A 144,179-nucleotide genomic window follows, 5' to 3' on the forward strand; every position below is an offset into this window, starting at 1 on the left:
GGGACAAAGTTGTGGAGAAGTACAGATCAGGGTTGGGTTATAAAAAAATATAAGAAACTTTGAACATCCCACGGAGCACCATTAAATCCATTATTAAAAAATTGAAAGAATATGGCACCACAATAAACCTGCCAAGAGAGGGCCGCCCACCTAAACTCACGGCCCAGGCAAGGAGGGCATTAATCAGAGTGGCAACAAAGAGACCAAAGATAACCCTGAAGGAGCTGCAAAGCTCCACAGTGGAGATTGGAGTATCTGTCCATAGGACCACTTTAAGCCGTACACTCCACAGAGCTGGGCTTTACGGAAGAGTGGCCAGAAAAAAGCCATTGCTTAAAGAAAAAAATTATCAAACACGTTTGGTGTTCGCCAAAAGGCATGTGGGAGACTCCCCAAACATATGGAAGAAGGTACTCTGGTCAGATGAAACTAAAATTGAGCTTTTTGGCCATCAAGGAAAATGCTATGTCTGGCGCAAACCCAACACCTCTCATCACCCCGAGAACACCATCCCCACAGTGAAGCATGGTGGTGGCAGCATCATGCTGTGGGGATGTTTTTCACCGGGACTGGGAAACTGGTCAGAATTGAAGGAATGATGGATGGCGCTAAATACAGGGAAATTCTTGAGGGAAACCTGTTTCAGTCTTCCAGAGATTTGAGACTGGGACGGAGGTTCACCTTCGTGAATAGTTATGCACGCTCAAGTGTTCTGTTTTTTTGTCTTATTTCTTGTTTGTTTCAGAATAAAAATATTTTGCATCTTCAAAGTGGTAGGCATGTTGTGTAAATCAAATGATACAAACCCCCAAAAAATCAATTTTAATTCCAGGTTGTAAGGCAACAAAATAGGAAAAATGCCAAGGGGGTGAATACTTTCGCAAGCCACTGTAACTCCATCAATCACGATGGCCTGAGTTCTATTGCTAAGATAATCATGAAACCATGAACAGGCGTCAGAGCTCAGGCCTATCGAGGACAACTTATTTAATAAAATAGCATGATCAACAAACAGTCCACAAACAAAGCCACAAACAAGCAGCACATTTCATTTTAGTGTCTAAAGCATTGACAAGATCATTAACAACTAAAGTGGTTGCTGTAATAGTGCTATGCCCAGGCCTAAAACCTGATTGGTTTACATTCAAAATACATTTCTCAGATTTAAAAGAGCAAAGTTGTACATTTACCAAGGTTTCAAGAATCTTAGCTAGCCATGGAACGCGGTGATAATTGTTAAGATCACTACTATTCCCGCCCTTATGGAGTGGCAGCACAAGAGCTGATTTCCATACTTTTGGAATATTTCCTGATAACAATGTTAAATAAAAAATATGGGTTATTGAGCCAACAATGATAGGCGCTGCACACTTAAGCAGACCGGGATCCAATTGGTCAGCCTCTGTGGATCTCTTGTCTATTTGTAGCAAAGCATCCAGACTTATTTTTCTGTAAATAGACTAAAAGAAAAGCTTTAACTATAATTTCTGTGATCATTCAGTAAGTTTACCCAATCAGCATCCAGCCCAATAACATTGTGAATAGGCTTAGAAGTTCTTTCAAAGAGATAGCCCGCTGAAATAAAATGGTGATTAAATGAATCAATGATGGCATTTTTTCCCGTACATATTATAACCCTCAATATTAATATCAGACTCCAGAATGTCCAGAATTCATCTGCATAGCACAGATGTTGATGTAATCCAGTTTAGGAAGTAAGCTCCTAATGTTCAGATGCATCAACCCAAGTCCTTTATGATGTTTTAATGTCACATGGAGTCTCCAACTCAAACAAGCTACGTTCAATAGGCGGCTGCAGGCCCTGTCTGCTGGTTGATATTGATATGGTTGGTGTGGCTGTAAGATTGCATAGAACTGCACCATTTTGGTCTATCCCTATTAGTAATAGAAGAAAGAGTAGAAATTGGAATTACTTTTCTAAGGTTGGCACCATTGGGCCTGAGGATGGGAAGGGCGGGTGAGATGGGAGGGGCGGTAACTTCACTAGGGAGGGGTCTCTGCAGGGCAGCCCTGGCCAGTCAGTCAGAGAGTGGTGACACAGTGGCGAGGCAGTGGCACAACGACCAGGCTGTGGAGTAGAAAAGGAAAATGTTCTTAGAGTGGGACCTATCCAGGATACGCTGCAATTTGCTTACTCTGGACGTCCAGCTCAGACATGTATTCCTCAATGAGCTAAGAGTTTCCACATTGGATATTTGGCCGGTCAATATTATTCCGGAACTGTGCAAAATAGGTACAGCTCCTACATGGGATGAAACGTTCACCGTAGTCTCTGAAGGTGGTAGCCGCCAATCTGGAAAAAGTATGTTTCCTCTATGGCGGAAAGTGGTAGATGCCATTTTGAAAAAATTATGTTAAAATCCACACAAATAAAATAGGTTGGCGAGGAATCAGCTAAAAGTCAATCAATCCACACAGTGTGATAGTTAGTTAGATTGAATCACACCATTTGTAGGATCACCACAGTTACAGGCAGCAAGCCAGAACCCAACCACAGACTCGAAACCAGCCAGCACTAGGACCCACAATAAACACAACCAAGGCACAAAACCTGCCAGCATAACAACAGCAAGGAAAGAGCGGTGACTTACTCAATGTGATTAAATACTGGGGCCCATCAAAACAGCATCGCAACAGAGGCCGTGTTACCAGTATGATAGCCAGGAGAGAAGAACCTTGGAGGGGATGTAGTTTCCAGTACAGGCTGGTGGAAGCCGGGAGAGAGGCAAGCGCTACACCGGGCCGCGGGAGAGTCCAAAATATGAAATCCATGTAGGCTAAACTAAGTGGAGTTCAAGTTTGCCAGTAGTACAAAAACATCCAAGGCACAATGTCAAGTGGAAGGATGAAAGCAGCATTAGGCAGGTGTCTGCTCAGATAATGACTCAGTGCAGAGTAGGATGCCCAGGTATATCCAAGTACGCCTCAAAAGTTTCAGCAGACCTGTTTTGTATGTCTCCTTAAAAACTCTGTATGCAATATTGCACTATTGTCCAATGTGTTCACAGCCAGATTAAACAAAGCTAAATGTGGCATGATCGGGGATCCTGCCTGTGGCATGATCGAGGATCCTGCCTGTGGTATGATAGGGGGTCCTGCCTGTGGCATGATCAGTGATTCTACCTGTGGTATGATCAGGGATCCTGCATTGCAGGAGCATCACTCTTGCATCCATATTGTATATGGTCAGAATTGCATTTCAAGTAAAGCTAGCTTGGCACAAATTGTTTTATTGTTATGAGTGAAATTATTGAAGTTCTAATGGAAAAAAGACAGCCATTAGGTATCCACAGTCTTACCAATTCAGCTAATCTTAAGAGTAAACACTCTTGATCTTTGCTGCCATCTAACCTTGGTCCAGGTGATTATCAGATCCTGATCTAATTGAACGTCCATGGCAGAAACCTTGTCTAGGCATAGGGCAAAGGAATCTTGATATACTCCTCAAGAGGCATCATTGACGCAAGGTGTCAGTCACTGAGCTAGAATTGGTTTACAGTTTACCAGTTTATCTTCACCTTTTTCAGCTTTACAGCTCATGACAGCTGGACAGTATGTTGACTTCTAAGGTCCAAGCTGCAGCAGAACCACAGATATCCATATTTGTTGATAGCCGTTGGATCATTGTTGGGTTAGCAAACCAAGAGTGAAGAGTCCAGGCTGTGGTTTGGGAGTTCTAGCATCACCTGTCTTCCTTTTATCCTTACTCCTTGTCTTTTTGCCTTTAAATAGAAAAGACAAGGGCCTCCAGCCAATCTCTACCTTATTATGGTAATAATTAGGGCCCTGATTTTTATCATGGTCCCTACAATCACAGTCTGAGGCAATGGCTAAATAAACAGCCAAAGTCCCTTTGTCCCCATGGGCTTTTCTGTGTAATTAAAATCAATAGCTTCCTCTCAGGGCCTCTTTAACCCACTGAGCTAAGTCTCCTCTATTGTTAAATAGCTTCTCTGCTGCTCTCCTGGTGGCTTCCATCCAGGTACTGTAAAAATATATGGAATAAAAATGCCTGGTGATTCTGCTCATTTGTTGTTCATCTATTCTAACACAAGTGACATGTTAGAAGTGATGGTCTCCATGGTTATCTGTAGACCTGATCATCATGTCAACAAGGTCAGTGTGACCTTGGCGGTGGCTGTCCTCTTTGTTGTCACAATAGTCCATTCTACTGTACTCTGAGAGCTGCTATTGGCAAAGAGGAAAACCGATGGATATTTTCGGTCCAAATGTATGTTTTGGCTATATCTCGTTTTATTCCATCCATCAGCAATGGATCTTAATCCGTCTACATCTCCAACGTATAGCGGCAAATGGGCACATTTGTCAAATGAAGTCTGGGTTTTATGGCGGCACCAACCTTAGCAGCAGCAGAAGAAGCTTGTTTCTGGCCTGGCAGGTGTATCACTTTGCAGATGCTCCCGTTGCACAGATGACAGCATTGCACCCACACGCACACAGACATTCTAATAGGTCTGTGCTTGACATAGTCTGTCGTAATGAATCACAGCTCTTTTCCCAGCTTTTCAGAGTTAATTTTCTGAAGATTGCTTGCCCATTCGAGAGGAGAGAGACCTGATTCTCGCTCCTCTCCTGGAGCCGCTGGCCGTGATGAGATGTCAGTATTGTTCAGCAGATGCCCTGGCACGGGGGCTTAACTACTAGTGGCTGCTTTTAAGACATTGCTTCGAATTACTTGACTGGCGAAACTAAGCAGCAATTAGACAGCTCGCCCACCAAACGGAAATTAGAAATTTGCTGTTTGGTCTTAAGATAAGGCTGGGTTCTGTTCTCTCTCCATTGGAAGACTTTCAGGCCTCCCTACCTCTATCAATACTCAGTCTTCCACTGCCTGCTGTCTCTAACATAATCTCTCTGGGCATTTTTCAACAATGAGGCTTTATTGTTTCTGTCCCAGCCAATCCCCTTGTAGCTCAGTGACTGTTATTTTAGTGGATTCCTGTTCATGCAGCCATAGCCGCAGAAGTAGTTTGCCAGCGCTGAAGACGTCTATATTGGTCCACTAATACAGGGCTAGTAAAGGCCCAGTGCACTACTTTTGTGATAAAAAAAAAACTAAATGTATTTGAGTGTTTACCAGCATTTGTAACTTGAGTCTGAAAATTATCTGTACAAAACAGTTAATCTGATCATAACTGTGGAATATAAAAACACTTGCTTGATATGTTTTCCAATTTCTTGAAATACTTTGCAAATGCAACTTATTTCTATTTGAAAACTGAAATGGTCTATTTGTTCCTTTTCAGTAGATGTGCTTATTTATTACATTTTAGTCATTTAGCAGACGCTCTTATCCAGAACAATTTACAGTACTGAGTGCATACATTTTCATACTGGTTCCCCGTGGGAATCAAACCCACAACTCTAGCATTGCAAGCGCCATGCTCTACCAACTGAGCTACAGCATCACATCATCACAAACCAATTGTATATAGTTTTTCTTCATGGTGATGGAAAGTCTACAGGTACAAACCTAGATGACCAGCCTATGTGCAATACAGTAATGTACATTTACATTAAGCGGTTTGTAAGGATGGGAAATTAATACTGCACAAAAAGTGGTTGTTTTCCATGTTATTTGATCAAGAAAATATTTAATTTGATGTGGATGTTTTGTGTCTTTGCCCATAACTTTGCACCTTTTGATGTAAATGTTTGAGGACGGGTTTTGTTCTTTCTGGATTCTATTAGAATGACAATTGCAGAGAAAGAGACAGGGCAACAACTCTTACAATTCCAACGATTGAATCCTGCAAGATACTGTTCTTAATTATACAACACCCTTTGTTTTGCCAAAGCAGAGATGCTGAAAAAAAGTTTTTGCCCGTGCTACAGGCATTTTATATCAGTCTGCTAATACTAGTAAAGGCCCAGTGCAGTACCTTTGTGCCCCATTTTATTTTATTTTTTCATTTTTGTATTAATGTTTTTTTGTTGTTGTTTGTTTTTAGGGGGTGCTGCAGCACCTTCAGCACCCCTACTTCCCGCAGCGATGCATGCAGGCTGAGGAACCCTGGGTATTCTGAGAAGCCTTGCACTTCCAGAGCCCTTCAGCAATGATGTTTACTGACAGACGTCTTTCTGATTTTGGTTGGATAAACAAATAACCATGGAAACAGAGAGAACTCTTCTCGTTCTCATCATTGCATCTGTTGGCTGGCAGAATTGAGTTCTGTCCAAGCGTCTCTCAACTAATCACTGATTGGCTAAATGAGAGAAGGGTGAAAAGCAAAAATGATCTTTTGTCACATCACATCTTTGTCTGTGTCACTCAGAAATCATAATGACGTTAGGGAGCTCTGCTGAGGACCTCATTGCACCTTTTCATCAGTATTAATTTAATGAATCATCACTTTCTTACTCTGGAAATATTCAGCAAGAAGCGAATCCCAGATTTGATCAGACCAGCCACATCTCTGTGAGGGTCTTATAAGTAGTTAGTGAATGAGGGACAGGTTCAACCTGTCAGAACCAATGAATTATCTTTCTGATTCGCCTTCAGATGCATGTTAGTCTCAATCTCACTCTAAATGACCACATTCGCAAAATGTTATGTATCTCTTTTCAATAAACTAGTTAATAAATATTATTGTTTGATTAAGCCAATTTATTTAGTCTCGCTGATTATCTCCTTCCTCTCCTCTGGTCTCCTTATCTCCTTCCTCTCTTCTGGTCTCCTTATCTCCTTCCTCTCCTCTGGTCTCCCTATCTCCTTCCTCTCCTCTGGTCTCCTTATCTCCTTCCTCTCCTCTGGTCTCCTTATCTCCTTCCTCTCCTCTGGTCTCCTTATCTCCTTCCTCTCCTCTGGTCTCCTTATCTCCTTCCTCTCCTCTGGTCTCCTTATCTCCTTCCTCTGGTCTCCTTATCTCCTTCCTCTCCTCTGGTCTCCTTATCTCCTTCCTCTGGTCTCCTTATCTCCTTCCTCTCCTCTGGTCTCCTTATCTCCTTCCTCTCCTCTGGTGTCCTTATCTCCTTCCTCTCCTCTGGTCTCCTTATCTCCTTCCTCTCCTCTGGTCTCCTTATCGCCTTCCTCTCCTCTGGTCTCCTTATCTCCTTCCTCTCCTCTGGTCTCCTTATCTCCTTCCTCTCTTCTGGTCTCCTTATCTTCATCCTCTCCTCTGGTCTCCTTATCTCCTTCCTCTCCTCTGGTTTCCTTATCTCCTTCCTCTCCTCTGGTCTCCTTGTCTCCTTCCTCTCCTCTGGTCTCCTTATCTCCTTCCTCTCCTCTGGTCTCCTTTTCTCCTTCCTCTCCTCTGGTCTCCTTATCTCCTTCCTCTCCTCTGGTCTCCTTATCTCCTGCCTCTCCTCTGGTATCCTTATCTCCTTCCTCTCCTCTGGCCTCCTTATCTCCTTCCTCTGGTTCCTTGTATTTGATACCATTCCATTCACTCCATTCCAGCCGTTATTATGAGCCGTCCTCCCCTCACCAGCCTCCTGTGGTGTCTCCATACTGACTCATACACACACACACACACACACACACACACACACACACACACACACACACACACACACACACACACTGTGCAGTTCAGGAAAGCATTGTTATATTGTGTGACACTAACAACAGGACTGTGGATGGGTTGCTGCCTGGAGGCAGAGCTCCATCCCTGTACAGTGTTGGCAGAGACATTGTCTATCTGACTGTCCCTGTCTCCCCATGACAAGGTACTGCCATTATGTAACTGTGACAGAATTCTTCCAAGGGCAATTTCAGAAAATATTTAAACAATGTAGCAAGTGAAATGTCACTATTCACTAATTATGTTTATGCTAATTGTTAATTAGGCTCTTAATGGGGACGATCTTAATTAACAATGGCTATGAAACTGTACGCAGGGCAATATGACCATAAATGAGGCCAGTAATTGCCAACCTCCAGTGATTAACATGGATTTATTGGGCTTTTACTGCATTTGCTTAATTCTATGATGGATAGAATACATTCTCTATAAATATATTCAAAAATAGAAGAGCCCCATGGCATAAGATCATTTATCCTGCAATTAAACCGTTTTTTTTTGTCTGTCTCCAACTGTGCGACAGCACTTTCAGTTTCAAATAACACCTTAACGCATAATCAGGATTCCTTATACTGTGTGTGCAATTACAGTGCTTCTCCAATCCTGACTCTACCACTGTCCATTATTTTCTTTATATTGGCCAATATTGGTATCATCCGTATGTTTTTGATTGCTTCTGTCTTTGGAGAATATGTTTGGCCATAAATAAGTGAGTCCAGGAGAGTGGATGCATTGTGTTTGGGAGATTAAAGATGCCATTGGAAGAAATCAATCATCAATAATCAATCATTAATAATCAATACCATATCTGTCTGCTAAATTGTTGATAACACTATTTGCTGTGTTTTTCCTCTGCTCCACATGTTGGTCGCTGAATGTGCTTGGAGCCATGATGTATTATATGGCTTCTGCACATTAAAAGGACTTTGCATGGAAGGTTGCATGGAAACCACTGACTATCACAGTGAACGTATCGATTGTTTTTTTGCTGAGGTGTATTTAGTTGGTCACACACTATACCAACTCTTAATACTGAACGTGCAGATGGATAATATAACCCTTTGAAAATGTCACATACAGAATACATCCGTGGCAGGCTAACTACTGTTGCCTTGATTGATAATGATATGCAGAACCCAATGTTGTATAATTGTTTCAGAGTGGAACATCTTGTATTAATTATCTGTGCTTAAGGACTTGTAATGCTGCTCTTGCCTGATTAGATTTGGCATGAACAAGAGGACTGATCATTGCATGGGAGATGACAACCCCTCAGCGTCGATGCTACTGCTCGCATCTGACTCTAAAACTAATCATCCACCCTAACCTCCCTGGCTGCATGTCTCAGTAGTCACAGACGGTATTGGGTTGTTTTGTGGACCGAATATGATATGTCATCAGAGGTACACTATTTAGGTTTGTGTGCTCAAAAGGGGGAACAAAGGCTACCTGCTTTTGCTAGATTTATGATCCTTAGACTGTGTCCTCAAGTAGTCACGTTGTTTTCCGTAAGGAATGTATCCCTCATTGTCTTTTCCATAAACTTTGGGAACCTTTAAGTAGGGCAGGGACGATACCACTATCACCATAGTATCGTTGCAAGGAAACAAAACACAAAGTAGATTTAACTTCTTTAGGAAAACAAACATCATTATGCTGTCATCCAGAGTCACATTTATTTTCCAAGCTATAGCACACAATATTTTACATACAGCAGGTTTTTAAAGGACCAAAGAGTTCGGTCTACTTCATGTTTTCATTTCTGCCATGGAAAAATATTGCAATACTGGTATCATCACAGCTGTTTAGCGTTATAGTCTCACTGTGTAGCGTTATAGTCTCACTGTGTAGGGTTACAGTCTCACTGTGTAGCGTTATAGTCTCACTGTGTAGCGTTATAGTCTCACTGTGTAGGGTTAGAGTCTCACTGTGTAGGGTTATAGTCTCACTGTGTAGGGTTATAGTCTCACTGTGTAGCGTTATAGTCTCACTGTGTAGGGTTATAGTCTCACTGTGTAGCGTTATAGTCTCACTGTGTAGCGTTATAGTCTCACTGTGTAGGGTTACAGTCTCACTGTGTAGGGTTACAGTCTCACTGTGTAGGGTTACAGTCTCACTGTGTAGCGTTATAGTCTCACTGTGTAGGGTTATAGTCTCACTGTGTAGGGTTATAGTCTCACTGTGTAGCGTTATAGTCTCACTATGTAGCGTTATAGTCTCACTGTGTAGGGTTATTGTCTCACTGTGTAGGGTTATAGTCTCACTGTGTAGGGTTATAGTCTCCCTGTGTAGGGTTATAGTCTCACTGTGTAGGGTTATAGTCTCACTGTGTAGCGTTATAGTCTCACTATGTAGCGTTATAGTCTCACTGTGTAGGGTTATAGTCTCACTGTGTAGGGTTATAGTCTCACTGTGTAGGGTTATAGTCTCACTGTGTAGGGTTATAGTCTCACTGTGTAGGGTTATAGTCTCACTGTGTAGCGTTATAGTCTCACTGTGTAGGGTTATAGTCTCACTGTGTAGTGTTATAGTCTCACTGTGTAGGGTTATAGTCTCACTGTGTAGGGTTATAGTCTCACTGTGTAGCGTTATAGTCTCACTGTGTAGGGTTATAGTCTCACTGTGTAGGGTTATAGTCTCACTGTGTAGGGTTATAGTCTCACTGTGTAGGGTTATAGTCTCACTGTGTAGGGTTATAGTCTCACTGTGTAGCGTTATAGTCTCACTGTGTAGGGTTATAGTCTCACTGTGTAATGTTATAGTCTCACTGTGTAGGGTTATAGTCTCACTGTGTAGCGTTATAGTCTCACTGTGTAGCGTTATAGTCTCACTGTGTAGGGTTAAAGTCTCACTGTGTAGCGTTATAGTCTCACTGTGTAGCGTTATAGTCTCACTGTGTAGGGTTATAGTCTCACTGTGTAGGGTTATAGTCTCCCTGTGTAGGGTTATAGTCTCACTGTTTAGGGTCATAGTCTCACTGTTAGCGTCATAGTCTCACTGTGTAGGGTTATAGTCTCACTGTGTAGGGTTATAGTCTCACTGTGTAGGGTTATAGTCTCACTGTGTAGGGTTATAGTCTCACTGTGTAGGGTTATAGTCTCACTGTTTAGGGTTATAGTCTCACTGTGTAGGGTTATAGTCTCACTGTTTAGGGTTATAGTCTCACTGTGTAGGGTTATAGTCCCCCCCCCTTACATTTAGTGTGAACTCTCATCAAGTTGAAGTTACATGGACTCATGCCTCATTGCTGGCCTTGTCTCAGTTGTACTGGTGCATCTGCTACCCCCAGACTACAGCTGAATAAGCTCTGAATAGTTCATGATTATTGGATATCACTGAAACAACAATCACTGAAAACCATTTCTCCACATGAATATTCCAGGACTGCCATACTTGGTCCTTTGTATGTGACGCTATACCAAATAAAAATGTATTGATTGATTAGTCGATCTTCATCCGGCGTGAATTTCACCCCCGAGCACCACACCTTCCGCTTCTTCGCCATTAAAGTGTGTAAGCGGATTTATACCCAGCACTCTATCTGTTAATTAAGCTCATAGGGCCCTGGGTTCCAATGCATTTAAACTACTCTGCCTCTGGCACATTACCACAATTTAAAGCCTGATCCACAAGTGCAGCGGAAGATACCATATCCCTGTGAGTAAATCCAGCCAATCTACACCCAGACGGGTGGAGGTGGAGGGATGGGGGCCCTGGCCACCCCGCACAACAGACAAAATAAACTCTCCCTGTCAGGAGCCAGAGAGAGGTGGGGGGGTCCACTTTAACCCCACTGTCTGATGGGTAATGTTGATCTGTTGTCCAAACAGATGTATTGCATATTGATTGGGCTGCTGTTACTGCAGGGCAACATAAAAATGAACCTCTCTGACCAGATGAGCCAGGAGGAGGATCTGGAGAGTCCCATTTGAGACGTACTAGAGGAACATTGTTCATGTTCATGTAGGCTCTCAACCTGTCTCCTTTCCCTTATGTGTGTCTAGGGGTGATTCACTGCTTTCTGGAAGTGCATATTTAGATTATTTAAGCATTTAGTAAATGCTCTGTATTTTCTAAACTTTGTATTTTCGTGGCTCTTGTTTTTCCATTTGAACCAAGAAAATGATTCAAAGTTATTTTCAGTAGTAGCTATTCAGCAGTTAGTTCTACTGTTGTACACTTCATCAGTCGTAGCTATTCAGCAGTTAGTTCTACTGTTGTACACTTCATCAGTCGTAGCTATTCAGCAGTTAGTTCTACTGTTGTACACTTCATCAGTCGTAGCTATTCAGCAGTTAGTTCTACTGTTATACACTTCATCAGTCGTAGCTATTCAGCAGTTAGTTCTACTGTTGTACACTTCATCAGTCGTAGCTATTCAGCAGTTAGTTCTACTGTTGTACACTTCATCAGTCGTAGCTATTCAGCAGTTAGTTCTACTGTTGTACACTTCATCAGTCGTAGCTATTCAGCAGTTAGTTCTACTGTTGTACACTTCATCAGTCGTAGCTATTCAGCAGTTAGTTCTACTGTTGTACACTTCATCAGTCGTAGCTATTCAGCAGTTAGTTCTACTGTTCAAACTGAAAAAGTTAAGCAGTAGACAGTATTACTTGTAAGTGTTTGTAGTGGCTACAGTCCTTAAGGAGGGCTAAACTGTTGCTGAAATAGAGCAAACAGTCTGACTGCTGGTGTGTAACCTCTGCAAATCAGACATGATTTGGCTCCTGGAGAAGTGTCTCACCTCGCGGCAACCATGGGACGGCCGTAGTGACCACCAATCAGCCTGCAGGGAACCGTGGAGTAACCCTCTCCTTCACCCAGAACATCACAATACTGACCTGCACATTGCAATCCATCACAGCCAATATGTGGAGAGCTCTCCCAGTTACAGGGGTGGTGCACCATACGCTAGTAATGTCTGTCTAGCTGTGGAGCAAGGATTTAAGAAGATGATTTCAACGTTTAACTTTTCACTGTCTGTCTGTGAGAAAAGCAGTGTTTCTACAGCATATACCATTATGTACTGTCTGTTATCCATGATTGGTTTAGTAGTACATTCAATATAAAGCAGTGTTTTCTGATGCTCTCTTTGTTCCTCCTGAAATCTGAAAGAGGTTTTGGTTCAGTTCATGGCAACATGTTGTGTATTAGGTGTGTGTATTAGGAATGTATGTGTATTATATGTGTGTATTATGTGTGTGTATTCTGTGTGTGTGTTTATTATGTGTGTGTATTATGTATGTGTATTAGGTGTATATATGTATTAGGTGTGTGTACTAGGTGTGGGTGTGTATCAGGTATGTATGTGTATTAGGTGTGTATGTATATTAGGTGTATGTGTATTATGTGTGTATATTATGTGTGTGTATTAGGTGTTTGTGTATTATGTGTGTGTATTGGGTGTGTGTATTATGTGTGTATGTGTATTATGTGTGTGTGTTTATTATGTGTGTGTATTATGTATGTGTATTAGGTGTGTATCTGTATTATGTGTGTACTAGGTGTGGGTGTGTATCAGGTATGTATGTGTATTAGGTGTTTGTGTATTATGTGTACGTTTTATGTATGTGTATTAGGTGTGTGTATATGATGGATGTGTGTATTGTGTGTGTGTGTATTATGTGTGTGTATTAGGTGTGTATATTAGGTGTGTGTGTATTATGTGTGTGTGTTCTTTCCCTCATTTTACTCATCTTACTGGTAACTTCCCTCTATTGTTTACTCTTTCTGCCCATACCTCTCTCTTCCCCTCCTTTTCCCCTTCCCTCCTCTCCCTCTCTCCTCTCTAACTGAAGGAGGGAGGTGGTATATTTGTTCCTTCACAGCTCCCCGTCCTTAGATTAGATTTCTCCTTTCTCATTACCAGCCTTAATAGACCCCTCCGACCTCGTCCCAGCCTCAGATATTATCTGACCCGTATAATTAATTAATTATAGCCGAAATATTATAGATTATTAAAAATAGCATAACTAATTGTGTAATATCTCAAGCTGTCAACTTTAATAGTCAACATTGTCTTGGTCGGTCTTATCATTGTGAGACACCCGGTCAGAATATTGATTTCTGGTCATTTTAACTGTCATATGCCATCGCGATGGGGTATTGTCAGGTTTTTACCACTCAGAGCTCATTTGAAATCGTTAAACTGCTGCCTTGCTGTTCACAGCCCCCTCCCTGGAACTACGTATCTCTAGAGAAAACTGACCAGAAATCAGACAGTGTTTTGAGTTGCTTTTTTATGTAGTGTTTTTTCACAATAAGGGACCCAGAGTCCTATTCAATCAAACCCTGAAACCAGGTCTCCAGGATAAAAACAATGTTCATCATGCACTGTTTGCACTTGTGGGCGGAACCTTTCTACTGTAACGTACTGTTCTTGAACAAATCAAAATGGTCACTGTGTGTCAAACGTTTTTTGTCTAGCTGCTAGACGCACCAACCCTGGTGACATATTGTGACTGTTGTGAGGTGGGCACTAGTACTTTTCCAACATTTCTACTTTTGTATTTTATTTGAACAGAATCCATCAGGGCAGCTGGGATTTGAGGTAGTTTGAATACAAAAAATGGATTGGGTGGTAACACTGTAAAAATGTAATCATTTATCAAACATCTGTGGTTGGTTCACGGTTCACCCCTTAAAAGATGGCTAATTAAGAAGGTTAAATATCCCCTAGATGCAATGACTCGTTAGCTAGGTAGGTACAAGTACCTGACTGGCTGGTACCGTGTCAGCTCTGACCAGACTGTCATCCACTCAGTTACAGCTTTCTCACAAGCCAGTGTTAGAACTTTCATTGCTGAACGAAAACCCCCGTTGGACACTGTGACACCAACTGCAGACGAAATCTTGTAATTGCATTATATTCCCAGAAACCCTCTGTTACCAGATTTGATTGAATGTCGACCCCAGTCTTTGATATTATAGTGAAGATAAGAAGTGTTGTTGTTGCTGCTACAGTATTATTACTATAACAGAGTAAGTGGGATAAGGATGCAGTGTAGGCTGAAGTCCAATTGAAAATGTTTACTGCAAGAGTTGATGATACATATATATACCCACTATAATTGTTCTGGGTCCTATGTAGCAAAATATGGTTTCATCTGTAAAAAATGTTTAAGCTTATAATTATACTAATTATGATTCATTCATATGATCAGATTAATTTAATAATCTAGAGGCAGAGCAGAGCTCATTAACCTTCATTAAGCTCATTACTGAGTGAGATTCTCTCCCCCTCCACGGTGAGTTAAAACTTTGTCGCAGCGCTCTCTCTATCATGCCAGTCTCTCTCTCTCTATCATGCCAGTCTCTCTCTATCATGCCAGTCTCTCTCTCTCTATCATGCCAGTATCTCTCTATCATGCCAGTCTCTCTCTATCATGCCAGTCTCTCTCTATCATAACAGTCTCTCTATCATGCCAGTCTCTCTCTCTATCATGCCAGTCTCGCTCTCTATCATGCCAGTCTCTCTCTCTATCATGCCAGTCTCTCTCTCTATCATGCCAGTATCTCTCTATCATGCCAGTCTCTCTATCACGCCAGTCTCTCTCTCTATCATGCCAGTCTCTCTCTATCATGCCAGTCTCTCTATCATGCCAGTCTCTCTCTCTATCATGCCAGTCTCTCTCTCTATCATGCCAGTATATCTCTATATCATGCCAGTCTCTCTCTCTATCATGCCAGTATATCTCTATATCATGCCAGTCTCTCTCTCTATCATGCCAGTCTCGCTCTCTATCATGCCAGTCTCTCTCTCTATCATGCCAGTCTCTCTCTCTATCATGCCAGTCTCTCTCTATCATGCCAGTCTCTCTCTATCATGCCAGTCCCTCTCTATCATGCCAGTCTCTCTCTCTATCATGCCAGTCTCTCTCTATCATGCCAATCTCTCTCTCTATCATGCCAGTATATCTCTCTATCATGCCAGTCTCTCTCTATCATGCCAGTCTCTCTCTATCATGCCAGTCTCTCTCTATCAAGCCAGTCTCTCTATCATGCCAGTCTCTCTCTCTATCATGCCAGTATATCTCTATATCATGCCAGTCTCTCTCTTTATCATGCGAGTCTCTCTCTCTCTATCATTCCAGTCTCTCTTTCTATCATGCCAGTCTCTCTCTATCATGCCAATCTCTCTCTCTATCATGCCAGTCTCTCTCTATCATGCCAGTCTCTCTCTCTATCATGCCAGTATATCTCTATATCATGCCAGTCTCTCTCTTTATCATTCCAGTCTCTCTTTCTATCATGCCATTCTCTCTCTATCATGCCAGTCTCTCTCTCTATCATGCCAGTCTCGCTCTCTATCATGCCAGTCTCTCTCTCTATCATGCCAGTCTCTCTCTCTATCATGCCAGTCTCTCTCTATCATGCCAGTCTCTCTCTATCATGCCAGTCTCTCTCTATCATGCCAGTCTCTCTCTCTATCATGCCAGTCTCTCTCTATCATGCCAATCTCTCTCTCTATCATGCCAGTATATCTCTATATCATGCCAGTCTCTCTTTCTATCATGCCAGTCTCTCTCTATCATGCCAGTCTCTCTCTATCATGCCAGTCTCTCTATCATGCCAGTCTCTCTCTCTATCATGCCAGTATATCTCTATATCATGCCAGTCTCTCTCTTTATCATGCCAGTCTCTCTCTCTCTATCATTCCAGTCTCTCTTTCTATCATGCCAGTCTCTCTCTATCATGCCAATCTCTCTCTCTATCATGCCAGTCTCTCTCTATCATGCCAGTCTCTCTATCATGCCAGTCTCTCTCTCTATCATCCCAGTCTCTCTCTCTATCATGCCAGTCTCTCTCTCTATCATGCCAGTCTCTCTCTATCATGCCAGTCTCTCTCTATCATGCCAGTCTCTCTCTATCATGCCAGTCTCTCTCTCTATCATGCCAGTCTCTCTCTCTATCATGGCAGTATATCTCTATATCATGCCAGTCGCTCTCTCTATCATGCCAGTCTCTCTATCATGCCAGTCTCTCTCTCTATCATCCCAGTCTCTCTCTCTATCATGCCAGTCTCTCTCTCTATCATGCCAGTCTCTCTCTATCATGCCAGTCTCTCTCTATCATGCCAGTCTCTCTCTATCATGCCAGTCTCTCTCTCTATCATGCCAGTCTCTCTCTCTATCATGGCAGTATATCTCTATATCATGCCAGTCGCTCTCTCTATCATGCCAGTCTCTCTATCATGCCAGTCTCTCTCTCTATCATGCCAGTCTCGTTCTCTATCATGCCAGTCTCTCTCTCTATCATGCCAGTCTCTCTCTATCATGCCAGTCTCTCTATCACGCCAGTCTCTCTCTCTATCATGCCAGTCTCTCTCTATCATGCCAGTCTCTCTCTCTATCATGCCAGTCTCTCTCTCTATCATGCCAGTATATCTCTATATCATGCCAGTCTCTCTCTCTATCATGCCAGTGTCTCTCTCTATCATGCCAGTATATCTCTATATCATGCCAGTCTCTCTCTCTATCTTGCCAGTCTCTCTCTCTATCATGCCAGTCTCTCTCTATCATGCCAGTCTCTCTCTATCATGCCAGTCTCTCTCTATCATGCCAGTCTCTCTATCATGCCAGTCTCTCTCTCTATCATGCCAGTCTCTCTCTATCATGCCAGTCACTCTATCATGCCAGTCTCTCTCTCTATCATGCCAGTCTCTCTCTCTATCATGCCAGTCTCTCTCTCTATCATGCCAGTCTCTCTCTATCATGCCAGTCTCTCTCTCTATCATGCCAGTATATCTCTATATCATGCCAGTCTCTCTCTCTATCATGCCAGTCTCTCTATCATGCCAGTCTCTCTCTCTATCATGCCAGTCTCTCTATCTCCATCATACCAGTCTCTCTCTCTATCATGCCAGTCTCTCTCTATCATGCCAGTCTCTCTCTCTATCATGCCAGTCTCTCTCTCTCTATCATGCCAGTCTCTCTCTATCATACCAGTCTCTCTCTATATATCATGCCAGTCTCTCTCTCTTTAATTCCAGTCTCTCTTTCTATCATGCCAGTCTCTCTCTATCATGCCAGTCTCTCTTTCTTTAATGCCAGTCTCTCTCTTTAATTCCAGTCTCTCTCTCTTTAATGCCAGTCTCTCTCTATCATGCCAGTCTCTCTTTCTTTAATGTCAGTCTCTCTCTTCCACTCAAGTCTCTATCTCTTCCATGCCAGTCTCTCTCTTCCATGCCAACTCCCACAGGGAGCCATGCCAGTCTCTCTCTCTTCCATGCCAACTCTCACAGGGAGCCATGCCAGTCTCTCTCTCTTCCATGCCAACTCCCACAGGGAGCCATGCCAGTCTCTCTCTCTTCCATGCCAACTCTCACAGCGAGCCATGCCAGTCTCTCTGTCTTCCATGCCAACTCCCTCACTGGTAGCCTGGGCTCCTCTCAGGATTTGCCCCCTCATGTTTGGTATTGGATGTTGATTGGATGTTGACCATTGTTCTTTCAGTGTCAGATTTGGTATTTTTATTCATTCAGATGGTAAGACAAATGGGTTCAGCCATCTTACCAAATGTAAGTCTATGTATTTCGAAATACTGCTCATATAACAGTCTTAGCATATGGATTCTGTGTATTCTATCATTATGTGGAGTCTCTAACCGCTTGAATGCTGCTTATTGTAACAGTGGGTGAGTCAAATAGCATACGGGAGACTGGGGATGGTTATACCACTTTTTGCATTTTTGTCGATTTCTCCGAGATCTTTGAGCTACTACATTCAATATGTGATAGGAACAACTTCCATCTGTCTGCTACATATTGGTATAGGTATCATCTCTCTAAATCAAACAGACAAGGTGTGACTGTCTCAGATACAAGGAGTGAAATGTTACAATTTTCCCCACCTCCATGGTCAGTGGTAACAGGACTTGGGGTAAAATGTAACATTTTGAAAAAATGCATAAATCAGGACATGCAATGAAATATTGAAAGCCTTTATTGAGAACATGAGAACAACATTGCAATTTTTCATATTTTGTGTGGCAGAAATAATAAAATTATAATACAAATCATAAAATGTGTATTATTTTGACGCTCCATTAAATGGTCCCTTCTCAACTAAACAACAACATCTGCCAACTAAACAACAACATCTGAACTAAACGTGTGTATGTGAGTGCGTGTGTGCGTGTGTGTGTGTGAGTGAGTGAGTGAGTGAGTGAGTGAGTGAGTGAGTGAGTGAGTGAGTGAATGTTGGACATGTTCACTCAGAGTCACAGTTGTGACAGTGGTATGGTAGTGCTGGGGTACAGGTATGGTGGGCCCATCATTTGCATTCCCAGCACTGCACCCAGACCTCCTTAGGCTTGTTACAACTAACCCTGACCCTTGCAGCCATTAGCTAGCTTCAATTTTAGCTACATGTTAAACTTTAGCATTGCTAACTTACATAAAATATATCTACACACACTGGTTATAAACCTGATATAAGTTTGGTGAATCTAACTACAAAGCAGGTGATGCCATCACAAAAACACATTTGGTTCAAATAAATACTTTCTTACCTCCAAATCAGATCAAATCTGCAGGGTCTTGCTTCTTCATGAAGGTTGAGGACAGGTTGTACTCCTGAGTGGCGCAGTGGTCTAAGGCACTGCATCGCAGTGCTAACTGTGCCACTAGAGATCCTGGTTCGAATCCAGGCTCTGTCGCAGCCGGCCGCGACCGGGAGACTCATGGGCGGCACACAATTGGCCCAGCGTCGTCCAGGGTAGGGGAGGGAATGGCCGGCAGGGATGTAGCTCAGTTGATAGAGCATGGCATTTGCAACGCCAGAGTTGTGGGTTCGATTCCCACGGGGGGCCAGTATAAAAAAAAAAGATGTATTCACTAACTGTAAGTCGCTCTGGATAAGAGCGTCTGCTAAATGACTAAAATGTAAATGTAAACTGAGCATGTGCAGAGTGAGTCACATGATTCTAGGTTGTTACTGATTGGTGATATTGAGAGTGTTACAACCATCCCCAGTCTCCCCTATTTTTATAATCAAATGTAAATTGATGTTCCTTACACAAAAAAACAGATCCTGACCTGGACCTGAACACTTCCATAGACGGAAGAGCCCAGGCAGAGCCTGGTGCATGACCCTATTATTAATTCAGCTGTTGTTGTACCATTGCAGCGGTTGGGGGTGTCTGTGGAAGGACCATACTGGTTTTTCACGTTGACAGATGACTCATTTTGCTGTTGAAGAGAGAGTCTGTTTTCGTGAGATTGAATTTGGGTGATTAACGCGCGGATAATTGACAGGTAACTGTCGGTAATTCACGCGAAGTAATGGGCCCTTCCTTCTTCGAAAGTTCAGTGGCTGAACGGAGGCGCGAGCCTGCAGTAGGCTATATGAGCTCGCGGGGTGTTGCAAAAGGGAGCTCTTGAAAGACACTATTTACATGCAAATTATCGAGCGTTATACATCTACATTTGGAGAATGGACACTGAGGCACATGGAAATTGTAATTATGGCACCACCTCCCCTCAATCTGTTCGACGGGACAACAGGACCCGCGGATGCTGCAATATAATTAATTGTGTAGGTTCAAGAGGTTGGAACACAGGGAAATATTAATGCGTATCACAGGCCTACATGGCACTATGAAAATAGCCTAGGTTTTCTGTTATAGGATAAAATCAACGACAAAACATTCAAGTAAAAACAAATATTTTATAAATTGTTAGATATCAGTGGTGTCTGGTGTGCCACTGGCGAAAATAATCTGGGCTAACTCGAGGTGACAGCATTGTGGCGGCAGCAGTTTAGATGAAACAGGGAATAAGAGCTGTCAAATAGGTCTATATGATGATGAGGATGATTCTGCTTAATCATTATTAAGCTATCGTTGTTTATTATTTTGTTATCATCAACCTCATTATTAGAAAATCTGTTCAAAGAGATATCAGGGAGAAACGTTTTTTTGTATGCTGCGTGTTTAGGCTAAACAGGCCTATCGTCAGACTTTTTGTATTTATTTTTTATACAATAACTGTAGGCTATCACTTCTCCTATATTTATCCAATATAGTCCTATATACGGCAATTGTGAGCATATTTTGCCATATAAACTTCGAAAACATAATGAAACGTCAAAGAAAGTCTATTCAAACCACTATTAGGACACAGCATAGATCAGATGAAAGAACATCTAATAGCTGTTCAATTACAGCTTGGCCGTCATACCCTGCTCTGGAGTCTGCAGCAGCAGCAGTCAGTCTCCATAGCAGCGGAGTGGAGGGCAGGGCTGGGTCCCAGCCAGCTCCCCTGGGCTTGCCCTTTTGATAGGATAATCATGTTCATCCCTACCAAAATTACAGCTGATTGTTTTACCCATTATTTTCCACAACTTTTAATTTCTACTTTCCAAAGGATCATTGCCCGCGGTAATTGCAAAGAAACTGACCTTGTATGTGTCATCAGCCCCCAGACGAGGGAAATCCAATTTTGTTAGCCTTGGCACACTTCTTTTGTTTTTTTCTCTTTAAAATAAAGTCTGTCATAATATAGGCTACTGTTTTAAGGAGTGCATTAAATGAAAGTAAATGGAATATTAAGTTCAAGATAAGAATAAACACATAGTGTTTTAAATCAAAATCCAATTATTTGGTCTAGGCCTATTATTGTTCTGGCATAATAATGGCATCTCAGATTAGAAATCAATATTTCACTGAAAGGGCTATTACTGAGTTTATTCAATGCATAATTGAGTTTTGGAAAGTGCACTTTAATTTGCATTAAAGATAACGAATCTTTCTCATCTGAACTTTCTCATCTAACAATAATCCCCTAATAACAATAAGCCTAATAATAATAATAATAATAATAATAGCCTTCCCTAGACTTTGATATTTTTTTTACCGATTTTACATTGAAAACCTTAACTTGCATTTGATCACTGAATACTGAGGAAAAGTTAGATCATGGCCTTATGATCTTGGAAATAAAACAATCAATGTCACAACCTCAAAGTGGCCAATATAGGCGAGGAGAAAGTAAAAATATTCATATTTAGAGCCTTTCCATGCAGTTTAGGAGTTCAGTTGAAATAGAGTACATCAGGAACCGTATCATCCCTCACTCTATGTGCTCCACTATTACCCCTCACGCGCGAAGACGGAGATAATAGGCTATTAGAGGCATGGGATTCATTTGTAGCCAATTACAACCCACAGTTGAATATGAATGCATAAATAAGGCGTAGCTTGTGTCTAAATTTTGGCGACGACTAAACGAGGGTGGGAGGGAGAGCGAGGTGTGCGTGGATGACATAAACGTTGGAGGGTCCTGAGGGGATGGTTCAAACCCTAAAAAGGAGTTGAGCAAGGGAGACCAACATCCAACAGTGAACCATCACCTCCTGGTTGTCAGCCGTGTGTAACAAAGACCAGAGCAGTGCAGCCGTAGAGGGGGTCTGGCAACGCAAGCTGTGCAGGAATAGTGCTCCAGACATTATAGCCTACTTTTCTCAAATTGCATGGGCTATTATGTCTTCTTCGGTTGTAAGAGAATCTTAAGTTGACTGTCTTGGTGCTAAAGCTCTGATAGGGAAATCATGAACAGGGAAAAGGTTCAGGTGGGAGACGTCTCAGTCGCTGCTCCGCCGGCGTCCGGTGTGACTGCCCAAACAGCTGTGATCGTCGTGGCGGCTCCGGAAAGCATGGACAATCACGGCGAGAAGCGGCTCGCTGCCAACGCACTGTCGGTGTTTTCCTGCCCCGGGGGTAGAGACATACTGCAAGCGGACAGTCGAAACAACTCTCCACTTCAAGAACCGGCTCCAGTAGCAATGCCAATGCTTCACCGGACCACTTCATTTTCGGTTTTGGACATTTTGGACCCAAATAAGTTTACGAGCAAAAAGCCTAATCCTAACCGAACAGGCAGCGAATTCGCCTTCGGGACAGAGAACCGTGGAGGTGATGACTCGAATCATGATGTAGAGCAGAAGTCTTATGCAGACGACTATGACACATGTAAAAAATCTACAGGACTAAGTAAGTTTTTTTTTTTATCTTTCGTTTTTTGTATATTTTGTTTTCTAACAGTGTTGTTGTTATGCTGTAGGCCTATGCATATCTCTGAAAAATCAGATTTGAAATAGACATCTAAGGTAGACTACATTTGGTTCTTGTTGGCTACATAGATGTCTTAGGAAGTTGCTCAATTAGCCTACTGACATATGTGACATTCTTGTAAAAACCATGTCAAGCCTATTTGTGTCGATCATAACGAGACAGAGAACTTGATGAGTGTTTGCCTTATAGACTAGCACTAGCCTATGTCTTAGAAGCTAGAGGGACCGGCAAATTGTTTTAGATCCAGGAGTCCCAAAGTTTGTATTTTTCACATCTAACTTTGTATTCTATATTCTGGAACGTTTTTTTCCGCTCAAATAAGTTTTGACTCAGAAATAAATATGATAATATCTGAGGTTAGGTTACAGGATATGTAATATTCCATCCATGCACCCAGTCCCTTAGGCTACCCCAGAGAAAAAAATGCTTGTAATATCTAAAGAAAAAACAATTAAAACCCTTCGATTACGTTTAATTAAAGGTGCTTTGCGAGGTTAAAGATGCAGCAGGATAATGGCGAAAATCGCCCCAGAGTGGCATGCAGAACGCGGCTAGGTCGATATCCTATTATCGAATTGAGTATATCTCTTTCAGGCAGCTTGCCTGACTCCTTCAACAACTAAATTATAGGGTCAAAATTCGGATAATTACACGATTAAAACCTATTATACTTATTAGGGTAGATATTGATCCCAGAAAAAAGACACTCGATTAAGATTGTCTCTGCTGCTATAAGATAAACACATCACCCCCACTGTCATTTTTTCAACGAAATAAAGGGAACAATTATTTCATTAATTAGATACGCCTACACTGATCTCCGTAACCACTTTAATGGCTATGCATTTAAATATAACCTAACCTAGTCAAAGGAGAGTGATTAGTTATGGACTACCTGGTTAAAAAATAGACAAACTTAACAAACCAACAGACAAAAAAAAACATTGTTCTTAATATTATATAAAAATAGTTGAACATGAAGACATGATGTGGATTAGTGAGATATTGTTTATGCTGCCAATATAAACATTAAAACCCTTTTCAAAAGCCAACCGTAGACGATCACATGAACAGGCTTTAGTAAATTGACAAAATTGTGTCAACAAAGAATGCTGAAGATGCGCAGGCCTTGACGGGAAAATGAATCCCATGATATGTATGAGTATTGATTAAATAATTCAAAAGTAAGTAGGCTAATGCAAATATTAGTTTTATTTTATGTTCATATTGCACTGTTTTGTTGTCATAAGATGGTGCTTGTGCGTAAAAGTGGCCTGCACTTGAATGTTGTGGGGTACTCCTGAAAATAATTGAGACTTTATTTATTTAACTTGCATCTCTTAAAATCGAACCAAACAAACCTTAAAGGTTTGACAAACCTTATTGAATAATTTAGGCCTAATGTAAATGACTTGATAGATTAAATACCATGCATCCTCGAGGTCTAAACGATCATTTCTTATTCAGCCATACTTGTAGACTATATGGCTGCGCTGTCATTGGAATGCACGCTCATGTAGGCTATATTTTCCTGAATTCGATCAAAATCGTTATATCCAGATGTCTATTTTTCAGACCCCAAAGCATCTATTTTTGCAGGCTTTATTGCGCTGTAGGAAGTAACGAATTGAGCCACCATATCTCACATTTCCTACATGTCATCATGATACTTAAAAGCTCTTTGTCGAGTTTATTCTGCTGATCTGTGCATTTGTATATTTGTATTTGTATAGGCCTATATATTGTAACAATTGTTTGTTGAGTAATGTTTTGAATACCACTATGCAAACCCCGCCCTCACACAGGCGTGGGCATTTGTAGGCTAAAAATCCCATAGGCACCTGCATAAAAACAATTGCTTTGGCACATCTCTTGATGCTCTGATGAAGGCATAACTGCCGAAACGCATTAGCCTACAAAAATGTTATTCTGCCTTTTCCCAATGTTCTTGAATTTGGGATTTCATTTGAAGTCAATGTCACATATTTTTACCCAATAAATTACTGGGAGTTTATATATATAGAGAGAGAGTGCGACTCTATTTGTATAGCTTACATATGGCAGAGCACCCAGCTAATAAAGCGAGGTAGCGCACCTGTTACCCACTCCACAATAACGTAAATGGATTTTGAAAATGTATTCAATGTTAGAATATTTAGCGTATATGGGCTACAAAATTATATTAAATATTTTCCAAAATGATTAGCCCTCCTCAAGTATTTTTCTTAAAGGTGTCTGAAAGTAGACCATATCAAAAGCTGTTTTCACTATTTCATTGTTAGCTTAACATACAATTGATAACATGAATTACGATGTTTGTGTCCTTTCCAAATTTTACGCAGCGTATTATTTAGGCCAACAGTAATACATCCTTACGCTATTGATACAGGATTAGGCTCGGTTACATAAATACACAGCGTGGAGATAAAACAACCTTTATCCTCACCTTCCTAAAAAGTGATTTATGGAGGTTAAAGGTTATCCATTAGCTGGCATTATTTTTCATCACTTCATATTTTCTTGAGCAAATCTTATGTTAATTAGGCTAGTCAATATAGTCTTTGTAAAGTTATTGAATATTGTCAGTCTAAATGACTTGGACTTAATGTGATTTTTTTTTTTATGACTCAATGGCATGTATTTTTTTCTTTGCAGAGGAGGGGTTCATGTGTGCCTACAGATCCGACGAATGCGAGAATGATTTCAAAAGAGGCTCCCACTCTGACAGCGAGATGCAGGATGACGTGTGTAGTGAGGAGAGCAGCAGCGCCCTAACTGGAAACGCAGAGGGGGAACTTGGACACCATGATGACGACGACCAGGCGAGCAAGAGCCCAAGAAGTCCTGGCGAACAGCAAACTCAACAGTCAGGGTCGAATGGACAAAGTAATCAAGGAAAGCCGAAGAGAAAGCGCTCTGGCTCCGATTCAAAGTCGGGTAAGCCCCGAAGGGCAAGGACAGCATTCACTTACGAACAACTTGTTGCACTGGAGAACAAATTCAAGTCCACCCGATACCTCTCCGTGTGTGAGAGGCTCAATTTGGCACTGTCACTCAGTTTGACTGAAACCCAAGTCAAAATCTGGTTCCAGAACCGACGGACCAAGTGGAAGAAACAAAACCCTGGCGCAGACACCAGCGCCCCGACAGGCGGGGGCCAGAACGGCAATGGACTAGGGAGCCTGAGTCCACTCAGCCAGTCTCCTCCCATGAGCCATCTGTCAATGCACACGGGCTACCCAGGTCACGGACCAGGCGGGCTAGTCTGCACCACCCAATTACCCTTTCTGCCAAGTCATGCGGTACTGTCACCTTTCATGTTAGGATCTCAGACTTACGGAGCACCTGCGTTTTACACTTCCCACCTGTAAAGATATGGAGATACGTATAGGTTTTTGCGCCCAAACATCATGTTTTCGGAGGCGTCTAAAATGCACCGATATTATCAAAATAATTGACTCCAATGAGGTATGAATTTAATAACCATATTACACGTATGGTATTAGAGAACTAAAGACATGCCCTTAACTAAAGACTTCTAAAATGCACTTGCTGTATATGTGAAGAACTCAGAACATTTCATGTTGTTTCGTCAAGGACAAGTGCTCGAAGAAAATCTACCTTTACCAAGGAAATAAGATTTTGTTGTATTTGACTTTTGTTTTCATTTTGATAGAATGTGAATACTCGGGGTCAAAATGTACATACAGATGTTGACAAATATATGTCTAGCTTCTAATTTCGAATGCAGTTAATAAATATTAGAGTTGAAAAAAATAGGCCTACATGACGCATATCAATATCGTTCATTTACATCTGGACATATTGTAATTACTGTGTAACTAAACTGTGAAAGTTAAATATGATTGTTTTCCCTAGTAATTTATTATATAGGCCTATAGTTATTAATATTATTAGTTAATCTACCTGAGAATATTTGTCTCTAATGAATGCTCATTTCATCTGGATTCGTCTTTTATAGTCTAAGACAAAGTAAAACAATAAAACAATAGGTTATCATTTACTAACGAATAAGCTACTTTAATATGAATATTAAATAAATAATATCTTCTTTCTTATCAGTCAAATTATTATTGTTTCCTTTACACCAAATTAAAGGACATTTTGGAACTGAAGATAGCGTATTTTCACCCTTCTTTAATTAAATGGTTAACTCCAGTTATTATTTTTTTGCCACCCGATGTTATTAGGCCATATGTTGTATTTTCTTCCAACAAAAAAAACATAACTTTAAAACTATAACACTCTTGCGCGGAAAAAATATAGGAGATTTTGAAAAATACATAGCCCATATGCCTATTGCTGGATCCGTCATGGCTCATTTCTATAGCCTAACTTTTATTAATTGAATTAACTTACCCCAAAATAGTATGTTATTGGCTATTGCACCCGTTGCATATGCCTATGGTGTTTAGGTCTACAATTGTATTCAGCATGTATCTTCTTGGATTTACTGATTTGGGGAATTATTAATAAGACATTTGACAACGGCTCCCTGAATCGATTATTGATGAGGAAAAACAATCATTGGTAATTTAAACGCCAACTTGTTTCACAACATTATAGGCTGCAGACTGTCTTCTCAGACATGCCCTTTCTAAGAGGGGTTTTGACTTTAAAACTAATAAGAGAAACCATGTTTCATTGTGGAAGAACTGTATGCCAAATTCCCGATAGCCTAATGTGCTTGTGCGTAAAACATAATGTAGGCTATGGAATATTTGAAGGAGTTAATTATTAGATGCCTAACAAAATACATTGTGTTTCAGCAACTTTTTCAAATGTTTTTGCCGTCTGTGATAAGGAGGTGCATTTGAATAGGCCTAGGGCTACTTTAAAAGTGCAAAAACTATCCAGTCAATTGTGCAAGTTTTGCGCGATCGATGCAAGTTATAAGTCTATTCTACAATATTTGAAAGTATAGTTTTATTGAATTTGTGAGGATACAGCATTTATTTATATTATTTTAGACCTGATTACTACTTCGCTTCGGATAGGAATAGTCTGTGGTCTGTCCCTAACCGATTCTCCAAAATGGTGATGAAATGGCACATGCCAGCAATGATGGAACATGCTCCTGGAATCATTCTAGAATTTCACATGCAGGTATGGCCAAACGTAAAAGCATGATACGACGTAGCCTGATATAGCCTTTGTAGATAGTCTAAAACAAATGTAAAGATGGCGGCATTATTTAGTGCATGGGGTGCATTGAAATTGGGCCGCACATACCCGACCGTTGCAGAAAGTAGCATAGCCAAATGGAGGGTATTTATTTGTTCTGCCAGCTGTTTTCATCAAGTCCGAGTCTTGGAGCATTATGTTGGACAAAAAAGGTTATGTAAATATTATATTCGACACGTTTTGCAGTCAAATCATTAAATTAATTTGGATTTCCCATTGCAGTGGACTCCGCACTGCGCGACATTTGTGCCAAAAAAATTCTTACTTTCGTTTGAATGGTCTCATAGGCAATAGTGTAATTATTATGTTAAATAATATTAACGACAGGATATTGATATCAGTTATTTTATGTAATAATAACATGACAATTAGCATAGATATACCTACTAGTGAACGTAGGCATAAGCTAAACAAAACATCTAAAAGAGTAAAACAATATCTATGAATTTGTAGGTTATTATTATGATTATTTTACCAGGAAATTCTTGTTTTGAAATGCATGACTCAAGCAGACACTCGCTCGGTCATTAAAAATATGACATTCCAGCCGCATGTTGAATCCCTGGGTAACTTTCCAGTGATGTAGGGAGCTAGAAGGGGATTCTTATTTTTAACATTTTTATAAAGTAGATTTTCAGATGTTATGTAAACAATAATGCAAGCAAATTCGCTGTGACAAGCCCAAATAGAAAAAAAAGGCTCAAGTTGGGGCTCATCAAATAATACTTCAGCAGCTGGCACAGTGGACTGAATGAGGTAAACCTTTATCCCGGGTTTGTAAAATACGGTTTCAATATTAAAGAACCATAGCTTATGTGCAACCAATCAGCTTAATGTGCTCCCAATGACTAGTAGACAGTACCCTGACCAATCAAAGCTCAACATTCACTTTTTAATGTCTCCCACCTGCCCAATTGCTGCCTGCCTGAACCAAAATAGCCCAACAACAGAGCCTGAAGATATCCCTCCTTGCAATCAACATTCACTAATCCAACACAAGAACATTCACTATCATCAACATACTACTACTACATATCAGAGAAAAAATATTATAAGCAAATATATAAGATATTATGTGAGGTGAATAGGCTGTCTTTCTCTATCACTCCAGAGAGGGCTGATGCAGAGCAGCTATTGGCAACCTATAGAAGTTTCTATAAGCCCCTACAGTGCTTTCAACTCAGACACAGGACTGTATGGGAGTCAAGAGCAACATTGGTTAAAAGCTGCCTGTCATCCACAACGGTTTCAATTTCGGTTACCACTTCCACATAATAGCATTGATACATTAAGCACTCAATGGTTGTGATAATTAGAAAAGAGATATTGGAAAAATAGTTACAGTGCAAAAAGCTGTAAAAAGAGTTCTGAGAGTTCTGCCATTGAAAATTACAAGGGTAGACTACATTAAGTGTAAATAGCTAACTGGTGACAAAGATTGCCACTGCATTTTCCCTTATGTTACACATAAATCAACAAATAACATGATTTGACAAATTATTTCATAAAAACATATCAAAACATGTTTTGTTTTTTTACAAAATAGAAAGCATAAATGTGAGGTAATTCAACATTATCTTGTTACATGGAAATGAGATGTGCGTGTGAATGTAGTAGACATTTCCATAGTCATTTCTACCAGTACATGTAGATGAGGATTATATTTCTGCCACAAAATCCACTGGCCTCCTCAACTTCCTGTTAATTCAGTGCATAATTAAATTGGTTTGCAAACTTTGCGTGTTTCAATTTGTCCATTTTATTCATGACATCTGTCACTCGCCTCATGGAGCTCCTGAAAAAGAAAGTAGGAAAGGTTTAGAATGACTGGTGTTTAATAATGGATACGTCCTATCATGAACACCAGTTATCCTACAGTAAGTGTTAAGGTGAGTTTTGAATAATCATTAATCCTCTCAAATGCACATGGGAATTTGAAACTATACAGTACATGAACAAGTAAAGAGTTACGCATGGGACGATGAAGCCAAGTGCAACAAGGTTACAGTACATATTTTTAAATAATACATCTATCATGACATCTATTAAACACCCACCGTCTAGTGAGTGTAAGGTCATGCATCCATTGTGTTGGGGATGACTTGTGATGTGGGGTACTACTTGATCTGTGTTAAAGACACGAGACAGACACTTGTTGCAGTACTTACGGGTTGAAAACCTTCCTCTCTAGTCTGGAGCGTGAAGTGTTGACACTCTTCTTCAGATCACTGAGGTTGGGGTACTTCTTCTTCTTGCCCTTCCCCTTGCATTTCTTGCCCTTCCCAAAGGTTTTGGAGGACCCCAGGTCCTCCCCAGTGGCAAGCTCTATGTCCCTCATCAACTCAGGGTCCCGCCAGTCTAAACAATCAAAGAAAGGAGCATTACCAGACCTAAACATGGTGTGTAGTCTGCAGGCGGTAGACACTCAGACCTAAACATTACATGAACATCCATTTACTGCAACACTTGGATGGACCGGAAGACGAGCATGTCCAAACATTGAAATACAGGACACATTGAAAAGACAACCAAATAGAAATACTGGATTCTGGTTTTAAATAAAGGTCAATGTTAAAATGCCTCCTACAGACAACACAGTGTTGAAGACCTGATGAGGCTCTAAGAGGCTGCGTCAGAGACATGCTGCCAGCCCAGGGCCCAAACAGACACTATGTGTTCCAAGGTCCTACAGGAGGATGGTGATGGTTTGAGGGATTAATCATGGCTGTGATGGTCCACTCCAAAGCTACGTCTGACCTTGATGGAATAGGTTAACTGCACCATCAACTCAGCCTCATAACGACAACAAACGAGAAAATAATTGAAAAAATGTTTGGTATTTTGCCCCCCCGCGTTAGGGCTCACCTCAATCACCCCTGAGAGCGACATGTGAGAGCCTGTAAAAAAGGGGCACCAATTTTAGTTACAAATTAATTGTGTGGTGGGGGGGGGGGTGTTCGTCTCCCCTGGGAAGGGATGGTGAAAGCCCCCTATTACATGAGCCCTGTGATCCCTCTGTGGTTAAGTCCTGCCTTTTGTGTGCTTTCATTCCCATCCCCAGGATGGGAGAAGGAGAACCCTTATTAAGTTAAGCTGTCTGAAGCCCCTGCAGCAGGGGCCTTTTCTCTGTCAACAGCCTCGCATCCACTCCAGCTGTGGTCGTCCACCCACCACAGACACTCCATACGCACACACACACACCACCACACAGGCAGTTGGGAGCCTGGACTGACACTCCACACAGACAGAGCCTCGGGAGTAGCCCTGGCCTGGACCTACAGACGGTTGAGGTACCCTGCGCTTACGCTACCGTAATCACACAAAAAACATACACTGTTTGAGACTGTGCTTTTTGAACGACTTCGCTGATGTAAATGTAATTTCAAGGGGATAACCTAGTGGTTTTAGAGTGGGGAAATAGCTGCTATAATAACTGTGTTGAAATAACTCCTCAATACAAGCCTGGAGTATCATTAATCAAATATTCTGGCTAACTATATTGCTAAATTCAGTGTGAGCCATCGTGAGCCACATGGCAAATTAACTAATTGTCATGACTATAATTGGGAACTCTAATTAAAATCTACTTATACCTTAATGTGCAAAGACTGATCATGAACCGTAACTGTTTCTCTCAGACATCTTCAACATGCAATTGTAACAGCGTTAACTTGATCATCTATCATAGCCTGGCCAAACCTATTTTGAGAGTATGGAATGGTTAGACAATGGAGTTAATATTAAGGATAGAATTGGCATCGAAAGATAAAAGTGCTGCAATGTCTACAAGCCAGGGTCTATCTCTGTTACTGCCTGACAACAGTCAGAGACCCTGACATCAGTTACTTCATATAGAATCCAAAACAACCTATGAGCGTGTGGAGCCACACTAAGAAACTATGAGGGCGTTAAGAGGAAAAATCAATAGTCCCCTATGAGAGTGAGTGGAGTGACCAGGCAGGCAGAGAGGATTGATGGACCTCTGCAGGTCCTTATAGAGCGGGTGGGCTGGTGGGTGGCCTGACGGGCCGGCTTGCTGCTGTACTGAGCTGAGCCACTGTGGCCATAGAGCCAAAGACATACTGTGTGGCAGTGTCTGGATGGGTCTACAGGGCTGACGGAGTGGGGGATCAATAGCGTAGTTAGTTACAAAAGATGCTATTTCACAAGCCAGTGGCCAGCGGCCGCCCGAGTCAGCTGGCCCCGATACCTGTTTGTTAACAAGTGACTGCAGGCAGAGAAAGCACATCCGACGCCCCGCTGGCAGCAGCCAACACACCCTTAATTGGCTTTTAGTGCAGCCTCCAGGAGAGAGAAAGAGAGAGCCCAGAGCCAGACACAGCAGCACAGCACATTATCAGGGGTATTGATGATGACTGTGATTCCATCAATTCATCTTCTCCTCATCCCCGTGCTGTGGTCCCCCTGGCTCCCTGACTCTGGTGCCGTCTTACTCCTGTCAATGTGTGATGGGATGGGAGTGATGGACAGTTCTGAGGGAGGCTGGGACTGGGAGTGATGGAGAGTTCTGAGGGAGGAGTCAGACGCAGGAAGTGCTTCCATTATCTCTCCTTCTTTACCACAGACTAGACCAGAGAGAGCTGCTACTGCACAGGGCAGATATTAGTAAGACCTTTATGAAAGGGAACCTATCAACACCATCAGATTTTTTTGCATATTGCTTAGTGCCATCTTACTGACCGCTGTGAGCTAGAGAATTATACAAAGGGTTTTTTCAGTTGTAGTTTTTTGGAATTGAAGTATCTAATAGGACCCATCCTATGTCCCTCACCAGGCTGGTTCTCTCTGCGTTTCCACTCCTCTTTCTCCAGCCGCACAGCGTCCTCTGGGTTGGTGGGTTTTCCCAGCTCGTCTCGTGGGATGATCAGCCCATGGAAAGGACACTATGGGAATCAGACAACATTCCTGGCCACATCAACAACAACGATCCTCTACACGTCACTTTCACTCTAATTCTGCCTAACTGCAAAGCTTCACTTACCTGTATGTGTAAAATTATTATTTGTAGAATATATACAAAAAAAAAGAATATAATTTATATATACAATCGTGGTCAAAAGTTTTGAGAATGACACAAATACTAATTTTCACAAAGTCTGCTGCCTCAGTTTTGATGATGGAAATTTGCATATACTCCAGAATGTCATGAAGAGTGATCAGATGAATTGCAATTAATTGCAAAGTCCCTGTTTGCCATGAAAATGAACTTAATCCCCCCCCAAAAATTCCACTGCATTTCAGCCCTGCCACAAAAGGACCAGCTGCCATCATGTCAGTGATTCTCTTGTTAACACAGGTGAGAGTGTTGACGAGGACAAGGCTGGAGATCACTCTGTCATGCTGATTGAGTTAGAATAACAGACTGGAAGCTTTAAAAGTCAATACAGGACTAAGATTGAATCGTACTACACCGGCTCTGACGCTCGTCGGATGTGGCAGGGCTTGAAAACTATTACAGACTACAAAGGGAAGCACAGCCGCGAACTGCCCAGTGACACAAGACTTTCAGACGAGCTAAACCACTTCTATGCTCGCTTCGAGGCAAGCAACACTGAAGCATGCATGAGAGCACCAGCTGTTCCAGATGACTATGTGATCACGCTCTCCGTAGCCGATGTGAGTAAGACTTTTAAGCAGGTCAACATTCACAAGGCCGCAGAGCCAGACGGATTACCAGGACGTGTACTCCGAGCATGTGCTGACCAACTGGCAAGTGTCTTCACTGACATTTTCAACATGTCCCTGACTGAGTCTGTAATACCAACATGTTTCAAGCAGACCACCATAGTCCCCGTGCCCAAGGACACTAAGATAACCTGCCTAAATGACTACCGACCCGTAGCACTGACGTGCTTTGAAAGGCTGGTCATGGCTCACATCAACACCATTATCCCAGAAACTCTAGACCCACTCCACTTTGCATACCGCCCCAACAGATCCACAGATGATGCAATCTCTATTGCACTCCACACTGCCCTTTCCCACCTGGACAAGAGGAACACCTACGTGAGAATGCTATTCATTGACTACAGCTCAGCATTCAACACCATAGTGCCCTCAAAGCTCATCACTAAGCTAAGGATCCTGGGACTAAACACCTCCCTCTGCAACTGGATCCTGGACTTCCTGACGGGCCGCCCCCAGGTGGTAAGGGTTGGTAACAACACATCTGCCACACTGATCCTCAACACAGGGGCCCCTCAGCGGTGCGTGCTCAGTCCCCTCCTGTACTCCCTGTTCACCCATGACTGCATGGCCAGGCACGACTCCAACACCATCATTAAGTTTGCCGACGACACAACAGTGGTAGGCCTGATCACCGACAACGATGAGACAGCCTATAGGGAGGAGGTCAGAGACCTGGCCGTGTGGTGCCAGGATAACAACCTCTCCCTCAACCTGACCAAGACAAAGGAGATGATTGTGGACTACAGGAAAAAAAAGAGGACTGAGCACGTCCCCATTCTCATTGACGGGGCTGTAGTGGAACAGGTTGAGAGCTTCAAGTTCCTTGGTGTCCACATCACCAACAAACTATCATGGTCCAAACACACCAAGACAGTCGTGAAGAGGGCACGACAAAGCCTATTCCCCCTCAGGAGACTGAAAAGATTTGGCATGGGTCCTCAGATCCTCAAAAAATTATACAGCTGCACCATCGAGAGCATCCTGACTGGTTGCATCACCGCCTGGTACTTCTGCTCTTTTTTTCTCAACACTTTTTTGTTGTGGATTTATTTTACTTTTTTTAATTAAAAATAAATGCACTGTTGGTTAAGGGCTGTAAGTAAGCATTTCACTGTAATGTCTGCACCTGTTGTATTCGGCGCATGTGGCCAATAAAATTTGATTTGAAAAGGAGGGTGGTGCTTGAAATCATTGTTCTTCCTCTGTTAACCATGGTTACCTGCAAGGAAACACGTGCCGTCATCATTGCTTTGCACAAAAAGGGCTTCACAGGCAAGGATATTGCTGCTAGTAAGATTGCACCTAAATCAACCATTTTTCGGATCATCAAGAACTTCAAGGAGAGAGGTTCAATTGTTGTGAAGAAGGAGTCAGGGCGCCCAAGAAAGTCCAGCAAGTGCCAGGACCGTCTCCTAAAGTTGATTCAGATGCGGGATCGGGGCACCACCAGTGCAGAGCTTGCTCAGGAATGGCACAAGCAGGTGTGAGTGCATCTGTACGCACAGTGAGACGAAGACTTTTGGAGGATGGCCTGGTGTCAAGAAGGGCAGCAAAGAAGCCACTTCTCTCCAGGAAAAACATCAGGGACAGACTGATATTCTGCAAAAGGTACAGGGATTGGATTGCTGAGGACTGGGGTAAAGTCATTTTCTCTGATGAATCCCCTTTCCGATTGTTTGGGGCATCCGGAAAACACCTTGTCCGGAGAAGACAAGGTGAGCGCTACCATCAGTCCTGTGTCATGCCAACAGTAAAGCATCCTGAGACCATTCATGTGTGGGGTTGCTTCTCAGCCAAGGGAGTGGACTCACTCACAATTTTGCCTAAGAACACAGCCATGAATAAAGAATGGTACCAACACATCCTCCGAGAGCAACTTCTCCCAACCATCCAAGAACAGTTTGGTGACGACCAATGCCTTTTCCAGCATGATGGAGTACCTTACCATAAGGCAAAAGTGATAACTAAGTGGCTCGGGGAACAAAACATCGAAATTTTGGGTCCATGGCCAGGAAACTCCCCAGACCTTAATCCCATTGAGAACTTGTGGTCGATCCTCAAGAGGCAGGTGGACAAACAAAAACCCACAAATTCTGACAAACTCAAAGCATTGATTATGCAAGAATGGGCTGCCGTCAGTCAGGATGTGGCCCAGAAGTTAATTGACAGCATGCCAGGGCGGATTGCAGAGGTCTTGAAAAAGAAGGGTCAACACTGCAAATATTGACTCTTTGCATAAACTTAATGTAATTGTCAATAAAAGCCTTTGACACTTATGGAATGCTTGTAATTATACTTCAGTATACCATAGTAACATCTGATAAAAATATCTCTACTTTGTGAAGACCAATACTTGTGTCAATCTCAAAGCTTTTGACCACGACTGTATGTATATGTATGTATGTGTATATATATATATATATATATATATATATATATATATATATATATATATATATATATATATATATATATATATACACAGTGGGGAGAACAAGTATTTGATACACTGCCGATTTTGCAGGTTTTCCTACTTACAAAGCATGTAGAGGTCTGTAATTTTTATCATATGTACACTTCAACTGTGAGAGATGGAATCTAAAACAAAAATCCAGAAAATCACATTGTATGATTTTTAAGTAATTAATTTGCATTTTATTGCATGACATAAGTATTTGATTACCTACCAACCAGTAAGAATTCCGGCTCTCAAAGAACTGTTAGTTTTTCTTTAGAAAGCCCTCCTGTTCTCCACTCATTACCTGTATTAACTGCACCTGTTTGAACTCGTTACCTGTATAAAAGAGACCTGTCCACACACTCAATCAAACAGACTCCAACCTCTCCACAATGGCCAAGACCAGAGAGCTGTGTAAGGACATCAGGGATAAAATTGTAGACCTGCACAAGGCTGGGATGGGCTACAGGACAATAGGCAAGCAGCTTGGTGAGAAGGCAACAACTGTTGGCGCAATTATTAGAAAATGGAAGAAGTTCAAGATGACGGTCAATCACCCTCGGTCTGGTGCTCCATGCAAGATCTCACCTCGTGGGGCATCAATGATCATGAGGAAGGTGAGGGATCAGCCCAGAACTACATGGCAGGACCTGGTCAATGACCTGAAGAGAGCTGGGACCACAGTCTCAAAGAAAACCATTAGTAACACACTACACCGTCATGGATTAAAATCCTGCAGCGCACACAAGGTCCCCCTGCTCAAGCCAGCGCATGTCCAGGCCCGTCTGAAGTTTGCCAATGACCATCTGGATGATCCAGAGGAGGAATAGGAGAAGGTCATGTGGTCTGATGAGACAAAAATAGAGCTTTTTGGTCTAAACTCCACTCGCCGTGTTTGGAGGAAGAAGAAGGATGAGTACAACCCCAAGAACACCATCCCAACCGTGAAGCATGGAGGTGGAAACATCATTTTTTGGGGATGCTTTTCTGCAAAAGGGACAGGACGACTGCACCTTATTGAGGGGAGGATGGATGGGGCCATGTATTGCGAGATCTTGGCCAACAACCTCCTTCCCTCAGTAAGAGCATTGAAGATGGGTCGTGGCTGGGTCTTCCAGCATGACAACGACCGGAAACAAAAAGCCAGGGCAACTAAGGATTGTCTCCGTAAGAAGCATCTCAAGGTCCTGGAGTGGCCTAGCCAGTCTCCAGACCTGAACCCAATAGAAAATCTTTGGAGGGAGCTGAAAGTCCGTATTGCCCAGCGATAGCCCCGAAACCTGAAGGATCTTGAGAAGGTCTGTATGGAGGAGTGGGCCAAAATCCCTGCTGCAGTGTGTGCAAACCTGGTCAAGACCTACAGGAAACGTATGATCTCTGTAATTGCAAAAAAAGGTTTCTGTACCAAATATTAAGTTCTGCTTTTCTGATGTATCAAATACTTATGTCATGCAATAAAATGCAAATTAATTACTTAAAAATCATACAATGTGATTTTCTGGATTTTTGTTTTAGATTCCGTCTCTCACAGTTGAAGTGTACCTATGATAAAAAATTACAGACCTCTACATGCTTTGTAAGTAGGAAAACCTGCAAAATCGGCAGTGTATCAAATACTTGTTCTCCCCACTGTATATATATATATATATATATATATATATATATATATATATATATACACACACAAAAATAGAAATTACAATGACAGTTGTAATACTTTCACCAAAAACTTAAACGCTCACCTTGACTCGGTCCTGGCGTTCACAGAGGGCTCCGTTGTGCATGGGGGCTTTGCACCTGTGCTTGACGGGCTGGAAGCGACCAGCGAACGTGATGTACCTGGACTTCATCTGGGCAGCCAGTTCCTTATTCTCCACCTCCTCCTCTACCTCGTTGGGAACCCAGAACTGGTGCTGGGAGCTATTCCTGGACACCAGGATAGAGGGAGGGGTGTGAAGAACTGTCCATTTACACTGACCGGCTCTTTATTAATATCAATCTGTAGCAATGTTATAGCTATTAGCTGAGAATTTAGTTGGAAGTATTATGGGAGAGTCTCTTTTCATAACTCATAACACTGTTTATCTCTAATAACAGCTTTACAGTGCCTCTGAACATACAACAGTGCTCTCTAGTGGCCATATCAACACCAATGAAAACTTGAAAAGTTAAGTTCTGTGCAGTAGTTGAACCATTTCAATGTATTCTCAATAAAACATGCTAGTCATTGACGAAGTTGTGAGTCTGTATGTACTTGATGATTTTGCCTGCAGTGGGTTGCTCCTCTCCCCAGTAGTAGAGGTCCAGACCAAAGGGGATGACTGGAGCTTTGTCCCTCTCCTCACTGGGGTCACTAGCCTGGTCTGTGGGGTCCACATGACCTCCTGCTGCAGAGCTAGAGAGAGATGGAAAACAGCACTTACAAGTGGTTGAGGCTGTGGTTCTTTTCTTTGGTTGTGACAGACATATTTCCAAAGTAGCCGTCCCAAATCCCAATTCATGTGGAACGATACAATGGAGTTGAAATAGAACAGGATAGTGCAATAAACATCAAGAGTTATGAAGTAAAGCAGGGAGGGGTCACCTGGTGCTAGGTGCCTGGGGTAGGAGGCGTTGCTTGAAGAGGCGGAGTGTGGCGGCTGCACAGGTGGGATCCTGCTCCTCGTCCGTGGCTCTCTTCCTGGGTCTGGAGAAGGTGTGAGAGGTTCCTGGTGCAGGACACTTCACTGGAGGCTGGACTGGCTTCTTACTGGCCACATAGGTAGATGGGGATGGCTCCAAACCTGGAATAACCAGCAGAGTAGTGTGTCCATACATTACATATTACGTCAAGGACTTCCAAATACTTTTTATATGTACGGATTTATCAAACACATTCTACTGCTTTAGTGCTGTGTGCTCACTGCTCAGCTAAAATAGTCTTGTGGGACAGCTATTTATTTCCCTAGCCTCTTGGAAAACATACGACTGTCCTTTTAAACACGCTTTTATTGTCAACATCCACAGCCTCTCCAAGAACAAATTGATCATAAAAACATCTGTGTGGCCCTCCGTTGATTTTCTAAATCCCCATGTGGCCCTGAAGCCTCGAGATGTTGCCCACCCCTGCTGTAGGTGATGCTAAGCCAGTTATGAAGTGAAGGCCAGGGCAGAGTGGAGTGGAGGAGTGGCTCTGCCGCGGTGCGTTAGCCTCCTGGGTGGGCAGGGAGGGGCTCTATGAGGGTCAGACTGAGCTTAAAGCTGGAAGAGAGATCACAGCTCCGCTCTAAGCCGCACCTGCCCCAGCCCCACACTGGGACAACTTAAACTTATTAAAACAAATAAATTAAAAATGTTTAAAAAGCAGTTGTTACCTCACAGAGGACAAAGTGGGAGTTACCTTACAGCTATGTGTGTAAGCATCTAACCGCATCTTCATCTCCACTCCTAGTAACAGACCAGATACATTAGAAAATCCTTTGGAATTAATAAACATTATTAATTACACAAATGTATTTGTGAAAATAATACACCTAAACAATTCCCCCCTCCCCCCAACGAGAAAAAGGAGAAAAGGTGAATAAAAGAGAATGTAATGTTGGTCAGAGGCACGTCTCCTTCCTCCTCAGAGAGCCCATTCTCTGCATGGCGTAAGCCTCTCCCTTTGCATCGTTCCGTGCAAAAACCCCATCTGAGGAATTGTGAAATACTACCAAATCCTTTCTTTTTCTGTTCAAATTGACCAAAATGGTAGCTATTTGTCTGAAGCAATAAAGTTGCAGGTGTTAAAGAGATAAATCAATAATAGCAAATAGAGAGGTCTAGCAGCAGGGAGACATGGCGCTGTGCTGCCAATGGTGGCTATATTGATTTTCCTGAGTTCAGCAGGCCTTGTAATTAAAATGTAAATTTGAGAAAGAGATAACGTCCTGACAGGACTGCTGGGATAAAGGGATAGATAAAAGAGCAGTGGAGAGAATGGATAGAGAAAGAGGAGTGAGAGAGAAAGAGGTGTGAGAGAGAGAGAGAGAGGGGTGAGAGAAAGTGTGAGAGAAGGAGGAGTGAGAGAGAAAGGAGTGAGAGAGAAAGAGGAGTGCGAGAGAAAGAGTAGTGAGAGAGAAAGTGAGAGAGAAAGAAGAGTGAGAGAGAAAGAGGAGTGAGAGAAAGTGTGAGAGAGAAAGAGGAGTGAGAGAGTAAGAGGGTCAACGTCACGTTTTGGGGTTGACGTATTTGACAGACTGGTCTGATAAATTCAAATGAAATTGAGAAAACACAGTGCATATTCACCAAACTATTCTCTGTATTTTACTTTCTTTTTTTTCTTTCTAAAATAGTATTTTATTTTGTATGTTTTTACTGTTGATTACACCAGGGCTGCAAATATTATTTTTGTCCTAAAACTGAATCTTTATTTTGCCTTGTTCCATTGGACTAGTTTCATGTGTACCACATCCCTGAGGTATCTGAGAAAACATCTAAAGCAGCCAGGAGAAACATCTACAATGTGCCGTTAAAGTCCTTAAGCCAAAATCAATGGAGATCCAGTCAAAACACGGGTACTAAATACATCACATTTAGTACCACTAAAAATACTACTTTGCCAGATTAATTCTGGGACCAAATCATAATTATTTACCCACAGCAGGACTGCTTCCAATTCAATGAGGAAATATCCCTTATGTAAGTCACAAAGAAACTTATGAGTGTGTGTGTGAGAGTTCACCTCAGCCTTGCTGTGCTAGGGAGGATGCTCTCTCCCTCCCCACTCCCTGTGGTCTAGCCCCCTACAGAGACTAGGAAGCATGCTCTCTCCCTCCCATCTCCCTGTCTGTCCCTGTGGTCTAGCCCCCTACAGAGACTAGGGAGGATGCTCTCTCCCTCCCATCTCCCTCCCCGCTCCCTGTGGTCTAGCCCCCTACAGAGAGACTGAGACCAGGTGGATGTTGTAAATTACAGCGCTGGGCTAATAGGAGCTCATTAACAGCATTGCATTGTTAATTTTCCTTGGGTTCTACAAATCACTACATAGATCACTCTTCAAAGCAGCCTGCCCGGCCATGCTGGAGACTTTTGTAGGCTGGTTCCTATTCACTTTCAGAACATTAAATTAAATAATGCAATCACTGGACAACACACGCGGAGGACGGTTTTAGGGCTAATCAGACAACAAATCTAATTCATGGTCAGTTTCATTTGAAAATGTGATGACGAGGAATTAGGTGGAAAATGTAATGTGAACCTAAAACATGAATTTAAGGCTGAATCTGAGCATATAATGTTTATTGAAACAAGATGTCCAGAAACCATTCACTTTGATCTTCTTTAGCCAGCTGGTATAAAACGGGAAATCTTCAGTTCAAACAACAACAAAGCGGCAAATAGCTGAGTGATGGAGCTGGAGAAATGTAACCCCTCAAATCCATAGACAGAGCTTCGGATGCAAGGACTGACCATCCATGTTGAGGCTATACAGTGTTTGCATTGTTTACAAAAAAAAGACAAGCTTATATTTTGGGTTCTGATGGAATACGACAATTGAACTAAGTTATATTCTTCAAGAATCAATGGGTGTATATCACTAACTTGAAAGTAAAACAAATTGATGTAGCAGTTGCAGATTGCCCCTTTGTCAACTTTTATGACATAAAGTGTCAGTTGGAGATAAGGGTGTTATAATCCACTTGCATTACAGACAACCTCTGACCTTTGTGCATGGCCCGTTTTGTTACAGCCTTGCAACCATATATCAATATTGATACCATTAGTAATCACACAGACTGGGAAAATGATATTCTGGTTATAGAACTGGAACAAACCGGTTTGCTGTCAGCGATGGAAGACATTTTATAGAACAACGGTCATAAATCATATAAGGGGATTTTGCACAGGTAAATGAGCAATTATGTTACTTACCATTAGCGAGCAGTTTGGATAATTGAGTTCAATGCTGAAGTACTTTTGAACATCTGAAGTTAAAACCAGCCAGGAACGTGCCTCATCTTAGGTCAGACACACTCTGAGGCCTAACCTATGACCTTTACCAACATTGCACACGTTGGGCTTTAAACAATCACTCTACAAACAAACCAGCTTTTAGAGGCATTCTTTGGCACCTTCCTCATGTTTATCTGAACCAGTCCAATCAGTATTTGGTGATGTGTGTGTGCGGTGATATCCTGAGGCGAGGGTGAGAGCTTACTGGGATGTCCCTTTATTATCTTGCTGTTTGTTTGACTGTGACCCTGTTGTGTATGCACCTGCCCCTGGTGCTCTGCAGCTGAGCAAACTCACCGTACTCCTCCCGTAGATGGTCTGGAATGTGTGGTTCAAAACCCTCCTTCTCCGGCACCTCTTCAAAGTCATCATCATCGTCATCACTGCCCTCCGGCGCTTTCATCTAGTGGATGGAAAGAGGGTGTCTTTGTAAGTACAGGGTCAGCTCAACATGCATGCATGGTTGACTGACTATGGAAAGGATCAGTCCAACTACTAAATGGTAATGCATTATCAATGTAGCTAGACAGCCTATAATAAAAGGTCTAATAATCCATGAGAAAGACCATCCTTACTTGCCTAACATAAAACTAGGCCTCTTCCTAGGACCACAATAATCAAACAGCACTGTCCGTATTCTCCATGCCCCTGCATCACTAGAAGTAAACCGAGACTCTTCTCTCTCCCAGTCTTCCTCAAGTCCCCTGTCCCCTGTCCCCACCCCCTCTCCTCCCTTCTGTCTCTGTGTTTGTTTGCAGACAGGTTACAAAGGAATTAGGACCTCATCAGCAGTTCCCTGGCTGCTGATTATCACTCAAATGGTATCCCCCACGGCCCTCAGGGTATTCACAAGATTTACAGCGCCCCGAACGGCCAACTCGGCAGTAACGTGGGACGTCTTCACATTTTAATTCAAAGCCTTAATGGAATTTCCACTTGACCACATCCAATTTTTTTCTTCTTCCTTTTGACGTGGTGGTTTATTTGACCACTGTCCCATCTAATTGTCACTGCGTATAACAGCGCTTGTTTAGTTAATTTTGTCATTGAGGTTAAGGAAGACAGAGAGGGAGATTTACCTAGTGTTTCTAAAGGAGGCAACTTAATTATTTTTCACAAGTAACTGTAATTGATACAATATGATTGACAAAGGTAGTGTTTTGCAAACAGACACTTAAAAGTCTACATATGATCTTAAAAGACAACATGTATTAGTTGTAAAGGTATTTAAAGGCTGTTGTTAACCTTTAGATACACCTGCTCAACTACCTCCCTTCCCCAGTTTGCACATAAGCACCTCAAACCAAATTCTCTATTGTTGAGCATCCTTTTGTCTGTTCTGGCCAATCCACTCACCTAATACCCAAACATGCGAATCTTAGCCTATCCTTTATTCCTGAAAGAAGAGGAAATAAAACTGTTGGAAGCAATAGGCTGTCCAACAGATGGAGTGATAAGTGTACTGTGGCCCTGATTCACAGCTGTGGGAGAGGTGTCTGTGTGTGGAGCTGATAAGAAACCTGAGACAGGCTAGTCAGAGAAAGTCCGGGTCACCAAGCAATATGGAGGGCTCTCACCTCTGAGCCAGCAAGCTGTATTTCTTCAACACAATCGCTTTTGGGAGATCTACTCAACAAGAGCTGAGAGGACTAGGTGGTAACCACCAGCCTAGGTATCAGGCTTCCAGCCATAATCTGTCTGATTACTCAGGCAGTGCACTTGGCTATTTATTACGTCCTACTTCTCAGACAACACGGCACGAGTTGGATGAAACTAACGCAGGTATAGATGGGTGGCCACCGTGTCCATGGCCCCTGTCTGTCTGTCTGTCTGTCTGAAGATGCTGCTGAGAACAAAGAAGGTGGTGTGCCTGGTTCAGGACAGGAGGGGAGGTGTGATGGTCTCCTCCTCTCCTCTGCCTGGAGCCTCTACCTGCTCATCTATCACCCAGCCTGTAGGTTTTGTTATCACTCTAACACTAATCAAAAGAGAAAACTGTCACCGGCGCTGACCTGTGGAACCTCCCAATTACGCTCTTCAGGAATGACAGGGGCACTTAACTCCCCAGGAGAGTAAATGACCAACATCAATCCTGGTGGAATAACAATGAGCTGCCTTGGCCGCAAATAATTTTTTGGGTATAGAATCCGAGCAGGGGAATTTATGAAAAGCAACCCAAGGCTTTTTTTCTCTCCTCCTCCTCCCCTCTCTAAGGGAGGCTGTTCTGTCCTGCTCTGCCTGGGGGATGAAGCGAAGCCCGCATCGGCGCTAAACACAATTTATGCCTTTTAATTTACTCAAAAGGGTAGTTAACCATTCCCTGCGCTACATAACAGAATGCCATTTAAATATAGGGGTCATTTTCATAAAACATTATCCATAACGCTCATGTCCTTGCTTGGTCTAGGGCACGCCACGTATGAGCTACTGTTTCCACGCACGCCGTTCCATTTATTCAGCTTAATTGCTTTCATGATTACCTTTATGTCAGGTAGTACAGGTAGATCAAAGCTTGCTTTTTATTTCTCTTATTCCCCCTCTTATTTTATTTTTCATCACCGCCTGTGAGCGGTGTTGACTATGGAAGATTAGGGTCTAAACTGTCTTTGGATGAGGTCTAAATTACTCCCAGTCATCGCTTTCAGCAGGGAGACGAGCCGCAGTAACGCACACGCTGCTCAGAGAGGAGCCACAGTAATGTACATGCTGCTCAGAGAGGAGGCACAGCAATGTACATGCTGCTCAGAGAGGAGCCACAGCAATGTACATGCTGCTCAGAGAGGAGCCACAGCAATGTACATGCTGCTCAGAGAGGAGCCACAGTAATGTACATGCTGCTCAGAGAGGAGCCACAGCAATGTACATGCTGCTCAGAGAGGAGCCACAGTAATGTACATGCTGCTCAGAGAGGAGCCACAGTAATGTACATGCTGCTCAGAGAGGAGCCACAGTAATGTACATGCTGCTCAGAGAGGAGCCACAGTAATGTACATGCTGCTCAGAGAGGAGCCACAGTAATGTACATGCTGCTCAGAGAGGAGCCGCAGTAATGCACACGCTGCTCAGAGAGGAGCCACAGTAATGTACATGCTGCTCAGAGAGGAGCCACAGTAATGTACATGCTGCTCAGAGAGGAGCCACAGTAATGTACATGCTGCTCAGAGAGGAGCCACAGTAATGTACATGCTGCTCAGAGAGGAGCCACAGTAATGTACATGCTGCTCAGAGAGGAGCCACAGTAATGTACATGCTGCTCAGAGAGGAGCCACAGTAATGTACATGCTGCTCAGAGAGGAGCCACAGTAATGTACATGCTGACCAGAGAGGAGCCACAGTAATGTACATGCTGCTCAGAGAGGAGCCACAGTAATGTACATGCTGACCAGAGAGGAGACACAGTAATGTACATGCTGACCAGAGAGGAGCCACAGTAATGTACATGCTGACCAGAGAGGAGCCACAGTAATGTACATGCTGACCAGAGAGGAGACACAGTAATGTACATGCTGACCAGAGAGGAGACACAGTAATGTACATGCTGCTCAGAGAGGAGCCACAGTAATGTACATGCTGCTCAGAGAGGAGCCACAGTAATGTACATGCTGCTCAGAGAGGAGACACAGTAATGTACATGCTGACCAGAGAGGAGACACAGTAATGTACATGCTGCTTAGAGAGGAGACACAGTAATGTACATGCTGACCAGAGAGGAGCCACAGTAATGTACATGCTGACCAGAGAGGAGCCACAGTAATGTACATGCTGCTCAGAGAGGAGCCACAGTAATGTACATGCTGCTCAGAGAGGAGCCACAGTAATGTACATGCTGCTCATAGAAGCCGGCTAGATGGTGGTAAATAAGTGGCTCATCCTTTGCCCTGCACTTAATACAACAGACACCTGCACTTATGAGACACGAAGACCAATTTAATTGTCCCATAATATTACATCAATATCAGATTAAATTCTAACTAACTCATAATTATGGCTATCCGAGAGAGAGAGAGAGAGAGAGAGAGAGAGAGAGAGAGAGAGAGAGAGAGAGAGAGAGAGAGAGAGAGAGAGAGATCCAGGACAGCAACACAATTAGACCCAACCAAATCATGAGAAAACAAAAAGATAATTACTTAACACATTGGAAAGAATTTACAAAAAAACAGAGCAAAAACTAGAACGCTATTTCGCCCTAAACAGAGTACAAAGTGGCAGAATACCTGACCACTGTGACTGACCCAAAATTAAGGAAATCTTTGACTATGTACAGACTCCGTGAGCATAGCCTTGCTATTGAGAAAGGCCGCCTAAGGCAGACCTAGCTCTCAACAGAAGACAGGCTATGTGCACACTGCCCACAAATTGAGGTGGAAACTGAGCTGCACTTCCTAACCTCCTGCTAAATGTATGACCATATTAGAGACACATATTTCCCTCAGATTACACAGACCCACAAAGAATTAGAAAACAAATCAAATTTGGATAAACTCCCATATCTATTGGGTGAAATACCACAGTGTGCCATCACAGCCGCAAGATTTGTGACCTGTTGCCACAAGCAAAGGGCAACCAGTGAAGAACAAACACCATTGTAAATACAACCTATATTTATGTTTATTTATTTTCACTTTTGTACTTTAACTATTTGCACATCATTAGAACACTGCATATAGACATAATTACATTTGAAATGTCTTTATTCTTTTGGAACTTTTGTGAGTGTAATGTTTACTTACATTTTTTTATTGTTTATTTCTATTTTGTTTACTATCTACTTCACTTGCTTTGGCAATGTAAACATATGTTTCCCATGCCAATAAAGCCCTTAAATTGAAATTGAATTGAGAAAGAGAGTGAAAGAGAGAGAGAGAAAGAAAGCAGAAGAGCAGTATGGTTTTGATACTTGAAGAAAGGAAAGATATTTTCCTCTATTTCATAGAATATAATAACGGTTTCTAATATAATAATGGTTTTGGTAACACTTTAGTTTGTGTTGCGATGTGGATTGCACTTCCTCTCCCTTTCCCTGAGTTTGGGGGTGGATTCCATTAAGTTAAAATAGAGTTGTTAAAGTGATCATTTCTATGGCAAACATTAGGTTGGGGGATTTGGCTCTCATACCTTACCATTGTGGTAACAATTTACTTGACACCCAGTGTCATGACACGTTATGACGTGGTCATAACCATGTCGTAATATGTCATAACAGCTGACATAACTTGTCATAATCTGTTATAATATGGTCATAACACTGTCATGACATATTTAAACCTGCTGTGACTTATTGCGTTATTTTATGGCTGGTTATGACACCTACATAAGAGTGTAAAAACCCACAAAACCTACCACACAAGGCAAAACATTCCATTACATCATAGCCTACCTGTCAACAGTATGTTTATGTTATATAACATTTTCTGAAATTGACCATATTAAATTAACATTGTCATTGTGCACACATTGATGTCAGACATGCACCTACCCAATGCTCTGTTGCTGATGACTGGGATGAATGCAGGAGCAGATTTCAGGAGCAAGACAAGACACCCTCTTTTTGACTGATGACTGATATAAGGGCCTGTAGGTGATAGGCCTATCTGGTTTATATGATTATGATGGTCATAATGCTTCTTGACAGTGTCATAAAGTGTATTTTCTTAGTCCAAGTAAAGTGACACAGGATGGTCATAATGCTTCATGACAGTGTCATAAAGTGTATTTTCTTAGTCCAAGTAAAGTGACACAGGATGGTCATAATGCTTCATGACAGTGTCATAAAGTGTATTATTCTTAGTCCAAGTAAAGTGACACAGGATGGTCATAATGCTTCATGACAGTGTCATAAAGTGTATTTTCTGTAAGTGATTTAAAATATGATGAAAAAAACATGACTGTAAATAATTCATTACAACAACAAAGGATTTAAGAAACATACTTTCAAACGAAAATAAACTTATTGACAGGGAAAAAACTCATTTGAATAAATGTGGGTTTGACACTCTTATGTAGGTGTCATAACCAGCCATAAAATAACGCAATATATGTCACAACAGGTGTAAATATATGGGTCATGACAGTTTTAATACCATATTATGACAGGTTATGTCAGCTGTTATGACATGGTTATGACCGTGTTATAACGTGTCATGACACTGGGTGTCAAGTAAATTGTTACCACAATGGTAAGGTATGAGATGGCCAAATCCCCCAACCTAATGTTTGCCATAGAAATGATCGCTTTAACAACTCTATTCTAACTTAACGGATTCCACCCCCAAACTTAGGGAGAGGAAGTGCAATCCACATCGCAACACAAACGTTCTACATTACTCCAGGCCCAGGTACAGTCTTTCATTCCCAGTTTCTAGCAATTGTGGAAAAGGAGATTGCTATTTTGTTTATACCAGTTGTCTTCTTTAATCCAAAGCAGTTATTTCTCCGTTGATAGATTAAAACCCCATGGAAAAATATTACCAGCCCACTAGAAATTCCTGGTCGACAGACATTCTTTTAGTTTTAATTCTGCAGTGATAAAATCAGGACTGCAATCTTGAGATGGCAGCGCTGTAACTCTTATACAGGGGTGTGTATGGGGAGGAGAGGATATTTTATATAGAAACATTTCGCTGACACAAGCCTATCTAAAACATGGCCTTTATCCCCTATCCCCTCCTTTGCATTTAAACAGACCTTTTTCCTATCCTGTACAATGTATAAAGAAAATCACATTTTCTCCCTCTTATAAAATACTCCAGGAAAGTTCCCCAAGATAAAAATTGTTATTTTAAGTTAACTATACGGTTATATTCCCCTGAATGGTCTACATAGCAAAAACAGCAGCTTTAGGCTACTACTGCAGTGCTATTTGTTACTTCTTTATTCCTTTGTATATCAGAGACAATAATTGTATGTCATTCAATCAGGAAAATGTGGGGTTTTTTTCATTCAGAAAGATATCAAATTATACACCTTTACCTAATTAGGCAAATTAAAATTCCGCAAAGGTGTCCATGATACATTTTATAGACAGAAGCAGGCGCATTAAATAATAATATTATCCATTCTTTCCCAGCGCTACTTGGCTTTGAAACATCCAGGATGAACTCTATGGATTGGCCATGTCCAAACCTCTGTCCCTTCCCTCCGTGAAAGGTGTAGGTGAGGTTCTGGTTAAATATTCACCATTTACTGGGAAAAAACACCCTTCAGAGGGCTAAAGTGCTCTCTGTGCCCTACAATATATTTTCTATGGTCTAATTAACTGCGTAAGCAATCTCAATTATTTTGTGCCTTGGGAAGCGCCCGCTCCAGCGTACTCCTTAAGTAAGTCTGTTATCCTTTAAAAAAGATATATCTTAGGAGGCAACGTCAGACAACTCAACTCAACTTAATTTGTCTTTTGGCAAGTTTGATGGCTATGCATTTAAAAACCCATTCAATCTTATAAACCAAAAATGTTATGTACTCAGCTGTGATGGTCCTTTGTGCATCTGCTATTTATATGCTAATATCCACTCTCACTGGAAGGTAATTATTACAGCAAACCAATAACTCAGGTGTATGGGCGGCTGGGCCAAGGGAACGGCCGGTCAGGGGAATGGAATTAAGCGCTGCGAGTCGGTCGGTCGAAGGAGGAGGAGGAGGACTCAAGACTGGAGGTGAAAAACCCTTTAAGTTGTCCTCCATTCTCTCTGCAGACAATATAATGCCCCTCACTGCCAGGCTGGCCCTTCTGGCTGTAAGACAGCATTCAGTCTCAGACACAGACACAGACACAGACACAGACACAGACACAGACACAGACACAGACACAGACACAGACACAGACACAGACACAGACAGACAGACAGACAGACAGACAGACAGACAGACAGACAGACAGACAGACAGACAGACAGACAGACAGACAGACAGACAGACAGACAGACAGACAGACAGACCATTTCCTCAGCATAGAGCAGTATATTACATTATACATTACTGTGGAGGGAGAATGTGTTCTGTGAAGATTGTGAAGGCTTTAATGCAAGAATCATTTAAATGCATTTACTTTCTTTACATAAGAAAATGTAGCCTAACGCAAAATGTGCTTTGGTCTTGGAAAGCATTTCCAGTCACATAGTGATTGATGTTAATGAGTATTTCCACCATGCATATATAGCCTAGCTACTATTCGATTGGTTCTGTGGTCAAGAGCCATGTCCAAATACCTTGTGGTACTTTCTAGCTGCAGCGTTTAATAAAAAAGAGTCTCTGTCAAAAAGTAATGAAGTGAGAAAAGGCCCATTGGGTAAATAAGATTCAATGGGAGGGAGAGGATCTGACATGAAGACAAACAGAAGGGAGACTGAGGGTAGCTTTGGGGACGTGGAGATAGGTACCAGCCAATTGTAATGGTCCATATCCCAGAACTACTACCCCACTGGGTGTCTGGGGGATACACTAATGAGGGCCCCTCAGGGGCCTCCCCCGGGACCCCATCCTGGAGGGGACAGCCAGGTCACCTGACAGATGAAGTTATATATGTCTCCATCCTCCAAACGACACTGTCAGCTTCCCCAATGTCTTTATCCTGAACGGCTGGAAGAGGCAGAGTGGGCCAACCAGCGGCGTGACACGGGCGCAATCATAGGATGATGAGACTATTACTTAGCCCATCTGATGAATATATTTGAACTATGTCTAGATAAATGCATGCTGAAAGTGGTTCACATTAAATTGGCCCAGTCTCTGAACATCATAAAGATAATGACATTCGGGGATGTAACAACAGTTATCCTGCTTACTGATCTCAAATGAGTGATCATGTGCTTGACTGAACCCTGTACAGATCAATGGTCAGTGTGGATCAGGAGTGCAGAGGGTGAAGATAGACTAGGCCTGCCAAGCCTCTCCGTTAGCTCCCAGACAGAGTGTAGAGTGGTCCTAACATTAATACCAGTCAGTCTGTAGATATTGTACACACGGCCTGATCAGGTGAGGATGAAGAACAGAACAGGCAGGGGGAAAATACTCTCTCTGTTTATCTCCAGTTTCCCAATGTGAAAAACAGAAAGACATCAATTACTGCTCTTCCTCCTGGTCCTGATAAGATGCCTTATCTGGGTAAACAACGCAATATTCCTCCCATGCTGCATGTTCAATGTGTGTGTGTGTGTGGTGGTGGTGGGGGGGGGGGGGGGGTGAAAAGGTGCCTGCTTTACAAATACTCCCTTCTTTACCATAAACCTCAGTGACAAATAATTAAAGGTGCTTAAATGAGATCCAGCCAGCTGCAGAGTGCTGCTATCAGACACATCCACCTCTTCCATTTATGAAATGGGTGCCACTGCCAGCAAACAGAGAGAGGGAGCTCGGCAGGGAGAGAGAGGATGGGTACTGCTGGAGGAAGAGGGATACTGCAGTACAGCAGGCACTCAGTCTGGATGTGGGTTAAGGTTTGGCCCTATCATTTACAATAGGACTAGGAGGGAAAAGTGGGTCCTACATGGAGCATGGATCCCTCAATCAAATATCAAATTGATGTCAAAGGTACATTTTAATTAAAGCAGTTTTCATGGATACGTTTAAAACAAGCATACTTTGCTTTCTGTTGTGCTCACTGAAGCCCCATAGAGAATTAACGCAACATAGAATTAAAACGTAACATCAATTATCCAAATCCATGATTGGATCTCATACAGTGGCTTGCGAAAGTATTCACCCCCCTTGGCATTTTTCCTATTTTGTTGCCTTACAACCTGGAATTAAAATGGATTTTTGTGGGTTTGTATCATTTGATTTACACAACATGCCTACCACTTTGAAGATGCAAAATATTTTTTATTGTGAAACAAACAACAAATCTTGAGCGTGCATAACTATTCACCCCCCCAAAGTCAATACTTTGTAGAGCAACCTTTTGCAGCAATTACAGCTGCAAGTCTCTTGGGGTATGTCTCTGTAAGCTTGGCACATCTAGCCACTGGGATTTTTTCCCACTCTTCCAGGCAAAACTGCTCCCGCTCCTTCAAGTTGGATGGGTTCTGCTGGTGTACAGCAATCTTTAAGTCATACCACAGATTCTCAATTGGATTGAGGTCTGGACATTTAAATGTTTCCCCTTAAACCACTTGAGTGTTGCTTTAGCAGTATGCTTAGGGTCGTCGTCTTGCTGGAAGGTGAACCTCCGTCCCAGTCTCAAAGCTCTGGAAGACAAACAGGTTTCCCTCAAGAATTTCCCTGTATTTAGTGCCATCCATCATTCCTTAAATTCTGACCAGTTTCCCAGTCCCTGCCAATGAAAAACATCCCCACAGCATGATGCTGCCACCACCATGCTTCACTGTGGGGATGGTGTTCTCAGGGTGATGAGAGGGGTTGGGTTTGTGCCAGACATAGCGTTTTCCTTGATGGCCAAAAAGCTCAATTTTAATCTCATCTGACCAGAGTACCTTCTTCCATATGTTTGGGGAGTCTCCCACATGCCTTTTGTCGAACACCAAATGTGTTTGCTTATTTTTTTCTTTAAGCAATGGCTTTTTTCTGGCCACTCTTCCGTAAAGCCCAGCTCTGTGGAGTGTACGGCTTAAAGTGGTCCTATGGACAGATACTCCAATCTCCGCTGTGGAGCTTTACAGCTCCTTCAGGGTTATCTTTGGTCTCTTTGTTGCCACTGATTAATGCCCTCCTTGCCTGGGCTGTGAGTTTTGGTGGGCGGCCCTCTCTTGGCAGGTTTGTTGTGGTGCCATATTCTTTCCATTTTTTAATAATGGATTTAATGGTGCTCCGTGGGATGTTCAAAGTTTCAGATATTTTTTTATAACCCAACCCTGATCTGTACTTCTCCACAACTTTGTCCCTGACCTGTTTGGAGAGCTCCTTGGTCTTCATGGTGCCGCTTGCTTAGTGGTGTTGCAGACTCTGGGGCCTTTCAGAACAGGTGTATATATACTGAGATCATGTGACAGATCATGTGACACTTAGATTGCACACAGGTGGACTTTATTTAACTAATTATGTGACTTCTGAAGGTAATTGGTTGCACAGGGGGTGAATACATATGCACGCACCACTTTTCCGTTATCTATTGTTTTGAATTTTTTTCATTTCACTTCACCAATTTGGACTATTTTGTGTATGTCCATTACATGAAATCCAAATAAAAATCAATTTAAATTACAGGTTGTAATGCAACAAAATAGGAAAAAAACGCCAAGGGGGATGAATCATTTTGTAAGGCACTGTAAATGTATCTGCGAATGTTATGCAACTGAGAGGAGGCAGAATGTAGTGTAGGCCTGCAAGCTGAAGCCATACAAATATACTAACAACAAGCTATTAAGGGTTGAGTTGTTTTGGTAATTACTTTGTTCCTTGACTTCACGTCTATGTTTTTATGTCAATGGAGTGAGAAGCAGCTAAACTACCATCTTTACCTTTTTGGATTTCTCAATTTTACTCCCAATCAGCACGGGTTTATTGAGTCGAAAAAGCAATCACATCCTTGTCAGAGCCCCGATAAAGCGAATACAGTAATGGAATGCTTTTAAGGGTAAAAAGGAAAAACTAATTATGATAAAGGACTTAAGTTCTTGCTTTATCACACGGTATTGAAAATGTTGGCTGACAGTGATAAACCTTTACAGGTAGCATTACGACGCTCTGTCACTACCACTTCCCAGCGTTCCCTCAAACGCAGCGCTCTCTCTCGCTCTCCCTGCCCAGTTAAAAAGGGATATCAGGTGTCATAATGATGAGTCTCATAACTGCTATATATGCGTAGTATTCCAGAGAGGGAGAGAAGTGGTTCTGTCTATTAATACCTAAAGCATGCCTCTCCATCCTCTCTCGCTGTGCTAATCTCAGCCTGATGCGTTACATTTCAACACCACTATCATACCTCGCACAAATGTCCAACTATTACATTTTTCATTACAACTACTGTGGTTCTTCCACTTCCAGGCCCTGAAACAATTTAAAATAAAATACATTACAGAAGTGCTGAACATTTTTGCCTTGAGGTGTTAATGGTATTGAGGCCAAGGCTCACTTTGTTCAATGAGAAAATCTGTAACAACAACAACATGTGGGATTTCACCGTTTTCAGAGAAGATCTGAACATAAATATGTAAAAGTGAAGAGGATAAAGATGTCTGTATTAAAAACACAGCAATTGATGCATACTGCATTAGTGCAATCTATTTAAAAAATGATTTTACCTATGGATTATACAGACCACACTCAGATATCCTCACACTGATGTTTTCTAAATGATCAGCTCACTGAATACGTCCAACACAGTACCGTAATGATAGTTGTCAACCCCTCTACTCATATGGCAAGTGGCAAACCTCTTCCTCTCCGTGGGTAATATGTTGTGAAATAGTGCCCTCTGCTGGTAAAGATATATACTTGCAACCAGGCTGAGAAGTCACATCAACCTCTGGACAGTAAAAAGGACGAATGCAAGCAAAGAAAAATAGGACGGGGATCTGGATGTCTTGCAAATTATTATGTTCGTCGACACCTGCCCTTCTTGTTAAATAATGTTTTAATTGTACTCACCACTCTGCGATTCCTGGCCTTGTAGTCAATGTGCAGGTCTCCATGGTTCTGCAGAGCTCTATCCAGCGACGACTTCAAGTCTATGGCACGTCTGAGGAGCGGTTCTGGCACACCTGCCTTGGTGAAAACCTTAGGAGAAAGTAACCAACATTATCATCAAGCAGACCTGGAGCATGTAGACAGGTCCTAAATGACCATTATTTTGGTTTATCCATGTTTGATGATTGAGAACATCTTGACTGGCTGCATCACTGCTTGGTATGGCAACTTCAAGGCTAATGCAAGGCACTACAGAGGGCAGTGAGAACAGCCCAGTACATCACAGAGGCAGAGCTCCCTGCCATCCAGGACCTCTATATTGGGCAGTGTCAGAAGAAGGGCCAAAAAGTTCTCAAAGACTCCAGCCACCCAAGCCATAGACTGTTCTCTCTGCTACCGCACAGCAAGCGGTACCAGTGCACCAAGTCTGGAACCAACAGGACCCACACATACTTACACTGACACCCCAACACATACACACACACTAGTCTCTACCCACACACTCAAACATACTTACACCCCAACACACACACTACATATGCCCACACACACATAACATGCACACACATGCATTCTGATGCCACACACACACATTCACCATATAGGCTGACGTTACTGTATATTATCTATCCTGTTGCCTAGTCAATTTATCCCTACCTATATGTACATACAGTGGGGAGAACAAGTATTTGATACACTGCCGATTTTGCAGGTTTTCCTACTTACACAGCATGTAGAGGTCTGTAATTTTTATCATAGGTACACTTCAACTGTGAGAGACGGAATCTAAAACAAAAATCCAGAAAATCACATTATGATTTTTAAGTAATTCATTAGCATTTTATTGCATGACATAAGTATTTGATACATCAGAAAAGCAGAACTTAATATTTGGTACAGAAACCTTTGTTTGCAATTACAGAGATCATACGTTTGCTGTAGGTCTTGACCAGGTTTGCACATACTTCAGCAGGGATTTTGGCCCACTCCTCCATACAGACCTTCTCCAGATCCTTCAGGTTTCAGGGCTGTCGCTGGGCAATACGGACTTTCAGCTCCCTCCAAAGATGTTCTATTGGGTTCAGGTCTGGAGACTGGCTAGGCCACTCCAGGACCTTGAGATGCTTCTTACGGAGCCACTCCTTAGTTGCCCTGGCTGTGTGTTTCGGGTCGTTGTCATGCTGGAAGACCCAGCCACGACCCATCTTCAATGCTCTTACTGAGGGAAGGAGGTTGTTGGCCAAGATCTCGCGATACATGGCCCCATCCATCCTCCACTCAATACGGTGCAGTCGTCCTGTCCCCTTTGCAGAAAAGCATCCCCAAAGAATGATGTTTCCACCTCCATGCTTCACGGTTGGGATGGTGTTCTTGGGGTTGTACTCATCCTTCTTCTTCCTCCAAACACGGCGAGTGGAGTTTAGACCAAAAAGCTCTATTTTTGTCTCATCAGACCACATGACCTTCTCCCATTCCTCCTCTGGATCATCCAGATGGTCATTGGCAAACTTCAGACGGGCCTGGACATGCGCTGGCTTGAGCAGGTGGACCTTGCGTGCGCTGCAGGATTTTAATCCATGACGGCGCAGTGTGTTACTAATGGTTTTCTTTGAGACTGTGGTCCCAGCTCTCTTCAGGTCATTGACCAGGTCCTGCCGTGTAGTTCTGGGCTGATCCCTCACCTTCCTCATGATCATTGATGCCCCACGAGGTGAGATCTTGCATGGAGCCCCAGACCGAGGTTGATTGACCGTCATCTTGAACTTCTTCCATTTTCTAATAATTGTGCCAACAGTTGTTGCCTTCTCACCAAGCTGCTTGCCTATTGTCCTGTAGCCCATCCCAGCCTTGTGCAGGTCTACAATTTTATCCCTGATGTCCTTACACAGCTCTCTGGTCTTGGCCATTGTGGAGAGGATGGAGTCTGTTTGATTGAGTGTGTGGACAGGTGTCTTTTATACAGGTAACGAATTCAAACAGGTGCAGTTAATACAGGTAATGAGTGGAGAACAGGAGGGCTTCTTAAAGAAAAACTAACAGGTCTGTGAGAGCCGGAATTCTTACTGGTTGGTAGGTGATCAAATACTTATGTCATGCAATAAAATGCAAATTCATTACTTAAAAATCATTCAATGTGATTTTCTGGATTTTTGTTTTAGATTCCGTCTCTCACAGTTGAAGTGTACCTATGATAAAAATTACAGACCTCTACATGCTTTGTAAGTAGGAAAATCTGCAAAATCGGCAGTGTATCAAATACTTGTTCTCCCCACTGTAGCTACCTCAATTACCTCGTACCCCTGCACATCGACTAGGTACTGGTACTCCCTGTATATAGCCATGTTATTACCTGGTACTTCCTGTATATAGCCATGTTATTACCCGGTAGTCCCTGTATATAGCCATGTTACTACCCAGTACTCCCTGTATATAGCCATGTTATTACCTGGTACTCCCTGTATATAGCCATGTTATTACCTGGTACTCCCTGTATATAGCCATGTTATTACCTAGTACTTCCTGTATATAGCCATGTTACTACCCAGTACTCCCTGTATATAGCCATGTTATTACCTGGTACTCCCTGTATATAGCCATGTTACTACCCTGTACTCCCTGTATATAGCCATGTTATTACCCAGTATTCCCTGTATATAGCAATGTTATTACCTGGTACTTCCTGTATATAGCCATTTTATTACCTGGTACCAATGTGCCGGAGGAAACACTGTACAACTGGCGACCGTGTCAGCGCACATGCGCCCGGCCCGCCACAGGAGTCGCTAGAGAACGATGGGACAAGGACATCCCGGCCGGCCAAACCCTCCCCTAACCCTCCCGCTCGCGGCTGGCTGCAACACAGCCCGGGATCAAACCCGGGTCTGTAGTGACGCCTCAAGAACTGCGAACAACTCTGCATTGTTGGAAAAGGATTCGTAAGTAAGCATTTCACTGTTAGTCTACACTAACAGTGACATCAGTTGAATTTGAATGGTTCTACTGGATCCTAATGAAGCCCTACCTGAACCCAGGACTGGACGACAGGCAGGTGTTTAGTGCTGAGCAGTTTGTGCAGTTCCTTCATGGTGTTCACCACTGCTTCGTTCTCCTCTGTCTCCTTTAACTTTAAATCTGTGGGGATTGAGGGAAACTACTGAAAGGTGACAGTCCTTCCCTGTCTGGCACATTTTAAAAAACAGCACGTTTTATTCAGTGTGGTCTTTTGGAAATGTTGATTAGAACTCTTTCGAGAATTAGGTTAAACGTTATGTGGGTTCCTATAGGTGTAACTGTCCTGTGTGAATGACTACCCACCTGTGGAGAGGTTAAAGGTTATGTGTGTTCCTATAGGTGTAATTGTCCTGTGTGAGTGACTACCCACCTGTGGACAGGTTCAGGTCCAGGCTGTATTTGTGAGATATGAGTCCTGTGTTGCGTATGAATGCATCTTCATCCAGAACCTCTTCCATATCACTCTCTTCTTCACTAGAATTCTCTTCCTCCTTCTCGTCATTGGTTTTCGTTGCTGTACTTGTCTCTGGATTCTTGGTTTCCCTCTCGACCTCCAGGTCTTTACTACAACAGGGCTGTTTGTCTAGGTCACTGGAGGTGCTAGCCTTCTCATTAGGTACAGAAGAGACAGAAGCGGTTGAATTATTGGCTGGAGTTGTGGTATCTAGGTCACTGAGGTCAAACTCTGCAGGCAGAAGCAACTTCATGCAGTTGTTTATCTCTGTTAGGCACTCTTCAATCTCTTCTGAGGCATCTGAGAAGAAGCAACAACACATAGAAAAGTTATACATTAGCTACACTCATTGCATGAAAAGCCTGAACCCAGTGTATGTAAGAAGTGATACAATATAAAAAAAAAAAAAGTATTATCAATAGAATTATTATATTGATAATAAATAAAAACAATAGTAATAATATATAAGGTGTGCACCTTCCATTTCCTTGGTGGCCTTTTCAACTTTGTCTTTATAAATCCTCTCCAGTCGTTTCTGTCTCTCCTCCTCTCGTTTCCTTTCAGCTAGTGTTCTGGCCTGAACATCATGAAAATCCACCTGAAAGGAACACAAACAAACAATATTATTGCACAACAGCACTTCATTTACTTATTTTACTGTGACCTTTGAAATGATCTAATAGGGTAATCATCCTTCTTACCTTTTTAACCTGCTTGAGAAAGTGGTAGCCCAAGGCCAGTTTCTTATAGGCCTCTCCGTAAGTGGCCTGCCATTCCTGCACGGTTTTGATGGCAACGGTCTTCAGCTTTCGGGCCACCTCTTTGGGTGGTGGCAGAGGCTCATCTGAGTCCGTCTCCACTGTCAGGTCCAGAAACTCCTGGAAGTTGTCCACCAGCAGGACCCTGAAGTGGTGTGAGCGGGTGAAGAGCTCACTGACCATCTGGAAGGCTGACAGGCGAATCTCGGCATGCTCCTTGGCCAGCTGCGTCATGACCAGGTGGTAGAAGTGCTCAATGTAGTCGTTGGAAACTCTGTCAGAGGAGAAGTTGTGTTTGACAGAATTAAATTGTACTCATTTGTATGTAAAGCTGAAGCCGGAATAAGTAAATTAGCTATAGGAAAAAACGTCATACTTGCATATCTTTTTCACTTCCTTCAGTTTATTTGGATTTAGTTGTGGTTCCCCAGATGTGGTCAACTCTTCCACGAGCTCTGACAACTTGTCTCGTTGTGCGTGGTCCATCCTTTTACCTGAAGCGCTGGGAGAGAAACCACGAATAGTAACGGTAGTAGGCAAGTTAGCACAAATGTCAAAACAAACCAGAAGCAATGTAGCTAACAGTGACACCCCTGAGTATACTTGAATTAAAGTGGTAGCTAATGACATTTAAAGAGGCTAGATAAAAAACGAGCTATATGCTAGCTAGCAAATATGTAAACAAAGACCACTTCACGAGCGAGACACATACTAACTCCAGTACAGTACGTCCACATAGATTTCCTTTCCAAATATTTTATGAAGAATGCACGAAAATTGTATTTAATCATGATATGAAAGATATGAAAGACATTGCTGGCTGCTACAGTGTCCGGTCTTCTAGCTACTGTAGCAAAGACTTCTAGCTAGCTAGCTCCTCCTGAGTGCCTGTCATGCTGAGCATGCGTCGCCCGGCCTTATCCAATCAGCTTCTTCAAACAAAACACAGTGACTTCCGGTCAGGAATTTCTACGCGTTCAGCAGGGCACAATATCCTGAGAGGATCCCTGTGAATAGTAGATCTGTTCCAGCACAGCGGGATAGACCATGATAGATATATGCTTCAGGTTGTCTTCTTGGCGTTCATAGCAATGGTTATCTACTACAAAACCATGGTGCTTGCCTACGGAGCTGTGAGAGGAACGGCACCTCCTTACCTCCAGGCTCTGATCAGACCCTACACCCAAACGAGGGCACTACGTTCATCCACCTCTGGCCTGCTAGTCCCCTACCTCTACGGAAGCACAGTTCCCGCTCAGCCCACTCAACGCTATTCGCTGGTCTGGCACCCCAATGGTGGAACAAGCTCCCCCACGACAGCGGAGTCACTGACCACCTTCCGGAGACACTTGAAACCCTACCTCTTTAAGGAATACCTGGAATAGTATAACAGTAATCCTTATACCCCCCCCCCATAAAAAAAGGGTGGTTGTCCCCCTGGCTATCCTAAATTGAATGCACGAATTTGTAAGTCGCTCTTACATTGTGGTGGCAGCTGCAGAGGAGTACTTGGGTGTACGAGATTTGACTTCAGAAGTTACAGGGTGTTTTGAGTGGTGGTGTCCGGTCCTGCCTGGTGTAGGACCATAACGGGTTGATATTAGTGGAATAGGGTGGTGGATTTTTTATTAGGGTACATTTCTTCCTCATTTTGTGTCACAAAGTATAATTGATTTATACACCAGTCCAGTTGGTGGCGGTAAAATGCAACATATTGGATGCCAAACGCCATAAAATCTCATTGAAGAAAAGAAGCAGGACACACCCAAATACAGTACAGTATGAACACACGATAGAACAATGAGACAGATATTTGACCGGATGTATAAATGTGAAGCATCCGCTTAGCGGTTCCACTCACTACCAAATGTGGTAGTAAGTTTTGTAGACTTTACCCTTTGCAAAAGTTTAGGAGTGCAAAGGCGAATTGAGTTATTGCAGACGCGCCCTTTACGAGGAGGCGTTCCCTAACGGAAATATGCAGATGCCTGCTAGAATGCGCCAATAGGATCGCTAGCTCGTGCTTGGCTCTGCCCACCTCCTTGCTTGTTCAGCCCACTATGAGTCGTTTGTTCCCATTAGAAACCATTGGTTTAGTTATAAAAAATATTTGGTATGAAGGCAGGCAGAAACTGATTCTCCACTAGAAATCCCCGATCAAACTTGTAGGCGATGTGAAACTCATGCGTAGTAACACGTAATCGGGTCTAACGGTCGTCTCGCGCCGAACTGCGCATGTGCAAACCGTCAACTCAAAAGTTTGTCACTTTCACGTGGTTGGAGTAATACAATGTTCAACTACTTACGACAATGTCTCGAATCTAGGTTTTGCCTTTAGATTAAGAGAAAATTGACAATTAAGGAAGAATTTTCCACTTCTCTCATTGATTTCTGAAACCCCAAACTCTGGCTTGGTCTGTTTCGCAACCGTTCCCGGATGTCTCGCGATGTTGCGCCTCCGTGTTTAGAAACTCTGTAACACGTTTTGGAACGTTCAGATAGATGTTATGTAGAACAAACATGCCTCTGACATAGACAAGAAATCAGGTACTCTAATTATGGCATTTCTATCTGCGACGTTCGAGAACGTTTTGCCAACTGAACGTGGCCCTGTTTCAGGAAGTGTTCATGTTCAAACCTTAGTCTATTACTGTCAATGGTTCAACCCGTTGACGTTTTAAGTTTCCATGTGGTTCCTTAAACATATGCTAATGTCAACCCAATTGTCATAAACAACCATTCTTTAATAGTAGGAATATTAATACTACAAGGAAAATCAATGTCAGTGTTCCATTCTCAGACTACAGATATGCCATGGACCAATCCGCGTATTCATCACTCACTATCATATTCAGTCTGATAACGCAGCACACCAACGTTTATGGAGATGTGTTGGGTGGAGAGAAAGAAAGACAGGAACCAATTGTAGTTATCTTTTATCAGCAATCGGTCATGAACAATCAATCTATCCTACCAATATAAACATGCATGCTCAGTTTCTAAACGGTCTCTCGACAATAACAATACTAAACAGTTCAGAAGCAACCAGCCAAGATGAAGAAAAAGTGGGATAGATGGTAGGTACTGAATCATATGGTAAGATTACCCGTGGTAATCTCAAGGAACAACTTGGACCAACTGTAGCCCCTTGTGAAATCTGCAGCAATTTGTGTTAGTCATACAAAATGTCTTAAAATCAGCACTAGATCATAAAAAATGAAGAGCAAAAAAATATCATAATTATCCTCTTTAATTACAATGCACAATGTTAATCGTTGAAAAACATGAAATTAAAAGATAGAATAATTGAGTATTTTGAATTGACTATATCAGAGTTGTATAACTAAATCAATATAAAAAGTAGTGATGAATTAACCCATCCATTTGTTGGTGGGGAAAAGATTATGCATCTCCAATCTTCACACACAAACTATGAAGACCACTGGTTAATACAAAACACTGGAAAAAGGTAAGTCTTTTGTAAACTCTACTATATTAGATCATTTGTCAATGTCTTCTTCAGGTGGTGAGAAGACCTGGCATGTTCCCTTGCAAGACACAAATCCACTATGATACACAAAAGTGTATAGAGTATACTGTAGGTCTGTGTGCAAGGTTGCCATGACATACCCCAAGCAACAACAGTGTGCTTGTTCATGTCTGATCAGTGGAAGGTCTATGGAGTTCATAAAATGTTTCTCATTAACATTTTGAGAGACCTGAATCTGTACACAAATGATCAATTCTCTAGTATTTACAAGATCGAGTGTATGGTCCCAGATCTGCAATCACAGATTTCACAGGGGGGGACAAACACAACATGACCAATTTCAAAGAATTTCTATTTATTGCCCTCCCCCCAACATGGCTACATAGAAATGATGTAAATTGTGCGCATCATGAAATTAGTGCCATTATGTAGCAAATACCTATGTGGTCAGCCTGTAAGTCTGAAGTAAGTCTGGTTTAACTAAGGTAAAAGGCAGAAACTCCTGTTATGTTATTGGAGCAATACAGAGTTATAACGCACCACACTACCGGTTGGACTCTAGGTTAAAATAAAAGTCAAAACATCAACACTTTAAAAACAAAAGTCTTAATTAATTAGTCCAGTTTCACAAATCTGCCCAAGGTGATTTGGGACTATTCTCCATAGTGGGAGGCAGGTTTGGCAGGTCGAGGACGAGAGGTCGGTAGGTGGGCTGTGGGGTGATTTCGGCTCAGTCACATGGTGGAGCATTGCCATTGGGGCTAGAGGTTCTGCTGGGGGATCCACTGCACTCAGACTGGACCAGCTGGTCATAGTAGAGCAGGTGTATCCATCACATCACATGATGTACACCTTCTCAGCTTGGGAGAAGCTGAAGACTTCTTTGGTTCTGGGGCAGATCACCTTGTCATCTTGACGAATGGATAGAAGAGACTGGAGAAAGGAAGGACAAATGATTAAAATGAATAATGAATTTAAACAATGATTATTACTCCATTGCAAAGATAAAATGTGTGAGATGTAGAGACTCACATTGTATCCGTACACATAGCCGTTGGGCAGCATCATGGGTGGGTTGTTCTCATTCATCACCTCCCCAGAGATTTTGCACACCAGACGGGAGTTGGCACAGTGTGCCATGGGCAGGGGCTGGGCCAGTTTGTTCAGGGACTTGCTGCACACAGGGCAGTCAGGGTTTTTAGAGGTGCCATCCTCCTTATAGCACTGACTAGGAGCAGAAAGGTTAAGGGCTAAAATTGTATCTTTCACTTTACATTCCAGTACTTAACAGCTGGAGGTCTTTGGCAGAACACATTGAGCCTTGAATTTTATGTATGTCTGATGTGCAGTTTTGGATACGTAATTACAGAGAGACCTGGCCATCGCAACCAAAAGGAGACAATGTGCATCACCAAAACAAGCAGATGACAAGAGCACTACATGTTACTGGCTGAAAAAGCTAAACTAAGGACCACAGAGCAGTGACCAGAAAAGATACGGAGTTTTGATAGCAGACAGACCAGCCTGGAGGGTGATGGTAAACACAGAGTTGTTGCCCAGCTGATGTAATCTGTAGTTGTCGTATCTGAACTGTTGGATCAGCATTTTCCAGCGGGCAGGGTCCAGGAGATCCTGTGAGGGTTGATGGACAAAGAGATAATCAGACTGATCACAGGCCTGCAGTATTCCAACATACACAACGGCATATGCACACTACAGGCTAGGGCATTACTACGGTATTACCTTATAAGGGGAGATATGGGTGTCTGAGGGGAACGCCAGCATGCCCATCACCTGCCGCACCTCGTCCAGCTGACCCCCCTCTGCTTGACTGAAGTGCTTCCGTGCATGTCTGTGAAAAACATGGATCATGATTGTTCTCATTTTAACTATAAATGTGTCTCAACGTTAACCTGAATATTTTATTACAGGATGTGCAATGTCAGCAGAAACGGTTTCCTACCTGACGGCGTCCATGCGCTTGTTCTGTCGGATGAGCTCGATAAACTCCTGGATTCGCAGACTAAACTCTAAGCAGCTCTGGAAGGGGAAGCATCAATGAGTTAATATGTAAATATAATGTACAAGACATCATGTATGAAAATTTATGCACTCACTAACTGTAAGTCGCTCTGGATAAGAGCGTCTGCTAAATGACTAAAATGTAAAAAAATAAATGTAAATCATGATCTACTAACAGACATGGCATAATCTCCTGCCTCACCTTCATCTTGCGGAGGCGTGACTTGTTGTCATGACACCAGGCCAAACAGGTGGCGGTTTCCTGTCGCTCCAGTGACTCCTCCACCTCTTTCGCTGTGAGGAACATCTCAATGTTGACCAGGTCCTGAAGGACAGGGAGAAAGCGGGGTCATATTAAATAGAGACACCACACAGCAAATGTAGTTCTCTAAACAATTACAATGCTAGGAGCCATTGGAGATACTACCAAAGACTCTTGCTGTAAAGAATAAGGAACTATATATAGTATCCATGCATATAAGATGACATATTGACGGATAGAAGTGGGACGCACCTCGATGCCACTTTGCCGTGCCAGTTTGACCGCTGTGTTGTAATAGCCACACCGCAGCAAGTGTTCTACCATCATGCGGTCCATTCGTTTCTTCTTCCAGACGTTGACGCCCGCTGGCTGGTCGCTGCTGTGTTCCTTCAGGTGTTCAATCCTCCGCTTACACAGCTTAGCGCTCTCATCCTCCGCCTGGATGGACTCAGCAGCCTATCCAACATTCACATGTTCTATACTTACTGCATACAGTACTGGATCTCTGCTCTGCTGGGTCCTCTTTATTTTATTTGACTGCTTCGATTAATTTATGTTGATAAATCATTGTTTTTTTTAAATCCCTCAATAAACATGTACAAGATTTGACAAGTGCTTAAGAAATTTGCAAATGTGAAGTTGGCTGAAATATTGGTAGCTAAGCTATCTGGGGTTGAACGAGGAACACTAAATAAAAAAAACTCTGCACAGCAACATTCCAATGCTAACTGTTCAGAGCGCAACTGTCTGAACCTACCTTCCTCTTCAGGGCACTGAGCTTCTCCACCACCCCATCCAGAAGGGACACCACAGAGTCCACCACTGGGAAACTGCTGAGGGTCTTCTCCAGCTCTGCCACCACCATGGTTACGTGACTCGTCTCCCGGTCAATGTTCTTCTGTGCAGCTCTGAAGCGCTTGTTCAGAGTTTCATATGGTACCTGTACATATGATCAATGCAAAAGCTACGTGATGTGGTTTCTGTAGTCCATTCTGACCATTTAGGGTTCATTATTTGGCTGAAGTTTCCAATTATTTGATCTATACCTTGCTGAGATAACCTCCAATTGTGTACAAAACATTATGAACACCTGCTTTTTCCATGACAGACTGACCAGATGAAAGCTACACTATATATACACAGCAGTATGTGGACACCCCTTCAAATTAGTGGATTCGGCCATTTCAGCCACACCCGTTACTGACAGGTGTATAAAGTCGAGCACACAGCCATGCAATCTTCATAGACAATCATTGGCAATAGAAAGGCTCAGTGACTTTCAACGTAGCAGAGTCATAGGATGCCACCTTTCCAACAAGTCAGTTCGTCAAATTTCTGCCCTGCTAGAGCTGCCCCAGTCAACTGTAAGTGCTGTTATAAATGGGTTTCCATGGCCGAGCAGCCGAACACAAGCCTAAGATCACCATGCGCAATGCCAAGAAACGGCTGGAGTGGTGTAACGCTCGCCGCCAATGGACTCTGGAGCAGTGGAAACGCATTCTCTGGAGTGATGAATCACGCTTCACCATCTGGTAGTCCGAAGGACGAATCTGAGTTTGGTGGATGTCAGGAGAAAGCTACCTGCCCCAATGCATAGTGCCAACTGTAAAGTTCGGTGGAGGAGGAATAATGGTCTGGGGCTGTTTTTCATGGTTTGGGCTAGGCCCCTTAGTTCCAATGAAGGGAAATGTTAACGCTACAGCATACAATGACAAACTAGACGATTCTGTGCTTCCAACTTTGTGGAAACAGTTTTGGGGAAGGCCCTTTCCTGTTTCAGCATGACAATGCCCCCATGCACAAAGCGAGGTCCATACAGAAATGGTTTGTCAAGATCGGTGTTGAAGAACTTGACTGGCCTGCACAGACCCTTGACCTCAACTCCATCGAATACCTTTGGAATTAATTGGTACGCCGATAGCGAGCCAGGCCTAATCACCCAACATCAGTGAGCGATCTCACTAATGCTTTGTGGCTGAATGGAAGCAAGTCCCCACAGCAATGTTCCAACATCTAGTGGAAAGCCTTCCCAGAAGAGTGGAGGCTGTTATAGCAGAAAAGGGGGGACCAACTTTGATAGCAAGAGTCACATTTCACTTTACATCTGGTAAGTAGAGTTCCTAGAGATTATACATATGCCTTTGTTGACAGGAAACCTTTTTTGGTGTAGCGGGCTATATTTTGGTTGGGTTATTTTCCGTTGCCACCCACCAGAATGATTCACAACTCAGGGAGTCCAACCAATAGACTCCCGATAGTGTGTCCTAAAGCTACTAAGGCCTCAGCTCTGATAATATCAATCATGTCTTATTATGCGAATTAACGTAACAACCACTCAAATGGCTTAGAACTACTCTTACAATCCTAATTTAATTAAATGAATATTCAGATAAAATGGCGACTAAGAAAGCAAACATACGGTCGTCTAGCAGCAGCCACAGAACAATAAGTGTCGCAGTGTGATATGGCTGCAGACTGGACCTTCTCAGCCATATTGTAATGTCGAGGTAGTACTTTGATGTCATTGCGCTGGTTAGCGAGCTTCTAAAAATTTGTATAGCTATAGTTAGTCACTGACCACGTAAATACCATAATTATACAGTTGTAAACGATCAACTGACTAGAATTCATGTCGCTTTGGATTTGCGACTAACTTAGTTAGCTTGCATGCTAGCTACATCTGAATATTTTTGGTGACGCTGTACTTCACAGCTGGAGAGGAACCATCCTTGTCATGGCATGTTGATTTCATAGGTACGCAATACTAGCTAACGGCTAGCTATGTTGAATTTGGAAACAAAACGTGGATAGCTAACGTTCAGTTAATTAAATTGATTTAAGGTAGACATGTTAGCTTTCAAATCTGCGTCAGTGACAGAGGAAACGTGTTCACACACGAGCTGGCCATCCAATTCCAAGTAACGTTAACGTTATTGCGTGCAGCTTGATGAATTGCTGACTTCACACGCCACGGAATATGGTCGGACAGAGAACCAGCTAAAGCTAGCTAGCCTATCCGACAGGTATCAGCTGATTAAGCTGGCTGGCTGGCTAGCTAGCAAGTTAGCATAAGATACGTGGCAGAATTGTATATTTTTAGATAACCACGTTTGTAAAACACCAATCTTCTCAATAATTGACAATCAACTACTGGATTGGGATGTTGTATCTGACCACCACATCATCATCATGCATCATCAAGTCTGTTCATAGCCTCAATCTGACATTTGCCCCGTTGTTTTGAACCAACTTGCCCCTGCCTGACGTCGTTAGCTAGCTAGTTAGATTGCTAGCTAATGGCCAGCCAAATGATCGGAATTAGTGCCTAGTTTGACAAATCTGAAGCTCATGCCTGCATCACGATCGGTTAGTCTTGATTTTCTTTAAAGTAAGCCATTTCAAACCTTCAAAGTGGGATACTCTTGAACCTTCAGAGCCATGGAGAGTTGGGCAGCTGTCTCTTGCACCGCCATCTTCATTTGTGAATTTCTAGGATTTTACTTGCAGTGCAAAAAAATACGTATGCTCACTACAGCCATCTAGTGTGCTGGTGTCGTCAGTAATAATATTTTTTGGGGGGGATAGTGTGTAGGGAAATGTCTGATAAAGGGTGAAACTATCCCAAAAAAGTGTTGCATGAAATTGGGCCCAAGCAAGATTATTTTAAATTTATTTTTGAATACGTGGTTGTACATGCGGCAGGGGTCTTAAGGACAGCTGAGAGGTCAGAGAGAGGTGAGAGAGCTAGCTGTTGGTGGTGTACATGAATGACACTGTTGACAAAACATAGGACTAGAAGGCACAATCTGTAAGATATCTTGATGTTCAATAGTCATTTCAAAATGTCTTTAAAGTTGCTCCAGATGTAATAATTTTGTCATATCTCTTTATTGAATAATGGGCTTTACATGTCATGAACTGAAGCTCAAATGTTATTTGTCACATTCTTTAAACAGCAGGTGTAGACTAACAGTGAAATGCTTACATACGGGTCCTTTAATGATAAAGATTTTATTTTTTATTTTTAATAGTGACACGATAAATAAATACATAGTGAATAACGAATAACAATAAAATTTAAAAATAACATGGCATACAGGGAGTACCAGTACTGAGTCGAAGTGGTACGAGGTAATTAAGATAACTACAGTGAGGGAAAAAAGTATTTGATCCCCTGCTGATTTTGTACGTTTGCCCACTGACAAATAAATGATCAGTCTATAATTTTAATGGTAGGTTTATTTGAACAGTGAGAGACAGAATAACAAAAAAAAAAATCCAGAAAAACCCATGTCAAAAATGTTATAAATTGATTTGGAAATAAGTATTTGACCCCCTCTCAATCAGAAAGATTTCTGGCTCCTAGGTGTCTTTTATACAGGTAACGAGCTGAGATTAGGAGCACATTCTTAAAGGGAGTGCTCCTAATCTCATATTGTTACCTGTATAAAAGACACCTGTCCACAGAAGCAATCAAATCAATCAGATTCCAAATTCTCCACCATGGCCAAGACCAAAGAGCTCTCCAAGGATGTCAGGGACAAGATTGTAGACCTACACAAGGCTGGAATGGGCTACAAGACCATCGCCAAGCAGCTTGGTGAGAAGATGATAAATAAATTTATAACATTTTTGACATGCGTTTTTCTGGATTTTTTGGTTGTTATTCTGTCTCTCACTGTTCAAATAAACCTAACATTAAAATTATAGACTAATCATGTCTTTGTCAGTGAGCAAACGTACAAAATCAGCAAGGGATCAAATACTTTTTTCCCTCACTGTATGTACGTATAGGTAGGGGTAAAGTGAATAGGCAACAGGATAGATAATAGACAGTAGCATCAGCCTGGGTGTGTGTGTGTGTGTGTGTGTGTGTGGCGTCATTATGCATTTGTGTGCATGTGATGTGTGTGTATGTGTTGGGATGTCAGTGCATTCGAAAAGTATTCAGACCCCTTGACTTTTTTCCACATTTTGTTACGTTAAAGCCTTATCCTAAAATGGATTAAATAAAACATTTCCCTCATCAGTCTACACACAATACCCCATGATGACAAAGTGAAAACAGGTTTTTAGTAATGTTTGATAATTTATAAAAAAAGAAAAAACAGAAATACCTTATTTACATAAGTATTCAGACTCTTTGCTATGAGACTCGAAATTGAGCTCATGTGCATCCTGTTTCCATTGATCATCCTTGAGTTTCTACAACTTGATTGGAGTCCACCTGTGGTAAATTCAATTGATTGGACATGATTTGGAAAGGCTCACACCTGTCTATATAAGGTCCCACAGTTGAGTGCATGTCAGAGCAAAACCAAGCCATGAGGTCACAGGAATTGTCCGTAGACCGCCAAGACAGGATTGTGTCGAGCCACAGATCTGGGGAAGGGTACCAAAACATTTCTGCAGCATTGAAGGTCCCCAAGAACACATTGGCCTCCATCGTTCTTAAATAGAAGAAATGTGGAACCACCAAGACTCTTCCTAGAGCTGGCCGCCTGGCCAAACTGAGCAATCGGGGGAGAAGGGCCTTGGTCAGGGAGGTGACCAAGAACCCAATGGTCACTCTGACAGAGGTCCAGAGTTACTCTGTGGAGATGGGAGAACCTTCCAGATGTACAACCATCTCTGCAGCCCTCCACCAATCAGGCCTTTATGGTAGAGTGGCCAGATGAAAGCCACTCCTCAGTGAAAGGCACATGACAGCCTGCTTGGAGTTTGCCAAAAGGCACCTAAAGGACTCTCAGACCATGAGAAACAAGATTCTCTGGTCTGATGAAACCAAGATTGAACTCTTTGCCCTGAATGCCAAGCGTCACGTCTGAAGGAAACCTGGCACCATCCCTACGGTGAAGCATGGTGGTGGCAGCATCATGCTGTTGGGATGTTTTTCAGTGGCAGGGACTAGTCCGGATGGAGGGAAAGATGAACGGGGCAAAGTACAGAGAGGTCCTTGATGAAATCCTGCTCCAGAGCGCTCAGGACCTCAGACTGGGGCGAGGATTCACCTTCCAACAGGACAACGACCCTAAGCACACAGCCAAGACAACGCAGGCGTGGCTTTGGGACAAGTCTCTGAATGTCCTTGAGTGGCCCAGCCAGAGCCCGGATTTGAACCTGATCGAACATCTCTGGAGAGACCTGAAAATAGCTGTGCAGCGACTGTCCCCATCCAACCTGACAGCGCTTGAGAGGATCTGCAGAGAAGAATGGGAGAAACTCCCCAGATACAGGTGTGCCAAGCTTGTAGCGTCATACCCAAGAAGACTCGAGGCTGTAATCACTGCCAAAAGGTGCTTCAACAAAGTACTGAGTAAAGGGTCTGAACTTTCAAAAAACCTGTTTTTTCTTTGTCATTATGGGGTATTGTGTGTAGATTGATGAGGGAAAAAAACAATTTAATCCATTTTAGAATAAGGCTGTAACGTAACAAAATGTGGAAAAAGTCAAGGTGTCTGAATACTTTCCGAATGCACTGTAATTATGTGTGGGTAGAGTCCAGTGTATGTGCATAGAGTCAGTGCAATAAAGGTAGTTTAAAAAAGGGTCAATGCAGGTAGTCCAGAGTGTCCATTTGATTAGCTATTTAGCAGTCTTGTTTAACAGTCTTATGGCTTGGGGGTAGAAGCTGTTCAGGGTCCTGTTGGTTCCAGACTTGGTGCACTGGTACCGCTTGCCGTGCGGTAGCAGAGAAAACAGTCTATGGCTTGGGTGGCTGGAGTTTTTGACAATTTTGCCAAGCTGTCCTTCTCAGAACCTATTGTCAATGATCACAATCCACTCAGACTTTTAATGAGTTTGTTTGCACTATGCCATTATTTCTCAATGATACAATCACATGACAATGGCAACGGATGCTGATGATCAGAAATTATCTATTTTTCAGAGCAAAAAAGAAGACCAAATCTACCTGAACATGTAAGTATACGTAATTGGTTTCAATGGCAAATCTCCTACAAAGATACACATTACTTTAAGCAGTGCACTGTCAATGTCTGAAGATAAAATAATTAACAGTACACCACCTCCTAATGTAGATTATCTATATTTTGAATGTGCATAAAACATCATGAAGAATTCCTTTCGGCAAAAGGTTCTATTGTCTGATCTAACGTGCCACTAGAAAAATATTTCCCCATACACATCTCCTTTTTCTCTTCCCCCTCCCCCCCTCTCCGCTGCATGCTCACATTTATTTTCCTGTATGAGCAAGTGAACCCTCCCCCAAGCCTGTCTAGTTGAGTAATGAGCCATATTGTGATTGGCTACTATCCAGAGGCAGCCAACCTTGATTGGCTGTCACATACCTCCTATGATTGGCCAATGCTCTGCCGCATGTTTTACCAAGCACAAGCACAGTCTGGATTTGAGACACAGAAGAGGGTGATGCAAGGTTTGTGATCGTTCCCCCCCCCCCCCCCCAATGTTGTGGTTCCTTTGTGCCGTGTGTGGTTGTCCAGGTCACTAGGTCAGGATACAGGGCAGTGTTGTGTTCACTCAGCGAGGGGGAGTATGCTGATTGGCACTGAGAGGTGGGAAGTATGGAGACGAGAAGTCCAATCAGTTGTAAATACTGTAGTATGGTTTTTGTGTGTTTATATGTGGTCTAATACTTTGAACTGTATTGTGATGCCATTCCCAGTCCGCTTTACTGAGAGATAATGTGTGTGTATGGGAGATTTTTGTGTGTTATTACTAGGAGTCAGTAGTGCATTTTACAGTGATACGCCTGTGCTTTTTCAAGAACAAGGAGCAAGGAATTTTGAAGCAATAAACACTGAGTCCAGCACCACAGGGTTCTGATTTTCCACACCTTTAAATTCTCTTAATCGAAAAGATAGGTCTGTTGGAACCCCTGTTGGAACCCCCCCCCCCCCCCCCCCCCCCCTCAATTCAATTCAAAGGGCTTTATTCTCTCGCACTCGCTCTCTCTCAGAAAATTATAACCAATCCAATTATACATAAGGCTGGTTCCATAAATATAACCAGCATCTGCTATTTACAGTAGACGGCATTAAGACTTGCTGTCAGTCATCAAACTAAATGTGGCCAGTGCTTTGTTTGGCCTGTGTATTTCTCTGGTCGTTGGTGGAATCCGATGTGAAGGAGCAGAACCATTAGCTACGCTGCAGTGAGTGCTGGAGAGATGGCTGCAGTCTGTGCTCAGACCATTGGCTCAGACAGTGTAATCTTCCTCTCATCTCCTTCTCTCTTTGCCCTTCACATCCGCTTCTCTCCCCGCTACTGCATGTCTTCTTTCATGTACTGTTCTGCGATATAACAGTGGATGCCATATTCTCGTTCAATATATTTGTGTTTGTGTTTGCGTTTCCTCTGTGGCGGTTCCAGCACCATTATTTTTAACCTCTGTTGTCAGTTGAAGATTATTATTTCAACTAATTACCTACAGGCTATATGTGTCATCTATCCCTATGATACACATATGTAGCCTGGATGGGACACATGTTAGAGTACATGCTGTGCTAGATCTCCCAGGCCCTTAGGTCCTCTATGCTGGAATTAAGTCACAAAACAAAAGTCTCCCACTTGAGTTATTGTGGAGTCTTTTCCACTCAAGCACAAGTGGAGATCTGTTTACATTCCAGCATTCACTTGTAAGAAGTTGTGCAGAAAAAAAGGTGAATAGCAACATAAGAACTATCACTGGCCAGGGTGTGAACCACCATAGACAGCATTGGGAAACAGTATTTGTTTGATAATAGAATGTGCTATCAAATTAACCTTGTGTTGTATTTCCAAAAATCCAAAAGGATTTCCCCCAGTATTTTACCAAAAAGACTCACTGGAGCTGTCATATAAATAAGAGTTACTGACCATATCAGGAACATGAATTACAATGACACCTTAGGTACATAATGTACTGTACACATAGTAGAGTCATTAACAGTGAATCAAGATATCTATGCTTTTAATCATATTTACTGAGAAACCATATGGTAACTTATTTCAAAGACCTATTCACAATCGGTCATTAAAGATGTGTAGGTTTTATAATGCTTGTTTTAATAAATCCTAAAGACACAAGTCAATGAATATATTATTATGTTATTACACACAACTTTGTGTTGATATGCAGCATATGTACATCAGCAACGTTATCATGTATCACATTTTAATTTACATGGTTTATTTTAGGGCGATTGTTTTTCTTCTGTTGGCTAAAGCCTATCTTCTCTACTGGATCTATCTTCTGTTATTGCGTAACACTTTACATTTAGCCTTCTTTCAGAAAACAAAAGATACATTTTGTGTGGCCTTAGCTCCACCCCATTCCTTTTCTCGTTTTCTTTCAGCCACCTCACTCTCGCGGCCGCTTGCTCGCTCGCTCTATCTCGATCTCCCACTCCCATAAATGCAGTGACACTTGCATTCTGTGTGCACGCGTGTGTGACAGACAGCGATAGTCGAAATAGGAAGTTAGGGCGCATAAGGAGAATAAAAAAAGGGGGAGTTTATGTATGCTTGTCACTGAGGGGAAAAGGAAGAAGAAAATTCAAGTAGCCGCCATATGCTGTGGATTTATGATGTCTTGCTGAAGTGAATGTCCTTTTTTGGGGAAAAAGATGGGAAGCTCGCATTTGCTGAACAAAGGATTGCCTTTAGGTAAACATTTACCTTTCATTTTGTGCATGGGACCAAATGTTAACTGTGATTGCGCTGTGTGGTGTGGACACATATCTGTGTGTTCAGTGTACTGTACAGTATTCTGCCTTCCCCTCCCCCCTCTTCCTTCTCCCCTCCCCTCTCTTTCTCTCTCCATTATCTTTCATCTCTCCCATTTAGACACTTACCATACCGTAATAACTTGCTTTCTGCTCCGAATGTGTTTCTGTTCAGCTGTTTTGGACATGGTCAGAGGAGATGTGTGTGTGTGTGTGAGGGGTTAGAGCCTTTCTGTGTTGATCCATGGAATGATTAGCCTCTAGCCTCCTGTGGAGATGAAGGACACAAATACTATTTCCCTCAAAAAATGTGAGGCAAGGACCACACAGCAGGTTTTTCCCGTTCATTGTGCAGTGGGGAACGGTGTTTCCAGTTCCGGTCTTGACTTGCTTCCTAATTTTCCTTTCAGGGGAGAAGGAAACTTTCATTCTAGAACGGTCTACTAGGGGAATACTTCAGGTTCAGGAAGTACAGAAAGCAGCTTTGTAGGTGCTTAGTACTGATGCTGCTATTGTGAATACTTCCATGTTTTCATACTGGTGTCTGTTACTTAGAATTTTTTTATTATTGGATTCACAACAGCAGCATATTCTCTACAGTGGGGGTATTGTTTGATCTTCATGATTGATCTTTGTATGATTATTCATGTCTGGGCTCGTAGGGGTCTTCAGTTCTGTGATCAATGGATCGTGTCTTATCATTATTAAAATGGACACATGCCAATTCACCCCTGGGGTGCTCAAATTTGCAGAATTACCCACATACAAAACCCCCATATCATTATGGCCATGGAATGTCATGGATATTGGTGATAAAACATGCATTGTTTGTAATTCTTTTTGCATTTCTGTCATCTTTGATGAACACATGACTGAAACATGTATTGTAGACAAACCAGACGTGGCTTAGTGATCTGTGTACATGAGAGAGTGCTTGTGTGATTGTGTTAAGCCTGTGTGTGTGTGTGTGTGTATCGGTGTATGTGTCTCGGTGAGAATGCATGTGTCCGCCCGCATGTGTGTGTGTGCTGGTAGTGGATGAGGGAGGGAGCTAGAGGAGAGTGTCTATACTCCCCTGGCTCATCTGGGAGGGAGATCTCCTGTGGGAACAACAGTGGGTAGAGACCATCACGCCATGTTTGTGCCAGATTGGCTATGATCATAAATCACACAGCTTGAGCTGCTCACAGGTGCACCATTTTCCCCTTTCCTTATGGTGGTTACAGTTACAATGCTACCTTTCATATGAATGAAAATATAGGTTTTATTGTGCTGTATTGAAATAGAATGGGCTGATTCCTGGCATGCTCACTGTAAAAAAAAAAAAAGGCAAATAAATAAAATAGAGCTATGTTTGAAGCATTTTACATTTGCATATTAGAGGACAGGTCTGATATCCTTGTAGAACACAACTGGGACTTTCTGAGGTGCTGACCTTATTTTCAGGAAGTAGCTTTGACTGTATGAGCATAGATGAGGGTTCACTGTAGCAGACGGAGGGGGGACAACCCTTAGGCCACGAGAGACACTGTAGAATATTGGACCCAAGGGTCGTTCCTACTGATTCTCACAAGGTCATATCCTCCACTGGAATGAAAGATATTTCCTTCCAGTTAGAAAGACCTCTGTAAATGTGTCAGTAAAATGTGGTAAAGTGATGATAGGGATCTTTTTCCATTTGGACTATTTCTCCCCGTTGATGTGTTCACATGAATCCCTTATTAGAGTAGGATGAATGCCATGCAGAACTGATGCTCATATTTTGACTAATTCCAGTGTTAATCCAGAAGACTGAATTGTGTAGTAGAGTACACTACATCCCATCGTTACTGTTATCTTCCAAACAAGTGGATGTACAGTTAAAACACAGATTATTTGGGACAATGAGTAGCATCAGTGTAGAAAATGTGACATATTCTAACAATTTGATGCACAGAGGATTTCCTGTTGCATTATTCTGTGAGTGAACTGTAGTGCAATTGACCCACACAGTTGCTCTTTAAAAATAAATTGGTTTCTCACTGTAGTGGTTTAGTCATTTATAGTTAATGCGAGCATGGCAGTTGGTTAAATGTCATTTATAGTTTAGTTACCACTCTCACCGTAATTTGAATGGCTAATTTGATGAATTGCACCATCGGGGTATATTTCTCATTTAGTGACTCATTTTCTATGAAAGGCTAGAGTCTGCTCCTGGCGACTTGTCAAAAACGTGCATGAAGATGACCTATACAATTTTTTATGGCTTTCCAGTCATGGACGCAATATTGCCTTATTAGAAACTGCAAATCATTCTGAAACCCAAATAAAGTATGAGACTCCTTTTTGGATTTAGTTTACTCGTATGGGGATCATTAACATACCAGCTGCCAATTAGATTTGTGGGGGTTTTAGGTGGAAAATAGTAAGCATGATCATAAACATATCACAACCCATACTGTAGACATACCTCTTTCCAGACTTACTGTCTGTGAGCGGTCCTTAACAGTAGAATATGATGTCAAATACAGAATGTTTACCCATCCTCTCTCTCTGTCTGCAGGCATCCGGCCACCAATCATGAATGGGCCCATGCACCCGCGGCCCCTGGTGGCCCTGCTGGACGGGCGTGACTGCACCATAGAGATGCCCATCCTGAAAGACGTGGCCACTGTGGCCTTCTGTGATGCCCAGTCCACCCAGGAGATCCATGAGAAGGTGCTGCCATGCCTCTACATGTTATGTCCTGCTCAGCTTCATTTACATGCTACCTATTTCAAGTTAATTAGACTTAAAAAAGACTCCCTGGCCTAAAAATAGTATTTGTTGAATATATTATATGCAAGACCATGTGCTGTTAAACAAGCTTGTTCAAACACTGTAATCAACAATGTCCTAAAAACGATGACACAAACAACTAATTTACAATGACAGAAATAAGCCTGACAAGTATACATATTTAAGTTAAAATAAATAGTTGAATCTCCCTAATTAGCAAAACAATACAATAGACTTTTATATTTTTATTTATTTTGCCTTTTAACCCTTGGTAGGCAGTCATTGTAAATAAGAATGTATTCTTAATTGACTTGCCTAGTTAAATAAAAGGTAAAAAAATAAATTATATATATATATAATAATAATATGCCATTTAGCAGACGCTTTTATCCAAAGCGACTTACAGTCATGTGTGCATACATTTTTACGTATGGGTGGTCCCGGGGATCGAACCCACTACCCTGGCGTTACAAGCGCCATGCTCTACCAATTGAGCTATATATAATAAGACCACCCAGTGCAACAAAGCAAAATTAAATATCAGAGGAAAATTGGCCATCCATACTTTCTGTAGTGCTGATTCCCAGTGTTGGTTTCTGGCGTGTTTTCTCCTGTTCTGGTTCTGAATGTATGGCAGGCTGAATCTTTGAGCTCTCCCTGGCCCTGTAGAAACAGATGGCACCCACACTCTCTCCTCATTGAGCTCTCCCTGGCCCTGTAGAAACAGATGGCACCCACACTCTCTCCTCATTGAGCTCTCCCTGGCCCTGTAGAAACAGATGGCACCCACACTCTCTCCTCATTGAGCTCTCCCTGGCCCTGTAGAAACATATGGCACCCACACTCTCTCCTCATTGAGCTCTCCCTGGCCCTGTAGAAACAGATGGCACCCACACTATCTCCTCATTGAGCTCTCCCTGGCCCTGTAGAAACAGATGGCACCCACACTCTCTCCTCATTGAGCTCTCCCTGGCCCTACAGAAACAGCTGGCACCCACACTCTCTCCTCATTGAGCTCTCCCTGGCCCTGTAGAAACAGATGGCACCCACACTCTCTCCTCATTGAGCTCTCCCTGGCCCTGTAGAAACAGATGGCACCCACACTCTCTCCTCATTGAGCTCTCCCTGGCCCTGTAGAAACAGATGGCACCCACACTCTCTCCTCATTGAGCTCTCCCTGGCCCTGTAGAAACAGATGGCACCCACACTCTCTCCTCATTGAGCTCTCCCTGGCCCTGCAGAAACAGATGGCACCCACACTCTCTCCTCATTCCCTTTCACAGGCCCATAACCACCCAGCTCCTTGCCTAATTAAAACATCCCCTTTCAGTTTAATTGAGCTACACGGTGGCTTTACACAGCACATAAAGGGAGAGGTGACAGAGCGTATGGTACTAGCTCCAGTTGAACCTACTATAAGAACCCATGTCGGGGCCTATGGAGCAACCACACCGCTATGGTTAATGAATTGCTTTGCATTCAGATGACACATTAGTTTGAAGTGGTCTATTTCTCTTATTGAAGGGTGCTGTATAACTGTCCTCTGGTGTACTGAACCTGAGTGTTGTGTTGGCAGGTACTGAACGAGGCTGTAGGAGCTCTGGTGTACCACACCATCACACTAATGAGGGAGGACCTGGACAAATTCAAGGCACTGCGGATCATCGTCCGCATAGGCAGCGGCTTCGACAACATCGATATCAAGTCGGCTGGAGATTTAGGTGAGATCCTGCAGTGCTCTTTCTCAACTTGATACGGATGTCCACTCAAAGACTTACCGGCTTTGAACTGATCACTAGGTCAAATCTTGTATTATTGTCTGCATGTTATAATATTCCATTTAAAATAAAGTGCAATTGCTCAGATCTCCATAATAATAATAAAAACGTTTTGAAACAGTATATAGGTCTATACCCACCTTACATTAGGAGGAACTGTTTACATTAGTCCTGTCGTCCAATAGGGATAGCAGTGTGTAACATGCCAGCAGCATCGGTAGAGGAGACAGCGGACTCCACACTGTGTCACATCCTGAACCTGTACAGACGGACCACGTGGCTCCACCAGGCGCTGCGCGAGGGCACCAGGGTCCAGAGTGTGGAGCAGATCAGGGAGGTGGCGTCCGGGGCAGCGCGGATCCGTGGGGAGACACTTGGCATCATCGGCCTCGGTTAGTGCGAGATATTACAGTACAGTGTTGTATTACAGATGGAGGATCTTCATCTGATCCCCCTATTGCAGGATAACTTTCCTGCCATGCAGGACATTTAAAACTTGCAGTGTATTTGAGGTTTAAAAAGGCTTCAGAAGTTTGTAATTTTCACTTTGACATTTCAGACTTGATTTTCCCTTACGAAAAATGTATCAACCTCTTCAAAAATGTCCATTAATTATAATCCACATAATAATTCACATTTCCTTTTGTTGAAGGATTCTTTTCCTGTTGTAGTGAACTGGCTCAAATTAAGATCCTACGTCTGTACATTGTATTACACTGCTCAACTGGCTGTTAGCTGAAGATAAGATTGTCGGTATAATGAATAGGAAATCGGTTGTTCAAATATGGGCTTGTTCAGTAGAGTTCGATGGCTTTTATGTATGCCATTTTGAGCTGTGATGTGTTACAAAACAGGCATAGTAAATGCTGTAAGGAATTCACCTTTATTGGATCTCTTTGCTGTAACTATTTACAGTTGAAGTCGGAAGTTTAAAACTCATTTTTCAACCACTCCACACATTTCTTGTCCTAACCGACTTGCCAAAACTATAGTTTGTTAACATCTACTTTGTGCATGACACAAGTAATTTTTCCAACAATTGTTTACAGACTGATAATTTAACTTAATTCACTGTATCACAATCACATACACTAAGTTGACTGTGCCTTTAAACAGCTTGGAAAATTCCAGAAAATGATGTCATGGCTTTAGAAGCTTCTCATAGGCTAATTGACATCATTTGAGTCAATTGGAGGTGTACCTGTGGATGTATTTCAAGGCCTACCTTCAAACTCAGTGCCTCTTTGCTTGACATCATGGGAAAATCAAAAGAAATCAGCCAAGACCTTAGAAAAAAATTTGTAAACCTCCACAAGTCTGGTTCATCCTTGGGAGCAATTTCCAAACGCCTGAAGGTACCACGTTCATCTGTACAAACAATAGTACGCAAGTATAAACACCATGGGACCATGCAGCCGTCATACCGCTCAGGAAGGAGATGCGTTCTGTCTCCTAGAGATTAACGTACTTTGGTGCGAAAAGTGCAAATCAATCCCAGAACAACAGCAAAGGACCTTGTGAAGATGCTGGAGGAAACAGGTACAAAAGTATCTATATCCACAGTAAAACGAGTCCTATATCGACATAACCTGAAAGGCTGCTCAGCAAGGAAGAAGCCACTGCTCCAAAACCGCCATAAAAAAGCCAGACTATGGCTTGCAACTGCACATGGGGACTAAAAATGATAGGAGTTTTTGGAGAAATATCCTCTGGTCTGATGAAACAAAAATAGAACTGTTTGGCCATAATGACCATTGTTATGTTTGGAGGAAAAAGGGGGACTTGCAAGCCGAAAAACACCATCCCAACCGTGAAGCACAGGGGTGGCAGCATCATGCTGTGGGGGTGCTTTGCTGCATGAGGGACTGGTGCACTTCACAAAATAGATGGAATCATGAGGAAAGAAAATTATGTGGATATATTGAAGCAACATCTCAAGACATCAGTCAGGAAGTTAAAGCTTGGTCGCAAATGCGTCTTCCAAATGGACAATGACCCCAAGCATACTTCCAAAGTTGTGGCAAAATGGCTTTAAGGACAACAAAGTCAAGGTATTGGAGTGGCCATCACAAAGCCCTGACCTCAATCCTATTGATAATTTGAGGGCAGAACTGATAAAGCATTTTCGAGCAAGGAGGCCTACAAATCTGACTCAGTTACACCAGCTCTGTCAGGAGGAATGGGCCAAAATTCACCCAATTTATTGTGGGAAGCTTGTGGAAGGCTACCCGACACGTTTGACCCAAGTTAAACAATTTAAAGGCAATGCTACCAAATACTAATTGAGTGTATGTAAACTTCTGACCCACTGGGAATGTGATGAAATTAATAAAAAGCTGAAATAAATAATTCTCTCTACTATTATTCTGACATGTCACATTCTTAAAATAAAGTGGTGATCCTAACTGACCTAAGAAAGGGAATTTTTACTAGGATTAAATGTCAGGAATTGTGAAAAACTGAGTTTAAATGTATTTGGCTAAGGTGTATGTAAACTTCCGACTTCAACTGTACTTGTCTGTGAATTACTCAAATGTCCATGTTGTGTTGTTGTCTGTCCTCAGGTCGTGTTGGTCAGGCTGTAGCACTGAGAGCCAAAGCCTTTGGGTTTAATGTGATATTCTACGATCCGTACCTGTCTGATGGGGTGGAGCGAGCCCTGGGGCTGCAGCGCGTCAACACCCTCCAGGACCTGCTCTTCCACAGCGACTGTGTCACCCTCCACTGCAGCCTCAATGAGCACAACCACCACCTCATCAACGACTTTACCATCAAACAGGTCGGGGCCGTGACACGCACATGCACGTACACAGACAGAAATATATTGACACTCACGCACAGAAGCCAACTGGATCCATGTCACTGCACTGGGGGATTTAAATCTACTAAGAAGACCAATGTAGCATGTCCTTTACAGTTGTGTCCTGCACTGTCTACATATTTTATATGGTGTGTTGTAGATGCGCCAGGGTGCGTTCCTGGTTAACACGGCCCGAGGGGGGCTGGTGGATGAGAAGGCCCTGGCACAGGCCCTGAAAGAGGGGAGGATCCGAGGGGCGGCCCTGGACGTCCACGAGACAGAGCCCTTTGGGTGAGCTAACTTAAAATTATTCTACTCTCTTCATTCCACTGATATTTATATGTCACTGTGTTGAAATGATGCTAACAATAAGTTCCCATGTTAGAGTTGAAGGATGGGACTAATAACAAATAACAACAAATAATAACAAAGATAGCTAATAATGTAAGCATACTGTGTCCATAATAAGTATATCGGTTGTATGTTGGGAGCTTTTGGGAAAGAGCACAGTTAGAAAGATATGGCATATAGAAGCAAACCGGATGGACATCATGAAAATGATCGGAGAGGTTGAGAGTAGAAGAAGTTCAGGAGCATAAATATATATAATTATTGTAAAATTAACTATGTCCATAAGGTGTAGATAGTAAGTATAGACCGGAAGTAGAGGCCTGGGCATTGTTGTTCACTAATTTACTCCAAGTAGGGAAAGGATGGCGGGGTTGAAAAGTAATAAAGGGGAGTATATATATAAAAAACATGGGGGATTGGAAGTGATGCAGACAATTACATTGATAGAAGATGCAATATTAAGCTGATCCCCCCCCCCCCCCATGTTTCTTCTGTCTCAGTTTCAACCAGGGCCCTCTGAAAGACGCTCCAAACCTCATCTGTACTCCCCACGCTGCCTGGTACAGTGAACAGGCTTCTATTGAGATGAGAGAGGAGGCAGCCAGGGAGATCCGACGAGCCATTTCAGGTAACACCGTTACACTAATCATGGGTATTCTCGGGTGGATTATTGTGTCAGGCTCCCATGCTTCCCTCTCACTAATAAACAACAGCAAAGCCACAATAACAACTCCCCAATAAGAATGTTGTGCTTCATCAATGACTGTTTCCTGCTTCCAGGTCGTATACCAGACAGCCTGAAGAACTGTGTGAATAAAGAGTTCCTGAACCAGACTAGTCACTGGGCCAGTATGACCCCTGCTGTCAGTCACCCTGAGGTCAATGGGGCCTACAGGTAATACCCCTACTGTTGATACAGAATAATAATAATAAAATAAAATAATTGGTCATTTAGCAGACGCTCTTATCCAGAGCGACTTACAGGAGCAATTAGGGTTAAGTGCCTTGCTCAAGGGCACATCAACAGATTTTTCACCTAGTCGGCTCGGGGATTAGAACCAGCGACCTTTCGGTTACTGGCACAACGCTCTTAACCACTAAGCTACCTGCCGCCCGAATAACACGTAGACTCAGGCACTGTATGCTACAGAGCTTTTTTAACTTTGCCACAGGCCAAAATAAAATGTTGGGTGTTATTTGTGGATGCTGGTAACTCATTTTCTGGTCTTCTTCTCATTCTCCCAGATACCCTCCTGGTGTTGTGAGTTTGGCCCCTGGGGGGCTCCCTCCACCTGTAGAGGGGATTGTTCCTAGTGCCGTGCCCATCACACACAGCCTGTCCAGCGCCGCCCATCCCCCTCACGCCCCCTCGCCGGGCCAGCCAGGCAAAGCAGAGTTGGACAGAGAGCAGCACCCCAACGACCAGTTGTAGCCCCGCCCCACAGAGCTCTCTGTCCAACCATAGAACTCTCCTGGTCGTCATCACCCCAAAGAGGAATGGAACTGAAGTGTCATGGGTTGTAAACAGCTGCCATGAAACAGACAGACTCACAGATGTCCATTACAGTTCATCTGGTCCAACCATAGTGGAGTCGTCGTATTTTTGAAACTTATTTTTTTGTGTAGAATTTTTTTGAATAATATTGTGGATTCGAAAAGAGACAAATATCCTTTAAAGCCAATCCTACTGTTTAGACTGTAGTTTGTCCAAGTAACGTGGACGAATATCTGTTTCTGTGTCCTATGGGTTCCTTGTTAAAGCAGAAGTAGTTGATTATAACATGAATGTAACCTGTTTGTGTACAGTTTTTAGAAATACAACCATTATTTGTAGTGCAGTCTAAAAGAAAAACAAGGGTGAAAACTAACCAACTGATTTTTATTTTTTCCCCAACAAGCCCCAAAAGAGGCAGCTTTTGCACACGTTCTCAGGAAATGGAGTTTCCCTAGTTCTTTTCCTTCTATACCACATAGTGCTTTGTTTTTCTACCTGCCTGCCTCTTTGGTCTATATTAGCAAAAATACTTTAAAGTTGCATTTGTCCTTTCAGTTTAAGGGGCATGTTGTTCTGTAGTCTTCAGCCTCTGTATAACTGTTCAAACTGTGCATTTTGGGAGAGAAGACCCCCCTGTCTTGTGCATACCTGACGTACTGCTTGCCTGTGTCAGTGTGACTTGATTGTAACGTGTCTGAGAAGAGAAGCAGCTCCCAGCCATACATTGCCTCTCTTCTGGTGAAGTAGTAGGTTAGCAATATACAGTATACATACTATATATTATAAATATCATTATTTTTGGTTAACCAATATCCAAAAAGAGATGTTTGTGACTGTATGCATTTGTATGAATTATTTTAAAAAATAAATAAAAGTCCCTGTTGAAAGGTTAAATGTTATGTCTTTGTCCGTTGGCATTCTGTCCAAGTTCTGATATGATTAGTCTTGTGTGCCAGGCTTCTAGGCTCTCCTATACAGTGCGATTAATTACTAAAATGAGATATGACAGGCTTTTCAAATAGGAGGAAGATGGATGCATTACCAACTGCCTCCACTTGATGGCACAATATATGCAAGGCTCAAGGCTATTGTGACTGTCTGAATTTCCATGTGATTATTCTTTTGATTTTCAATAAACATATTTCATCTCAAGGATACAGGAATAAAACCTTATTCATATTGCTTTGAAAGGCATGTTGCATGAAAACCTCTGATCTTGATTAATTCCATTTGTATGTACTATGTATTATACCTGGAATAGTATAACAGTAATCCTTCTACCCCACCCCCCCAGGTTGTCCCACTGGCTATGCACCAATTTGTAAGTCGCTCTGGATAAGAGTGTCTGCTAAATGACTTAAATGTAAATGTATGTGTTGGAACGTAGAAACCTATGCACTGAATAATACTGAACAAAAATATAAAAACGCAACAATTTCAAAGACTTTAGAGTTACAGTTCATATTAGGAAATCAGTCAATTTAAATAAATAAATTAGGCTCTAATCTATTGATATGCATCTGTTGGTCACAGATACCTTAAAAAAAAGTAGGGGCGTGACACAGCTCCTTCGCATAGAGTTGATCAGGCTGTTGATTGTGGCCTGTGGAATGTTGTCCCAATCCTCTTCAATGGCTGTGCAACGTTGCTGGCTATTGGCGGGAACTGGAACACACTGTTGTACATGTTGATCCAGAGCATCCCAAACATGCTCAATGGGTGACATGTCTGGTGAGTATGCAGGCCATGGAAGAACTGAGACATTTTCAGCTTCCAGGAATTGTGAACAGATCCTTGTGACTTGGGGCCGTGCATTATTATGCTGAAACATGAGGTGATGGCTTGCGGATGAATGGCATGACAATGGGCCTCAGGATCTCGTCACGGTATCTCTGTGCATTCAAAATGCCATTGATAAAATGCAATTATGTTCGTTGTCCGTAGCTTATGACAGCCCATACCATAACCACACCGCCACCATGGGACACTCTGTTGACAACGTAGACATTAGCAAACCGCTCGCCCACATAAAGTGGTCTGCGGTTGTGAGGCTGGTTGGACGCACTGCAACATTTTCTAAAATGACTGAGGCGGCTTATGGTAGAGAAATTAAAATTTAATTATCTGGCAACAGCTCTGGTGGACATTCCTGCAGTCAGCATGCCAATTGCACACTCCCTCAAAACTTGAGACATCTGTGGCATTGTGTTGTGACAAAACAAGTGGCCTTTTATTGTCCCCAGCTCGAGGTGCACCTGTGTAATGAGAAATTATATTTTTGTGCGTATGGAAACTTTCTGGGATATTTTATTTCTGCTCATGAAACATGGGAACAACACTTTACATGTTGGGTTGATATTTCTGTTCAGTGTATAAGAGGCATACTCAATCAAATATCAATCTACTCAGTTGTTACATTTTCTTGTTACATTTTCTTTGAGGCAACAGGGTTACTCTTTTTAGAGATGAATTATATGTGAATGTCAATATAAATTACAAATAAACATTTTTCTGCACAAATCTGACTAATTTCTCACTTATGGCTAACAATGTACACTAGTAACAATCATGGTATATTCTGTAAGACATGGCAACAGTTGGCGCCCCTCTAACAGACGTGAGTGGGGCTGCTGGCATGGACAACGGAAAGAGCTGTGTGTTTTTTTCACTCTAAATTACAATCTCTGGAAAAGGCTGAAGAGCAGCTGGAAGATGTTTCTCTCAGAGCATTAAAAGCAGATGGAGTCAAGGCTTGATTGGTATCCTACCTTGACGTTCTTCCTCTTTCATGTCAACCCGTCCAACAAACATTTGGCTCCTCTCAACACTTAAATCATCATTTGTTATTTATGTTCCTATATGGATGTGTTCGCTGCCTGCGTGGTAGGCCCAGCCTTCACAGATGAGTTCAGCAGTGACTGAGACGCTGCCTGCGTGGTAGGCCCAGCCTTCACAGATGAGTTCAGCAGTGACTGAGACGCTGCCTGCGTGGTAGGCCCAGCCTTCACAGATGAGTTCAGCAGTGACTGAGACGCTGCCTGCGTGGTAGGCCCAGCCTTCACAGATGAGTTCAGCAGTGACTGAGACGCTGCCTGCGTGGTAGGCCCAGCCTTCACAGATGAGTTCAGCAGTGACTGAGACGCTGCCTGCGTGGTAGGCCCAGCCTTCACAGATGCGTTCAGCAGTGACTGAGACGCTGCCTGCGTGGTAGGCCCAGCCTTCACAGATGCGTTCAGCAGTGACTGAGATGCTGCCTGCGTGGTAGGCCCAGCCTTCACAGATGAGTTCAGCAGTGACTGAGACACTGCCTGACAGGATTTCCAGACTTCCTCCCAGCTCTCTCTGAACAGAGCTGCAGTTGGTTGAGTTTGGGCAGAGCTGCAGGTGGTTGAGTTGGGGCAGAGCTGCAGTTGGTTGAGTTGGGGCAGAGCTGCAGTTGGCTGAGTTGGGGCAGAGCTGCAGTTGGTTGAGTTGGGGCTGAGCTGCAGTTGGCTGAGTTGGGGCAGAGCTGCAGGTGGTTGAGTCGGGGCAGAGAGACAGAGAAATATACAAGACATTGAATGGAAAGGTGTTATAATAATAATATAATATGCCATTTAGCAGACGCTTTTATCCAAAGCGACTTACAGTCATGCGTGCATACATTTTGTTTTGTTTTGTGTATGGGTGGTCCTGGGGATCGAACCCACTACCTTGGCGTTACAAGCACCGTGCTCTACCAGCTGAGCTACAGAGGACCACACACTGGGTTATAGATCCATATGCAATGTTTGGCTTTTCCATGCCAAAGTGGGTTGTGGCATTAGTATGACCAAAAGTTTTGTGAGAAGTGTTTTAGTTTAGCCGGCACATTGTACGGGAGCAGGAGAATGTGCTCACTTGTAGAGGCGCCATGCCCATAGCGGGCACAGAGGCACGCGCCACCTCAGATTGGTCCTGTACATTATTAGTTTTACTTTTTGGTTTGTTTTTTTCTCTGTAATATTACAAAACACTTAGCAAATTTATGAAGTTGGCTTTAGCTAGCCCAGATAGGTTCCCAATCTCCCAACCTCATAACTAGCTAACATGAAGCCGTTTCAGGCTATCAAGTTAGAGTAGCTAGCTTGTCAACTATCTTAGCTGGCATGCCTGCTGGCAAGGTTGGTAGACTTTAGAAAAGCAAGCAATATCTAAATGTACTGAATAAGACTCACATTCCTTTCAATCTTTTACCCAGATTTTAGCAGAGATGCAGAGAAGCATATTTAGTTTCTTAATTTTTTTTTTACCCCAGTCAGGAGGATACAGACAGCTCAATAGGTATTGCTTAGATATGCAGAAAAAACAAACACATTAACATAGAATTAAGCATAATGACTATGTTTTTAGATTGCAGGAAAAAGTTTGATCCAATTTATGGACAGTGGTGTAAAGTACTTAAGTAAAAATACTTTAAAGTACTACTTAAGTTGTTTTTTGGGGTATCAGTACTTTACTATTTATATATTTTTACAACTTTTATTTTTACTTCACTACATTCCTAAAGAAAATATGTACTTTTTACTCCCTACATTTTTCCTGACACCAAAAAAGTACTTATTACATTTCGAATGCTCAGGCAGAACAGAATTATGGTCCGATTCACGCACCTATCAATATAACGCATTGTCACTCCTACTGCCTCTGATCTGTCGGACTCACTAAACACAAATACTGCATTTGTAAATGATGTCTGAGTGTCAGTGTGACCCTGTCTGTCCGTCCGGTTTGCTTAATATAAGGAATTTGATGTATAGAATGTACTTTTACTTTTTACTTTTACTCAAGTAACATTATGACAATTGAGTACTTTTTCCACCACTGTACTAGTAAAAGTAAAGATAACTTTGACAAGTAGTCAAGTAAAAGTAAAAGTCGCTGGGTAAAATACTACTTGAGTAAAAGTATCTGGTTTTAAATATCCTTAAGTATGACAACTGAGTACTTTTTCCACCACTGCTTACAGTACTTTGTGCCCACTCAGAAATTTTGGGTGCATGACGCCCTTGGTCACTTAGATGCCTGGTCCTCCTCTCAGCTCACAATAAAACTAGTGTGCTCCACTGTGAAAAGAAGGGTAATGTCTTAAACCCAGTTCCAACACCTACATAGCCTACATTTATACAGAAGCCAATTGTCCACATTATAAATAAAGAAAACTTAAAAGGCTGAGTGCTTTGATAGTTTTTTAAACCAAAAGACAAGGCTATAACCGGCAATTCGCTCTATAACACTTACAACAATCATTATTTTAAGTGTAATTGTTTTTGTAGACCCATATAATATTGTGGATTGAGTAAAAGTTGGAATGTAAGGTAAACAATTGGGCAAAGACTGTCATGAGATTGGAAAACAGTTCAACTTGACCATTGGAAAGGAGGGGGATGGGGCATAAAAAGACTACTAAAACAGAGGAAGGATGTTTTATGTGTCGATTAAGAACAGTCCGGTTTGGCTATGCAAACATTTAGGCCGTATTTTAGTTTTCATTTTCCATCGTTAACGGCCACGTTTTGAGAAACGAGACTGTGAGAGGAGATTGACCCACTTTCAGTCTGGTTATGTTGTCCAGTTGTGATTTGAACGGGAGCTGTTGTGTGCCATGTGGTTTTCATCAAAGTTTTGGCTAATAGGACCTCGGTGGTACCTTTACAAGCTTATGTAAGAGATTCCCTCAGAAAGACACTGGTCTTTTATTGACGGAAGACAGTTTCAATGCCTGCTAACATCCTTTCTTTTAGTTCTAGCCCTCACAATACTCAAGGTCTATTTTCTTAGCTATAATCTGAATGATGACTTGTCAGCACCGATGGGCTTGCACCTAGACTACATGGGAAATCATGCCTTTTGTATTAAATGCACTCATTTTACCTGTCTCAAAACAAAGTGAAATCCCAAGCTTTTCCAAAGCTAAACCACCATTATTTCCCCTTAAAATTGACTCATGATTCCAAGAACCTATTCAAACATCTGGAGAGCAGTATTGTTTGCGAAAATCTAAGTAGTTTCAAGCAATAACAAAATAATAAATTCAGATCGTACTTGCTTTAATCCATCATAAACACATTAATGTCAGATATATTTCCGACTGTCTGGTCAAAGGGGTTTTTGACCAGGACTTTCATCACTTCCATGACTGCACATGACTTTCAGAGTGGAGGCCAGCTGAGGTTGCAGTGACTCACCTGACCAGACAAAGATTTCTGGAGGCCTGCAATTGGGCTCAATTGACCCCAACATCAAGTGTATTTCTTAAGACACAATCTGGGCGTCCTCAGATCATTCTTCTTGTTCTCTAAGTTATGCTTAATCACAACCTTCCTTGCCTGTCAGAAGACATGCTAAAGCAATGCATTGCCTCTCTGACATAAGTCAAGTTTTCCCTTCCATGCTTGGGCCTGCTTAATGTCAAACGAACTGAGGTCTTGATTCAATATGACAGCTAGATTCCCCTCTAGTCCACCCAGGCCTTCGCTGTCCATTACCAGCCTGGCTGCTTTCATCCCTTACAAATGAACATTAATGACCAAAGTGAAGTGGAAATCTTTGGCATCAACCAATGGTTGTTTGTATGTTCTCCTTCCCAACATGTTCCTTCCCAGTCCATTGACCTTACACTTCAGTCAAATTTACTTCAAATCCTCTGTAAGTCCAATGGAAATGCGGTAATGCTATGGGAAACACCAAGCGTAACTTTATTATTGCGTATATTACATAAGATATACTTTTTTAACATAAACAAAACGTTCTCTCCTAGTGACTTGAGGATGAAATATGTCTCTGCTATAACTCAAACTGAATTATTTGTTAATTTCATTGGCATTTGTTTACACACACACAGCTCAGGGCGAACAGTTTCAAATTAACGTTTCAAATCCTTTGCCATACTTTAATAACATCCTTTTTAAGGATGTATTTCAACGTCTTTTGTAGACTTATAGCTGATTGGCCTCAATGGGGGAAGGCAATGAAACTGTCTCTATGATAATCTTTCCATCTGCTCTCATAAATATTTAGACCTGAGAATGCCAGTAACTGCACTGACAGCACGGAACACCAAGAGACATCCTTCTCAACCTTATAAGCCCCTTCCACTGGCAACAAATGTGAGAAATTGTCACTATTGTAATAACCTCTGAGAAAATAAGGCATTGTAGTCCATTGAGAGTGTCTCGTAAAACGCTTGCACCTATCAAATCTAAATGAACCCTTCTTAGAGTTACCCGCTAAAAACAGAGTGTTTCAAAGATCCTTGAAGAGAGCTAGGTTTGGGTTTTGAGGAATAGTTTCACGACTTTATGGTCCTGACATTGAAAGACCGCACCGAAAGACCCATATGCATGTCAGCATTGTGTGTCAGCGCACACCACACTGAAAGCTGTCTGTGTTTACCTAGTGAATGGTATACTGTCTGTGTTTACCTAGTGAATGGTATACTGTCTGTGTTTACCTGGTGAATGGTATACTGTCTGTCTTTACCTAGTGAATGGTATACTGTCTGTGTTTACCTAGTGAATGGTATACTGTCTGTGTTTACCTACTGAATGGTATACTGTCTGTGTTTACCTACTGAATGGTATACTGTCTGTGTTTACCTAGTGAATGGTATACTGTCTGTGTTTACCTAGTGAATGGTATACTGTCTGTGTTTACCTACTGAATGGTATACTGTCTGTGTTTACCTAGTGAATGGTATACTGTCTGTGTTTACCTAGTGAATGGTATACTGCCTGTGTTTACCTAGTGAATGGTATACTGTCTGTGTTTACCTACTGAATGGTATACTGTCTGTGTTTACCTAGTGAATGGTATATTGTCTGTGTTTACCTAGTGAATGGTATACTGTCTGTGTTTACCTAGTGAATGGTATACTGTCTGTGTTTACCTAGTGAATGGTATACTGTCTGTGTTTACCTAGTGAATGGTATACTGTCTGTGTTTACCTACTGAATGGTATACTGTCTGTGTTTACCTAGTGAATGGTATACTGTATGTGTTTACCTAGTGAATGTTATACTGTCTGTGTTTACCTAGTGAATGGTATACTGTATGTGTTTACCTAGTGAATGGTATACTGTCGGTGTTTACCTAGTGAATGGTATACTGTATGTGTTTACCTAGTGAATGGTAAACTCCACCACCACCCTGCTGAACACGACATAGACAGATTCCATAGACTCCATATTCTCCATATCCTGTTATCTAATAGTTTTGGACTTAAGGACAGTGTACACCTTGAGACAAGGACAGGTAGAAACACATGCGGGGACGCAGCAGGTTGCTGGAGGGACAACAGTCATCAAACCACTAATATCCTGGCAAATTAGTGTCATCCATTACTACAGTGAGGGAAAAAAGTATTTGATCCGCTGCTGATTTTGTACATTTGCCCACTGACAAAGGAATTATCAGTCTATAATTTTAATGGTAGGTTTATTTGAACAGTGAGAGACAGAATAACAACAACAAAATCCAGAAAAACGCATGTCAAAAATGTTATAAATTGATTTGCATTTTAATGAGGGAAATAAGTATTTGACCCCTCTGCAAAACATGACTTAGTACTTGGTGGCAAAACCCTTGTTGGCAATCACAGAGGTCAGACGTTTCTTGTAGTTGGCCACCAAGTTTGCACACATCTCAGGAGGGATTTTGTCCCACTCCTCTTTGCAGATCTTCTCCAAGTCATTAAGGTTTCGAGGCTGACGTTTGGCAACTCGAACCTTCAGCTCCCTCCACAGATTTTCTATGGGATTAAGGTCTGGAGACTGGCTAGGCCACTCCAGGACCTTAATGTGCTACTTCTTGAGCCACTCCTTTGTTGCCTTGGCCGTGTGTTTTGGGTCATTGTCATGCTGGAATACCCATCCACGACCCATTTTCAATGCCCTGGCTGAGGGAAGGAGGTTCTCACCCAAGATTTGACGGTACATTGCCCTGTCCATCGTCCCTTTGATGCGGTGAAGTTGTCCTGTCCCCTTAGCAGAAAGACACCCCCAAAGCATAATGTTTCCACCTCCATGTTTGACGGTGGGGATGGTGTTCTTGGGGTCATAGGCAGCATTCCTCCTCCTCCAAACACGGCGAGTTGAGTTGATGCCAAAGAGCTCCATTTTGGTCTCATCTGACCACAACCCTTTCACCCAGTTCTCCTCTGAATCATTCAGATGTTCATTGGCAAACTTCAGACAGGCATGTATATGTGCTTTCTTGAGCAGGGGGACCTTGCGGGCGCTGCAGGATTTCAGTCCTTCACGGCGTAGTGTGTTACCAATTGTTTTCTTAGTGACTATGGTCCCAGCTGCCTTGAGATCATTGACAAGATCCTCCCGTGTAGTTCTGGGCTGATTCCTCACCGTTCTCATGATTATTGCAACTCCACGAGGTGAGATCTTGCATGGAGCCTCAGGCCGAGGGAGATTGACAGTTATTTTGTGTTTCTTCCATTTGCGAATAATCGCACCAACTGTTGTCACCTTCTCACAGAGCTGCTTGGCGATGGTCTTGAAGCCCATTCCAGCCTTGTGTAGGTCTCCAATCTTGTCCCTGACATCCTTGGAGAGCTCTTTGGTCTTGGCCATGGTGGAGAGTTTGGAATCTGATTGATTGATTGCTTCTGTGGACAGGTGTCTTTTATACAGGTAACAAGCTGAGATTAGGAGCACTCCCTTAAAGAGTGTGCTCCTAATCTCAGCTCGTTACCTGTATAAAAGACACCTGGGAGCCAGAAACCTTTCTGATTGAGAGGGGGTCAAATACTTATTTCCCTCATTAAAATGCAAATCAATGTAAAAAAAAATTGACATGCGTCTTTCTGGATTTTTTTGTTGTTATTCTGTCTCTCACTGTTCAAATAAACCTACCATTAAAATTATAGACTGATAATTTATTTGTCAGTCGGCAAACGTACAAAATCAGCAGGGGATCAAATACTTTTTTCCCTCACTGTATACCCAATCAGGGAGGAGAGTCAGTAGAAAGTAAATCCCACATTAATCAGGCGCTATGTCATTTAGTGGTTCCCATTATAAGCCAAGTGGGATTTGGCTGAAACGCGGCGCCAAGTGAAGAACTTACTATCCAAATAGTTTCAATTTCCTCTCTGATTCTCCATACGGCTATGAACTCATCTGTATCAATGTGAGTATTTCATTATGTGGGCCGGTCGACAGAGCTTTAACTAACAGGCTTCGAGGGCCAGGTACCTATCAGAACACATAAGCGCAACTCTCGCTCGAATTGAAACTGATCCTTTTTATTGATTTATTTGTATTAAAAACATGAATGTGTTGGCCATGGGGTGAGATTTAATTATTGTCTTCTGACAAATATTATATAACAGACATGGGAATGTATCTGGCAAGGAACCACTGTTACACCACTGTTACACCACTGTTACACCACTGTTACACTACTGTTACACTACTGTTACACCACTGTTACACCACTGTTACACTACTGTTACACCACTGTTACCTTCTTTCTGCAAGGCCCCCTAGCTGATAGGCATCCATTAACTGAATCTAGGTCACAGCACTAATGTAACCAGCAGAGTTTTCTGAGCACCACAGGACTATGCTAGCCTGCATCACGTTCTATCAAACTACTGTCTATAATACTACAGTACCTTTACATACTTCATGCTTGGTGCATGTGGTTCCCACATGTGATCATACCATCTTGATATCTGGTTCTGTAGATTGTCCAGGTCCGTCTGGGAAGTGGCCTGTAAACAAAACACAGGTGACTACGTTAAATGGGGTTTACTGTTTTCAAGTCCTGCTGAGGAAATGGATTTTGCACTTTCACAAAATGAAATATAACCGCATTGTGCAGTGCCAAAGGCCTATATATCAAACTAACATTTGAGAGGGCGAAGCTCCCTGTAAAAAGTGCTACCCATGCTGGAAAACAAATCTCTCTCGTTTTTTTTGGAGAGGCCCTGTAAATCATGTTCTTTATACCTCCGGCCGGAGTCAGACGACTCCCACGGTGGAAGAGGTGGATGATTGGAATACCAGCGGGCTCTCACTTAGTGGGTCAATAGAGGAGAACCTGTGTTCAACAGGAGAAACAGAGCCTGAGAGAGCAACCTGATCTCAGAGCATGTTGTATTATTATGTACATAAATCCACTCCATTCAGTACGAATTTGCAAAATGTACAATATTTTACAAATTTGCAAAACGTATGATATGTTACAAATTCCAATTTCAAATTCTAATGTTAGCTATGTGACTAATGCTAAGATTAGTTAACTGGCTAACGTTAGCTAGGCTAGGGCTTAGGGTTAAGGTTAGGGTTAAGGTTAGGAGTTGGGTTAAATAGTTAATTGAGTTTTGGCACTGATCTAGCTATGTATACAGTATCCTACATTATTATAACCTTCATTTCTATTTCTATCCCTAAATGATTTGTGTTGGTGCATGTAAATCCGAATATCAGACCTGTCTCTATACATCTCTAATTCTTCTCCCACTTGTATGTCTGTGAGAATCCCCGCTCATCCTCCCATGATGTATGTCTCTCTCTCCAGTCTGGTCTCATAGACTAGATGTAACATAGTAAACATACATCTGGGACACTCAAATGAGTTTGATATGTTAGGTTTGGTATGGTTACATAAGACAAGGTTACTTAAGGCAAAAACGAAAGGAGGGTGGTTGGTCGGAGTAGAACGCGAACATCTAGCAACCCATAGGTCGAATCTCATCACGGACAACTTTAGTATATTAGCAACTTTTCAACTACTTACTACTTTTTAGCTACTTTGCAACTACTTAGCATGTTAGCTAACCCTTCCCCTAACCCTAACCCTAACCCTAACCCTTTTAGCTAACCCTTCCCCTAACCCCAACCTTAATAAAATCTTTCACATTGGCTCAATTAATGCAAAAAGCTTGAAGGAACTTAAACAACAAACTTTATCTCATAATTGCTATTCTGAATACACAGAGCAACACTGGAACAGAGGCTTATTCAAACATAGATTAAAAAAGAATATGAGTAGGCACAGTAGAGCTTTCATAGACGCTGAGAGTCTCGTTAAGCAAGTTGTATAGGATTTTACAACTTTGGCAGATGTTTCCGATAAAAGGGGCCAACATGTATAGCATATCACCACATTGGAGTATATCCCACCTGCTGCCTGTCTGCAGCTTCCATTACCGTCAAGATATGGCTTGATATTTTGATGGAAGTGACATAGCAAGGAAATTACATTCGGAAATTGGAGGTGATTATTGCCTAACGACCGCTAAGGGCAATGTTTGGTGCCGTAGGGATAAAGAAAAAAGTGTCAAAGGGATATCAGTCAATATTTTGTCCAGGTGTGGTTGTGTGGAGACCCCTCTAAACATCTCACAGCCAGAGAGCCATGGCGCTGTGTTTATGGCTGCAACAACACTTTCTTTGTATCCTCTTCTGCCACTCCTGACCTACACCTGCAGTCACACCATGTTTGACTCCGGTATTTATTACATCCTAACATAATAAGGTTACATATGTTTCATCAGTGTTAGAGTTTTAGCAGACCACTCACATTACTTTGAGCCCTTGCCATCATTAGATACAGTGTGCATATGGTACAATCAAATATCAACATATTGAATATTGATAATCCGTTAAATTACCTCACTCACATTGATGCAAAATAAATTGCTTGCTTGCAAGATTTTACGACAGAATGTATACTGCACGTGCACTTCTGATTGAACTTCTGGAACTTAATCAACAGAATCTTACAAACAACCCTAGTCTTGGAGTTAAAGAGCAAGGAGTGGGAGTGGGAGTGGGAGGGCAGCAGCGGCAGCAGCAGAAGCAGCCGTGGAGGTGAAACGTGAGCATGTGAAAGCAATTACAGCAGCAGGCTGGAGCTGTTAGCCTGAATGTGGGCTAGAAGGGCTGCCGGCTCAGGCTACCTCCCCATCCCTTTCCCACCGCCAAGCTGTCCGCCGGCCAAGCCACTTCCCCACAACTCTGCTTGCCTAAAAACCAAGAGGCCCTTCACAGGCAGGCGTGGTCCCTGCTCCAGCTCCACTCACACTGTAAACTAGACCTCCTGGTTCCAACTATGATCTATTAACTCACACCCTGGGAGGACTAGGAGGGAGGGAGGGAGGGAGGGAGGGAGGAAGGGAGGGAGGGAGGGAAGGAGAGAGAGCTAATGTGGAGCATGCATCAGTGAAGCTGGGAGGGGTCAGGACAGGGGTTATTGATATTGTTCGACTGAGGGGACCTCTGGAAGGCATAAATAGCTGAGGGAAGCGTTCAGGTCTCGTAGTCCCTCCTCAAGACAGCCCAGGCACAGGTGGTTTCCTGCACTCCTATCCTCTACATTTCACTCTTCAACTTCAACGATAACCACATCTGTATCTGCAAACTCAGTAAGTACCCACTCCTCTGTCGTCTCAAGCACTGCCTTACTGAATGTCAAATGTACCTTTGTGTAGTGCGGATCTGACAAGCATGCATGCAATGAGTAGGTGTTATGTGTGGAAAGCAAAAGCTATTCGTCACTCGTCTAAATGTTTTGAACAAGTGTTCTATGAATGCATGATGTTCCTATTGGCATAAGCTTATTTATATTCATGAAGTCTGACAATTCACATGTGAATTGTCAGACTTAATGTCGCCGCTGTTATATTCCTAGGCTTTCATTGTCAGTAGGTTAGCTGTGCATGTTCATACTCATGTAGCCTAATGCCTACAGGTACATTTCAAATGCAATAATATGAATGAAGACAAATGATCATATATAGACTGCAAACACCTTAGAATTCTCTCAGTACAGATATTAATATAGACATCTAAGTTGATTTCAAGTCTGCATCTGACCTGCTTCTGTTTCCCATTTCACTCTCACTCACATTGTTGCACTGGGTTTAGGCTAAGCGAGAGTTTGAGTCTCCTCAGTCATATGGACCACATACTTTAAACCAACACAGAACGAATGTGGTTGGTTGCCCAGTCAAGTGGTGCAGAACCTGAAATTCCCCTCTCTCTTTTCCAGCTCAGTAACAAGCATGGAAAGTGGCATGAAATTGAGCAGCACTAGCAGTGTGGTGCACTGGCTAGCCAGCCTGACCCTGACCCTGCTTGGGAGTGTCCACCCCATGCCTGTGACCATAGACCCGGTGTGCATGGCAGACACCACTGCTAAGTACAGCCTGACATTTACAGGGATGTGGAGCCAAACCTCCTTCCCCAAGCAGTACCCAATCTACCGCCCCCCTGCCCAGTGGTCCCCTCTCATTGGTAAGTGAAATATTTTTTGGGCGGCAAGTAGCCTAGCAGTTAAGAGCGTTGGGCTAGTAACCGAAAGGTCACTGGTTCGAATCCCCGAGCCGACTAGGTGAGAGATCTGTGGATGTGCCCTTGAGCAAGGCACTTAACCCTAATTGCTCTTGTAAGTCAGTTTGGATAAGTGCGTCTGCTAAATGTTAAATAAAATGTCCCCTTATTAGCCTGTGATCTGACTCCCTTTGTTTATATTGTAATAGTAATCCTATACTGTAATAGATTCCTATATTCATTAATAAAACATGGTATGAAAAAATACTAAATTTATGGTAGCAGACATGCATTGCAGATTTCCCCATTTCCCCTAGAATTTAAAACCCTTTGAGCACCTGGAAAAGCAGTATATGAATCCAATCCATTACTATTAGGTTACAGTGTGCCTGAAAAGCAGACCTTTTAAATACATTCTGAGCTGCTAGTTAAGAGCTAGACTAACTTGAGGAAACAATCCATGTAATATGTTGTGTGATTCTTCCATTCCAGGGGTGACCCACAGTTCAGACTATCATATCTGGCAGCGGAATGCGTTTGCAAGCAACGGGGTGAGGGAGTTTTCTGAGAAGGGCGAGGCCTGGACTCTGATGAAGGAGGTGGAGGCGGCTGGGGAACGCATCCAGAGTGTCTATGGGCTGTTCTCCGCTCCAGCTGTGGTCGGGGGAACGGGCCAGATGACCTCAGAGTTCGAGGTCTTTGCAAGGCACTCTTTCGTAAGTAAACTTCACAGAGCGTTCAATATCTATCTAAAATACATATCTCGATTTATGTCTATCTAATATACCTCTCTCACTGTCCATCTATCTAATATACCTCTCTCAATGTCCATCAATCTAATATACATTTCTCAATGTGCACCTGTTTACTTGAAGAACCTTTCTAAAGGTTTGTCTCTTCGAGACTACACCAGAAATCAAGTATACTGTCATAGAGAGATTGCTATCTCAAACCTACACAACATATTCTAAACCTTGTACCAACTTTTAATATAAAATGTTTTTATGAGTGTTCCAGTAGGTATAGATTAGTAGATTAATATATTTGCTGTTCAGTTGCCAACTCTCATTTATATGGCCCAAAGCTAACAACCGTAATATAAAAAAAATAAAAATAATTCTACACAACATTCAGAGTCTGCATTTGGGACCAGTTACAGTTTCTTATTATTGGCCACCAGGTTTCCAATAAAATATGTCAGCAAAAAGAACTCTTACTGTTGGAACTCTCTGTTGGAACTCTCTGTTGGAACTCTCTGTTGGAACTCTCTGTTGGAACTCTCTGTTGGAACTCTCTGTTAGAACTCTCTGTTGGAACTCTTACTGTTGGAACTCTTACTGTTGGAACTCTCTGTTGGAACTCTCTGTTGGAACTCTCTGTTGGAACTCTCTGTTGGAACTCTCTGTTAGAACTCTCTGTTAGAACTCTCTGTTGGAACTCTTACTGTTGGAACTCTTACTGTTGGAACTCTCTGTTGGAACTCTCTGTTGGAACTCTCTGTTGGAACTCTCTGTTGGAACTCTCTGTTAGAACTCTCTGTTGGAACTCTCTGTTGGAACTCTCTGTTGGAACTCTCTGTTGGAACTCTCTGTTGGAACTGTAGTTGAGGAAAGCTCTGGAAAGATGAGAGTGCGGAATAATGAAGAGCAGATTAAGACTGCTGATCCTTTGACTGTCTGCACTAAATTTGAGTTTACTGTTAGGCGTACTCCTAGAAACGTCAACACATAACCCATCCTACTCCTCCCTCTCTCTACAGCTATCCTTCATAGTGAGGATAGTTCCCAGCCCAGACTGGTTCCTGGGAGTGGACAGCTTTAACCTGTGTGAGGGAGACCAGTGGAAGGAAAGCATCACACTGGAGCTGTACCCCTACGATGCAGGCACTGACAGCGGCTTCACCTTCTCCTCTCCCAACTTTGAGACCATTCCTCAGGACAAAGTCACACAGGTAAATCTAAAAGAGCCCATGGTTCATCATCATGTGGATACTGTATGATAGTGATGATGCTATATCAGTTTTCGGTAATCAACACCAGCAGTGTTGTTGACAACACGACTTGATTTTGTCCTTTCCAGATAACGTCATCTTCTCCAAGCCATCCTGCCAACTCCTTCTACTATCCCCGTCTGAAGAATCTGCCACCCATGGGCAAGGTCACCCTGACAAAGACCAAAAACAACCAGATCTTCAGCATACCTATGGAGCCCACCCAGTTCAACCAGACTGCCAATGAGATTGGCAATGAGATTGAGGACTCTCTTATAAGTAAGCAAGAAACATGTAAGAAACAAATACAGTGAAAATGCATAACTAATATTTATTGCTTGCTATCCTCCAATCCTACCCCTCTGATAGAAAACAATCTGATCTGGCAAAAAATAGTAAAGTAAAGCCTAGCGGTAATCGGATCCATTGTGTTGGAGTCAGCAAGAGCTGCTCCTCTGTGCCCATGGCAAATCAAAACCAGGCAACACACAGGATAAAGGAGGTCAAAGGCATTGGACATTTCCTGCCACTCAGCACTGATGTCAAGTAGTCCAGCCTTGCTTTTATTTCCATGTTCCATCCTTCTGCTTCTCTAATTCTCCAAAAATAACCTAAATCTGTGCTAGATATCAACATTTTACAGGCTCATAACTTGGGGGGGGGGCTTGGCAAACATACAAAGTCAAGTTTCTGTAATTTAATTATTCAATAAAAGTCCATCCAGATGTAGCAACCGTAGCCAGGAATGTACAGCTAAGAGCTTTGGATATATAAAAGCATATATTTTAAAGAATTTCCTTACATTGGGATTTAATTTGGCATATATACGAAATACATTTGGTTACCCTGTAAATTCTATACAATCATAAAATGTCCTGTATTCTACAGTTTTACAGCTATATTTTACATAGCACTTGGAAATATTCTATAAACTATTTTTTTCTGTTTGAGCAAATGAACTAAAAGTTTAGTATCAGACAATAAATCAAGTCTTTCATATGAAATGGTGTTGGGTGGCTTAGCTAAATCAGTCATTTTAACCTATGCCTGAGGGCTTATCCTTCTGTGGCATGTTATAACTCCAGCAGACCACCACACACACAGAGGGCCCCTGAGCCTGGCTAGAGAAAGGGTCACTGAAATCATATCACCCCTTACTGCTGCACGCTCAAGTGTTACAGGTCTCTGGTCTCTTGCAATTCAAGTGTTCTTTGGATTGCTAAAATATTGCTAACAGAGTATCTCTGGTGTCCTTCCCACTAGATTCCACCCCTCTGGACTGTGAGGTGTCTGTATGGTCACCCTGGGGCCTGTGCAAAGGCAAATGCGGAGACTCAGGGGTGCGCCACAGAACGCGCTACATCCACCTACAACCAGCCAACAATGGGGTAGTCTGCCCCCCACTGGAAGAGGAGAACAAATGCATCCCTGATAACTGCTTATGACTGGCTGGCAAGGGTAAGAAACAGAAAATAAGAGGCCATGCAAGACGACAAAGAGTACGAAAGATGCGTCCGTCATCTCCACTGGAGAAGTCCAAGCTGTAGAAATTCACCCTTTTCTCGCTGGGCTTCCTAGCCTATTCACTGGGAAAAGTGCAGGCTGGTGAGGGGAGGACGGTTCATAGTAATGGCTGGAATGGAATAGATGGAACAGTATCTAACCATTAGAAACATGTGTTTAATGCCGTTCCATTAATTCCACTCCAGCCATTACTATGAGCCCGTCCTTCAATTGAAAGTGGCACCAGCCACCACTGACTGGGAAAGATTTATAAATGGGTCATAGACAGGCAATTATTGTGTAGCCAGAGGAATGAAGAGGTTGTCTTGAAACTTTGCCCATAGTTCTCCCTTGTGATGAATGTTCCCTACGTCATTGGGTTTTCTGAGGTAGCTAGCCATGAGTCTGAAAAATAATTATTACATTCAAATCTGGACCTGGAAGTCAGTTCCACTGTTCTTCTTCTTCTTCTTCTTCTTCTTCTTCTTCTTCTTCTTCTTCTTCTTCTTCTTCTTCTTCTTCTTCTTCTTCTTCATTCTTCCCCTCTAATCCAGGACTGATTTAGACCTGGGACACCAGGTGGGGCCAATTCATTATCAGGTAGAACAGAAAACCAGCAGTACTCCGGACCTTGTAGGGTAAGATTTGAATACCCCTGTTACAGACGATAAGGCAGTCAACCCCAAAACCTCAGAGAACAGAGAAGTCATGGTGCTTCAATGGCTTCATTACTTACAACAGACCAGATGTGTGTTTACAGATAAAGCATTGCTTTCCATTATGATCTCTACTACAGAGAATATATTTATTTACAGGGTTTGGACCTGTACTGTACAGTAACAAGCAGTAGAAATCTCACACTCGGTCGTGCTATTGAGATATTGTCAAAATCAGAGAGAAATTGCAAAATGCGTACTTGTCAGAGAAAGTATACCTCCTTGTAAAAAACCAGTAGACTGTCTGTATGTATGTTCTTTGTAAGTCCAATAAACTGTAAATACATGTAAGTTGATTGCAATTTTATTTCTAATTGATGTAAAGCAAAAATATTTCATACAATCAACAAAATCCATCATGCTACACCACAGCATAAAATAGGTCTATGAAACACAACGATCTCAAAGGAGTGTCCCTGTCATGAAAAGCTTTGTTACTCATTGATGTTGTTTGCTATCTATGCCAAAGCTTTCATCAGTCATACCTGACATACTTCATCATGCCATGTCCCATGATAAGATATGACAAACTGTCTTACAATGTAGCACAAATGAGCTCTTCCCTAGAAAACCCCTAAGCTACAGAAAACCTGAGAAATAGACTGACTCCAAGCAATTGCAATCATCGCCTACATCTGGCCCATTGGTGCCTTCCGCTTCATATATTTCTGGTTGTTTCTCAAGTGTTGGTCTTATTTCAAACCAATGAAAACTGATGGAAAATTACTGGGAAAAGTAACAGGAAAAATAGACAGAGATTCTTGGCTTTTGATGGAGGACAGTCTTTGCAGATGCTATGTGAGTACACTCTTAGGGAAAAAGGTGCTATCTAGAAAAGGGTTCTTCGGCTGTCCCCATAGGAAAACCCATTGAAGAGTTATTTTTGGTTCCAGGTAGAACCCATTTGGTTCCAGGTAGAACCCTATTTGGTTCCATGTAGAACACTTTCCACAGAGGGTTCTACATGGAAACCTAAAGGGTTATAATAATAATAATAAGCCATTTAGCAGACGCTTTTATCCAAAGCGACTTACAGTCATGCGTGCATACATATTTTTTTTGTGCATGGGTGGTCCCGGGGATCGAACCCACTACCTTGGAGTTACAAGCGCTGTGCTCTACCAGCTGAGTTCCAGGTAGAACCCATGGGGGACAGCTGAAGAACCCTTTTGGAACCCTTTTTTCTAAGAGTGTAGGTTTCATGATGGTACAGTGGACAGTAATTAATAAGTGAACTATTTCATGTTTCTTTATCAATACATGTGGGCTTCTACTTCTGGTCAGGCTTATCAGTTTCTCTGCTGACCTTGGGTGCCCACTCAGATGCACAGTTTGGATGGGTCGGTCGCAGCAACAGCAGGTGTCAGTTTCTCACACCAGAGTGGTCGCCTGCACACCAGCAACCATAAGGCTCATTATACTCATTTAACTTTGTCACATACTGTGTGTCAAAATGAATGTGAGGGGCATTGGGCTGTGGATGCTGTGTTACCTGGCACTGACGGCTGCTATGTACTTTGATCTGGGTGAACAGGAGGAAAAGTGGCTCATTGAGGAGATTCCAGGCAACATGCTGGTCACAGGTGAGCTCTATGGGCAGGTGGAGAGGAGGACATTGTTCTGCATGGTTGACAGGTGAGTTCTATGGGCAGGTGGAGAGGAGGAAATTGTTCTGTATGGTTCAATCTCACCCTGCTGTATCTCAGCCTATCAGAAAAACACCACAAAGTTCAATGGGTTAACAGAGATCATGATGAAGTCAACCCAATTAAAGAGTGAAATGGGTTAGCATAGATCATGATGAAGTCAACCAGGAGGCATATGAAATTTGCTTGATATTCTAGTAGTATTTGCACGCTTAATTAGAAAAATCGTCTCTACTTTTAATGTAATAATGGTTTACTCCCAAGCAATCTAAAGCACATTGAGATGTAATAAAACATTTGGAATATCATCTGTCAGTGTTATGTTTTTCTCAGTTATTTTATTTTGGAGAATTGTGAAAAAGAACCCTAACTCCCCTCCTCTTGGCCTGACTATCACTGTGATCCAGAGCACCATGTACGGAGGCCTATAGAGCAGTTTACTACCCAGACAACTCTCTAAACACAAACATGTTCTCCTGATTACATAAAAGCATTCCTTAAACAGAGAAAACATACTCTTAATATTGTTCTCCTTTTTCTTTTGGTTCTAGACATTAATGAAAAAAAATATGGCAGATTTGGAAAATTCACATTCACATCCCATGCCTCTGGCTCACATTGGTTGTGCATGCAGTCCAACTCTACTCTAAGGTTTTCCATTTTCGCCAGTGACAGCCTGGTGAGTTCAACCATACTTGCACTGAGTCTGCTGGACTGTGTTGCTCCACAACCATATCTGAATATTTTTCTGATATCTCCAACGCAGAGGATTCATTTTGATGTTCAGATGGGAGAGCACTCTGTTGACCCCAGTGCTGAGAGGCACAAAGACACAGTCCAGACCATTGAGTACAGCCTGAAGCACCTAAGAGACCAGATGTTATACATCACCAAAAAGGAAATAATCACAAACACACTTTGTTATGAAAGGGTCATTTTCCAAAATTCTAGTTTCAGAACAAAACAGACTATTGTTTTGATCAGAACTAGGCCTACAGTACAATACATGAAGACAACAAATATTGTGTTGAGCTACTAGGCCTGTCCTACTAACGGTCCAGAATGAACTATTCACCAACCCTTTTATTTATATTCACAGGAACGAGAGGAGACGTTTCGCCAGATCAGTGAAGAAACCAATAGGAAGGTTTTGTGGTGGGCTGTTGTGCAGACTTCCATTGTACTATCAGTTGGATTTTGGTAAATCAAAAGACTGAAAGACTTCCTGATTGCAAAGAAGTTGGTTTGATAAGAACTGTAGGGCAGGAATTATGTCTTGCAGTACAATGCAAAGTGGCCACTAGAGTCAACTGCTATTCCAAACTAGACTAAGATCAGTGCTGAGGAGGTATCTACTTTACTGTACATCCTTCTAGAGACAATGTATGAATTAATAAAATGTGTTTTGTTTCATCTTACACAACTATCCTAATGTTTATTTTTTCTTTCAATGAATGCCCCAAAATGTAAATAATGACGTAGCCAGCCAATCAGAAAGCGATCTGAAATGCAAACAAACCGAAAATCAGAAGGTAGCCAGGCTAGTTAATAGCTACTGTAGCTAAAGCCAGGAAAACGACACAGAAAGTTTTGTGACAGTTTGCTAGCTAGTTCCATAGAGAAGAAAAGGCCATAATGTAAGTCAGATGTGGGTCTTTCTTCAGTAAAATATCCTTTACTTTTAGTAGATACCTGTTCGGGGGCAGCTAAGTTAGCTAGCTACTGTAGCTAGCTATTTTTTTTTAGCGTTGACACGCAAGCTAACGTTAGCTAGCTAGCTAGTTCGTCTGTGCTATTACCAGGCTATTATAGTCCAAATTGGTAGCCATTAATCTATTTTGGCTGATCTATTCGACTTGAAAGCAAGAAGATAGTTATAAATTCAGACATTCTATGTCATAGTTTTATGTTATGTTTTTACTATCTAACATTGGCTAATGTTAATCTCTTAGCTATGGAAAATGGCTTACTGGATCTGCTGTAACTCCTGCTTCAACCTCCCTGGTCCTGAACGCAAACTAGCTGTTACCACCTGTGGTCATGTCATCTGCAATGTGTGTTTTCAGAAAGGTAGCATGTTCAGTCTGTCTATTTAATTGTGCCAATGCACCCTGTTATGTATCTTTAAATGAATTAGGCTCAGCATATCATACTACCTTACTTCTGATGCTATATGAGAAAATATATGTTCCTCCATGAAACTCAGCCTATTTCTCGGTTTGCAGCAGTTCTGTCTTTTTTAGAACACACAGGCTAAACTTGAACACACTGACCTCTGCTGGTCTTTGTCTGATGTTACAGAAACAATTTGGCTATACAAAAAACTGTCATGCTGTTTAAAAGCATCGTTCTAGTCAGTGTTATATTCTTAATGGCATGCTATTGTATTGTATATGATATTGTGCTTGTTCCAATAACCACATTGTACATTTTCTTTCAGGCAATCAAGGAGAATGCCTGATATGTAAGGCAAAATGTCAAGTTACTCCTCTCTCAGACAAAGTAAGTAGTGATACAGTATCTTATAGATGTGTTTGTCTGGCGAGGCTCACAAACAAATCTATTTGATAACCTAAACTTTACAATCTTTACTTTCACAGAGTAGTGCAGAAGTAAAGGCCCTCTTCTCTGACATCAATTCTGTAGCAACCAAACACTTCACAGAGATAAGCAAGGTATTTCTCTTGATGCTCATAATAGGATAGGCACATAAGAAATTAGCCTATTTATAGTGAACATTTTTAAACACCTCAAGGTTGTACACTGCCGGTCAAATGTTTTAGAACACCTACTCATTCAACGTTTTTTCTTTATTTGTACTATTTTCTACATTGTAGAATAATAGTGAAGACATCGAAACTATGAAATAACACATATGGAATCATGTAGTAACCCAAAAAGTGTTAAACAAATCAAAATATATTTTATATTTGAGATTCTTCAAATAGCCACCCTTTGCCTTGATGCACACTCTTGGCATTCTCTCAACCAGCTACACCTGGAATGCTTTTCCAACAGTCTTGAAGGAGTTCCCACATATGCTGAGCCCTTGTTGGCTGCTTTTCCTTCACTCGGCGGTCCGACTCATCCTAAACCATCTCAATTTGGTTGAGGTCGGGGAATTGTGGAGGCCAGGTCATCTGATGCAGCACTCCATCACTCTCCTTCTTGGTAAAATAGCCCTTACACTGCCAGGAGGTGTGTTGGGTCATTGTCCTGTTGAAAAACAAATGATAGTCCCACTAAGCGCAAACCAGATGGGATGGCGTATCGCTGCAGAATGCTGTGGTAGCCATGCTGGTTAAGTGTGCCTTGAATTCTAAATAAATCACTGACAGTGTCACCAGCAAAGCACCCCCACACCATAACACCTCCTCCTCCATGCTTTACGGTGGGAAATACACATGCAGAGATCATCCGTTCACCCACATCGTGTCTCACAAAGACACAGCGGTTGGAACCAAAAATCTGTAATCTAATGTCCATTGCTCGTGTTTCTTGGCCCAAGCAAGTCTCTTCTTCTTATCGGTGTCTTTTAGTAGTGGTTTCTTTGCAGCAATTCAACCATGAAGGCCTGATTCACACAGTCTCCTCTGAGCAGTTGATGTTGAGATGTGTCTGTTAAGTCTGTTGAACTCTGTGAAGCATTTATTTGGGCTGCAATTTCTGAGGCTGGTAACTCTAATGAACTTATCCTCTGCAGCAGAGGTAACTCTGGGTCTTCCATTCCTGTGGCGGTCCTCATGAGAGCCAGTTTCATCATAGCGCTTGATGGTTTTTGCGACTGCACTTGAAGATACTTTCAAAGTTCTTGAAATGTTCCGTATTGACTGACCTTCATGTCTAAAATTAATGATAGACTGTCGTTTCTCTTTGCTTATTTGAGCTGTTCTTGCCATAATATGGACTTGGTATTTTACAAAATAGGGCTATCTTCTGTATACAACCCCTACCTTGTCACAACACAACTGATTGGCTCAAACACATTAAGAAGGAAAGAAATTCCACAAATTAACTTTTAAGAAGGCACACCTGTTAATTGAAATCCATTCCAGGTGACTACCTCATGAAGCCGGTTGAGAGAACGCCAAGAGTGTGCAAAGCTTTCATCAAGGAAAAGGGTGGCTATTTGAAGAAATATAAAATATATTTTGATTTGTTTAACACTTTTTTGGGTACTACATGATTCCATATGTGTTATTTCATAGTTTTGATGTCTTCACTATTATTCTACAATGTAGAAAATAGTAAAAAATAAAGAAAAAACGTTGAATGAGTAGGTGTTCTAAAAATGTTGACCGGTAGTATATAAAAACAACATATTTATCCACTCTATTAGGTGTTACTATTCCAGGCAAGGCACCAAAAGAGGTTGTTGGCGCATTTCCAGCAGAGGGTGAGGCTGGGGGACATTTAGTTGTACCTCTACTACTATTTAATAATACCAAAGAGTTGAATGGTAGCCTATGTCTTGTGGTGTTATAATCTGAAACATCTGTGCTCCTTATTTTTCAACCCGTTTAGAATGAAAAGTTAGAAGAAGTTTTACTCAAGATGAAGCAAGAAATGCAGCAAATGTCCAAGTAAGAATGCAAATCATTAGACATCACGTAGCAGAATTCAGTACCACATATTAACGATGGCTTAGTGCGACTTTAACATTCTTATATTTACCAGAAAAATGACTGAGCAGAATTCCTATATTGCCAAGCTGGAGAGCACTCTTCCGCATCAAAGGTATCAATATCTTTATGGGTGTTACTGCTTTCTACTCACCAGGGGTCACTATTGTCATCTTGATATCAACATATTTTTTATTCAGACCAACTCGTTAGTATTAATGACCATGGTTGGAGATTAATCACATTCCTCTCTCTCTCTGTACAGTGCAAAAGCAGCTTCTACATCTCAGCTGAACCATAGTTCTCACAACGCTCGTTCACAACAAATCAAATCAGATCAAATGCAGATGCCGTTCAACTCGCCCATGTCCCTCTCTCGCCACTCATCTACTACAAGTCTGTAAGTATTACATCTTAGGAAATCTGCATTAGGCCTACGCATATAAAAAAAAAAGTGAACCCTTTAGTTAAAGGTTACAAATGTCTAGCCTAAATGAAGATGCTAGTACATGGCATATATCCAGGAACAAGATAATGTATTGTGTAACTGTTTTCTGATGCTTTGACTTAAAATATGACATGGCGTGCTGCGTTCTGCGGTCGTCCTGACCCTGTTTGATTTATAATCAGCATGCTGTGGACTAGTCTAGCTGACAGACAGAGCATGTGTCTGTCTGCTGGCCTCTCTGGGCTCTCTGTGGGGCCCTTTGCTCCATACCTCTATCACAACAGCCCTGAGCTGCAGGGGAGAAAGGGGATCCTTCAATGTAAACTGTGTATAGCCTGACTTCATTCACCCTAGCTGCTGTTTGGCTTTGCCCTGCAGTACCACACCAGTCTCACCTGAATAAGCTGGGCAGGCTTGTGAACATTACGTCTGAGTGAGCATTTCCATAATCTTTCTTCCTGGGTTCTATGAGAATGAAATGTGACATGCCATGTTATGTGATTTCCCCTCAGGGCAGAAAACATGGAGGTGGATAGCAGGGGTCTGTTTAGGAAAGTATGTGAACCTTTTCAATTGACCAATAATGGTTCAAATCAGAGACAAATATTTATATTATTTGTATCTAAATATGTCTCTGGTTCATATTAATAGTCTACTTATTTAATTTTGAGAGTGAATACTAGATGTGTATACCCTGACTCCAAATCATTCTTTGATGTTTAATACCAGTGATGAGGTCTATTGCATACTGAAACTGGTTTTAATGATCGAGACGTATGTTTGTACAAATAGAAATGTGTTTTTCTCCCTGAACAGCCGGAGCTCTCTGGAAGTGTCCAGAGGTTGTCCTTGATCAGCCCTCCACAGGACGGCCGGATGGGTACGTCTGCTACTCTACTCTGCTCTACTCCACAGACAGACAGATAGATGCCTGTGGAGCTGTTCACTGCTTACATAACAGCACAATGCTTCAATGGATTCAACTTCTGTCTGTTGTATCTGATTAAGGGTTTTCGTTTCTGTTTGTGGTTAGTAGACTCTGCTATGAGTCTGGAAGTCGTGAGTTTTAGCATACAGTATTTAGGGTGTTGCTGAACTTGTGGTGTGTGAATTCTAAATATTGTATCTTTAGGTACTGTCCCCCATCGATCGACCAATCAGAACACCCTAGTCAACCACTCAGCTCGCTCGGCCACTGTCAGGTATAACTTGTTATAATCAGATCATTATGATGACTTAATCATTTATACACCAGTGTGCTATGACACAATAAATTAACTTTGATGCCTTGCCTTCTGTCCTCCCAGCCGTCTGGCGGAGCTGCAGATGACCCCTAACCTGCCGTATCGTAGGGACACAGGGTGGGAGACGCCCGTGTTCAAGCCCCCGTCAGCCTACAGACACTCCTCCATGTCTTCTCTGGTCATGTCCTCTCTGGGAGTCACCTACCCTCCACCATAACACCGCCAAGAGCCAGCCATCACGAAGGCACAAGGAGACGTCTCCGATCCACTTCAATGCCCTCCACGAGTGACTTAGCTAGAGTATCAAATCACTTGGTAATGGTTGAACTCTCCACTGTGGAGAGATAATCTGTAGAATAGGAAGTGTTGGTCAGAAATTGAGCCCCCTTCACACAGGGTTAAGAAGAGTTTGGAAGCTGTAATTCTGTTGGTTGTGTGTGCAGTGTAGCGTGTATATTGTCATTGTAATGGATTACATACGGTATTACTTCATTCATTGAATTTTGTCACAGTAACAAATAAAATTTAACAAACCAATCAAATGGATCTCTCAATAATGAATTGGCTAATAAGACACTGAAATCACAAAACCTGTACTGTAACCTCTGTGCCACTGAGTCATTAATCATTAACAAACCACTCATCTGATTGGCATGTTTAGAGGTTGTGATTTGCAGTATAATTAGTTAACACCCACAGTGAGTCCCAGACAGTGCCAAGTGTTCCATTGGCCTCCAGCATGATTCAAGCAGGACAGGACCAGCTCTGCTCTCTGCTCGGCTGTCTCTGGGGTGCCTGCTGCTGCCTGCCTGTCCCTCCCAGGCATTCTCAAGGTCAATTAATCACAAAGGCACTGTGTGAAGAGGTGTGGGCAACATAATTGTGTTATTTCTTCAAATAGCCTGTCCAACATGGCAGATATGACATATGATTAGAACAACCTCCATGGCCTCTTGATTGCTTCGAGCCCCAAGGGCAGGAAATCTACTTCTTACAAGCACATGTTTTGGCTTTCATAACTACTTTTAGGATTTACAGACTTGCACAGGGCAAAAGCGGTGGTTTGCGTGCAACAGTAGATTGCAGGGTGAGTGCTGGATTGGAACACCTTAGTAAGAGGGCAGTTAGACTCAGAAGGCTACACTTCCCAATCCCTTCTGAATCAGCCCTCTGCTACCAATGACCTGCTACCTTTCAGGACAAAGATAGAGGAGACCTTGTAAGCACACTATGATTATTTCCTGTGGTTTCAATGTTTCCTTAAAGCTTTTAACAGACATGATGACATGGAATGATGACACCCTGGAGACAGCTGTGGAGGGAGATGGGGACCATTTATTCATTTACATGAACTCAGGCAGCTGTAGGCTGCAAATGAAGCATGATGATACACAGGAAGCATGGCGGGAACATGGGTCTGATCTGGCAGAACAAAGTCTCCTGCGGGCCGATGAACCAAAATGACCCTCCTTGTTTGTCTTATTAGAATTCAGCCTAAAACTATTTGTACTGCCAATGCACATTACTATAACGTACAGGTCCCTTGGCAGAACTTTTCAAAGAACCACCTATTCTCAGTTTGGACATAGAGAAGTCTGATTATGGAATCCCAGAAAGTAATTCTACTCTGATAACATTTCAGGGAATGGAAATTCCATTCACATTGATTGGCAGCTGACTTTCCAGTCAAAATGAGTCATGCTAAATCCCTGTGTTGTGCACCCTGTGATAAGTGCAGTGGAGCCACAAGCTGTGCTCTATACTAATGACAAATCAAAAACAGGTTTTTAGAAGAAAAAAAAGAAATATTACATTTACATAAGTATTCAGACCCTTTACTCAGTACTTTGTTGAAGCACCTTTGGCAGCGATTACAGCCTCGAGTCTTTTTGGGTTTGACGCTACAAGCTTGGCACACCTGTATTCTCCCATTCTTCTCTGCAGATCCTCTCAAACTCTGTCAGGTTGGATTGGGAGCGTTGCTGCACAGCTATTTTCAGGTCTCTCCAGAGATGTTCGATCGGGTTCAAGTCCATGCTCTGGCTGGGTCACTCAAGGACATTCAGAGACTTATCCCGAAGCCACTCCTGCGTTGTCTTAGCTGTGTGCTTAGGGTTGTTGTCCTGTTGGAAGGTGAACCTTCACCCCCGTTCTGAGGTCCTGAGTGCTCTGGAGCAGGTTTTCATCAAGGATCTCTCTGCGCTTTGCTCTGTTCATCTTTGCCTCAATCCGGACTAGTCTCCCAGTCCCTGCCGCTGAAAAACATCCCTACAGCATGATGCTGCCACCACCATGCTTCACCGTAGGGATGGTGCCAGGTTTCCTCCAGACGTGACGCTTGGCATTCAAGCCAAAGAGTTCAATCTTGGTTTCATCAGACCAGAGAATCTTGTTTCTCATGGTCTGAGAGTCTTTAGGTGCCATTTGGTAAACTTCAAGCGGGCTGTCATGTGCCTTTTACTGAGGAGTGGCTTCCGTCTGGCCACTCTACCATAAAGGCCTGATTGGTGGACTGCTGCAGAGATGGTTGTCCTTCTGGAAGGTTCTCCCATCTCCACAAAGGAACTCTAGAGCTCTGTCAGAGTGATCATCAGGTTCTCGGTCACCTCCCTGACCAAGGCCCTTCTACCCCGATTGTTCAGTTTGGCCGGGCGGCCAGCTCTAGGAAGAGTCTTGGCGGTTCCAAACTTCTTCCATTTAAGAATGATGGAGAGCACTCTGTTCTTGGGGACCTTCAATGCTGCATAATTTTTTTGGTACTCATCCCCAGATCTGTGCCTCGACACAATCCTGTCTCGGAGCTCTACGGACAATTCCTTCGACCTCATGGCTTGGTTTTTGCTGTGACATGCACTGTCAACTGTGGGACCTTTTATAGACAGTTGTGTGCCTTTCCAAATCATGTTCAATCAATTGAATTTACAACAGGTGGACTCCAATCATGTTGTAGAAACATCTCAAGGATGATCAATGGAAACAGGATGCACTTGAGCTCAATTTCGAGTCTCATAGCAAAGAGTCTGAATACTTGTGTAAATAAGGTATTTCTGTTTTCTATTAAAAACCTGTTTTCGCTCTGTCATTATGGGGTATTGTGTGTAGATTGCTGAGGATGAAAAAAAAAAAATCCATTGTAGAATAAGGCTGTAATGTAACAAAACTAGGAAATAGTCAAGGGGTCTGAATACTTTCCGAATGCACTGTATACACACATATAATTACATGCATATCTTGCATGGACATATGACCCCCCCCCAACACATATACATTCTCACAGGCAGGTATACTTTCACCTACACACATTACCACATGCATACACACACACATACACACACACACACACACACACCTGGTGCTCGTTAGCTCACTCAGAGGTAGAAAGACAGGCTATCATGTAGGGTTAGGCAAAACCCTATCCCCTCTTGCTTCTGGGCTAAATCTGTGTGGATTTAAACCATGGGAAATCTCCTAATAAGGCTTTAAATCTAAATTAGTCAAAGAGTTCCCTAATGTGCCAAGTGAGAGCAGAAACAGAATATACTTTCTCCCACACAGCAGGCACGACGGAGCATTTAATTGCAAAACCGTCAATCTAAAGGCTGTAGGCATAGGGGCTACACATGGCTGACTACTGCTTGATGAGACCATCATTGAATCCCCATCATGGACACGTGTGTTTCATTTATATTCAGCTGCGATTGAACAATGCCTTAATTGTGTTGTACAGATGCACAGAGTTATTCTTATTCCCTTCATTACGAAACATGCAATAAAGAGGAGTTGAAAACGAGTGTGGTGAAAGTGTAAATCAGACCATAGAGTTGGATTACTAAAACGAGAGAATACAGACTTGGGCATGCTGTACCCCATTGGACCCTGTGTAGTGGCATTTCTGACTCAAAGACTGCTGTCAAGAGTCATAATCTGGACCTGTCTAATTAGGTCACAGTTTTCAGGCCATTCCATAAACCTCTCAACAAGCCCTTAGCACTTCACTTCATGAATTTGTCTCTTTTCCACAGCATCGGCTACAGTTGCAAGATTTTACTCTACCAATCTGTTAACTAACATAGATAAATATTGGAGCTGTAAGCACGTGATCATTACTGAGAACAGAAGGAGAAGCCAGTTGTGCAGCTTGTTGTGATGTGCCTGTCCAGACAGGTATCTTTGGATAATCTGTGTTTCCTCTGTTGCCCACAGTAACACGCGTCATTTTGGTAGCTTTTCATAGTTGTGAATGGCCACAATTTAAAAGGAATTAGGTGTGAACAGACGCTATTGTACATGAGAAATGTACATGAACTCCTTTGCTTCACTTGGATTTGGGATAATTTCCTGTTTGGGGTCCAGTGAGAGTGAAATTCAGCCCTGGGGCAAGCTGTCATTGTGTCAAAGAGAGGCAGAGAGAGAAATCTAAATCAGTGCTTTCTCTCTCTCCTGGATGGCTGCAGGGCTTACAAATGAGTCGTGCCACTTCACCGAGGAACAGAAAACAATTTCTAATGGTGAGAGCAATTATTTAACACTCACAGTGTGTCCTCTCATAGAGGCATACATCTGCTTTATAAAATGAAATTACATTAAATTTGCTCCAGTCTTCAAACTCATATTCTCACAAAGCATGTTGTTCTTGTCAACCACAATTTAGGTGGTTGACAGGTATGATTACAGAAATACTTATCTCACAAATAAATGATTATCTTTGCCCACACTTGCTGTTCAGAATATGTGGTCTCAAGTTCTATATATAGAAGAGAGATATGGTTCTAGCCTGGCTACCTATCCACACCGCTCTGGCCAAACGCCACGCCCACTAACATTTCTTCTCCTCAATGATGTACAGAGCAATCAATAGGGCAGTGAAATTAAATTCAGGACGAGTCGTCAGGCAAATATGCTTTAGGCTCAGTTGTCTTCCTGACACCAGCCACCTGTGATGTGAACCAGTGGCCAGTGACTGGCACTATAATCCACTAGACTCCCATGGACAGCCTCTGATTTCAACACAACTTTTGTTTAAGGGAGAATTTGAACAAAACTTTTGTTTAAGGGAGAATTTGAATATAACTTTTGTTAAAGGGAGAATTTGAATAAAACTTTTGTTTAAGGGAGAATTTGAATACAACTTTTGTTTAAGGGAGAATTTGAATACAACTTTTGTTAAAGGGAGAATTTGAATAAAACTTTTGTTTAAGGGAGAATTTGAATACAACTTTTGTTTAAGGGAGAATTTGAATACAACTTTTGTTTAAGGGAGAATTTGAATACAACTTTTGTTTAAGGGAGAATTTGAATACAACTTTATGAGGATAAAGATCTATATTGTGGATTTGTTGCATTTGGGAGAATAGAGATAACCTCTATGGTGGTCTATGAGTAGAAAGAGGAGCAGGTGAAGGGTGGGGTGGTACTGGCAGGCCCACTCATGTTATCTTAGTCACACACAGACGTCCCGCATGTGAAGGGCCTTTGAAGGCCCTGACTCCATCCCATGCTTGAGTGATGTCAGCGGGGCTGTGGAAGTCCTCTCCTGTCAGACAGCTTGGCAGGATGTGTAAAGAAAGTCTGAAAGACAACACTGAGATTAGGCCGCTTTTGTCACGGCTCCGTAGCAGACTTTAAAGGCCTTGGCCTCTTTCCCATCACACAGATTTCCTTTCTCACTCTGCATCCCTTTCTCTTCACCAGCACGGTAAACATCTGGGGAAAACCGCTGCCTCTTTAGCTTTTTTGTGTGGTTTTTATTTTCCCAGTTTTAAATGGTGGTTTTGTTGTTCTGAATGTCAATTTGAAAAGACGGCGGTATGCAAACAGAGGGAATTGTTCTCTGCCAGGTACTCACAGGTGTGTCCTTCATGGACGCCGACTTCATTCATCTGATGGTTCCTTTCAGTGTGCACCAGTAAAGACCTCTGGACACTTTTCCATCATCACAATACAGTTGGTATTTGCACAAGTGCCCAAGAATCTGATATCTCTTTTTCTTAAACATTACAATTAAAGCATGTCCACCATTAGTATGAATAAATAGTGTATCACTAATATATAGTATCAATATATTAGTGATTTGGATTTAATGCTCCCATTCACAATTATCTTAAATATATATTTTATTGTAAAGATCAATCAGCAAAGTCTTGTTTTGAAGGCTGAAGTAGCTAGGCTACATACTGTCACTAAGTGTTCCAGAATGAGACAATCCTCGTTGATGCCTGCTCCTCACCCTGTCGTCCTCAATGGGCAGCTGTGAACTCAACACCAATGTCTGTCAACAGCACAGGTGTGTGTCATCTGACTCAATCACTCCGCTGAGAGCTTCTCAACCCTGAGTCCGCAAGCAAGACTTGTTCATCTATAATCTAGAACAAAAACACTGACAGACAGCTAAATGAGTTGCTCTGACTGCCCCTATCTTTTTAACAGCAAAATGCATTTTAAATAGCACATGTTTAATGATCCCCGTTCCCATGGGTCAATTTTGTGTGCTTAGAGTTATTATTATTTGTTTCTTATCTCCTAATATAATTATGTACCCTCATGTCTGCTCTGGCTGTCTGTGGCCTGTCCCTCAAGACTATTTGTTGATGACTGATTTTATGATGTTCTCCCTCACTTAGAAGAAGTCTATTACTTTTATATAATAAAAGTCACTTGATATGCATGTATGCATTGTACACATATCAACAGCACTATTCACTGCACAGCTTAATATCAAACACAAATTGCAAAGATTAACTATCATTTTAATGACGTTGATAAAATGATTAAAATGTTTCCATGTGACAAAAACTTGTTTCCATGTGACAAAAATCATATTGAACCTAAAAGACAATAGATTCTACAAGATTGTCTATACAAAGATTACCAATAATGTTTTGTATATCTGAATGGCACATATAAATATGTTACACTTGATACGTATTTGCTACATAGCTTACACTGTAACTATAAGACAAAATGTCATCCACTGATGAGTTGCTATTTTTTTGGAGAAAAAAACAACACAATGCCCAATTGTAAAAATAAATAAAATTATTGCTTATGAAAATAAATGAAAAACACATTGATATACAGTGCCTTCGGAAAGCATTCAGACCCCTTGACCTTTTCCACATTTTGTTAGGTTACAGCCTTATTTAAAATTGCTTTAATTGTTTTTTCCCCGTCATCTACACACAATACCCCATAATGACAAAGCAAAAACAGGTTTTAGAAATGTTTGTTAATTTATAAAAAATAAAAAACAGAAATATCACATTTCCATAAGTAATCAGACCCTTTACTCAGTACTTTGTTGAAGCACCTTTGGCAGCGATTACAGCCTTGAGTCTTCTTGGGTATGACGCTACAAGCTTGGCACACCTGTACTTGGGGAGATTCTCCCATTCTTCTCTGCAGATCCTCTCAAGCTCTGTCAGGTTGGATGGGGAGCGTTGCTGCACAGCTATTTTCAGGTCTCTCAAGAGATGTTCGATTGGGTTCAAGTCCGGGCTTTGGCTGGGCCACTCAAGGACATTCAGAGACTTGTCCCAATGCCACTCCTGCGTTGTCTTGGCTGTGAGCTTAGGGTCCCCAAATACAGGTTTGCCAAGCTTGTAGTGTCATACCCAAGAAGACTCGAGTCTGTAATCGCTTCCAAAGGTGCTTCAACAAAGTACTGAGTAAAGGGTCTGAATACTTATGTAAATGTCACATTTCCGTTTTTTAATACATTTGCAAAAATCTCTAAAAACCTGTTTTGCTTTGGCTTTATGGGGTATTATGTGTACATTGATGAGGGAAAAAAACAATTAAATCCATTTTAGAAATAGGCTGTAACGTAACAAAATGTGGAAAAAGTGAAGGGGTCTGAATACTTCCGAATGCACTGTATATATACACACTGTATATATATATGCAGTACTGTGAAATAGTATGTGCCCCCTTTCTGATTTTCTCTATTTTTGCATATTTTTGATACTGAATGTTATCAGATCTTCTACCAAAACCTAATATTAGATAAAGAGAACCCGAGTGAACAAAAAAAAAAAAAGATACTTATTTTATCTATTTAATTAACAAAGTTTTGCAACACCCCATTCCCCTGTGTGAAAAAGTAATTGCCCCCTTATACTTAACTGGTTGTGCGACCTTCAGCTCCAATGACTGCCGTCAAATGCTTCCATAATGGGACGAGATGGGTCCAATTATGTCTGGCGAAAACCAAACACAATCAAGTCTACATGAAAATTTGAAGTTTTGGAATGGCCTAGTCAAATTACTTTTTTACATAGGGGCATTGGGTGTTGTATAACTTTGTTTAAGAAAAATATGAAATACGTAAGTCATTGGTGTGTTATTTGTTCACTCAGGTTCCCTTTATCTAATATTAGGTTTTGTTTGAAGATCTGATAAAATTCAGTATCAAAAATATGCAAAAGTAGAGAAAATTAGAAAGGGGGGAAATACTTTTTCACAGCACTGTGTATGTATATACAGTATCTCACAAAGGTAGTACACCCCTCACATTTTTATAAATATTTGAGTATTTCTGTTCATGTGACAACACTGAAGAAATGACACTTTGCTACAATGTAAAGTAGTGAGTGTACAGCTTGTATAACAGTGTACATTTGCTGTCCCCTCAAAATAACACAACACACAGCCATTAATGTCTAAACCGCTGGCAACAAATTGAGTACACCCCTAAGTGAAAATGTCCAGATTGGGCCCAAAGTGTCAATATTTTGTGTGGCCACCATCATTTTCCAGCACTGCCTTAACCCTCTTGGGCATGGAGTTCACCAGAGCTTCACAGGTTGCCACTGGAGTCCTCTTCCACTCCTCCATGACGACATCACGGAGCTGGTGGATGTTAGAGACCTTGCACTTCTCCACCTTCCGTTTGAGGATGCCCCACAGATGCTCAATAGGGTTTAGGTCTGGAGACATGCTTGGCCAGTCCATCACCTTTACCCTCAGCTTCTTTAGCAAGGCAGTGGTCGTCTTGGAGGTGTGTTTGGGGTCGTTATCATGTTGGAATACTGCCCTGCGGCCCAGTCTCCGAAGGGAGGGGATCATGCTCTGCTTCAGTATGTCAGAGTACATGTTGGCATTCATGGTTCCCTCAATGAACTGTAGCTCCCCAGTGCCGGCAGCACTCATGCAGCCCCAGACCATGACACTCCCACCACCATGCTTGACTGTAGGCAAGACACACTTGTCTTTGTACTCCTCACCTGGTTGTCGCCACACACGCTTGACACCATCTGAACCAAATAAGTTTATCTTGGTCTCATCAGACCACAGGACATGGTTCCAGTAATCCATGTCCTTAGTCTGCTTGTCTTCAGCAAACTGTTTGCGGGCTTTCTTGTGCATCATCTTTAGAAGAGGCTTCCTTCTGGGACGACAGCCATGCAGACCAATTTGATGCAGTGTGCGGCGTATGGTCTGAGCACTGACAGGCTGACCCCCCACCCCTTCAACCTCTGCAGCAATGCTGGCAGCACTCATACGTCTATTTCCCAAAGACAACCTCTGGATATGACGCTGAGCACATCCACTCAACTTCTTTGGTAGACCATGGCGAGTTTCAGGGTCTTGGCAATCTTCTTATAGCCCAGGCCATCTTTATGTAGAGCAACAATTCTTTTTTTCAGATCCTCAGAGAGTTCTTTGCCATGAGGTGCCATGTTGAACTTCCAGTGACCAGTATGAGGGAGTGTGAGAGCGATGACACCAAATTTAACACATCTGCTCCCCATTCACACCTGAGACCTTGTGACACTAACGAGTCACATGACACCGGGGAGGGAAAATGGCTAATTGGCCCAATTTGGACATTTTCACTTTTGTTGCCAGCGGTTTAGACATTAATGGCTGTGTGTTGAGTTATTTTGAGGGGACAGCAAATGTACACTGTTATACAAGCTGTACACTCACTACTTTACATTGTAGCAAAGTGTCATTTCTTCAGTGTTGTCACATGAAAATATATACTCAAATATTTACAAAGATGTGAGGCGTGTACTCACTTTTGTGAGATACTGTATATATACACACAGCACCAGTCAAACTTTGGACACCTACCCATTCCATGGTTTTTCTTTATTTTTACTATTTCCTACATTATGGAATAATAGTGAAGACATCAAAACTATGAAATAACACATATGGAATCATGTAGTAACCAAATCAAAATATATTTTATAATTGAGATTCTTCAAAGTAGCCACCGTTTGCCTTGATGACAGCTTTGTACACTCTTGGCATTCTCTCAACCAGCTTCATGAGGAAGTCACCTGGAATTCATTTCAATTAACAGGTGTGCCTTCTTAAAAGTTAATTTGTGGAATTTCTTTCCTTCTTAATGCGTTTGAGCCAATCAGTTGTGTTGTGACAAGGGAGGGTTGGTATACAGAAGATAGCCCTATTTGGTAAAATACCAAGTTCATATTATGGCAAGAACAGCTCAAATAAGCAAAGAGAAACGACAGTCCATCATTACTTTAAGACATGAAGGTCAGTCAATGCGGAACATTTCAAGAACTTTGAACGTTTCTTCAAGTGCAGTCGCAAAAACCATCAAGCGCTATGATGAAACTGGCTCTCATGAGGACCACCACAGGAAAGGAAGACCCAGAGTTACCTCTGCTGCAGAGGATAAGTTCATGAAAGTTACCAGCCTCAGATATTGCAGCCCAAATAAATGCTTTACAGAGTTCAAGTAACAGACACATCTCAACATCAACTGTTCAGAGGAGACTGCGTGAATCAGGCCTTCATGGTCGAATTGCTGCAAATAAACAACTACTAAAGCACACCAATAAGAAGAAGAGACTTGCTTGGGCCAAGAAACACGAGCAATGGACCGGTGGAAATCTGTCCTTTGGTCTGATGTGTCCAGTAGGTGAACGGATGATCTCCGCATGTGTGGTTCCCACCGTGAGGCATGGAGGAGGTGTGATGGTGACACTGTCAGTGATTTATTTAGAATTCAAGGCACACTTAACCAGCATGGCTACCACAGCATTCTGCAGCGATACGCCATCCCAAACTGGTTTGCGCTTAGTGGGACTATCATTTGTTTTTCAACAGGACAATTACCCAACACACCTCCAGGCTGTGTAAGGGCTATTTGACCAAGAAGGAGAGCGATGGACTGCTGCATCGGATGACCTGGCCTCCACAATCACCTGACCTCAACCCAATTGAGATGGTTTGGGATGAGTTGGACAGCAGAGTGAAGGAAAATCAGCCAACAAGTGCTCATCACATGTGGTAACTCCTTCAAAACTGTTGGAAAAGCATTCCAAGTGAAGTTGGTTGAGAGAATGCCAAGAGTGTGCAAAGCTGTCATCAAGGCAAAGGGTGGCTACTTTGAAGAATCTAAAATCTAAAATATATTTTGATTTGTTTAACACTTTTTTGGTTACTACATGATTCCATATGTGTTATTTTATAGTTCTGATGTCTTCACTATTATTATACAATGTAGAAAATAGTATATATATATATATATATATATATATATACACTACCGGTCAAAAGTTTTAGAACACCTACTCATTCAAGTTTTTTTTTTTTTTTTTTTACTATTTTCTACATTTACTTAGGATTTAAATTTGTAGGTCAATTCGACATGGGATATTCCATGGTACTAGATTCCCCCCAAAAGGCTGAAAGCAATAGATTAACTTTAACACTACTTTGATCAACATACTTGGAATAAGTGCATGAATTCTTAATCTGGCAGTCCATTAGCTTTGACACAACAAATAGTGGGGTAAAACACAGAACAACTGAACAATCAGTTTGAGGACACTTTTCACAGACAATGCAGCAATCATACTGTATTTTGGTTTTTGGCAAGCTTTCCGTCTCTCTTCCCATAGCTTGAAAAGGGTTCCATTACATGAGCAGTCAAAGGCATATTCCACAGTTTCATGTAGTGGTCAGAGTTGTACCCTATACACACCCAAAGAACAAGACACAAAAAGAAAGATGGCCACCTGAGAATTCAAAAGTTGAACAAGTCCTTTTGTGATTGGGTGCCCCTGCGGTTTGGATCAGCCCAACAGTACCACTCACAGGACCATGACGCCCCCATGTCAGTGACCTGTAAAACCCAACGTAATAATGAGAAGAACACAGTACTGTATGCTTTGCTGTAATTCTGAATATTTCAGTATCTAGGTTCTTTGTTAGGATATTGACAATATAGGAATTATAACGTTCTTTACACGATTTCATACCATTTCCTATTACCCATAAATAATTGTCCATTCACGTACACATACAACAGACAAAAGACTGTAATGCTTTGCAGGTCTTTTCCTTGAACAAAACCTTTTTTAGAAACAAAATACATGCGATCTTTGTTTACTCAATCCCGCTGTGTCTCTATTGGTTGACCTGCTTCTGACGTTCTCAGGATGTGAAGGCACATGTGGATTCTGATTCAATCCAACGGCAATCCATAAAATCTGCAAACAGTTTACATCGCACTGTATTCCTTTTGCTGCTTGCTGAGGTTGTGCATCTGACAAAAATGTGGAGCTAATGTACATGATCCTCTTGGACCCATCCACAGTCACTGCACATGAAGGCCGGAGAGGAGATGGGGTGTTGCAGGAAATGCTGCCATTTTCCTACAGAGTAAAGACTCAAATGAGACAGAGCTAACTCTATACATTCACTCATTTCAGTCACTGTGAGTTTGTGCAGATTGTCCCAGACATGAGAAACAAATGTTGCCATATCTCTGCAGAGTGGGGTTCTGTGTGAAATGTTGCTCCATTTGGACTCACATTAGTTTATGTGGGATTCCTGAACAGCATTTCCATGTCCCTTATTCTGTACCTCATGGAGGGTGCTATCTATCCGGACTGTGTCCATGTTCCCCAGGGCCTTGGTTCAGTACACTACAGTATTTAGCAGTGAGAGGGTTTATGTGCAGCACCCCAGCACAGACTGTTTGGCTGGGTCTTTAGAATGAAGGCAGGACTGGGCATGTGGAGGAGGGGAGGTGGTGGGAGCTGACACAACACTGCAGACATGAGGGCTATTGTACATATGAGCATCCCTGTCGGGACAGTGGCAGCTAACATTGGTAGTGGATGTGCTGGTGTTGGTGCACTTTGCCATCCATGTGTGAGTGGGTGTGTGTGTGGATGTCCGTGTAGATCTTTGGGTAGACTTTAGGGACCGTCAGACCGCTGCCTCCCTGGGCCAGGAGGAGCTGCTGCTGCTGGGTCATGTAGTAGCTCAGGCAGTCTTTGTCCACGCTGGGGGGGCAGTTTGGCACCCGGGGGGGCGGGCGCTGTGAGGCAGACAGGGCCTGGGCGGTGACCACACCTCCAGAGGAGCAGTGGCGTTTGGATTGACAGAACCACAGCAGGACAGTACCCAGGATGAACACCACCCCGGCTGGGAGGCCGATGATCACAGGCCAGGGCAGGCTGGGGGAGGTGGCCGTGGGGATGGGAGTGTGGTGAGGCTTTGGGTCTGGAGGGAAGAGAAGAGAAAATATGGAGAGTTATGAGCAGCTTGGTCAAAAGTCCCTATTAAAACCTGATGGTGAATTCATACAGTAGAAAATATAACAATTATTAAAACAACTTCAGTTGGACAGTTGTGGATGATGGGTGCATCACATGTTGTTTGGTTGTGAATGTGACAGGATGTTACATGGTTGTAACAGGGTGTTATGTTTAAACAGGGTGTATCAGGGTGTTATAATATGGTTGTAACAGGGTGTTATGGTTAAACAGGGTGTAACAGGTTGTTATAATATGGTTGTAACAGGGTGTTATAGTTAAACAGGGTGTAACAGAGTGTTATGGTTAAACAAGGTGTTATGGTGTATCAGGTTGTTAAAATATGGTTGTAACAGGGTGTTATGGTTAAACAGGGTATATCAGGTTGTTATAATATGGTTGTAACAGGGTATTATGGTTAAACAGGGTGTAACAGGGTGTTATAATATGGTTGTAACAGGGTGTTATGGTTAAACAGGGTGTAACAGGGTGTTATAATATGGTTGTAACAGGGTGCTATGGTTAAAGAGGGTGTAACAGAGTGTTATAATATGGTTGTAACAGGGTATTATGGTTAAACAGGGTGTAACAGGGTGTTATGGTTAAACAGGGTGTAACAGGGTGTTATAATATGGGTGTAACAGGGTGTTATGGTTAAACAAGGTGTAACAGGGTGTTAAACGTTAAACAGGGTGTTATAATATGGTTGTAACAGGGTGCTATGGTTAAAGAGGGTGTATCAGGGTGTTATAATATGGTTGTAACAGGGTATTATGGTTAAACAGGGTGTAACAGGGTGTTATGGTTAAACAGGGTGTAACAGGGTGTTATAATATGGTTGTAACAGGGTATTATGGTTAAACAGGGTGTAACAGGGTGTTATGGTTAAAGAGGGTGTAACAGAGTGTTATAATATGGTTGTAACAGGGTATTATGGTTAAACAGGGTGTAACAGGGTGTTATGGTTAAACAGGGTGTAACAGGGTGTTATAATATGGGTGTAACAGGGTGTTATGGTTAAACAAGGTGTAACAGGGTGTTATGGTTAAACAGGGTGTTATAATATGGTTGTAACAGGGTGCTATGGTTAAAGAGGGTGTATCAGGGTGTTATAATATGGTTGTAACAGGGTATTATGGTTAAACAGGGTGTAACAGGGTGTTATGGTTAAACAGGGTGTATCAGGTTGTTATAATATGGTTGTAACAGGGTGTTATGGTTAAACAGGGTGTAAGAGGGTATTATGGTTAAATTGGGTGTAATGGTTGTAACAGGGTGTTATGGTTAAAGAGGGTGTATCAGGGTGTTATAATATGGTTGTAACAGGGTATTATGGTTAAACAGGGTGTAACAGGGTGTTATGGTTAAACAGGGTGTGATAATATGGTTGTAACAGGGTGTTATGGTTAAACAGTGTGTAACGGGTTGTTATAATATGGCTGTAACAGGGTGTTATGGTTAAACAGGGTGTAACAGTGTGTTATGGTTAAACTGGCTGTTATAATATGGTTGTAACCGGGTGTTATGGTTAAAGAGGGTGTATCAGGGTGCTATAATATGGTTGTAACAGGGTGTTATGGTTAAACAGAGTGTAACAGGGTGTTATGGTTAAACAGAGTGTAACAGGGTGTTATGGTTAAACAGGGTGTAGCAGGGTGTTCCACTCACCTGGCAGCACGGTGAGGTAAGCACTGCGGAAGCTGTAACCCATGGTGTTGGCACCCAGACAGATGTACATCCCAGCGTCCTCCTCCTTGGCCCGGGTGATGAGCAGCTTGTTGAGGTAGGAGCCATCTGGCCTGGACCACACCTCTCCCGTGGGCAGCACCACGAAGCCATGGTCGCCCACCTCGATGGTGGAGTTGTACTTGTTCTCATCCCCCGGCTCCACCCTCTTCAGCCACTGAATCACCGGCTTGACGTCGCTGCGGACCTTACACTGGAATGAGGTGGTGCCGCCGTAGTCCACCGTGGTGTTCACCGGATGGGTGCCGGTCAGGATAGGCTTGGAATGTGTCCGCTCTATAACGGGAAAAAACGTTATAGAGCATATTCATACTATTCATATTAACAGAAAAGTTATTGCCATGTTCAGCGCTTTCCTCTCATTCTCTGTGCTGCGGCTAGAATAGTCTGAGGTTGAGGGAGAAAATACCACATTTGACACAAGCAAGCACAAGTTTTATTCACTTCCTCTCCTCTCCGCTTCTGCGTACACAGCTGGGATATAATGCTAAGCAGATGGCCAAGGGGAGAGAGAGAGGAAGGCTGAAGCTCACCATACCACACCAGCCCAGGTTTAACCCAACCTCACAGCTCAACGCTCAACCGACCATTAACAACCTAAACCCAAACCCCATCCTCAATACTCAACTATAAACCAATCTGACCAGTAAATCCAAGTTAATGCACAACCTCCAAACTCAACACCCTGCATTAATACCCTACTCCAACCCTAGCTCAATGCTAATCCAACCTCACCATTCAACATTGACCCAAGCTTATAAATCATCCAAAAAGCAATACATCTATACTGAAAGTAAGTAAGTGACCAAACTTACGGATGACTTCCACTTTGTATGTGGCGTTGATCTCTCCAGCCCGGTTGGAGACGTGGCAGGTGTACTTCCCGCTGTTCTCAGGGGTCAGATTCTTCAGACTCAGGGTCCACTTCTTCTTACGGCCCTCACCCACCTCCTCAGGGGTCAGCGGCTTGTTGTCCTTCAGCCACACGATGTCCGGACGAGGGTTCCCGCTGGCCGTGCACTTCAGCCGTACTGAGCTGCCCACTGGCCGGGCAATCACGCGCTTCCTCATCTTGGCTGGCTGCGTGAAGCGTGGTCGGACTGAGATCAAAGAAAGGGTTGTTTATGAAATAGTGTTGTTGGTGAAGTTCACAGGAACAGTTTATAATGGTATGCACAATGCACACCAGACAGCTATTAAATATTGCAATGAATCACGCTGGAGGACTTTGAAAATAATTAAGGTTGAGTCTGTTTGTTTGACAACGTAATTTTTCTAACACTGAACAAATAAATATTAAGGGTATGTAGTGGGGCTTCCATTTGGGGTCCAACAGTATTTCTGGTGTGGCGGCACTATTCAGCATAACATAACCCAGTTTGATACCACTGGTCTGGCCTTCTAGAGAGCTGAGAGCAGAGTCAGGGTCACAGCCCAGTGGAGCACTTCATCACCACACTTCATCACCACCACCACACCTCACCACCACACCTCACCACCACACCACCACCACACCTCACCACCACAATTCACCACCACCACACCTCACCACCACACCTCACCACCACACCACCACCACACCTCACCACCACAATTCACCACCACCACACCTCACCACCACAACTCACCACCACACCTCACCACCACCACAACTCACCACCACACCTCACCACCAGCACACCCCCACACCTCACCACCACACCTCACTACCACCACACCTCAACACCACCACCACACCTCGCCACCACACCTCACCACCACACCTCACCACCACCACACCTCACCTCACCACCACCACACCTCACCTCACCACCACACCTCACCACCACCACACCTCACCACACCTCACCTCAATTCACCACCACACCTCACCACCACACTTCACAACCACACTTCACCACCACACTTCACAGTGCAACAATACTCATGGCAGCCCGCCTTTGATCAGGGTAGAACACGGCTAGATTCTGCAGCCACTGACAGTGGAGCTCAGTACCGACAGAGTCCAAGGGGGCAGCCAACAGAAAGAGAGGGGAGAGGATGGAATGTTTCCCCAATCACACTTCACTCAAATAGCCTGCTCTCTGGCCTGTCAGAGGCAATTACCAAAGCAAAGAGCACCCTGCTGGTGGGGTGGGTGGGGGGTCTCTAGAGAGGGGGTGTGTGTGTCAGGTGTGGCCAGACACACTTGGCCCCTCCAAAACTAGAACTACACCCCCTCTCTAGAGACTGGGCCACTACATACCCATCACTAAGACAATGCCCTGTTTTCTAAATGATCTAGGATCAGATGAAACCAGAGATAAACATCAGAGAGAGAGATACAGTGCTCAGTGTCTTACCCAGTTTCCCTGACAGGTCAGTGGTGTATTCTGGGTCTCCCGCTGTTCCTGCTCCGTCCCTCCCAGTGCTGGCGTCCTCTACAGAGAGAGAGCGATACAGACAGATAGATGGAGTTAGCATAGCATCAGTGTCAGTGGGAAATAACATCCTCTCAGTGATAAAATAGTTTTATATTTCACAGCTCTAGCAGTGTTCCAATACGCTGTAATGTGTCTGTGGATGCAGTAGTGGTATTAGGACAGAACCAGAATCCAGCCTGAAGTGTCCAGTAACATGGGCCACGATGCTGAAGACCCGAGATCATATCTCCTATCTCATCTCTGTGACTGGTCCTGCTCAAGGCTTTGTTCTGCCACCACCCTCCTCACTCCAGGAGACACACAGAGTGATGGATTAACAATGATGAGCCAATGCCAAACAGATCGGCCATACTGCACGCTATGAAACCACTTCAAGATGTGGACATATTCTCAGAGGAGCCGTTCACCAGAGATGCAAGAATCAGACATTACATCAGGTGGGACTGGGTAAACCAATGCCAACTTGTCAAAACAGATAAGTGACTTATCTATTCTCAGTGGCTATATGTGCTAATATTGGCCTGGCTGGCCAGCGCTGAAGAGCTCAGTAAACAAACGATGCTTGTGAAAAGAGCGAGCTGAGAACAGTCTCGGACCACCTGAGAGCGCCACATGAATTGATTTGGAGCCAATGTCTTTGAATTCAGCCATTTGGACTGAGAATATATTTTAAATGCAAATAGAAGAAAACGAAGTCAGCATCCCGTTTGCTCTTTTTATAGAGTGCTAGATGGTTGTATCTGACTAACTGGTAACCTGAGTTGCTGTACGGTATTCTGGTTACTCCACACTCTCCCCTGCTCCTCCCTCCAACTACAGCACATGACCGGCATGTTCAGAGCTGGCAGTTCTTTGAAGCCGGTGGCAGGACAGTTTGATCTCAAAGAGTACATGGTTTAGCACTCTTACAGTACTGGGCCTCCAGAAGATAGGAGAGGAGGGGCGGGGAGGGGAGGATGGGAGAAGAGGGGAGATGAGAGAGGAGAGGAGGGGAGGAGAGGAGAGAGTGGAGAGGAGAGGACGGGAGGGGAGGAGAGGAAGAGGAGGAGAAGAGAGGAAGAGGAGAGAAGAGAGGAGGAGGAGGGGAGGAGGGGAGAAGAGGAGAGGAAGAGGAGGAGAGGAAGGGAATGGAGGAAGAGAAGAAAAGAGAGGAAGAGGAGAAAAGAGAGGAAGAGGAGGAGAAAAGAGGAGAGGAAGAGGAGAGAAGAAGAGGAGGAGAGCAGAGGAAGAGGAGAGAGGATAGGAAAAGGAGAAGGAGAGAAGAAGAGGAAGAGGAGGAGAAGAGAGGAGAGGAAGAGGAGGAGAAGAGAGGAGAGGAAGAGGAGGAGAAGAGAGAGGAGAGGAAGAGGAGGAGAAGAGAGGAGAGGAGGAGAAGAGAGGAGAGGAAGAGGAGGAGAAGAGAGGAAGATAAGAGAGCACCACTGATGGGCACCTGACAGCTTCATATTCACTCCATTCACCCAGCCATGCTCCTTACATACTAGGCCCCTACAGTGGGCCCCTACACTCTCTCCCTCCTTCCCTCCCTCCCTCCACAGTACCCTTTCTTCAAATATTTTATAGGTATATACACCATATATACCAGATGAATTTACACAAGATATACTAGGAATTATATGTATAGCAGTAGATATATTACAGTGAGCTATGTCAAGAATCCAGTACATAAATAAACATGAGGTGATGAAAACAGTGTAACCAAAATGCAATGTACAGTAGTAGAAATATTAGAATCGGCATTGTCGAGAATCCAGTATTTATATACACAGTTCAAAACCCCATGGCAAAATGGATAGAATTGCAGGAAATTAGCTTCCGGACCAGAGTCTGGAATATAAATATATATTCATGTGAATGGTGTGTATAGACAGTATGTGAATATAAAAGGTGTTTACAGCAGTAGTTATATAGGATGAGCCTTGACTAGAATACAGTATATACATATGAAGTGGGTGAAACAGTATGTAAACGGTACCCCCCTGTATATATAGCCTCCCTACTGTCACTTTATTCTATTGTATATATAGCCTCCCTACTGTCACTTTATTTTTTACTTCTGCTCTTTTTTTTCTCAACACTTTTTTGTTGTTGTTTTATTCTTACTTTTTTGTTTAAAATAAATGCACTGTTGGTTAAGGGCTGTAAGTAAGCATTTCACTGTAATGTCTGCACCTGTTGTATTCGGCGCATGTGACCAATAAAATTTGATTTGATTTGATTTGATTTAAACATTATTAAAGTGACCAGTGTTCCATGACTATGTACATAGGGCAGCAGTCTTTAAGGTGCAGGTTAGACTACCTGGTGCTAGTAACAGTGTCTAAGGTTCAGGGCAGGGTGCTGGGCAGAGGCCGACTAGTGGTGACTATTTAACAGTCTGATGGCCTGGAGATAGAAGCTGTTTTTCAGTCTCTCTGTCCCAGCTTTGAAGCACCTGTACTGTCTCCACCTTCTAGATGGTAGCAGGGATAAACAGGCTCGGGTGGCTGAGGTCCTTGATGATCTTCTTGGCCTTCCTGTGACACCGGGTGCTGTAGATGTCCTGGAGGGCAGGCAGTGTGCCCCCGGTGATGCGTTGGGCTGACTGCCCCACCCTCTGGAGAGCCCTGCGGTTGGCGTACCAGGCGGTGATACAGCCCGACAGAATGTTCTCAAGTGGTGTCTAATGCACATTCAAACACTAAAGGAACTACGAGGGTTTATTGTGATTACACTGTGCACTTACATTCGAGCACACACACACAGAGAACACGAACATGTTGAAAATCATTCCTTCAATTTCAGCTGTACTCAATTACAATATCCCCCCTCTTTTGATCTGATCCCACCCTCTAATCACGAGTCAAATGTCCTTCAGTAATATACCCTCCATGTCCTACAGTAATATACCCTCCATGTCCTACAGTAATATACCCTCCATGTCCTTCAGTAATATACCCGGTGATACAGTAATTACAGTAATATATCCTCCATGTCCTACAGTAATTACAGTAATATACCCTCCATGTCCTACAGTAATTACAGTAATATACCCTCCATGTCCTACAGTAATATACCCTCCATGTACTAACATAATATACCCTCCATATCCTACAGTAATTACAGTAATATACCCTCCATGTCCTACAGTAATTACAGTAATATACCCTCCATGTCCTACAGTAATTACAGTAATATACCCTCCATGTCCTACAGCAACATACCCTCCATGTCCTACAGTAATTACAGTAATATACCCTCCATGTCCTACAGTAATTACAGTAATATACCCGGTGATACAGTAATTACAGTAATATATCCTCCATGTTCTACAGTAATTACAGTAATATACCCTCCATGTCCTACAGTAATATACCCTCCATGTACTAACATAATATACCCTCCATATCCTACAGTAATTACAGTAATATACCCTCCATGTTCTACAGTAATTACAGTAATATACCCTCCATGTCCTACAGTAATTACAGTAATATACCCTCCATGTCCTACAGTAATATAACCCTACATGTACTAATATAATATACCCTCCATATCCTACAGTAATTACAGTAATATACCCTCCATGTCCTACAGTAATTACAGTAATATACCCTCCATGTCCTACAGTAATTACAGTAATATACCCTCCATGTCCTACAGCAACATACCCTCCATGTCCTACAGTAATTACAGTAATATACCCTCCATGACCTACAGTAATTACAGTAATATACCCTCCATTAGTGTTCTGATATACAGTACATCCAAATAGCATGGCTGCAGAAAATCAGCCTCCACCCGTGGCGACCTGCCCATCAAAAACTCTCCCTGATTTATGGAAAGTCAAACAAAGACATGCAGTATGAGGGGAGTCAGGTTTCTCAATAAAACAAACTCCTTATCCCCTTTATTCAGGGGAAAAAGTCACAACAGCGTGCTACATTTCACACATTCACTGACTTGGTGCCCTGTGACAGGCCTGTTTGTGTAACCACACACTGTATTTGTTTTAATGTCTGCAGAGCAGCTAGGCGGCAGCTCTAGAGAGCTCAGTCCTCAGAAATATGAATCCCTGAGTCCAGTGTTGGTGTAGGCCTCTGTTTTCCAACAGGGTCATGTCCTTCAGTAATTTTAATTCAGAGACATTGGATCTCAGTCTGGACAGTCTAGTCTGGTAGTGAGAGGGTGGGTGGGTCAGTGTCTACTGTCCTCTGTTATTCACTGGCCAAGCCTAACTCTTCACAGTTCAATTGTGGCTTGAATGGTGGAGGGCTAAAACCACTCAGAACCAGAGCTTTGCCACAACATGTTTTAGATTGATGTACAAGGCCAGATAATAATAACCGATGGACTAAAAAATTGTTGGACAGAAGATTACCCAACTAAACACCCAGATCTAAACAAATAATATTTATCCCAAAACCACGCTAATTACTCTGTCATCTTTTCTGCCTTTTGAGCAGAAACTAGAGCGTGAAACCCGAGAGGGACTGTTATTGCAGCTCTACACATTCAAAGACATAGCTCCAGAGGATTGACAGTGTGCAATGCTAGCTACAGCCTTCACCCCAGGCTCTATGAGAATCTGATTTACACAATTCCAGGGCCTAGCTTATGGAAACCATTACCGTTTGGTGCTGTTACACAGGTCTGTATTAACGACTGGCTCTAAACGGAGGGGGAGATTTACGAGCAGTGGTCACAGCACAGACGTTACTACATTACCCAGTGCCACTACAACCGTACAAAGGAATGAATAACACAGAGAGGCCGACAGATTAACAACCTGTTGAGGATATTTACAGTCATAATCGCACCAGATGCATCTTTGAAGCGTTAACATTTTCAAAGTTCATTAAACATTACTGATTCGGCGCTATTAAATGTTGACATTTCACAACATTTCCTGGGTGTGTGAGTTTTAATTGGTTTTAATGGCCAGCTATGTATGCTTGGCTTGCATTGCCTAAGGACACAATTCGCAGAGGTCCTCCACAAATCCTTTTCGTCTTCAACATGAAAGAGACATGAAGCTAGAATTAATCTTTTTAAACATTCCTTTTCACTACGCTGTCCACCTAATAATTGCTCCTTTGAAAGTTATTTTAGACTGAACCAAGGCAACAAAGTTTAGGACTAAATACTATTTACTAAATGTGATTACGCATTGCAATTTCTGAGCTCCATCTCAGTCCGAAATATGAACATGCTTAAACTGTTGAATTATTCTGTGAATAGTTTCCAGCTTTCAGACCATTCCATAAGGTAATCCATCTGCATGGGCCGATTACCCAGGGTGCCTTGCTCTCTGGCAGGGGTCCACGACGAGGAAGCACAGCGCAGATTTAGGGAGGCCTTATTCTGTCGAGCAGAGGACTGACCCGGCATTAAGCATTTCCTCTTCTCTTTTAGTGATTACCAGCACAGAGGGGGGAACGACTTGGACCACGCGACGTCCTGCTTCAGTCCAGGGATCTCTGGGACCTCAGCACAGGAGGAACAGAGGGTCAAAACTAGCCACAATCTGGCCTACTGGGCTGACTCCTGGTCTATCTGTTCTGGACCCACTGTCCTATATGAGTCTGGACCCAGTATCACCGTTCTATATGAGTCTGGACCCAGTATCACTGTCCTATATGAGTCTGGACCCATTATCACTGTCCAATACGAGTCTGGACCCAGTATCACTGTCCTATATGAGTCTGGACCCAGTATCACTGTCCTATATGAGTCTGGACCCATTATCACTGTCCAATACGAGTCTGGACCCAGTATCACTGTCCTATACGAGTCTGGACCCAGTATCACTGTCCTATACGAGTCTGGCCCCAGTATCACTGTCCTATACGAGTCTGGACCCAGTATCACTGTCCTATACGAGTCTGGACCCAGTAAATAAAAAACGGAAATACCTTATTTACATAAGTATTCAGACCTTTTGCTATGAGACTCGAAATTGAGCTCAGGTGCATCCTGTTTCCATTGATCATCCTTGAGATGTTTCTACAACTTGATTGGAGTCCACCTGTGGTAAATTCAATTGATTGAACATGATTTGGAAAGGCACACACCCATCTACATAAGGTCCCACAGTTGACAGTGTATGTCAGAGCAAAAACCAAGCCATGAGGTCGAAGGAATTGTCCGTAGAGCCCCGAGACAAGATTGTGTCGAGGCACAGATCTGGGGAAGGGTACCAAAAAATGTCTGCAGCATTGAAGGTCCCAAAGAACACAGTGGCCTCCATCATTCTTAAATGGAAGAAGTTTGGAACCACCAAGACTCTTCCTAGAGCTGGCCGCCCGGCCAAACTGAGCAATCGGGAGAGAAGGTCCTTGGTCAGGGAGGTGACCAAGAACCTGATGGTCATGCTGACAGAGCTCTAGAGTTCCTCTGTGGAGATGGGAGAACCTTCCAGAAGGACAACCATCTCTGCAGCACTCCACCAATCAGGCCTTTATGGTAGAGTGGCCAGACGGACGCCACTCCTCAGTAAAAGGCACATGACAGCCCTCTTGGAGTTTGCCAAAAGGCACCTAAAGACTCTCAGAACATGAGAAACAAGATTCTCTGGTCTGATGAAACCAAGATTGAACTCTTTGGTCTGAATGCCAAGCATCACGTCTGGAGGAAACCTGGCACCATCCCTACGTTGAAGCATGGTGGTGGCAGCATGCTGTGGGCATGTTTTTCAGTGGCAGGGACTAGGAGACTAGTCAGGATCGAGGCAAAGATGAACGGAGCAAAGTACAGAGAGATCCTTGATGTAAACCTGCTCCAGAGCACTCAGGACCTCAGACTGGGGCAAAAGTTGACCTTCCAACAGGACAACGACCCTAAGCACACAGCCAAGACAATACAGAAGTGGCTTCGGGACAAGTCTCTGAATGTCTTTGAGTTGCCCAGCCAGAGCCCGGACTTGAACCCGATCTAACATCTCTGGAGAGACCTGAAAATAGCTGTGCAGCAACGCTCCCCATCCAACCTGACAGAGCTTGAGAGGATCTGCAGAGAAGAATGGGAGAAACTCACCAAATACAGGTGTGCCAAGCTTGTAGCGTCATACCCAAGAAGACTCAAGGCTGTAATCGCTGCCAAAGGTGATTCAACAAAGTACTGAGTAAAGGGTCTGAATACTTATGTAAATGTGATATTTCAGTTTTTTATTTTTTATAAATTTGCAAGCATTTCTAAAAACCTGTTTTTGCTTTGTCATTATCGGGTATTGTGTGTAGATTGATGAGGGGGAAAAACTATTTAATCAATTTTAGAATAAGGCTGTAGTGTTGGAGGGTTGTTCTGTGTGTGGAAGAGAGGACCAGCAGGTATAACCACTAGGGGGAGGTAATGTCTGATTAGGCATCATTCAGTCCCTGGTATTAGTGAGAGGAAGAAATCCACCTACAGTAGTGTAGATCAGTGGTTCCAACCAGGGGTACTAGGACCCCTGGGGGGTATTTGGCCTATCCACAGGGGGTACTTGAGAAGCCTCATGAGACCATAGCCCTACTGGTAAAATGCACATAAGGGGGTACTTCAGGGGTACTCCGGGCAGAGCAACATTTAGTTGGTTGGACAGTAACTGATAAAGGTTGGGAACCACTGGTTTAGCATTAAGATAAAGCCGCTCTCACTACACTGGAATTTAATAGGAATACGACTTTTAGATTGCGAAACATCTATCATACATGTCAGATTTCAATACTGTCCGATGTCATAACGCGGGAGGTTGTCTTCTCTCGAATGAGCCATTGATCATATTGTTGCGATATTCCTTCCACGAGAAATTTGTAATTTAACAGAGGGTCTAACACATTTCCCTATTTGTGTGCCTCATCAGTCAAGGTGCATTGCATGGCCGTTGTGAATGTCAGACTCCCCTCTGCGAGGCACATAGATCTGCAGGTTGAACATGGTGAGATTGTAGTCTCCTAAATTGATAGTGCAGTTTGTTTAGGCGATTTTACAGCTAGCTAGCTACTTCACATGCTGATATTGACTTTGGTATTATTTTGTGTGTAGCTACGTTTGCTAGCTAGCTAGCTAGCCAGCCCATAGAGAGAGTATTGCATTCTGGGTTTTGTGGTCGACTTGAGCTGCAACTGATTTCCACAATGTTGCTACCAACCTTATTATAACGACAAAATGAAAGATTTGTTCACAACAAATATTGTTTGCACATATTTAACACTCCAAATTATAGGAGTTAGTGGTTTTGGGTGGAATTTTTCTTTAACATAGTTCAAATACACAGTATGATTAATGATTCATGTGATGGATCTTTTGTCATGAAACATTGCAAACCAATTCCAATTCACTATTGAAATGTGCTATACCAGGGTTACTGTTAAGTTTCTGTATATCTTCCTTTAAAGTATCTTTAAGTGGTAATGGAACGCTATTGTATTCTGCTGAACAATTTGGAATTGATGGTGCGGTTGATTGTTGAGATGAAAATGTATATAAAGAACAGATCCTCGGAGCATGAACATTACTAAGTACAAGCATAATGTCAACATTCACTAAAATAACATATCTGGGTACAAGTGGTTCCATCCCGTTGGTCATAAATGTCAAGTGCGATGCATTTTATAAGTTCTGAAACCTGCAGTTAGTATCATGTTCTGTGTGTATCTGCACAAAAAGGCCTTTTTTTGTTCATTGTTCAAACCTTGGTTTCTGCCTCACTTGGAAAGCACATTTCCCTCATGCCTGTGTGCAGCGGCTGCTTCATATCATGTTAACACTTAATTTACTCAGGGTCACGTATGAAAGCCAAAGTTTTGCCTCAAATGGGTATATGGGTGGACTGGAGAAGATACAATGGAACCCTGAACCCCCCCCCCCCCCCACCACACACACACACACATTAGGATGATGGCCTGATCCAACCCCCACACATTAGGATGATGGACTGATCCAACCCCCACACATTAGGATGATGGCCTGATCCAACCCCCTCACATTAGGATGATCTGTTCAGGCAGTTCCCACATGGATTCACTTCAAGGAGGGAACCGACTGGATTCCTCCTCACATGCCTGTCTGTCTGTCTCACAGGAGCCTCTCACTAACACCAAAGAGGACAGTGCACATGGGAAAGGGACACACTTTTATGTCCACGCAGGTCTATCTCTGTTTCATCGACTGTCCCAAGCTATGCTTTTGTTCAGTTGAACTTTTTCTTCTCTGAGTTGTAAGAGCAGCCCTCCTAAAACTTATCTGAGGGGAAGTGAAATGAGGAGATTCACAGTTGTCTTTGGAGGTGGTCGCTGCCTGCGACGTGTGTCTCTGTCTCTTCTCTTCCACTCTCCCGCTCATCATCCCAGCTGCTTCAGTGTAACTCTAGCAAACATCAAGGCCAGGACGGGGCTTTACCGAATTAACATATCTCATATATTGATCGCCTCACGCTCCCTTTGAAACCGACACTCCCGCCCTTGCACTTTGAACTCCCTCTCTCCAGTTCCGTCCAAATCATTTCAACACATAAAGGCTCCATAAAATGAATGGGGTTCCAGGTTTGAGGTTCCTGTTACGGAGAAATGAAAGTTAATTCAGAGAAGCAGGGAACATATATTGACATCCCCGTATCTAACATAAGGTTAAGAAGATGGGTAATATACAGGACATGGATATTATTACAAATCATGTTGATACAAACTGATAGATGCAGCCTGCCAAACAACATAAACAAAAGCCGAAAATACTTTTACAGATTGTTTACACGTACTTTATGTGCATGGACAAAACATCGATAAACACTCTGTACTACACTGTACTGTAAAACCCTTTCTGGAATGTGAGACTAGCTTATGCAACCAACATTACAAAGTCAACAGTCAGACAAAAACTAAAGCCTTAGGTTAAAAGGCCGGTCATCTTTCACTGTGTCGAGGTTACTGCTGACAGTGTCCCTTTGATGAATGAATGTTTACAGCAAAACACTAACTTATACGTATTACATCATTAGACTATTCTATACATTATTACGAGGAGGAGATGAGGGCTGAGTGAACTGTACTTTGTGGTTTGTGCTTGACTTGGTACAACATGTTTATAAAGCCTAACTAATTGACTTTCCACCATATGACAGCTTTCCTCCCTCTGCCAGACGTGTACAGCACATACTGAAGGAGTCACACTTAGATCTAACAAATCACAAAGCTACAAAGGACATCAACGCAGAGCTCAAATGTCTTTGCCACGCTGGCTGACATACCTTCATAAACCATGGCAAATCTCGGAATAACGCAAACGTCTGCAGTTTAAATGAATTGAGAACGATTACAGTGAATGGTACGTGGGTATACAGAACGTTTTGAAATGTAAAAACAAGCCTTCATTCCCGTTGACTCAAGCTATCACTTTCAACACAATGTCCTGCTGATCAAACTGACGTCCGATAGCCGAGGCGCCGGGGAATGATCCCTATGTTTGTGTAACAAACTAACTAAAGGGGTAATCGCACAGCTATACTCACACCCAGATACGGCCTTGTAAAGGGAGACCTTTATATCAACATTAGAAATAAAAAGTAGCTGAATTCTGAATTCATGCTGATTAACTTAAACAAGTTTTCTGTCGCCTTAGTGTTTGGACTTGTAATGGAACGTGAACGTTGTTTTAAGTCTCTCTTCTCTTATAAAGGAGACAAAAAGATTGAAAATATGAAAAGATTCATTTAGTCAGAGAATCTGCACATTAACAAAAGCAGACAAGAGGAAAGTCAGAGTCCTCATTACTGATCAAAGTGATGCAAGTGGTTCTTGGGCATTTCTAGAGGGACAAACATTTCACAAACATAGGAGTATCAAAAAGGAACATTATGCAGAATTGCTGCGCTTGGATGGAAGAATGGAGGATGCAGGACAAAGGCTTGTGAAACTTCAAAAGGAATCGTTCGTGTGCACCGTGCTCTTTCTTCAAACATGTCTTTACTAATTGCTATGCCTATTCCCCCCATCCACACTCCACTTGTTTCTTTCTTATTCAGGTTTCACCACTGCAGAGGTTGGGCTGATAATCACCCTGCGGAATCACAAAGGACGACAAGCAGAGGACACAAAAAATACTTATAATGAGAAAAGATTCCTCCATCATACAACCTAGCCGCTGCAGAGAACCTATTATGGGCCTTTTAAAGTGGGGGAACTCAGGGTAGTGTGTGGCTGCTGGCTCAAAGGAGGACAAGTCCCTCCCTCTGTGGGCCAAGCCCTCAGGGAACAATAGTTGACAATCTTAATCCTCAGTACCGCATAATGAGCTGTAAGCTTTCCTTTCAGCACAGAAATGTCTCCCTGCTTACCGCTCTAATCACAGACAAATGCCCTTGTCCCATTCACAGGCCTGAAAACCTTGTTCCTTCCTTCACCTCTCCACTAACCCTCGTCACTCGCTCCGTTTTTAAGTGTTGGGGGGGTTGATGAAGTTTGAGTGCTGGACGACCCGTGAGAATGGATGGGACCTCATTTCTCATTGCATTGGAGGGCTCTCGTTGAGATGCTTTCCATTTTTGATAGGTCGGCATCTGCTTAGATGTTGAGAGGCTTTTTGTTGATGTGAGGTTCTCACTGTGCCATCACGTTGGTGAGGAAGGCCCATGTTGGAGATGTGGTCTAGGAGTGGACAAATTACCAATCTTGTTCCCTCATTATTCCCAGCAAGCCACTTCAGAATGACTTACTTAGAACAAAAAAGACATAGCATGCTAACTGCATGAGAAATGTTAATGCTTTCATGAAGAATTTCAGTCAAAACTGTGGGTAGGCTACTTAAGTTCCATTAGGGAGCGTTTGTGCGAGCTTGACTTACTCTGGCCCACATTTTAACACATACAACACCGCCCCTAGCCTCAAACAGAGCTTGAATTAAGGCGTCCGCATGCTTCCCAGCCGAAACAGTTTGGAAGAGTTTGTGCATATATTATGACAACAGTTTGTGATGTTTTTGTTCATTTTGGACTTCAGTGAGGGTTCTTTCGGCTGTTCGGACACACACATTTTTCTCTGGAGGCAAGCCGAAGTCCGTAGCCGAAGTCTACGCCCCTTAGTCAGTGATTGGTCAACAGTAGGGATTCTTCAATAAAGTCTTTGTTGTTATTCAACGATTCAACGCACATTTTTTCATTGAGAAATACAGCACCAAACATCTTAGTTAGACGTAAAATTGCACAGCTAAGATCTCCTCGGCAAAAACATATAAATTAACTCAAGAAATCTGTCATTATCTTAGATCAATTCTGACTATTTTGAGTAAGTGTATACTGGCTACGGCGTCTCAAAATGGACAAACAGTATTATTGCTGCTTTTTTCTCATTTCTCAATCAAAGGTCTTTTTAAGAGAGTATGCGAGCACACTCGTTCGGTTAGGCACCAGCAGTATGCTGATGCCTTTACTCTGGCCCCCATTTTAACACCTACAACACTGCCCCTAGCCTCAAACAGAGCTTGACTTACTCTGGCCCCCATTTTAACTGTCACGCCCTGGCTCTGGGGAGGCTTGTATGTTGAGCCAGGGTGTGAGTGTTCTTTGTTTATTCTAGTTCATGTATATCTATGTTGGCCAGAGTGGTTCTCAATCAGAGGCAACGAGTGTCAGCTGTTGCTGGTTGTCTCTGATTGGGAACCATATTTAGACAGGCTGTTTTCCCACAGTGTTTGTGGGATCTTGTTCCTGTATAGGTTTGTGTTTTGCACCTTTGGACGTCACGTATCGATTTGTTGTTTTGTTCGTGTAATCATTTAATAAATAAGTATGTTCACCTTCCACGCTGCGCCTTGGTCCTCCTCCTTCAGCGAACGTGACAGAAGATCCCACCTAGACTGGACCAAGCAGCGTGTCGCTAAAGGACATCAACCTCGACTGGGTCAAGCCGCGGGAGGAGGAGAGAGGCTGGACTTGGAAGCAGAGGAGCGAAAGTCTGGCGAAAGCTATGGAGGCCTGGCCCACGGGGGGGAGAGACCCCCAGAATTTTTTTAGGGGGGGGGCTCACGCCGTGGACGACGGGGCAGCAGGAGGCCGCAATAGAGCGGTCCAGCGGGTTTGCAGAGGAGGCCACCAGGTTAAGGGGGCCACTGGTCACAGAGGGGAGGGAAAGTGTAGAGGCACGGCGAGAGTTACTGGGGTGTGTTACCAGTCCGGTCCGGCCCGTTCCTGATCCCTGCGTAGGGCCAGTGGTGTGTGTCCCCAGTACGGTCCGGCCTGTTCCTGTTCCTCGCATCGAGCCTGTGGTGCGCGTCGTCAGCCCGGCCCGGCCTGTTCCTGCTCCACGCACCAAGCCTATGGTGCGCATCGTCAGCCCGGTTCGGCCCATTCCTGCTCCCCGCACCAAGCCAGTGGTGCGCGTCGTCAGCCCGGCCCGGCCTGTTCCTGCTCCACGCACCAAGCCTATGGTGCGCATCGTCAGCCCGGTTCGGCCCATTCCTGCTCCCCGCACCAAGCCAGTGGTGCGCGTCGTCAGCCCGGTTCGGCCCATTCCTGCTCCCCGCACCAAGCCAGTGGTGCGCGTCGTCAGCCCGGCCCGGCCCGTTCCTGCTCCCCGCACCAAGCCAGTGGTGCGCGTCGTCAGCCCGGTCCGGTCCGTTCCTGCTCCCCGCACCAAGTCGGCGGTGCGCGTCGCCAGCCCGGTCCGGCCTGTTCCTGGTCCCCACACCAAGCCAGTGGTGTGCGTCGTCAGTCCGGCACAGCCCGTGCCTGTTCCACCGGTGCCTGGTCCGGCACCGGTCAGCTGCTCCACGCCGGAGCTAGAGCAATCCGCTCCACCGGTGTTCAGTCCAGCTCCGGCCAGCAGGGCCAGACCGGACCAGGGGTACTTTGGGGGGTTAGAGAGGGAGTGGGAATCATGCCCGGAGCCGGATCCGCCGCCAAGGCGGAGTGCCCACCCGGTCCCTCCCCTGTGGTATTTGGTTGGCGCGGTCGGAGTCCGTGCCTTTGGGGGGGGGTACTGTCACGCCCTGGCTCTGGGGAGGCTTGTATGTTGAGCCAGGGTGTGAGTGTTCTTTGTTTATTCTAGTTCATGCATATCTATGTTGGCCAGAGTGGTTCTCAATCAGAGGCAACGAGTGTCAGCTGTTGCTGGTTGTCTCTGATTGGGAACCATATTTAGACAGGCTGTTTTCCCACAGTGTTTGTGGGATCTTGTTCCTGTGTAGGTTTGTGTTTTGCACCTTTGGACGTCACGTATCGATTTGTTGTTTTGTTCGTGTAATCATTTAATAAATAAGTATGTTCACCTTCCACGCTGCGCCTTGGTCCTCCTCCTTCAGCGAACGTGACATTAACACCTTACACGCCTGAGAATTGGCCTATATGGATAGGGCTAAATTGAAATGTTTCTTACAGAAGAAATGATAAGAATATTCTTGGAAAATGTTGGGTAGGTGCAACATAAGATAAAAAAATGACAAGGGTTTGAGTGAGAGGACAACTAGTGTTTCCAAGTGGCCACACACCTCTCCAGTGTGCACAGTTCCTAAGTAATTTCAATGCACTTTTATGACTTAAAGAAGAGTCTTCAACTATAAGGTGCTTTTTTGAGCTCTCCTACCTGTGCTGTTGAGGAACTAGCACACTTGTAGTTGTTTTCTTTGGAACACAGCCCTGCATCCCCGCCTTTACACAATTACTGTTGTTGTTTACGCAACCCGAAAACGGTCCATTATAAATTGCAATCTGGGTGAGGTGGGCATAATTTGAAAGCTTGTTCTATTGCCAACATGACTAGTTAAGTTATAAAATATAGGTAATTCAGAGAAGCAGATCATAATGTTGGTGTGCATAGAATGGAGTCGTGAGCGCATTCAGATGCATGGTCCATGTAAGATTTTCTTCACAATACAACAAACATAGGCTCATTCTGTTCAGGACAACCCAGGGTATGCCATGTCATCTTGTAACTGTACATCAAACATAGTGATCATAAACGTTGACACTATATATTACATGAGTTTTATGATATGGAAGTGCACATTTGGAATCACAGGTGTTTAGCTTGCATTACATTTACGTCATTTAGCAGACACTCTTATCCAGAGCGACTTACAGGAGCAATTAGGGTTAAGTGCCTTGCTCAAGGGCACATCGACAGATTTTTCACCTAGTCGGCTCGGGGATTAGAACCAGCGACCTTTCGGTTACTGGCACAACGCTCTTAACCACTAAGCTACCTGTCGCCCTACATCAAAGTGGTATTTATTAGAATCCTCAACGTCTCATCTTTCAAAATACATTGAGTCCTCGTAATTTACAGCATTTCCCTCACTCAGACAGTAAGACATTTGCTAAAGTTGCCCAATTACAAGGAGGGATGGGGACAACTTCTTGTCGCACGGTGCTCAAGTTCAGAATGGCTGTCAGTGAAAACCCATACAGCGCTGTGAAGCGCAGAGCCAGAGCTTTGACATCATGTACATCATGTTACTGTACAAATCAAATCAAATCAAATTGTATTGGCCACATGCGCCGAATACAACAGGTGCAGACATTACAGTGAAATGCTTACTTACAGCCCTTAACCATCAGTGCATTTTTTTTTATTTATAAAAAAGTAAAATAAAACAACAAAAAAGTGTTGAGAACAAAAGAGCAGAAGTAAAATAAAAGAACAGTAGGGAGGCTATATATACAGGGGGGTACCGGTGCAGAGTCAATGTGCGGGGACACCGGCTAGTTGAGGTAGTTGAAGTAATATGTACATGTGGGTAGAGTTAAAGTGACTATGCATAAATAATTAACAGAGTAGCAGCAGCGTAAAAATATGTGGTGGGGGGTGGGGGTGGGGGGGCAGTGCAAATAGTCCGGGTAGCCATGATTAGCTGTTCAGGAGTCTTATGGCCTGGGGGTAGAAGCTGTTGAGAAGTCTTTTGGACCTAGACTTGGCACTCTGGTACTGCTTGCAGTGCGGTAGCAGAGAGAACAGTCTGTGACTAGGGTGGCTGGAGTCTTTGACAATTTTGAGGGCCTTCCTCTGACACCGCCTGGTATAGAGGTCCTGGATGGCAGGAAGCTTGGCTCCAGTGATGTACTGGGCCGTACGCACTACCCTCTGTAGTGCCTTGCGGTCGGAGGCCGAGCAGTTGCCATACCAGGTGGTGATGCAACCAGTCAGGATGCTCTCGATGGTGCAGCTGTAGAATTTTTGAGGATCTGAGGACCCATGCCAAATCTTTTCAGTCTCCTGAGGGGAAATAGGCTTTGTCGTGCCCTCTTCACGACTGTCTTGGTGTGTTTGGACCATGATAGTTAGTTGGTGATGTGCACACCAAGGAACTTGAAGCTCTCAACCTGTTCCACTACAGCCCCGTCGATGAGAATGGGGGCGTGCTCAGTCCTCTTTTTTTTCCTGTAGAGCTACTACGTTCCGGTTAAGGTGTTTATCAGTGTCCAAATCTGACATTTTCAACCCGTATACGGGTAAGAGTGTAAAGGGTTAACCCATACAACACTGCCCCTAACCTCAAACAGAGCATGAAGACATAGAGAAGAAAACAACAGACCCAAAACCAATTCAACTCCTGACAGAAAGAAGACTTCCAGCTGAAGCATGTAGCACTCTGCCAGGGAACATTTCTTCCATTTGAGCGGCAGGTCGGCGAGG

The 144,179-nt window shown here is 42.8% G+C and overlaps 8 protein-coding genes across 10 annotated transcripts in view; 5 read left to right on the top strand and 3 right to left on the bottom strand.

Moving 5' to 3' along the window:
• Positions 1-22,114: 22,114 nt before the first annotated feature.
• nkx1.2lb (NK1 transcription factor related 2-like,b) lies at positions 22,115-26,008 on the top strand (the record flags this gene model as incomplete). The annotated part of the gene is made up of 2 exons (XM_084146629.1): positions 22,115-22,556; positions 25,293-26,008. The coding sequence occupies 2 exons, from the start codon at positions 22,115-22,117 to the stop codon at positions 26,006-26,008; spliced, it is 1,158 nt and encodes a 385-aa protein (XP_084002755.1).
• A 2,705-nt stretch (positions 26,009-28,713) lies between these two features.
• On the bottom strand, positions 28,714-59,678 carry uvssa (UV-stimulated scaffold protein A). 3 transcript variants are annotated; one of them, XM_084146514.1, is made up of 14 exons: positions 59,502-59,678; positions 59,162-59,287; positions 58,729-59,059; positions 58,505-58,625; positions 57,944-58,327; positions 57,584-57,693; positions 54,523-54,651; positions 42,280-42,385; positions 38,594-38,792; positions 38,264-38,404; positions 37,752-37,935; positions 32,635-32,746; positions 30,011-30,200; positions 28,714-29,637 (listed from the first exon to the last, which is right to left on the bottom strand). In XM_084146514.1, exons 2-14 carry the CDS (start codon positions 59,269-59,271, stop codon positions 29,544-29,546), a joined length of 2,211 nt encoding a protein of 736 aa, XP_084002640.1. In that variant the 5' UTR covers positions 59,272-59,287; positions 59,502-59,678; the 3' UTR covers positions 28,714-29,543. The 3 variants fall into 3 exon arrangements, with proteins under 3 accessions (XP_084002640.1, XP_084002639.1, XP_084002638.1); XM_084146513.1 differs by having other exon boundaries at positions 59,498-59,671; XM_084146512.1 differs by lacking the exon at positions 59,502-59,678 and having other exon boundaries at positions 59,162-59,484.
• A 2,026-nt stretch (positions 59,679-61,704) lies between these two features.
• LOC311104774 (E3 ubiquitin-protein transferase MAEA) lies at positions 61,705-68,045 on the bottom strand. Its single transcript, XM_084146682.1, has 9 exons — positions 67,964-68,045; positions 65,317-65,499; positions 64,812-65,015; positions 64,500-64,622; positions 64,239-64,315; positions 64,019-64,127; positions 63,774-63,907; positions 63,308-63,503; positions 61,705-63,208 (listed from the first exon to the last, which is right to left on the bottom strand). The coding sequence occupies exons 1-9, from the start codon at positions 68,036-68,038 to the stop codon at positions 63,113-63,115; spliced, it is 1,197 nt and encodes a 398-aa protein (XP_084002808.1). The 5' UTR covers positions 68,039-68,045; the 3' UTR covers positions 61,705-63,112.
• A 5,810-nt stretch (positions 68,046-73,855) lies between these two features.
• On the top strand, positions 73,856-84,324 carry LOC311104786 (C-terminal-binding protein 1). The gene is made up of 9 exons (XM_084146701.1): positions 73,856-74,186; positions 76,788-76,942; positions 78,579-78,723; positions 78,966-79,172; positions 81,345-81,559; positions 81,741-81,871; positions 82,432-82,559; positions 82,712-82,826; positions 83,177-84,324. Exons 1-9 carry the CDS (start codon positions 74,147-74,149, stop codon positions 83,361-83,363), a joined length of 1,323 nt encoding a protein of 440 aa, XP_084002827.1. The 5' UTR covers positions 73,856-74,146; the 3' UTR covers positions 83,364-84,324.
• A 13,146-nt stretch (positions 84,325-97,470) lies between these two features.
• On the top strand, positions 97,471-101,173 carry spon2b (spondin 2b, extracellular matrix protein; the record flags this gene model as incomplete). Its single annotated transcript, XM_084147002.1, has 5 exons — positions 97,471-97,702; positions 98,231-98,454; positions 99,498-99,689; positions 99,818-100,007; positions 100,992-101,173. The coding sequence occupies 5 exons, from the start codon at positions 97,471-97,473 to the stop codon at positions 101,171-101,173; spliced, it is 1,020 nt and encodes a 339-aa protein (XP_084003128.1).
• Positions 101,174-103,400: 2,227 nt separating this feature from the next.
• LOC311105023 (transmembrane emp24 domain-containing protein 9-like) lies at positions 103,401-104,797 on the top strand (the record flags this gene model as incomplete). Its single annotated transcript, XM_084147003.1, has 3 exons — positions 103,401-103,530; positions 104,145-104,272; positions 104,693-104,797. The coding sequence occupies 3 exons, from the start codon at positions 103,401-103,403 to the stop codon at positions 104,795-104,797; spliced, it is 363 nt and encodes a 120-aa protein (XP_084003129.1).
• Positions 104,798-105,554: 757 nt separating this feature from the next.
• Positions 105,555-110,124, top strand: rnf212 (ring finger protein 212; the record flags this gene model as incomplete). Its single annotated transcript, XM_084146919.1, has 11 exons — positions 105,555-105,663; positions 106,034-106,095; positions 106,194-106,268; positions 107,933-107,989; positions 108,118-108,176; positions 108,271-108,330; positions 108,481-108,615; positions 109,176-109,218; positions 109,480-109,543; positions 109,796-109,865; positions 109,971-110,124. The coding sequence occupies 11 exons, from the start codon at positions 105,555-105,557 to the stop codon at positions 110,122-110,124; spliced, it is 888 nt and encodes a 295-aa protein (XP_084003045.1).
• An 11,310-nt stretch (positions 110,125-121,434) lies between these two features.
• LOC311104651 (fibroblast growth factor receptor-like 1) overlaps positions 121,435-144,179 on the bottom strand; it is a 69,933-nt gene continuing 47,188 nt past the window's right edge. The window contains exons 4-7 of the mRNA XM_084146515.1: positions 127,519-127,596; positions 125,992-126,276; positions 125,099-125,452; positions 121,435-123,398 (exon numbers count right to left, since the gene is read on the bottom strand). Coding sequence (XP_084002641.1) covers positions 122,995-123,398; positions 125,099-125,452; positions 125,992-126,276; positions 127,519-127,596 — 1,121 coding nt within the window. The 3' untranslated portion in view covers positions 121,435-122,994. The remainder of the gene's footprint in view (positions 123,399-125,098; positions 125,453-125,991; positions 126,277-127,518; positions 127,597-144,179) is intronic.

Source organism: Coregonus lavaretus, assembly GCF_964263955.1.
Source record: "Coregonus lavaretus genome assembly, chromosome: 29".
Classification (NCBI taxonomy): Eukaryota; Metazoa; Chordata; class Actinopteri; order Salmoniformes; family Salmonidae; genus Coregonus; species Coregonus lavaretus.

Bases quoted from the DNA above. Each gene is read 5' to 3' on its own strand.
- uvssa (XM_084146512.1), bottom strand. From the start codon at position 59,415: ATGTCATTAGCTACCACTTTAATTCAAGTATACTCAGGGGTGTCACTG. The intron at 58,626-58,728 runs GTAAGAAGGATG...TGTTCCTTTCAG, and splicing joins TTCTCAAGCAGGTTAAAAAG to GTGGATTTTCATGATGTTCA. The intron at 30,201-32,634 runs GTGAGGGACATA...TTGATTGTTTAG, and splicing joins ACGCAGAGAGAACCAGCCTG to ACTGGCGGGACCCTGAGTTG.
- LOC311104774 (XM_084146682.1), bottom strand. From the start codon at position 68,038: ATGAAGATGGCGGTGCAAGAGACAGCTGCCCAACTCTCCATGGCTCTG. The intron at 65,016-65,316 runs GTAGGTTCAGAC...AATGTTGGATAG, and splicing joins TCAGTGCCCTGAAGAGGAAG to GCTGCTGAGTCCATCCAGGC. The intron at 64,623-64,811 runs GTGCGTCCCACT...CCTGTCCTTCAG, and splicing joins CACGGCAAAGTGGCATCGAG to GACCTGGTCAACATTGAGAT.
- LOC311104786 (XM_084146701.1), top strand. From the start codon at position 74,147: ATGGGAAGCTCGCATTTGCTGAACAAAGGATTGCCTTTAG. The intron at 76,943-78,578 runs GTGCTGCCATGC...TTGTGTTGGCAG, and splicing joins CCCAGGAGATCCATGAGAAG to GTACTGAACGAGGCTGTAGG. The intron at 82,827-83,176 runs GTAATACCCCTA...TCATTCTCCCAG, and splicing joins GAGGTCAATGGGGCCTACAG to ATACCCTCCTGGTGTTGTGA.